This window comes from Anabrus simplex, chromosome 5, assembly GCF_040414725.1.
Source record: "Anabrus simplex isolate iqAnaSimp1 chromosome 5, ASM4041472v1, whole genome shotgun sequence".
NCBI classification, from domain to species: Eukaryota; Metazoa; Arthropoda; class Insecta; order Orthoptera; family Tettigoniidae; genus Anabrus; species Anabrus simplex.
The window spans coordinates 280,583,181-280,727,359 of NC_090269.1; the positions used below are offsets into that span (position 1 = coordinate 280,583,181).

The 144,179-nt window shown below is 39.2% G+C and overlaps 2 protein-coding genes across 2 annotated transcripts; both read right to left on the reverse strand.

The window, feature by feature from the left end:
- Positions 1 to 7,398: 7,398 nt before the first annotated feature.
- On the reverse strand, positions 7,399 to 114,999 carry LOC136873988 (paramyosin, long form). Its single transcript, XM_067147412.2, has 18 exons — positions 114,715 to 114,999; positions 108,391 to 108,447; positions 80,240 to 80,326; positions 73,602 to 73,768; positions 68,309 to 68,387; positions 60,307 to 60,426; positions 58,046 to 58,171; positions 51,992 to 52,188; positions 51,696 to 51,828; positions 51,093 to 51,309; positions 44,542 to 44,669; positions 39,127 to 39,239; positions 23,795 to 23,990; positions 17,682 to 17,810; positions 12,044 to 12,208; positions 10,684 to 10,890; positions 8,900 to 9,100; positions 7,399 to 8,646 (listed from the first exon to the last, which is right to left on the reverse strand). The coding sequence occupies exons 1-18, from the start codon at positions 114,829 to 114,831 to the stop codon at positions 8,440 to 8,442; spliced, it is 2,646 nt and encodes an 881-aa protein (XP_067003513.1). The 5' UTR covers positions 114,832 to 114,999; the 3' UTR covers positions 7,399 to 8,439.
- On the reverse strand, positions 35,396 to 36,370 carry LOC136874238 (paramyosin, short form). Its single transcript, XM_067147870.2, has one exon. The coding sequence runs from the start codon at positions 36,164 to 36,166 to the stop codon at positions 35,396 to 35,398; it is 771 nt and encodes a 256-aa protein (XP_067003971.1). The 5' UTR covers positions 36,167 to 36,370.
- Positions 115,000 to 144,179: the final 29,180 nt, after the last annotated feature.

Sequence of the window (144,179 nt, forward strand, 5' to 3'; positions counted from 1 at the left end):
ACCCAAATTTTATTCAGCTGCTTATATTCACGATTATTTTAATATGGCTCCGCTGTTTAAGAACCGTAGTTGAATTAAGGTGTAAAAGTGTTTTAAAACACAAGCTATTTTATTATTGTGAATTGCTCACCAAATTTATTCAGCTTACTACTGTATGTCCACAGGGACATGAATCAACTTGAGAACTGTTATTCAACATTCAGTATATTTTTGACTCGCAAGTCTTTAACTTGTTCATTAAGGTTTCATTATGTGTCAGATTTCATAGGGTTTTTATATCATGCACAATTTAATATTTATAATGAGTTTTATATAATTTGCCTATTTTCCGATTTTTTTTGTACAGCTGAGGATGACGCAAAAATGCGTCAAAACTAGTACTGAATATAATTAGAATGTTATAATTACATCTATTGAAACCATACAGTGTCCTGTACAGCACATTGAAGTCATAGGTGCCTTTCTACCCTATTAAAATCACTTCTAAAAGTCGTGTCATTGGTAGGATGATGGGCGATGGGGATCGAGCAGCGTCTGGCCAGAACGGAACCCGCGAAAGATCACCTGAAAAACAAAGCAAAAGTTGGGCCGGAGCCAAGCCCTCGTGAAAAAGCCCTCTCAACTCACAGACAGAGTTGGAGATATGACACGATGCTACGGTAATCAAACATGCCCCGAGGTGTGGCCTAGTTTCCCAGGGTTCCAAACTAACAGGAGGAACTTCCGGTTTTTATGCACGTTTCACGGGTGCCAGCATCGAATTTTGGCGCGTAAAAATTATAGGATATTTTGATCCAGACATGAGAAAATTATGGGAGGCACACCAATGAATAGAGCTGAATTTTCTGCATATCCCAGACTGAAAATATGGAATACTTTATTCAAGGGACGAAAGGAGGTCACCAGATGTCCAGCGCTAACAGATTGCAAACACGTGTGGATGTAAAGCGTCCCCCAAGCTAAGAATCGCGCTCAAAGATGACTCCACCCACCAGAAGACGCTAATGGAATAATTAAAAGGCAGGAACCAAATTACGTAAGAACTGCCGATCGTCAGTAGATCACACCTGGTTCAAATAAGAGAGGAAAGAGAGGGTTACAATACGCACCATTTAAATGTCTTGAATTCCTGGGATGAGAGGAGCTGTTGTCCTTAATGAACCGTAAGACGTTTACGCCCCCAGTCTTCCGATGTAAAGATAATAAAAGCCGGGCTGGCCCTGGCTGGAGACAGTTCATAGCGGGTTGCTGAGAGAGGACACTGTGTTACATTGTGTTCCAGTTTTTACAGTCCGAAACCTACTGACCGCATACTAAGACAGTGTTATTGTGTCCGTCGCAGCCGTGAAATACAAAAGCCTTGTGAAAGTGTAGATGGGAAGCCAAGCGAGCCTCGGCAAATGTCTTTGGGCCGCGTGTCAGTTAATTAAGCCGCGAGCATAATTCATAAATGAGTAGCGGGAGTCAGCTATGGATAATGCCAGCCTAGATGAGTACGTGATATCAATGAATTGGTATCATCCAAATCGTTACTCTGAATCAGGGTTCTCAAGTCTTGTGAGCCACCCAATTCATGCTGTGAATGCGCCCGCTGTGATTAGAATGACCTGCTTGTTCATGGTGTAAATTCTGTGTGTGTGTCACGGTAAACAGAGGACCGTGTGACGAGTTGTGGAGTGTTACCCCTTTGGATTACTCTAAGATTTCAGCAGTGAACGAGCTAGCCATGATGACGGACTTGTGTGAACGAGGATCGAAGGACAGCATGCTCGACTCCAGCGCCGAGGCCATGCAGCAGTAAGCTCCGCCATGGGTCTCCCGCGGAAGGAAAAACCACGGCCACCAAACAGATGAGTTGATGTCAAAATATAATTTTTCTTAGCACGTTATAGTATAACCGGGTCGGAGGATGAGCTTTTCCTTTGTAATACCTAAATGCTGTAAAATAATGCATGTCCTAATGTGGAAATTTTATTGTTCTTTATCATTTTAACGTAGATTCAAGGGAGCTAACTCCCCGGATGACCCATTTTTTCCTCTTAATGATTAGTTTATTGTGAGGGGTTATTCTTAGTAATATGTAGAATATCCTAGCAAGTATGGGAAACAAGGATAGGAGAATATTTGAGTTCCCCTAGGGGTGGTTGGAACAATAGTGTTGATGAGCAGGGAAAACCATGTCCGAAGGCTGTAAGTTAATGTCCAAGATGGCTATCGTATATGCTGGGGAAACTCATGGGTCAGTCAGACGATGCATGCATAACTTACACATATAATAATTGCATGTGAAGCAAGAGAGAAGAGATCCTGATCGAGAGAGGTACATAAATGTGTTATTTAGGTATAATTGTGAGGGACAGTTCACGAATTTCCCGTGATTCTTGATTATGTAACCAGAAATGTATGGAGTTTTTTGTCTGCAACCGGCTGAGACCCAGGGAAGCCAGAGTCTTATGTATGGTAAAAATATAAATATATGCATAACTTTGGGCGGTGAGCGAAGAGGATGAGAAGCGTGGAATTGAGGAATCATGAGAGTCCTATGCCCAAGGAAAGAAGATACGCGATATGAGATGTAATGAGAGAGCCGAATGCCCAGATCAGGTTACGATGAGATAACTCGGAAGTGATGTTGCGCAGATTTGGCGCTCAACGATAAGAATGAGAAGGTAGAGGATAAATGAGTATTTCTTGGGAATTCTGTGGTAAGATGAATAAACAAATGGGCCAGAGAATTTTGTCTCCGAGAAAGGAGTGCTGGCCATTGTAATTGAGAGGGGTCAAGAATCCGGCGTAGCTAATGAATGAGTGATGGTTGCAGTAAAACGAATGACCTCCCCTTCTTTTTTTTTTTTTTTGTGAGTGTTTGCTCCTCTCCCTTCGTGACAGAGGGTCCCTGCCATGCTATTATAGTCAAGGACTGGGGCCTCTTGGTCTTCACACCGTGCCTGTATGTTTGTTTTAAATGGTTCAGCTCAGAACACTTATGCAATGATAACATCACGGCGATTTCGAAGGTAATTAATAAATGATTATGGATCTCCCCCAATATCCGGTAGTATGAGACCGTATCTATTTTAGGGATTTCAGGAATGTACCTCTCAGTTGGGAGACATCCAGTTCGAGCCCCGGGTCAGAATGGGCCACCTTGGGCAAGCTTCCATTAAGCTTGTACTGGGGGCAGAAGACAGTGATAACCATGATTTTTTTCTTGCAGGAAGGGCTTCATTTATGCATGATATGTACATATGGGTGTGTTTAGTATTTAGTGTGCTTTTTTTTTTAAGTTCAAACAGAACCAATGTTCAACGTTGTTTTGTCCTGGTTGCAGATAAGGGAAGTCCGGGGTTTAGCTCAATGGTATATGTGTTTTTGTCTATGTATTATGTAAATATCTCTTTTAATATGGTAATCATGTAGTGCAGGAACCGGTTAATTACGTGCTAAGAACAGTATGTATCAAGTAGGAGGACATCAGCTCATATCACAGTGTGATCGACAGAATATTAAAATGTAATGACAACGGTATGAACTAATGAGGGAAAGATAGACGATAGTGGTCGCAAAACCTCAATTACACCTTTGTGCAGACGACGCCCTCAGGCGAGTCGAATTTAAAGCGTTAATTATTTCCTTTTCCTCCCGTATGCGGAGAGTTCATTGTATAGGGTTGTATTTTTTTTATTATGTCATATTTTGAATAAATTAGTATTCGTAACCCCCATTATATGATTTTTGTCATTTGTAGCAGTGCTAAGCAGTATCCAGTAAACAGTTGAACCCAGAGAATCCTACTTTCATATTACATAAGGCTCCATCTTAAGTATTTGTTTTTCTTCTTGCGAACATACCGCCCCCCAAGTGTTCGAGCTGCTGAGGCCAGCACAGAAAGTAGGAGGGGAGCGGTTCAAAGCCCGTTAGGCAGTTTGAGCCACTCTTCACTTTAGTCTCATCCGTGGGTGTTTACCGTGTTACGTGGAGGCATTATCATGCGTGGGTCATCTATTCGAGGTCCGGAAGGGTGTACTATAAACGATATTATTATTGTATTGAATAGGTGGGCATTAAAAAGTTTATTCATTGTAATCTCAGTTCAATACAGATAAAAAATGAAATTTCGTTAACTGTCCTTGCTGTTGATGCTGACTATGATGTCACTCAGTGCTTCATAAAACCTATCAATGTCTTCCTCATCTGCTCCTACACATGGTGAATAGACTGAGACAGTTTTCATCTAATTCCTCCAACTGCTAAATCTACCCACATTATTCCCTCATCTACATGCCTAACAGAAACTACAGGGTCTCTCTTATAAACCCAGACCGAGCACATGGTGTTTGTAATCTGCGCTACAGCTGCTGACACAGCTTAACTTAAATTGCACGTGGCTGTTCTGCTTTAAGCGTGTATACAATCTTATATGAAATCCTACCTTATAAAAGATGCTGGAAGTGTCATCCTTCATAATGAGGGACTTTATAAATACCATTAGGATTTTCTGCACACCTATAGCAAGAGTTATGACTGTTGGCACAACAATTAAGGTGAAATCAGGCTTCATCCAAAAAGACTGCAATCTGAGGGTTAAATAAACAAACTTTCAATGATGCAAGATACCACTTACACCTCACTCTTGTGGCTGGATCAGCAGGTTTTAAACAATGCACCTGTGTAAACCTGTACAGTTTGATGTGTAACAGCTTTGTAGCTCTGTGTGCAGAAGAAACCAAAAACCCCTACTTGTTGTGCTAATTTTGTGAGTGATTTATTTGGTTACCATTCAAGATTTGCACCAATGTCATCTAGCTTTTCTTCTGTTAAAACTGTTTGTGTGTGCACATGTTTCTTTTTTGAGCACTGAGCCAGTAGTTTCAAATTTATTTACAGTTACGTGAATCTGTGCTCATGAAAGTGGCCCTTCACCAGGAAATTGCTGAACAAATGCATTGCATACTCGTCGAGCCGACTTGTACTTAAAATAACTTTTACATATGCAAATACGGTGTTGCAATGATAACTGTCTCACCATGTTAACATCTGAGATTTAGACTGGCTATTGATGCTAGGTCAAACATGTGCATACTCCTTGCAAGGTCAAGAACTATGCGCGCCTGACATACAGCTGCTTAGGTCTAGGTAAGTAAAAACGCTGCTGGACAGTCTGGGTTTATAAGAGAGACCCTGTATTTTGGGTACAATAGTATTCCTGATGAACAATCCTACATCACATTCTGCATTTCTCTTTTTAACATCCGTCAAGAATATAATCTCCTATATCTTCCTCTTTTCTCCCTGTGCCCAAATATCATTAACTCCTAACACATCCAGATGTATCCTCTTTGATGAGTCAGCCAGGTCTTTCTTTCTTCCATAAGGGCTATTAATATTGATAGCCTCCCATCAAATTCCATTTCATTCGACAAGTTGTTTCCAAAATAAATATATTATTCCAAACAATTTGAAATGGTTAGCTCAAGCTGAAGTGACACATGGAAAGTTAATAATGACATAGAAAACAAAACTCCATAGAAACTGTGATACAAATAAATAGGATGATGATGATGTCTGTTGTTTAAAGGGCCTAATATCTAGATCATCGACCTTAAAAATAGGAAATTCCCCCATAACAGGTAGAGTTAGTGTAGCGGATTCATTTGCAGATTATTTTACTGAAGTTGATGTGAAGTTAAGCAGTTCCACAGAAACTACAGGTAACACACACCGTAACATTAATTCAGTGCCCTCTAACGACAAATCCTCATTTCTTCAACCAGTGTCAGAAAGTGAAATAATAAGCAAATTTAGTTCAGTTGATTATGAATTGAGTACAAACTTCAGTACCATTACAGACAAAAGTACAAGGATTTCTAAAGAATCTGCTTATAACTATATGTTCTTTGAAGGGGTTGCTTGCAATTATTTTTTCATTATTGTTGAATTAGAAAGTGTGACTGGGGAAGGTATTTTCAATACATTATTAGCTGCTCTTGAAAAGTATAAAATTATTATTTTGCTAAAAAACCATCTTGTAGGTATTACCAAGGATGGTGCATCAACAATACTTGTACCGTACAAAAGCATAGTTGCTTTGCTCCATAAACAATTACATAAGGATGCTTTCTATGAACCACAAATTAGAACTAGCTGTAAATGGTGTTATGCATGATGTGGCAGATATGTACCATGTATAGTTTTTTTCTTTTCAAATTCCTTATATTCTGTGTTTCTTTCAAAGTCCTAAAAATTAGACTGCTACAGTATATTTCACAAGAACTTAACTCTCTACTGTTAAATTTAGGCCACATTTTTTATATACATTGGGTTGCTTCATCATTTATTGCTGTTTATGCTCTTCTTAATAGCCATAGTTCTCTTGTCCATCTTTTTGGAAAGTTCAGTCATGATGGTTCCTGATCAAATCACAATTTGAAGACAGGTAATATTTCCCACAAAGTCGTTGCTTGTATGCGTAATGGAATTAGTTGTACTTTATAAGACCCTAGAAATTCTGAAAGTATTATTATTCTTTATGCAAAATGGGAATTATTCTGTTCTTAGAGCAAAAGAAGAAATTGATGGGGCTATAAAAACTCTTCAAACTTTGAAAACAAATGACTTTCCACATATTAAGATGATACTACAAGAATTGCAGAAGAAACACATATTAAAATGAGACACAATTAAAGAACCATCAAAACTCAAAAAGTCTGATTTTGTAAATTTGTCTTCTCTGAAATATGGTTATTGGTGCACAAAATATACATGTTAAGAAAGTAAATAGGTAAGTAATAGGCATTTATACAAGAAAATAGTGCACATTCAGTTGCTTTTTGCTGACCCACTAAGACCATCCCTCCCCTAGTGGTAAAAGCACAAATCACACACTGAGTATAATTGTTATATACATTTTTTAATACCAGTTAGTATTACATTGTCATGAATACCTTATGGAAATTGAGGAGGATAAGTAATCATTTATTATGAAATTCTCCTGTGTTAGTATGGTATATTAGGCTTTCTTTATACTTTCTGGGATTTATTTATTTATTTATCTTCCCCCCCGCTCCTCCAATGTGGGATACGGTATTTTGGTTTGTAGGTGGTTAATTTTCTCACAACTGTTTAGTCAGAAATGGGAATAGAGGTGATGAGCAATATGATCATCTGCCAACTGGTAATGGAAAGATCACGTATTGTATATTTTTATTTGTTTTCATATAGACTTCTTACAACAATATTTTGTTAAGTTGAATGAAAAGTATGTCAGATATTGCAAACATAGTTAGATACTAGGAACAGGCATTTATTTTTATGATTCAACAATGTGTCGTAAGTGCACTTAAGGAATGGGGTTGAAGCAGTATATAAAAAATAAAGAATTGTAAATACAAAGGTAGATTATCATTTTACACTTGAACTTTATTGTAATACATAGTGCGAATGATATATATAATAGCATAAGTAATTTTATTTCGATTTTACCGATGTGATGTTTATTCGATATACTTCCTAGTTCGTAATACGATGACTTAACAATCTCTGTATTTCTTAAGCTGTTATTTAAAACAAGCTCTCTTCATTTTCGTAGAGATCACTGTGCTGCATTAGACATCATCACTTTTTCCACCACTTGGCCAGAATTCAATATGCTCTCACTTTATGAAGCTGGAAATACTGTACATTATTATTCTTTGTGAAATATTTTATTGCATATCAGCACTAATATATTCTTACCATACTTACTCTCTGAAAAGTATATATTTATTTATTAGTTTGTTTACTTTTTCTTTTGTTCAGGGTAGAAATTGATTGCTATTGTGTTAACTAATCTGATTAGTTATATTTTGCTAGTTATTCACCACCCAGCCTTGGAGATAACTAACTTACTAAATGAGATCCCACTTTGTTTAATAGTTGTTGTGGAATAAGCATCAGTTCACTGGAGATGTGTTGTTTGTGTTAAATGCAGTTTTAAACATGTTATTTATCACAATATATTCAATTTCTACTCTGCTCATTTAAAAAAAATATAAATATTTGGGATAATGAAATGGTTCAATAAAATCTAAAGAAATCTTTCCTCTAGCCATGAAAACAACTTTATTGTTTGAATACCCCTATAAATATATGTTATATTGATTTCTTTAGCTGGTATTCTTTGATTCTTTCAGTAGGTGTTATGCTGTGTGAGAAGAGAATTTCATATACCAATGGAAATTCCAAATCGTGGTAACATTGAATTTTATTCCACTGAAAATCAGAGGATTACAAACATTAAGACCACTTCTTTTCGACTACAACTTGTCCAAAGGAGTTTAAAGTAAATTATTATAATTCTGTAATTTTCAGTGGAATATGGTTAAGAATTGTACATCTTTACACACAGTGGCATTGTTGTTTTAAACTCTTTTCCCCCTTCCTATCCTAAGCAGAGCATATTTAGATGCCCTCAGTGGTGGTGGTGTGCCTTGTTTCTTGGACAAGATAAACTTGGCTTCCGGGCACTGTGCTTGTAGTAACAAAGGTGCGGTGCTTAGCGCGGATTAAGGACAGATTGCTTTCAGCAACATCAGCACGGTCCTCTGCTGCCTCCAGTTCACGCTGGAAGCGGCGCACACGAGTGACGCTCTGTTGGGACATTCCCTCCTGAAAAGAATAGAGTAAATATCCAAATGAATGACTGAATTTTTGTAACACTTTTAAGCACTTACTAAAATTTTAGTTCATATATGAGAATCGTCTTAACAATGGATAGGCTATAACCAGGAATAATGGGAAATAGGATAAGAAACTGTATATGTATCTTTGAGACTGGTCCCTTTGGAGTTCATATTGAAAATAGATCCACTTTTCATGAAGTATCCACACTAAAACTGGCTTGAGTTTCTGGAGTACATACCGTCTCTTGCAGCTGCCTCTTGTACAGATTGATCTTCTGAACTGCCTTGTCCAGGGACTCTTGCAGCAGAGAAATATTCTTCTGGTCTTCTTCCTGTTGGATGAGCACTTCCTTGACTGTGCGTTCCTTCTTGCGCAAGATCTTGAGGGTTTCAGCATGGCGGCGCTTCTCCTCATCAAGCTCCAACTCAATATCACGCACCTATTATGAAAAACAACTGATTTAAGTTTGACATTATTTGGGAAGTTATATACATACACACTTGTATGAAATTAAGTGTGGCTAAGGTAAACGATAGAAGATTTATGATTTTCATGTTTGTAAGTGGGGGAGACTGAAGGAATGTACTGGAAATTAAATTTAGCAGACAGTCAGCTAAGGTTAATATGATGGCAAGTATAATTGGCAATCCTATGCATTTTAGAGAAAAGTGGAGTGGTGTATATGGGTACAGAAACAGATACCAGGAATCATTAATGAACGAGGCGAGTGCATTTGTGAGGATTTACAGAAGGCAGAAGTATTTAGTTAACAGTATACAAAGATAGTTGGATATAAAAATAATGTCCAGGTAGAGGAAGTGACTAACACTAGCAAAGTACTGAAATTTATCTGTGATAAGATTTATTTAGAAAAGGGTACAGACGTTGGAAATTAGAAAAGCAGCTGGAATAGATAAGCTCTCTGGAGATATACTAAAGGCAATGGGTTGGGATATAGTGGCATATCTGGAGTTCTAATGTGATTACTGTTTGCATGGAAGAGATGCCAAATGATTGGAGAATTGCTGTAATAGCCCTATGGTACAAAGGAAAGCATCATAAACATAAAGCAGATTTTGGCAGCTGTGTATGACATGTGCAAAACTAATGAGGAAATTGAAAATCCCTTTCCTAATTTTTCAGTTTGAATTTACTAGGTCTGTTACTGGTACTTAAATTCTATTTTAAAGAATGGACATTGATTTGAATTTATAGAGAGCCATTATACTTACTGAGCTCAATCATTAATAAGGAAATAAAGTAAGAAAGTGATACTATACTTGGAGGACTGACAGCCATAGTGGACAAGCGCCATTTAAAGAATAGAGAAAAGTAACCATGCCAAAATGAGCCCAGCCTATGAGAAGCCAGACTCTGCCTGTCACAAGACAGGTTAAAGGGTGAGTGAGAGAATGGGGTCACCTTTTAAAAAAACTGTGGTCCAGCTGGCCTGTTGGTAGTATTTTGTAAGGACCCCTTGCCAAGGTTACAGTGATGAAGTCTGTAACAGCAGCTTTGGTGGAGAAGATCTTTGGAGCAGCACAGTTGGTGGATAAGACATTCAAGTACTCAGTCTGCTGCCTTATAGATGAAGTAAGGGACTATTAAAGGAAGTTCACCCTGACAGAAAAACCTTCAGCTCTGATAGGCCTAGTAAGCCAACAGAAGAGGAAAAAGAGGGATTGCTTTCGACAATAACAGAACAAGACTTGGATTGTGAGGAGGCTTGTTCATTCTCACACCTCGCCTGCTGGAGTGGAGAATTGATGGCGATGATGAGAAAAAGGTATGATTAAATTTTATTAACTCTCCTAATATTCAGAAAGTTATATCAGATAATCAGTAAGTCATCAAGCATAGTAAACCTTTACTACATTTCTGCTCCCCCGTCTTTCTTTTGTTAAATAACTCTTGATATGATGTGGATTTTTTCCTTTTTCTAGAGTTTTCTGACTTTGCTTAATCAACTCTGAGTGAAAAACTGATTGTGATACCAGCATTCTTGAGCAAAATTTAACTTACCCTAGCTTCCAACTTGCTGATAATGCGCTTGCCTCCAACAATGGCATTAGCCTCAACCTCTTCTAGGCGGACAGACAGATTCTTCACTTCAATCTCCAAAGATTTCTTGATGGCCTCAATCTTGACAATACGCTCCTGTTCCTCATGCAGGATCTCCACGGTGTGCTTCAGCTCTGCCTGCACTCTATGGTAGCGCTCATCAGACACCTAAACCAATGTACAAGTAGTCAGTGTTCAAAATTTATAAATTATCCTGTTTTTTTTATAATGATTTCTTCTTCCAAATAATAAATCTTGGCTTTGTAATAATTATGTAAGATATACAAGTTAAGGAGATTTTTTTAGGGGTATGGAGTTCTATTAGTAAAAAATTAGTGTGGTATAGTATTTGCAAGAAGGAGCAAAAATTAACCTATGAGAATATTCCCCCATGACCATTTGATCAGTAATTTCTTATAGTTGTGAAACCTATTGTTTCTAGTCTATAGTGTATTAACATATTCAAATTATTTAGTTTCCTAAGAATGAAAAGACCAACCACCAACAGTCATTTTGGAGCAGGTGGTTCAAAAAGTTTCAATTCATTTTTGAGGTGAAAACTTTGCTCAGCACTAGAGTAACCACATTCCAGAAGGTCCAAAACAGGACATCTGTTCGCCAAAACATTTTTTCTTGTGGTACCATGAAAACAACTGAAGTTATTTTGATTTTTTAATATTGCAATTGCATAAAAACTACTAAAAGTGACATTTAGTTATGACTTAGATTGGTCAACATTTTATTAACTTTTCTGCATTCTTCATACAATTTTAAAATTTTACTCACCAACAATAAATTAATCACTTAATCCACCTTAGTACTATAAATTTAAAATCAGTATTATTTTTCTCAATAGCCAGGAACTCTGTTAAATTAAAATTGGTGTGATGAATTAATAATATGCTCTGTCTTTGTAAGTCATAACTGAAAAAGTAATCGTGATATCTGGTAAAGAAGTGAAAAAAGTGGAGTTTCACTCTTCCCAACTAGTTTACAGATATACTTAATATTGCCATCTGCTATCAAATTGCTGTAATATTATATGTATATTTTACATTTGAAAAAATGTTTGGAAAATGGAAAAAGATGGGACGAGCAGACGACTTAAAACATTGGGACTGTCCCTGCGAAAACAGGATGTATGGTCACCCTGCTCAACACATGTCTCCAAGATAATCCTGTTACTAGTGCATTATGTGCAATATAAATGAGATGGCCTAAGACATTAGATATTGAAAGTGCAGATTTCTTCCCTTTGTATAAAATGTTAAAACTCAAGGTTACTAGTTTTACTAATTACAGAAGTGCTTTGTCCACTTACCTTCAGTTCCCGTGTTACTTCATCATAATCGGCAGCAAGGGTGGAGAGTTCCTGCTCAATCTTAACCTTAGCAGAAGAAATGTTCACATTGATGGTAGTCAGTTCATTGATGCGTGTAACTGAATCCTCATACTGCTGTTCAACAGTACGCTTGGCACGCAAAGCCTGAAATACAAGGAAGACAGTTCAACTTCAGTCCAACAGTTTCCTTAGATATAACAATGTTGCTAAAGTAGAAATATGTGATATCCCACTGTCAGAGCCAAAGAAATTCAAATTTAGAAGTCTGTCATTAAAGAAAGATACTACATTGCTCAAAAAGTAAATTTGGTCACGTCTTTAGATATTCCTATGTTGTACAAATGCATAATGGGATGGGGACTGAACTATTATAGCAATACAATGTCCTGTTTACATAACAGAGGGCTCTACTCTTACTCAGATGCTGGGGAAAGTGTCAGTGTCAGTTGAAAGATACATGTGCCTAAATTCAAAGTGTGTGCAAAGGTTAGTATGTATGAGGAGTATAATTTTTACAAGTCACGGCCAATCTTGCAGACAGAGGTAGACAACAGGAAAATTTTTTCATCAATCAGTCACCATTGATCAGTATTTAGAGCCATTGCTCACATGGCACATTCTTTATCAGTTGTCTACCTAATCCTTTCTTAAATGATTTCAAAGAAGTTGGAAGTTTACTGAGGATTTCCCTTGGTAAATCAGTTCATTCCCTAATTCCTCTTTCTATAAGTGAATATTTGCCCCCAATTTGTCCTTTTGAAATCCAGCTTTGTCTTCATATTCTGATCTTTCCTAGGTTTAAAAACGTACTTCAAGCTTATTCACCTTCTAATGTCATTCAACGCCATCTCTCCGCTGACAGCTCAGAACATACTGCTTACTTTTTACAAAAAAACTTGAGTTTATTATCCACCTAATCAATACAGTTTACTTTCAGACAGTACTAGTTTTGACCGTATGTAGTGGTCATCCTCAGTCATTAATCATAAAATTAGAATTAGGACATAGTGATGTCATAAACGAAAGGAGGGGGCGAGGTTAAACCTCCTGAGTTAAGGCTACAAATACAAACACATAAAAGAACACTAGTGTACACATTAAAGTCAACACATTAGATATTTGATAATTGGTCAAGTGGATTTGAATAAAAAGTAGAAGGTTAAAAGATCAATGACACTTAAAATGATTTCAAAACTGCACTTGTGTCAAAGAAATGATGTCATAAAAAACTATGTCTATTAGAAGTCCTGTCACAGATTGTAATTTTTATGAATAAATAAAGAATATATTCTGATTCTCTATTATATTTACCTAAAATTTGTAGCTCATATCCCTTGGATGTTTTCTACATTGAGTTGCTTGCCTGAAGTGCTAGAACTGTGCATTTTTTCTATCCTATCAAAAACCTCAAATAGGTCAATAGCATTGCAGTCCATTTGGCCTCCCGATTCTAAAATATCGGCTACATCTTGTGGGAAATCCTCCAAGTTGATCCTCACTGGGAAACCTTTCCTAAACCTGAACTGCCTTCTATCAAGCTGATTACCTTTTTCACAAACTTGTCCAATATAACTTTTTTTTTGGGTTAATATCTGAAGCCATATCTTTTCAGTTTCAGTTATAAAATAATCAGAAAAAAAAAAAGTCATTCTCAAAGCTTAATATGCAACACATGTCGAGCTGACTGGCCTGTAATTATCCACTTTATATTTATCATCCTATCCTTTTGTGTACTGGGGCTACTATAGCAACTCTCCATTCATTTGGTATAGCTCCTTCATGAAAACAGTAATCAAATAAGTACTTAAGATATGGTACTATGTCTCAACCCAATGGCTTTAGTATATCGCCAGAAATCTTATCAATTCCAGCGCTTGCCCCCCACCCCCAGAATTCTAAAAAGGTTGATGTTCAATTGTTTGATATCATACCAGTTTATTTCATAAACTGAACTTACTGGCAGTTGGCAGTCATCTAACATCTGTTATAACCAGAAATTTCTGTAAACAATTTAATGTTGCTGACGTTATATTGGTTTTTATATTCAAGAAAAATATTAATAATGTCATACAATAGGCTACTAATGGAAACATTGCTTCAGTTTCCAATATAGTTACGCCTATCCTAGTTTTAGGTATGATTCCATTACACTAATCATCATCATCATCATCATCATCATCATCATCATCATCATGGATGGCAACTACCTACTTTTGCCACCCCTCGTACGGTGCCTTAGAAATTTGCCCTCGGGAATGACCATAAAGGAAAGCATGTTCTGGAGATATTTTTATACATTACCACACCTCTAGCGAAGCTCAACCCTAAACTAATGTCGTGTTTGCTGACTGGTAAGACATTAGTCCGTTAAGTTGTGCTTATTACAAATCGGATTATTTATTGCGCTCTCGCCTAATTTTACGCCGTTTCATCTTACCACAATCTTTGTTAGTGCTGCAAAATTCTGCATATTGTTGTTTTTAAGGCGTGCAATAATATGGTGGCTAATTTCTTGTGAACAAAGTGACGACTGCTATAATAGAACAGCAGCCTACCATTGTTGTTGTACAGTAAGTTCTTAACATGTAGTGTTAAATCATTTACAGTGGAATTATTGTATAATAGTTCATTGATTCTGGGATGTTTGTATTGCTATAAAAGCGGCTATTATAGTGAGAAGTGAGTTAGTCATTTTTATCTATTTTACTTAGCGGTTATAAATTATTGCTAATAAAATCAAACGATTTAGCAACTTTTATGCATTAGGAATGGATATAAGACACTTTTTCAAAAAGGCTAAATTTAGTAACTTAAGTGAAGGGGCTGGAATTTCTGAGGAAATAAGTGCATCAAGTGACTGTGTTGAACAGAACAAAGAGTGCAGTGTTCACAAACTGGAATCTTCACAAGATATAGAACAATGCTGTGATAAAGTGGAACTTTAAGAGGGGATTACTAACAAAGTGTTTCTGAAAGATGAAAGTGACAGAAAATTCATTGGCATGTTCTTAATGCAGGAAAATATATGTGACACTCTTAAGTATGAATTATTGTTAAAACCATGGATCCCACAAGTAATCTACAATTTTAAAGGTGATTTGCAAGCAGAAACCAGCCACGCTTTCAGACACCAGCATTATTCTACGTGGCTATGCTATTCTCATGAACTGGAGGGCACTTTATGACGAACGTTTGTTCTGTTTAAGCCGAACGTTAAAAGAGATCTTCAAGGTTCATTCATTACAAAACCTTTCACAAAATATAAGGACTTCAATGCCAGTGCCAAAGACCATATAAAATCAAATTGACATAGAGAATCATCAGAAAAGGCAAAAAACTTTGTGGACATCTATGAAGGAAGGCAACCCACGGTAGCTGATCATATCAATAGCAGTCTCCACCATCAGACTGAATAAAATAGAAAGAAGCTGGAACCATTTTTGTCAACTATAATTTTCTGTGGCACACATGATATCTCACTTCGAGGGAAAATGTCAGACAGCGGAATTTTCCATGATTTATTGGAATTCCACCTGGAGGCGGGAGATGCTCTACTACAAGAACACCTCTCAAATTCTGCAAAAAATGCCAAGTACACTTCTCATGGAATTCAAAATGAAATGATAAGATTTTGTGAACAGGAATTACGAAAGATACAGGTTACGGTAGCAAATTCGTGCAATGTTTTCTCTGTTATTGCTGATGAGACAGCTGACATATCTGGAACTGAGCAGCTGTCTATTGGAATTTGGTTCATCAAGAATACATCTAGTGATGATTTGAAAGTATGTGAAGAATTCCTTGGGTTTCAGCCTTTGGAAGAAATGAATGCCAAGTCAATCGCAAATTCAATTTTGAATTTTTTAACAAGCTCTGGTCTGGATTTAATCAAACTATTTGGTCAAGGATACGATGGTTGTGCTACTATGGCAGGACGTGAAGGTGGAGTAGCAAAATTAATACAAGATAGGTACCGGTATCAAAAGGCTATTTTCTATCACTGTGCTAGTCATAAAACTAACCTGGTAATAAACGACCTCAATGAACTCTCTGCTGTGAATAATGTAGCAGGTACCATCAAGGAAATAATTAATTTTTTTTCATGAAAGTCCACACCAAACAAAGCTTTAAACGTTCAAGTATTCATGATTACCTACATTATAATCTTCAAAAACTGTTAATTTAGCAGTATTTTTTAACATACCTTCTGTGCAATATTTTAGATGTTATAGTACAACATTTTATGAGATCATTGTCCAACATTTTACTCTATAGTTCATAAGATTAGAAAGATCACGTATCCATTAATTTTAAGATTGATATAGGCTGATGATGCCCATAAAAAAGGAGAGAAACATGTACCTATGACTTTTATGTATTATGTATAAATTTTAACCACATGAAATAGTGGATGTATTGTATTGTATTGAAAAGGTGGATCTATAAATATTATAATAATCCCATCGCTGCCATAAGACCTATCTGTGTCAGTGCGACGTAAAATGAAAAGCAAAAAAAAAAATCCAGGAGACTGGCATGGGCACAACCCCAGGACAGGATCATTCTGTGCATCTGAAAGCTCTCTGAAAGTTTTCTGAAACTACAGCATGAGCAGCAGGTAGATCTACAGCAGGCTTCTGGAGTACGAGGTAGAAGTCAAACAGTCAGAAACAGGCTTCATGATGCCAATATAAGATCCTGACAACCTGTTCAAGTACCTGCACTGGACAGATGGCATTGTGGCAGGAGAATGCAATTTGCTAGAGATCACCTTCACTGTTAACTAAGACACTGGTGTCCTGTGGTGTTCTTAGATGAATCCCATTTCACTTTATGTCGTTCAGATAGTTGTCTGTGATTCTGGAGAATTTCACTTGAGCTGTACAGTTTACTACTACTTATGGAGGTGGATCTATTATGGTGTAGGCAGGCATAAGTCTTGACACAAAAAGAGATCTATTCAGTTGCAGTGCATCCATAACTGCTTGATGGTATATTGATGAGATCTTAGTGCCACATGAGATTTCTTACATGAAGCAACTTGGAGAAAACACAGTATTCATGCATGATATTAGACTGCATGTTGCGAACATTGTTCAGAGATTTCTGCAAAAGTACCATATGCAACCAATAGAAGTCTTCACTTGAATCTGATCGAACAAGTCTGGGACCATCTGGAACAATGCATCCGAGGGAGAAATCCACCACTTCAATCACTACGAGCCCTTGAAGATGCTCCTTTGGAAGAGTGGGGATGTTGGCCTCAAATGAATGTGCAGCACCTTGTCAGAAGCATGAGAAGGCATTGTAAAGCTGTTATCTATGCGATAAGTGGCAATACTCATTATAAGAACACTTATTATAGTAATTGCAATGTAGCCATTTTGGTGTATGACCAGGGACCACTTTGTTTATGACGCATTGTGCAATGGCATTGCGTATTGAGTATCCAATTCTTAATTGTTGCAAAGAAGGTTTGTTTCCATTGCATGTCTTTTTTCATTTTGACATGTAGCTTATGTGTATGAACATATAAAGAAGTGACCAAATTTATTTTCTAAGCAGTGTATTAATACTTACATACTACATATAAATAGGAAAATGATTAAAATCTTACCGACTCATAATTGCCCCGGACTTCTTCTATCTCTGCACTCAGTGACTGGAGCTTGCGCTGAGCAATGCCGTACTGATCCAATGTGACAGCAAGTTGGCGTTGAGTTTCGTCATAGTGGGCCTGAAGCTCCTGTAAAGCAATATGGAACATTGTTAACCAAGCACTTATGAAAGTAGACTTGTTCTGTTATTAATTGTGATCATAATAAATCAGGTGACCAGTCAGGTCAGGATTATCCTGCTACCACATGTGACAGTAGACAGTATGACCTACGACTGCCTGGCCGAGGGTCAGGTGGCCATTACCAAACCTGACAACCAGAAGGGGGACCAACAGCTATGGGCAGAGGATTTCCCCTTTTGGAGGCCAGATGCAGCCTTTGTGCAGGAAATGGCACATAAATTCATCAGAAGTTGGCGCTCAATGGCTATGAAGGCAGAAGAAGGAACCTTGTAAACACCTCAATGGTGGAGTAGGCAGAGGAACTGTGAACCACAAACTGCTACCTTGCAGATAGGGAGAGGACCCCAAAGGCTAAGAGAAGATACCCTGACAGAAAACAGGCTGGTATAACAGCTAAGAGGGCAGGCCCCTCGTGATGCTAGCTTTCATAGGGCTGATAACCCATGTGGAGCAAAATTAACTATTCAGAGAAACACGAGAGTAGCCGGACGGATATCAAGGAAATAACCTGGCGCAAAACGGTATATGAGAATTGGTACTTGGAATGTGACCTCGCTGTCAGAGAAGGAGGTAGAAATAGTTGAAGAAATGGAGAAGCGCAAGCTTGCCATACTTGGAGTCAGCAAAACCAAGAGAAAAGGTAATGGCCATCATTATGTCCAAAGCAGTGGAAAACACAGTGACAGAATGGGAACCTATTAACTCCAGACTTATCACAGTGGATGTGGAACTAGAAGAAAGTATTATGCTAGTGCAGGTCTATGCCCCCACTGAAGATATGCAAGAAGTAGATAAGGAGCAATTCTATGCTCAAATGCAAAAAGCTATAGACAAAGCCAGGGAAAGAAGTAGACATGTTATTGTGATGGGGGATTGGAATACTAGGATTGGAAATAGGTTATGTCGAGGACATGGATGTATGGGCCAACATGGAACAGAACGTACCATCAACACCAATGGTGAAAGAATGTTGGAATTCTGTATTGATAACGAGCTAAGGATTGGCAACACCTTTTTCCCCCATAAAAGTATCCATAAAACTTTTGAGGCAGTAGGCTGAGGAGCAAAGAGTTACATTGGCTACTTTTATTATACCAAGAACATGACTTATGTAGCACTAGATGTAAGGGTCTTCTGCAGTGCAGAAATGAGTACAGAACATCAGCTTCTGGCTACACCCACACCCTCTCATCTTCAATTCGAGAAACTAAGAATTTCTGCATTCAGAGAGGAAGAAGTAAGGCAGAATTATGTTCAGAAGTTGGGGGGAAAACTTCAGCAAACAGAAAGAGAAGAACCCGAGAGAGGCTGGAACTTAGAAGAGAGATGGAGGGAATTTATGACGAATATTATCAAAGTAGCAGAAGAGATCTGTGGGAAATACAATAAACACGTGAAGGAAACAAACAAAATGGTGGACTGAGGAAGTCAAGGAAGGTGTAAGGAGGAAAAAGGAAGCATGAAGGAGTACATGAGAACAAGAAGGGTAGAGGACTGGGAGGAATTATGTTGAAGCACGTAATGAGGCTAAGCGACAAGTACAAGAGGTAAAAGAAAGGAACTGGCAGAAATTTGGTGAGGAAATGGAATCAGAATACAGAAATAATTAGAAGAAGTTTTGTAAGATCTCTCCAAGGTAAAATTGGAAAGAGAATCAGAAACATTAAAGACAGGAACCAGAAGATCCAAACAAGGCCACGGGACGTTCTTGATACGTGGAGCACTTATTATGAGGACGTGTTCCGTGCAGACCAGAATTCACAAGATGACTCTGGTAATGGACAGAAGGAGAACTAGGAGAAGGGAAGATTACTGAAATGAAGGTGGGCAAGGCAGCTGGTTGGGATGGAATTTCACTGGAATTGATGAAGTATGGAGGAGAGGCTGTGGTGAAATGGATGACAAGGATATGCCAACTAGCATGGAGCATTCAGAAGATTCCAAAGGATTGGGAGAAGAATGTTATTGTTCAGATCCATAAGAAGGGCAGCAAACTAACGAGCAATTTGTCTTTCCAGCGTGGCGGGAAAGATATACTCTTGCATATTGGAGAGGAGGCTGAGACAAGAAGTAGAGGAAAATTTGAAGAAGAACAGTATGCTCTCAGGCCAAATCGATCAACCCACAACCATATATACACACTAAGAACTGTTACAGAGAAACGACTTAGTCGTGGGAAAGATGTTCTAGCTGCATTTGTCGACCTAAAGGCCGCATTTGACTCGGTCGCCAGGGAACAGCGGTGGGCAGCATTTGAAGAGGAAAAGGTAACCAATACTCTCTTATGCCAGATTAGGAGCATGTACAATAGAGTCCAAGGATTGGTGAGAATAGCTGGTAAATGCTCTAGGGAATTTGAAATGGCAAAGGGAGTAAAGCAGGGTGACAGCTTGAGCCCTTTTCTCTTTGTGATCTTCATAAACCAAGTCATTAAGCAGTGTAAAAGAAGAACTAAAAGAATTGGCAACTGGAACACGAGACCAATATATGTCCAATCCTTGATCTATGCAGATGACATTCTGATTTTGGCTGGGAAAGAGGAGGATCTCCAACAAGCTCTTACTGAATGGGCTTATGCCTTCCAGGACCGTGGGATGGAAGTGAATGCGAGCAAAACCAAGGTCATGCAGTTCACCAAAGGAGAAAAAGTACAGCTTCAGATCAAGTGAAACAATGAGGATACTGAGCAAGTGGAACAAATTGAGTACCTGGGCACCATCTTCAGAGAGGATAGAAAATTAGAGGCAGAAATAAACAGCAGAATTAGAAAAGCTAATCAAGTTTACTATGGTATAAACAACACAATCATAGGGAAGAAAGAAATTATTAGAAACACAAAAATGTGGGTATATCATGCCATGTACCTGCCAACCCTGCTGTATGGTGCAGAGAGTTGAACAGTGCATAAAAAACTGGAGAGTCATTTGGTCGCCACTGAGATGAGATGTTTGTGGAAAGTTGCCGGGAAAACTCGAAGAGACCATATTAGAAACACCACAGTGAGAGATGAGCTTCAGCAGGAGCCAAAAATGGATGTCATTGAGAGGAGAGGATTGGGCTGGATTGGTCACCTAAGAAAGAATGGAAGATGAAAGGAAAGCGAAGCAGGTGTGGCGAGCCAGACCAACAGGAAGAAGAACACGAGGAAGGCTACAGATTGAATGGGAGGAGTACATCTTGGGACTGATCAGGAAGTGAGGGAAGACCCTGGGTGATGTTTAGAGAATGGCACACGGCAGAAGAAACTTTAATAACTGGCTGAAATGCTCCAACGCCTAATGGCACAAAGGGAAAGAAGAAGAAGAGAAGAATAAATGAGGTAGCTATGTGGTAGCCTATATGCTGTGTAGTGGTATACTTGTATTCAGAAAATAATAGGTTCAAATCCCACTGTGGGCAAGTATGAATATGTTATTACAGGTTTCTATTTATCTATTTATCACACCAAGTAAATGCTAAGGTTGTATCTTAATTAAGGCCATATCAACTACCTTTCCAGTACTGTTGCTCAAAACCCATTTGTGCTAGTGCAGTATTATAAAAAATCCTTTTATTAATTAACTAATTTACTTATTTATTTATTTATTTATTTATTCTTCCTTATTAAAAATCTAGTTCCTATGTGGTATCTCATCTCAGTGGCGACCAAATGATTCTCCAGTTTTTTATACACTGTCCAACTCTCTGCAGCATACAGCAGGGTTGGCAGGTACACAGCATGATATACCCGCATTTTTGTGTTTCTAATAATTTCTTCCCTATGATTGTGTTGTTTATACCATAGTAAACATGATCAGCTTTTCTAATTCTGTTGTTTATTTCTGCCTCAACATTGGTTGTTGTCTGCACTTGGGTTGGCAGACCATGTACTGTCCTGTTCACTGGGGGCTAAACAGGAAGGAAGTGGCTACCCTACTACAGATAAGTTCGGCTCAGGCTGCCTGACCAGTGGTCTTGTTAGCTGTGTGGTGCTGATGGTGCTACCAATGCCCAAATTCGGATAAGCGACTGAGTTTTACATTTTATTTATCCATTTACTCATTATTAACTGCATAAAATAGGGATATATAAGTACATCGAAACAGAAAGCTAGGAAGGGGGATTGAAACATGTACAGATGGTGATGATGATGATGACATTTACAGGTCATTATGGGTAGAGGAAGCAAAAGAAATGGAAGGACAAGGATAAATGCACTATCTTCATAGATGAGCTCTCTCCTTTCACCACAGGGGCTGATGACCTAGATGTTAGGCCCCTTTAGTCAACAAGAATCATCATCATCCTATCACCAGTTCCTTTAGATCTATTTCTTCTTGGTCCCCAATAAGCTTTCTTCTGCTTCCCAGATCCATCAGTACAATAATAACAGGAATAATAATATTATATAAGATACCGTGAGCCTCCGTGGCTCAGGTGGCAGCGCACTGGCCTCTCACTGCTGAGTTCTGTGGTTCAAATCCCAGTCACTCCATCTAAGATTTGTGCTGGACAAAGCAGAGGTGGAACAGGTTTTTCTCTGGGTACTCCAGTTTTCCCTGTCATCTTTCATTCCAGCAACACACTCCAATATCATCTCATTTCATCTGTCAGTCATTTATCATCGCCCCAGAGGAGTGCGACAGGCTTCGGCAGCTGGCACAATTCCTATCCTCGCCGCTAGATTGGGGCTTCATTGATTCCATTCCTGACCCGGTCAAATGACTGGAAACAGGCTGTGGATTTTCATCCAAGCTACCGTGTGCAGGCATTTTGATTTGACACCATTCAGGCTGCCTGTATGTCAATTTTGATGTTCCATTGTGTTCTACCAGATGACAAAGAAGTTGGAACTCTATTAGGCACTGAATGGCTAAGCTTTAACTAATTTTGTTGGGTAAACACCAGCGTGTCACCAGAGATCATTTATGTGCCTACATCATACAACTTGGAGTGCTGATTTGACTCCTTCATGCCCAACTTTGGTTTTAAGAGATTATTACCACCTTCCAATACTTTTTAATGGCTAATCTATGATTATATAAACTTATCTTTGGACTTTTGATTTAAAATCACCTAACGCTTAATTGTCCATGTCAGTTTTTGTATCGCACACTCTTTAGCTGAAAATGTCCCTCAAATTGGGATAAAACAGGGTACCGGTACCAATTAGATGATAAGCTAAGTTTATGTAATCATAGATTAGCCATTAAAAAGTATTGGAAGGTGGAAATCATCTCCCAAAACCAAAGTTGAGTTTTTTGCCAATACGGAGCCCCACAATGAAATTTATAAATTGTCCTTTGTGCCCTTCAAATATATGAATACTTCTGCTGAGTTTGAAGTCCAGTTTCCCACCAAGGTAGCTATAATTCAAATCCCAGCTAACATATGTGGAAGTTTCAAAATTAAAAGTCATGTCTCTGTGGTTCAGATTCCATATAAAATGGAAGGTTCCATGGAGGGATAATCAGGTAAAACTGCAAGCTTGTTTGCAAACTTTGTCATGGGTGCAAGTTTCCATAATTGCTGAAGGGCCATTCCTTTTCAGTATCAATGTCAGAGGTGTAGGATAAGGAGAAAACTGGGTAAATGCAAGGAAGAGAAAACAAACAAAGAAAAAACAATTTATATAGATGGTAAAAGACAAGGACAAAATACAAATGGGGAAAAAAGGAATCGAATGGATATGTAATGGAAAAAGGACAATGAAATGTATATTCATTGTGTATATTATCCCGTGTTCTAGCTCTGTGATGAGGATGATAGTTGTTCTTTTAAGAGGACAAACATCAGTATCATCAGCTCTGTTCTAGCTTCCTGTTTTTCATATATTGCAATTAGAACTAGCTAAAGTTCCTGAGAAAGCATGGCATGATTCTTTTTTATTAAAACTCCTAATTTTTTTACCATGTCATGACAGTAACTCATATATTTAGATATATACGTACAGTAAGAGACAGAGACTGCTTCTTGATGGTCTTTTGAAGCTCAATGTTGTTCTTGTTAGCCACATCCAGGGACATCTCAAGTTCAGTGATCTGGATCTGAAGCTTCTTCTTGATGCGGGTCACCTCAGTCTTCAGCTTGGTCTCGGCCTCAGCCACACGAGCATTAAGTTGCTCAATCTCAATGCTGGTTTGCTTGCTGCAAGTAAATTATCTTCGTTAAGTGCTTATAACTACCGATCTAGTCATAGACATTTGGAAACAAATTTTTTGAGAGAAAGAGCCTCAAATTGATTATATATCGGTACTCTAATATAATAAATAACTCTACGTAACTAACATTATATTTCAGTTGTGAAATTTTTTTTGTTGATAATCTCATCATGGATCATATCATATAGAGAGTGACTCATAAATTTTCCTGTTATATTGAACGAAAATGAGAATAATTTTTCATAGTTCAGCTCCTTGAAAATATTTCTTACAAATAATTATGAATAAAACACTTCTAAACTAGAATATGTATCCTGTGTCTGGAGAATAGTTGCTGTAGGAATCTTAGTGAGTTAGAGACGTGTCTGGCTTCAGTTCCATTGGGAAATTCTCCATTACACAATTTCCTCCACCTTATTACTAGTGTATGTTACTGCCATTACACATTTGCTCCACCTTAATTACTGGTGTAAGTTACTGCCGCAGACAGGTTTCACTATTTATGAGGAAGTTTTTGATATGTTAATGCAAGGAGAACTAGACAAATTAACATAATCACTTTCAAGAATCACATAGGTTCTAAATGCTGTTAGATATGAATCTCATGCTGAACAGTCAAAGTACTTTATCATAATAAAGACCGTCCATGAATCAACAATCTAGTGCTAAAACGACAAATAAGATGTCTGATACAGGAGATGTGCCATCTGATTTTAGGCAGAATGATATTATACCTATTCGCAAGAAAACAGGTGCTTACAAGTGTGAAAACTACACCACCATTTGTTTAGTACGGTATCTAATGCCTGCAAAATTTTAACACATATCATTTTCAGAAAAATGGAAAGACAAGTTGAAACTGAGTAGGGAGAAGATAAGTTTGGCTTCAGAAGAAACATATGGACATGTGAAGCAATCCTGACTTTATGTCTGATCTTAGAGGACCAAATTAAGAAGTAGAAGTCCACATAAGTGGCATTTGTAAATCTAGAAAAAAGTCTTAAAGGAAGTAGATAAATATTGTTACTTGGGTAGTTAATTAACTAACGATGGCAGAAGTAAGGAGGATATAAAATTCAGACTAGCACAAGCAAGGAAAACCTTCCTTAAGAGAAGAAATTTGCTCATTTCAAACACTGAAGTAGGAATTAGAAAAAAATGTTTTTGAAGACCTTCATGTGGAACGTGGCATTGTATGGAAGTGAAACATGGACGATAACTAGCTTAGAAAGGAAGTGTATAGAAGCTTTTGAGATGTGGCATTACAAAAGAATGCTGAAGGTGAGATGGGTAGATCGAATAATGAATGAAGAGATACTAAATCGAATTGAGGAGAGGAGATTGATTTGGCTAAATTTGACCAGAAAAAGAGATAGAATGATAGGGTGCATCTTAAGACACCCAGGACTTGTTCATTTGGTTTTTAAGGGAAGTGTAGGTGGTAATAACAATAGGAGTAGACCAAGGTATGAAAATGACAAGCAGATTAGAACAGATGTAAGATGTAGTACTTATGTAAAAATGAAAAGATTAACAGAAATTCATGGAAATGGAAGACTCCCTAGACCTCACAAATCTAGCACTGACAGTTTCAGGAGAGAACAAGAATTGATCTTGGGAGAACAGATGGAAAACCTAAAATGGAACTACATCTCTAGAAGGGTTGAGCTCCCAGAACATTTAGCCTCGTGTGTCATAACAGTGTTATTGTCAGGGATTCAGTTAGTATACTGCAGAACTGTTTATGTCAGAGTTGATGATGCAGAGAGCTCACTTCTACCAATATTCATTTAGTGGAACCAAGTATATATTGTCAATTTCCAGTTATAATCTTATTACAGTAACCTGAGAAATATTCTACTCAGTTACAATTACAAATTATGTTTTCACCAAGTAATCAGTAAAATTACAATTACTTCACAGAATGCCAGTTTTTAGGACATTCCTGTCATTTTTTTCACATGGGATGGAAGGATACCAAAGTTTGTAAGGAAAAAAACCAACTTAATTTTGTGAATTTTTCAACATAGAAACAATACATGGCTATCATCACTAATGAGGGGAGGTAGGAATTTGTTCGTAAAACTGTGTACACAGACCCATCTCACATTCTAAACAAGCTTGCAGAAGAATTTGTTTGTTTATCGCTTGGTTTGTCCGTTGTAATCTTGGAAGATGGGGAGTTGCAACACCCAGTCAGTTACCTCAGCTAGTAACTGATGTGTGCATTGCAGTATTTTCATATGAATACAGCAAACATAAACAAAACCGTTAACACTTAGAATGTCTTAAATATCATAACATCCATGTTAAGAAGGCAAGATGATTACACTTTTGCAATATTTTTGGCGGATCTAATTATTCAGAAACATGACAAATCATTTGATTGCTCAACTGCAATAACATTGGATAGGATAGTGGTCAAAGAAGAAGACTTTGTAGATGATACAGTGATTAGTAGTTTTAAAGAGTGTAGTGATAGTGTCAGATGTGGAAACAGTACAGTTCACAGAGAAGCTAGCAATGCTAGTGAATATGAACCGTCCCCAGAAAAGAAGTCCAATACTGTTAACATTTTAGTTAAATTTACGTAAGAATATTTGAACATGTTTATAATGATTATCTTACACCTCCACGTAAAGTGATGACCTACAGCACCTTATTGAAGAGACAGTCATCTCAGAAAAACAAATCAAACATCGAAGTAATATTTAATTACATAACACAAAAATGATGTAGTGAACATCATTTTCAAAGAAACAAGGCAGTTAAAGAACTGGCAATTAAAGAAAGCATTCTATTCTAATTTGGCATGATAAGACCCTAGGGAAAATATGCCCATTACTGGTCCCTAAAATTTTGGGAAATGTTAAAAGCAAGAGTAATTGGGCACACAAGTTGTAAATCTTATGCAAATATCATAACTTGCCTCAAGAAAGAATACAGAATGTGCCATAGACACATCACTACTTTCATGACCACCTGAGATGTACAAGAAGACAAAGATATTTGCTAGTGTAGGGCCAGTTTTGTTGAAGAAGTATACCAAAAAACCACAAGTTTTTAAATGCAGGTACACTGCATTATCGTACATTAATATGACTTTAATTACGAACTAACTTCCAGTTCAACATTATCTAGCAAAGGGGGAAAAATCAGTAGTTGCATTGATTCAGTCAGCACACAATACACCTCATAGTGTTGTACAATAGATGTTAAGACTTTTAATCAGTGGACACCTATTGTCTTCAGGAAAAATTTTTCAGTCCGGAAGTAAGAGAGAGTATTAAAGACGGTTGTCCACCAAATATATATTTGATGGCTAAATAAGAAATTGCAGTATAGTAGTATATTGTTCTGCCAGACCATCTACTCTCAAGATCCTTGATACCATCCAATCCTCAGCTCTCTTCGAATTGCCCTAGGAGCCCATCGTACCAGCCCAATGGCTAGTATAGAGATTGAAGCCAACGAACCACCACTTGAAATCAGACGTAAACAGCTGAGTTTGACATACACACTCAAGATAGCTGGTACAAGTAAGCAATACTTAAAATCTCACCTATTTTCAAAGAGACATAAAGGAAAAATGAAATGAAATGGCGTATAGCTTTTAGTACCGGGAGTGTCCGAGGACAAGTTTGGCTCGCCAGATGCAGGTCTGATTTGACTTCCGTAGGCGACCTGCGTGTCATGATGAGGATGAAATGATGATGAAGACGGCACATACACCCAGTCCCAGTGCCAGCGAAATTAACTAATGATGGTTAAAATTCCCAAGCCTACCAGGAATCGAACCCGGGACCCCTGTGACCAAAGGCCAGCACGCTAACCATTTAGCCATGGAGCCGGACGACATAAAGGAAAACTAACTGGATCTCAACCCCAACCCCTTAACATCAGAATATACAATCTTCTCAAAGAACTAAACCTCAGCCTTCCATCCATTTTACTTCCACACAACTCTCTAGATACCCCTCCATGGGAAGCTCATTTGCCTCCAATCAACTGAGAATTGAACAACAATCTTAAAGCTCAAACTGACACAGCAAAATCCCAACAGTTATTTCATGAAATTTGCAATAGATACTCATCATATAGTGCAATTTATACTGATGGATCAAAATTCAGTGAGAGAAATGGTTGTGCGGTGAAATACAAGTGAACTGTATGTTCTTAAACAGGCCATGATTCATATTTCAAAAGCAAGCTACAATAACCCAGTCATAATATTTTCTGATTCCAAAAGTGCATTAACTTCAATACAAAATCCATCAACAACACACCTCCTTGTTAAAGGAATTCAAATGCTGTACCACAAGATCAAGATTGCAGGAAAAAATGTTATTTTTATGTGGATACCAGCCGGCCCTGTGGTGTAGGGGTAGCGTGCCTGCCTCTTACCCGGAGGCCCCGGGTTCGATTCCCGGCTAGGTCAGGGATTTTTACCTAGACCTGAGGGCTGGTTCGAGGTCCACTCAGCCTACGTAATTAGAATTGAGGAGCTATCTGACGGCGAGATGGCGGCCCTGGTCTAGGAAGCCAAGAATAACGGCCGAGAGGATTCGTCGTGCTGACCACACGACACCTCGTAATCTGCAGGCCTTCGGGCTGAGCAGCGGTCGCTTGGTAGGCCAAGGCCCTTCAAGGGCTGTAGTGCCATGGGTTTTGGTTTGGTTTGGTTTTTATGTGGATACCATCTCACAGAGGAATACCAGGCAATGAATCAGGTGATCAAGCAGCAAAAGAGGCTACTAGTCTTCCAATCAACGACCGTCAAATTGCCTTGCCACATTCTTATATCAAAATCAAACTATACAAACAATAGAAAATGAACTGGCTTAAAACTTCCACTAGCAACCTCCAAAAAATTAAATTAAAATGATATCTACGAGAATATATCCTCTCAAAAACCTCACCGAACAAGTCTTAATCTCCCGACTAAAGATAGGACACACGAAGATCACCCACAACTATCTTCTAGAAACCACAACATACCTAAGGAAATGGAAGTGACATTGGCTTCTCCATCACTGGGTTATAAAGTCATCAATTTCCTCAAGGACACTGGCTTGCACTCCAAAATCTAATTATATTATACTTATTTATATTTTCCTTATATTTTTATAATACATACATACATACATACATTATCATTATAGACTGTTATGCCTTTCAGCGTTCAGTCTGCAAGCCTCTGAGAATTTACTAAACGTCGCCACAATCCTCGATTTGCAATTAGTGTTGTGGCCTCATTTAGTTCTATACCTCTTATCTTCAAATTGTTAGAAACCAAGTCTAACCATCGTCGTCTTGGTCTCCCTCTACTTCTCTTGCCCTCCATAACAGAGTCCATTATTCTCTTAGGTAACCTATCCTCCTCCATTCGCCTCACATGACCCCACCACCGAAGCCGGTTTATGCGTACAGCTTCATCCATCGAGTTCATTCCTAAATTAGCCTTTATCTCCTCATTCTGAGTACCCTCCTGCCATTGTTCCCACCTGTTTGTACCAGCAATCATTCTTGCTACTTTCATGTCTGTTACTTCTAACTTATGAATAAGATATCCTGAGTCCACCCAGCTTTCGCTCCCGTAAAGCAAAGTTGGTCTGAAAACAGACCGATGTAAAGATAGTTTCGTCTGGGAGCTGACTTCCTTCTTAGAGAATACTGATGATCGCAACTGCGAGCTTACTGCATTAGCTTTACTACACCTTGATTCGATCTCACTTACTATATTACCATCCTGGGAGAACACACGATCTAAATACTTGAAATTATCGACCTGTTCTAGCTTTGTATCACCAATCTGACATTCAATTCTGTTGAATTTCTTACCTACTGACATCAATTTAGTCTTCGAGAGGCTAATTTTCATACCATACTCATTGCACCTATTTTCAAGTTCCAAGATATTAGACTGTAGGCTTTCGGCACAGTCTGCCATTAAGACCAAGTCGTCAGCATAGGCCAAACTGCTTACTACATTTCCACCTAACTGAATCCCTCCCTGCCATTTTATACCTTTCAGCAGATGATCCATGTAAACTACGAACAGCAAAGGTGAAAGATTACAGCCTTGTCTAACTCCTGTAAGTACCCTGAACCAAGAACTCATTCTACCATCAATTCTCACTGAAGCCCAATTGTCAACATAAATGCCTTTGATTGATTTTAATAATCTACCTTTAATTCCATAGTCCCCCAGTATAGCAAACATCTTTTCCCTCGGTACCCTGTCATATGCTTTCTCTAGATCTACGAAACATAAACACAACTGCCTATTCCTCTCGTAGCATTTTTCAATTACCTGGCGCATACTGAAAATCTGATCCTGACAGCCTCTCTGTGGTCTGAAACCACACTGGTTTTCATCCAACTTCCTCTCAACGACTGATCGCACCCTCCCTTCCAAGATGCCAGTGAATACTTTGCCTGGTATACTAATCAATGAGACACCTCGATAGTTGTTGCAATCCTTCCTGTTTCCTTGCTTATAGATAGGTGCAATTACTGCTTTTGTCCAATCTGAAGGTACCTTACCAACACTCCACGCTAATTTTACTACTCTATGAAGCCATTTCATCCCAGCCTTCCCACTATACTTCACCATTTCAGGTCTAATTTCATCTATTCCTGCTGCCTTATGACAATGGAGTTTATTTACTATCCTTTCCACTTCCTCAAGCATAATTTCACCAACATCATTTTCCTCCTCCCCATGAGCTTGGCTGTTTGCAACACCACCATGATGATTTCCTTTTACATTGAGAAGATGTTCAAAATATTCCCTCCACCTCTCCAGTGATTCCCTGGGGTCTATTATGAGTTCACCTGAATTACTCAAAACACTGTTCATTTCCTTTTTCCCTCCCTTCCTAAGATTTTTTATTACTGTCCAGAAAGGTTTTTCCTGCTGCTTGACCTAGCCTTTCCAGGTTATTACCAAAATCTTCCCATGACTTCTTTTTGGATTCAACAACTATTTGTTTCGCTCTGTTTCTTTCATCTACGCACAAATCCCTGTCTGTCTTGGCCCTTGTTTGGAGCCATTTCTGATAAGCCTTCTTTTTACGTTTACAGGCTGCTCTCACTTCATCATTCCACCAAGATGTTCGCCTTTTCCCATCTTTACACACAGTTGTTCCTAGGCATTCCTTTGCTGTTTCTACTACAGCATCCCTGTATGCCACCCATTCACTTTCTATATCCTGAACCTGCTTACTGTCTACTGTTCGAAACTTCTCACTAATCATATCCATGTACTTCTGTCTAATTTCCTCATCCTGGAGATTTTATACCCTTATTCGTTTGCAGACAGATTTCACTTTCTCTACCCTAGGCCTAGAGATACTTAGTTCACTACAGATCAGACAGTGGTCTGTATCATCGAAAAATCCCCGAAAAACTCTTACATTCCTAACAGATTTCCTGAATTCAAAGTCTGTTAAGATATAGTCTATTATGGATCTGGTACCCCTAGCCTCCCATGTGTAGCGGTGAATAGCCTTATGCTTGAAGAATGTATTCGTAACAGCTAAACCCATACTAGCACAGATGTCCAGCAAACGCTTCCCATTCCCATTAGCTTCCATATCTTCCCCACATTTACCAATCACCCTTTCGTATCCTTCAGTTCTATTCCCAACTCTCGCATTGAAATTGCCCATTAGCACTATTCTATCCTTGCTGTTGACCCTGACCACGATGTCACTTAATGCTTCATAAAACTTGTCAACTTCATCCTCATCTGCACCCTCACATGGTGAATACACGGACACAATTCTTGTCCTAATTCCTCCCACTGACAAATCTACCCACATCATTCGCTCATTGACGTGCCTAACCGAAACTATGTTGCGTGCAATGGTATTCCTGATAAAGAGCCCTACCCCAGACTCTGCCCTTCCCTTTCTAGCACCCGTCAAGTACACCTTATAATCTCCTATCTCTTCCTCATTATCTCCCCTTACCCGAATATCACTTACTCCTAGCACATCCAGATGCATCCTCTTTGCTGACTCAGCCAGTTCTCCCTCCTTTCTTCCATTAGCTCCATTAATATTGATAGCTCCCCATCGAATTCCATTTCGTTCGCCAAGTTGTTTTCAAGGAGTCCCTCGCCTGTCAAATGGGAGTGGGACTCCATTACTCCCATAGGTCCGAGGCTTGCTTAAAATGTTCTGAGCTCGGTAAATTCATGAAGCAGGATGCTGCCCTACTTGCACATAGTCCAAGTGAGGATCTCTCCTCTAACGGGTTATGGACCACCAGTGAATTGTATAGTCCTGGCCGCCTGAGCACAAAGAGGGCCACGACTCAGAATATGTCCGAGATGCCCACTCCCATTCCATAGCAACTGGTATCCTGACTCTCAGGACCACTTACTAGGCCACTCAGCCGTTGCCCATGGTTCACGAACTAGGACGTGACTACAGTAACCCACAAACATGAACCATTATTTACAATATTATTATTATTACTGAAAATGAAAATGGAAATCCATAGCCTGTTTCCAGTCATTCGACCGGGTCAGGAATAGAATGAATGAAGCCCCCATCTAGCGGCGAGGATAGGAATTGTGCCGAAGCCTGTCGCACTCCTATTACTATTATTGTGTAATCATATGTAAGAGTAGCGATAAGACCTTGGAGTTAAAGCAACTATAATCTACCCTAATAATAATAATAATAAAAAAATATTCTATTTTCATAATGAAAATTTGTTCTAGTATTCATAACCAGTTGTCTGTTCCATTGTATCACCCTATGCTTCAGTATTCATGGCAGGCAGCTGCTACCATACTCCTACACATATTGCTGAATTCAAAAATGTGTCAAAGTGTTATTTGATTTTTCAGCTGAAGAATGTGGTTCTGGGGATTGTTCAGATATTGGTTATGCCAAATGTGTGTATTGTGTTGCTCCATATTGTTTCAAGCATTTTGTTGAGGAATCTCATGTACATTTTTGAAGTCTGATGTTGGGCAAACTATGGGTCACGCAGTGGAATGCCTTCACCACCATAAAGCTTCTAAATACATACTGAACAAAAAATTTCAGTTCAAGTTGAATGCCATCCCTCGTGTCTGCCTTGTGGCCATGATTGTTAAGGCGTGAACTCTGTGTGGTGTGACACCATGGTTAGCCAGTTTGAGTTCCGCTGGTGAAGAAAATTTTCACCAACAGAATGTTGACCAGCAGGGTCGGAGAGATGGTAGTATACAATTATTTCTAATTCCTAGATTACATGCCAAAAATCTGAGTTCAGTTCTAAATTGCTGCACATTATTCATATGGAGTGAGGGCATATGATACTGTTGGTGGTGATTGACCTGTCGGATGGAGATGTAAAACGTTGAGCAGACCTCTTGGTGCTATTCGACAGGAGTAGGCCATGTGCCAGCACCAGGTTTCACCCTCTTCCTTCCTATCATATACCATGTCATTAATTTCATCTCCTTAACTCCTCTGATGGGGTTGATGTCAGGAAGGGCATCCAGTTGTAAAAACTCGCTACGAAGATTCATCTCGCTTCATACCCGATCTTGCAGAGAAATGTGATAAGGGTTGGACATACATACATACATACATACATACATACATACATACATACATACATACATACATACATACATACATACATACATACATACATACATGCACGCACGCACGCATGCACCCACACATGCACACACGCACATACATACATACATACATGCATGCATACATACATACATACATACATACATACATAATTTCCTCCTTTCCTGTTTCATATATATATAAGCCCAGATTCATATCTAGAAATATAGAGTTCACAGAGCACTGTGTCTTTTGGTATGGGCTAGAACAATTTCCTTGCTTTAATTTATTTGTCTTGCTGTTGTCTTTCACTTATCCAATACCTTTACACCTTTAAGGAATAGGACCCTTTCCACTTTCTTATTTGATTAGTATTAAGAAAGGCTGATTATCTTGTTGTTGTATTCCTTAAAACAACAGTGATTACCATCACTACATCTACTACTAAACTCCCATTTGTATAACACTTTTTGAAAACAAATTTAATCAAAATGTATACAAGAATTTTGTATGATGATGTAAAATGAAGATTAAGAAAAATGATCAACAATTCCAGTGCACATATTCTCTGACAACCTACGACCTCAAGATCATCTAATTTGGGTTCAAACATGTATGGCAAAATTGGTTGGTTGTAAGATTTTAACTGATGCAGTATATGTCAGAACATTTTTCATTTATGATTGTGGAAATATTTACTGATGGAACACACTTCCTTAAGTTACTACATTGTACAAGGAATGGTTTCTGTCATTTCAACCCCATGTTCTTCCTAGCAAAGCACTCTAATGATGATAATTTTGTGTAGCTATTGCTAGCCTGGTGCAGCCCTTGGAAGGCAGACCTTCCAGTGAGGGTGGACAGCACATGCTGTGTGTGAGAAATTGTATTTTATTATGGTGTAGTATAGTGTTGTATGTGGTATGTGAAATGCGGGAAAGTTGGGGACATCGTAAACACTCTGTACCCGAGCCAAGATGCTGACCATTTGGCTATGGAGGCAGATCATAAAGAATTGTTACTTCATAAAGTATATAAAACATTAAAAATGAAGAACAGTTCACTAAAGGTATTCCTCACTTTCCTGAATAATAACTAATGATAGTTTATATAACTAATATTCTTTTTATAAACAATCAATTTTATTGTGATGTGCCCATTAATTTAATTTTTTCTGTATTCTTTTTTTATGTCTACTTATTGATGTTCTAATGAATGAATTTGAGTTTGTGTAATAAGAAATCCTTCTCTGCATACCTGATACCTTATTGCCAGGGAAAAGTGTTGCAGTGTATGGAGAAAAGCAGGACAGTCACCCTGACTACACATACTTAAATTGCTGGTCCTTGGAATGAAAATGAACTTCATGTAACTATATAAAAAGCAAATGTTAAAATATGAATGAAGAATACCAGTAATCTACTTTGAACCCACACATTTATTTATTACTATACCAAGTATATGGAAGCTAATTTTCCCTTGATGACTACCATTTACTGAAAGATACCACTATGTGACTACTGTAGAGTAACTCTGTAGAGCAAAATCAATTCAAAATAATAAAGGGTTATTTTGCTTATGATAAGCACTCTGAATAAAATGGACCTGCAAGGATCAATGAGAGGAGGAAATTTGTTTGGACCCTGGTTACATGCTAGCATATGTAAGTAGCATGGATTATTAATTGGTAAATGGTAGTCATCAAGGGAAAATTAGCTTCCATATACTTGGTATAGTAATAAATAAATGTGTGGGTTCAAAGTAGATTACTGGTATTCTTCATTTATTAATTAATTAATTAATATTATATATTTGATATTGATAAATACCTCTTATCTAGGAAGTAGTTTGATGTTTTCTTATCAAATCCTTGAAGTTCGAGTTTTAGCTCATCTATAGGTTTTGTTCTTTGTTCTTCTTCAAGCTGAACATTCCTCCTTTCTTCCATTAATCTCTCATGCTCTCTTGTATCATGAGATGAGACAACGGCTTTGCGTTGAAATGATTTTATATCTACTGAAGTGTTAGACGACAAGTTTTGTAGGCCTTGTGAGAGTAGTTGGGCTTCAATAGCTTTTGCAGATTTTCCTATTAAAATGTCTCTTGTCAAGTTATGTGGGTCAGTCATTGCTCTTGTATCATATAGGTCAAAATTACCACTGTCCTCCATTATTGTACTTAGCTCTCTGCTAGACCCCTTTGTTGTGCTGCTGACTGATGCCAGGTGTTTCTTTATTGTTGCTGCACTTGCCAATTTTGCCAATGAGAAAACTGATCTTTTTGCCACAGTAAATTTATTTACAGATTCCTTTGCTTGTGTTTCAACTTGTGTTGCCAGTTGATTCAAATCTGTTTCTGAGTATGATTTGACAAGTTTTGAATTATACTTCTGAAGTCCCCGCTCGTTAGACCACGGTAAGTGGGGTGGTTGTATTTTTACCTTCTTTGCCTTGGCATTCAAGTAATCTATCATAGGCTGATAGAAATTTATTCCATAAGCATAGTTATCTTCATAACAATGAGTTGGTGGCTTTTTCCAAAGCTGCTTTTCTGGGATATATTTACTTGGGGCCATCCAAGGGTAGGGGTGTTCAATAAAGCAATATGCAACAAAAATACGCGTTTCTTGAGTGCTATCACACGCAACTGCAAATCCACCAAACAAGAAGAGTTACTTGTGTCCCGTCTGTGGCAGACTGTGCTCTGCCTCTATTACTAAAGCTGATGCTTTTTACAGCTCCCTTGGCAGAGCTGCCAGTCTCATCAAAGGTCTGTGTAGGGCTCCACCCATAACAACCTTGTATAAATAAAGCACTCTCCATGCCTGCCTTTAGTAGTATTTATAGAAGCATTCTTGAGCTACAGGCCCTCTCTTAAGACATGGCCCAGCTGATTCTGTTGGCTACCACTGACACAAATAGTGGCTGCATGTTGCCAATTTACATCTTATGCAATGTGAATCATGAAACACTTGTAATCGATAGAGAAATAATAAAAAATGATGGGAGGTAAGAGGAGAATAAATACAATTCGATGGCTCATAGCTGTACAAATCTGTCTTATTTTAATCTCCTGAATTTAAATTATTTCTCCTGATACTGCAGCAGCTGATTTATTCTCTGACTTAAAGGTGTCACTACTGACCCTCATATTATTTAAATGTCACTGGCGTAGTATTGGGGGAGACTTTGAAACGAGTATAAATAAATAAATAAATATAGTGTCTGGCTAGCCCCACGGTGTAGGGGTAGCATGTGTGCCTCTTACCTGGAGGCCCTGGGTTTGATTTCCAGCCAGTTCAGGGATTTTTACCTGGATCTGAGGGCTGGTTCGAGGTCTACTCAGCCTACGTGATTACAATTGAGGAGCTATCTGATAGTGAAATAGTGGCCCCGGTCCAAACCAAGAATAACGGCTGAGAGGATTCGTCGTGCTGACCATAAGACATGTTGTAATATGTAGGCTTTCGGGCTGAGCAGCGGTCACTTGGTAGGCCATGGCCTTCGGAGCTATTGTGCCATGTTTTTTTTTTTTTTTTTTTTTTTGCATAATGTCCACCAACTCATGAAAGACTCGTTATAGTTCCCATTACTACCTCTTGCTGCTGCTACTGCTACTACATTACACCGAGCAAGTAGCTGTGCGGTTAGGTTCGCGCAGCTGTGAGCTTACATTTGGGAGATCGTGGGTTCAAACCCCACTGTTGGTAGCCCTGAAAATCGTTTTCAGTGGTTTCCCATTTTCACACCAGGCAAATGAACCTTAATTTAGGCCTGTCCCGCCTCCTTTCCACTCGTAGCCCTTTCCTATCCCAGCGTCGCCATAAGACCTATCTGTGTCGGTGTGGCGTAAAGCTAAGTAAAAATTAAAAAAATAAAAACTACACGGTGTCAGACAGAATTCAACACTGCGCTGATGGGAGTCTCATCTCTAAAACAATACAATTTATGTGGCACTAACAATCTGACCTGAAAAAAGAAGAAGAAGAACTCATGTCCACATCCTGAGGTGGTGCAACTTTTTTCAAGCACACCCCCAATGGAGGTGAGCTGCATGTACCAATTTAGTTACATATGGTACCAGTCCTGCCATTCTTAAATTTTTGGCAGTACCAGGAACCTGGGCCCCCACGGACAGCAGCTAATAGTGCTAACCTTTACGCTACAGAAGCGGGCAGAAGAAGAACTATCCACATTTAAGAGATGAACTGTAGATATAAGATCTATGTGATAAAATTCTTGAAAGCATCTTATTTATGAATGTAACAACAAAATTTTTTTTATATCAATAAAAAGATAAAAGAAAGTAGAACTTTACAATTGTCTAATTATCTTATTGTACTTCTAATGACTTAGAATTAATTACTTCTTATTGAGCTTACTTCCCCTCCTATGATTGCTAACTTGAACCTAAATGAGAGTAAATTCATCTGACTATATTTGCTTGTGCTGCAAGGATCCAAGATCAAATCCTGCTGTGAGTTTGTCAGCATTATTGGATGCTCTAATTGGGGAGATATATATCTGGAGATTTCATTTTAGTTTAATTTTTGACACTCTGGTGTCCCTATAGAGTATTCACAATGAAATGGCCATCATATACATATAGGAGGATATGTAATTTTCACCCTTTTACACAGTTTTCATAATGGACCAATATCCATGTAGTCCACTGTCACTATCATCTACTCGTTTATTTATTTGACTTTCATTGAACATATATGTACTAAAAATAGAATAAACAAGTGTGTAAATATACATCAAAGACAGCAAAGAGTATAGTTACATATTCGAATGATAAAATACAGTGTCAGGTCAACGCACGTAAAGAGAGCAACAGATAAGAGAGAGAAAGGCAAGCATGGAAACACACTATGATTGTCTGGGGAGCAGAAACAAGAGTAGCTGAGAAGAAATATATAAAGAAGAAATGGGATTGATGAGAAGAGAGCCCAAACAGTAGTAAATGAGAATGTGGAGATTGTCCTTGTTCTTTTTGTGTTTTGAATTTGTCCTTGTCTTCTCTTTCTGTTACTGGCTCTTCCCATATTGCATTGTCATTGCAGTTATCCTACTGTGTGTTTTTATTCATGGTGCTAGCTTGATTTGTCATTTGTTTTTCCTTGCTACTACTTATATAGACCCATAACATTCATTATAGGTTGAGGAGTGAGGCATTGGAATAATTTATCAAGGGAAATGTTTAAGGCTAGGTAACCAGTTGATAGTATATCTGCCACCTGGGCAGCAGACCTAAATGATGATAAATTTAAATTAATTTTTGTATAAATTCCTACCTTGCTCATTAATGTCCCCACTTTCATTTAAGTTAACCATGGACTCAGGTGTTAATTAATTTATACCCTGCTAAATAATTCATTTTTTTGCTTTTTCCTTCTCTTCTATTTCAGCACAGTTCATTAATCTATTCCTCTTGAAGATAGTAGGAAGTTTTTGGAAAGGTCATAATAGGAGAGTTTTCTAAAGGCTCTTTCAATATTGAACTTACAGAATTACTTGCAATTAATCTACTCACCGGATTGCCTCAATTTCCTCATCCTTCTCCTGCAGGCGGCGCTCAGCCTCATGACGGAACTGAGCCAACTCAGCAGATAATCTCTGAGAACGCTGTTCCTCAATCTTGCGGCCCTGTTAAACATAAACATTTTTCAGTCTTGTCCTTTGTTATGCAGTGTTGATGATGATAATGAGATACAGGAAACAGCAATCTGCCAGGAAGAAAATCAGAATGGAAGACGACATTGAGAGATGTACCTGAGGAACAACTTGCAAACCATGAAACATCATGGTTGAAGAGTGCAATAGAAAAATATGTGAGTCTGATGGACAGAAGGGCAGGTATATTGCATAAATGTGGCTCATATGTGGATGTAATGATGAATGAATGAACAAATGATGATGATTATATTGATGTTGATGATAATGATGAGCTGGGCTGAGTGGCTCAGACGGTTGAGGTGCTGGCCTTCTGACCTCAGCTTGGTAGGTTTGATCCTGGGTCAGTCTGGTGGTATTTGAAGATGCTCAAATACATCAGCTTCATGTTGGTAGATTTATTGGCACGTAAAAGAACTCCTCCGGGAGCCGGATTTATCCAATGATATCCTTTATTCATGGGTTTAACTTTAAATGATAAAAAATCAAGTTTACAACTAAATTCATAGGTGTAAACTTAACATTCTTTCTTCATCACTTCTTAGGATTAGCTGGTATACCACGATGACATTCTGATTAACCGAATAGTTATACTTTCTGAAACATTGTTTCAAGTTTAGGATCAACAATCTCATTTATCAAGTTTAGGATCAACAATCTCATTTATCAGAATTATTTTCCTCATTTTCATTATTTGAGAAGCATCATTTCAAATCGAACCGTATTATTTCCTATAAACATGGTAAGTTCATTGGAATGCTATTAATCCTATTCTCCAGCTGAACACACTTGCTCTGAATTACCTATATTAACTAACTTCTAATATGGCAGAATAGTGCAGTAGATTTAAGCTTTACATATAAAGTTCACCCTTTTAATAGAACATGGCAACTTGATCAAATTTAAATTTACAGAATAGTGCCTCTCTGTAAATAGAACAATTAATTTTCTTCCATGATCATACACTTTTTATCTTATTGATAAATACCATTTTGGTAGCTTATATTATAAAAGTTTAATAATAAATAAATTTACACATCATTATCTACTTGAAGAACAAACAATTGAAGTAATTTGAACTATTCTACCTGCCATTACTCTTATTTTTATTGCCCTACCATCTCTCCAACTTCTTTATCTCCTTGATGAACCTATAGACCCACTTATTACAGTAAAAACTGTTGGACACCAATGATATTGAAGCTACGAATATACAGATTTTATACCCCCTATGAATTTGACTCATACACACTCTCCTCTAATGAAATACCTACTGATGGTTTCCGGTTATTAGATGTAGATAATCGAACTATCCTCCCTATAAATACACCTATTCGGATATTAGTTTCTGCTGCCGAGTTCTCCATTCCTGAACAGTTCCAGCCTTATGTGTAAAGGTTGATGCTACTCCTGGTCGACTTAACCGAACAAGCATTTTTATAAATCGACCTGGATTATTTTATGGTCAATGTTCAGAAATCTGTGGTGCCAATTACAGATTGATACCTATTGTAATTGAAAGAATCAATATCAACTCATTTATTAAATGAATCAATAATGCCATAAACTCTTCATCAGATGACTGAAAGTAAGTACTGGACTCTTAAGCCATTTTATAATTAACACATACTTCTGATGAAGAATTTAGTTATTATATAACATTAGTATGTCATACTAAAATAACTAAAGGTTTAATATTTCTTTAGTCCTCAAATAATACCGATAAACTGATTGTTTTTATTCTTCATATTTTTGGCTGCTCTTATTTTATTTGCAATTGCAAACTATTCCAGCACTTTGGTATCTCCGAAAACCATAAACGTAGTTAGTGGGACATAAAAGCCAATAACATTATTATGAACATTGTGATGATGATGATGATGATGATGATGATGATGATGATGATGATGATGATGATGAAAATCATATCACTATTTATACTGGAAATCAGAACATTATTTCAGTTAATTTAAACTTAAATTTTATAAAAAATTATGTTATTACAAAATGTCATTATCCAGTATTTGCAGGGATCAATCAATCAATCAATCAATCAATCAATCAATCAATCAATCAATCAATCAATCAATCAATCAATCAATCAATCAATCAATCAATCAATCAATCAATCAATCAATCAATCAATCAATCAATCAATCAATCAATCAATCAATCAATCAATCAATCAATCAATCAATCAATCAATCAATCAATCAATCAATCAATCAATCAATCAATCAATCAATCAATCAATCAATCAATCAATCAATCAATCAATCAATCAATCAATCAATCAATCAATCAATCAATCAATCAATCAATCAATCAATCAATCAATCAATCAATCAATCAATCAATCAATCAATCAATCAATCAATCAATCAATCAATCAATCAATCAATCAATCAATCAATCAATCAATCAATCAATCAATCAATCAATCAATCAATCAATCAATCAATCAATCAATCAATCAATCAATCAATCAATCAATCAATCAATCAATCAATCAATCAATCAATCAATCAATCAATCAATCAATCAATCAATCAATCAATCAATCAATCAATCAATCAATCAATCAATCAATCAATCAATCAATCAATCAATCAATCAATCAATCAATCAATCAATCAATCAATCCATCACCACTGATCTGCATTTAGAGCTTTTGGCCAGGTCGCATAATTTTGTGTGATGGACATCAGGCAGTAGTATGATGGTAAATGGGATGAAAAGTCAGGTTTTAAGTTTCACCAAGAGTCCTCTTACCTAGTCTTAATTACTGCGTTGATTGGTAGAAAGTATCTGAAAGTACCTAGGTTTTAATATAAGGAAAGATTTTAATTGGGGTAATCACATTAATGAGATTGTAAATAAAGTTTGTGGATCTCTTCATATGGTTATGAGGGTATTTGTGGCTTGTAGTAAGTATAAAAATAACTATATATGGTAGGGTACTTTTTTGTAACATCTTTTGTTTGTTTCTAAAATTATCTTCCATTTGACATGTATAAATGTTAGCTTCTTAATGATAGAAGTGAGAAGAATCTTTATAATCCTTCAAAGATTGCGATTATTGGGTAAAGAAAGAGAAGGGTCATGGGTGGCAAAAAACAAAATCTACTCCAGGTATCACATGCCTAGTACCACTGAGACTGTAAGTCTCGAAAGTTCATAAAAGAATTCGGTAAGGGATGTTAGAAATCTCACAACTAGATATGTGATTTGAGTTGGAGCAGCCTGTTTCAAGATCCTGTGTACTCAAATGCTTGGAGACAATGCCAAAAAGAAGATATGTGCTAATGAAACTTTTTTTATTTTTTTACATATTTCTTGAAACCGTGTTTATCAACCAAACACTTGTACAAATATGTATAATGAATCATCATGCTGGGATATGTACAGATAACTTACCCTAGAGACATGATCTTCATAAATGATACAGGTGGCAAAGAATATTTCTGAAGTGATTTTGAGAAATATTAATGAATCTTAAGATGTTGGTTAAGAAAATAGTGATATTATTTTTGGAAAGTACAGTGATATGGTGAATTTAAAGTGAAATTTATATACCTTTTGACAAGCACCAAATTGAAGTGAAATTCATAGATCTCAGCTCAACAGAAATACCTGTTAGGTTTAATATTCTTGGAAATCTCCTTCTTACGTTATGACATAGAGTGAAAGAAATATGAAGTAGTGATTTCTTAATAATCTGGCACAAGCATCGTCCACTCTACATGGCTCTTGGGCTCTTGGTCTCTTGAAATGTTGTCCTTGGGATGTCTGGGTTATCTTCACTCCACTTTATATGCTAAGATTCTTGGAAAATTCCTGAAGATATCTATTGCTTGCTGCATCTATCTTTTCTCTATTGACATGAACTTTACAAATGCTGTATTAAAATATATTTGAGTTTCCTGTTCATCGACTTATGCAGAGAGAGATTTTTCTAAGTATAATTTGACTGTAAATGACTGGAGTGATTAATGAAAGAGAGAGCCTTTTTTAACATGTACTTTGTTATTTTTCTCAATGTAAGGAATGGAGACCATGGCATAATTATAATTATTATTTTATCATAATTAGTACTATAATAAATGAATAATGAGGCTTTTTATGAATAACTGTAAAAAAAGTCTTAAAGCAAAATTAAATTAATAGATGTAGATCTATGCAGTGAAATAACATAAATTTTGTTTCGTTCTGGTGAAACTGTACTTAAATTAAGTTGAGGAAGTAACCATTTAAATGATGATATTCTTTTTAATGGCCATAACAATGTCATCAGCCCTCATAAACAATTGTAAATGTAAATCTCTGTCTTCATACCGAGACAGTGCAGCTCTTTTCAGGCACACCCCCAAATGGAGGGTGAGCTGCATGTACCTTTTTTTAACTACATACCATAAATCTTACATTTAAAATTTCTGGCAGTACCGGAAATCAAACCCAGGCCTCCAAGGATGGCAGCTAATAGTGCTAATCATTACACTACAGAGGTGGACATAAACAATTAAAAACATCGGATTAAACTTTCTCTCTAATAAATTACAAGATTGACTAATTCATTGTTCATATTTTCTATTACAGTCCAGATTATTCATTCACCTGTTTTCTTTATGTTGGAAATTAAAAACTACTCCTTTTTCTCTTTCTTGTATTTATTCCCGGCAACATTCCTGGATTTTAAACTAATTTGATGTTTCTTGAATCCAGTCAGCTTCCTGTGGTTGAGGCAGTAAAATACACCCACGGTATATAGCGTGCCCATAGTAAGAGATTACTGAAAGGGGAACCTCAGATGCTCTCAACCTAGGAGCGTGGGTTGGTGACCATGAGACCCTTAGCCAAGTCTGGCGTTGCTTCCACTTACTATACTTGTGCCAGGCTGCTCACGTACAACTATCCCATCTGACCTCCTTTGGTCAACTCTTGTTCCTTTCTGACCCCAGTGGTATTACGTTTGTGAGGTCTAGAGAGTCTTTCATTTTCACACCCTTTGTGACCTTTCCTTTTCTTTCACTGATACCTTCATTCATTCTTTATTCCTTATTCCTTTTTGATTAGTGTTAATAAGAGAGAATCGCTGCCCAGTTGCACTTCTCCTTAAAACAATGATCACCACCACCACTGCCAGTCCATTTAAGTCATCCAAGTAATCAGTAGACTGTATTCAGTGGATATGTTTATCTTTCAATTACTTGGAAGCTTTTGAAAACAGTTGACAGCAACATTAGGTAGAAAATAAAAATGTCAGCATAATACTTACAGCCTCAGCCTCCTTGTATGCAGCAGACAGTTCTTCACGTTCATTCTCTAGACGACGCAGTTCAATCTCCAGCTCATGGAGGCGACGGGTCAGGTCAGACAGCTGGTTCTTAGCATCATGCAAGTCATCTAAACATAGGTATGGTTGAAATTACCATAGTGAAACCTTGAAGTACATTAATACCAGTAAATGTGCCCTTAATTTTTAATTCACTAAAGGAAGAAGGAAACAGGTATTGAATAGTTGGAAATGTGGAAATAAATAAAATACATACATACATACATACATACATACATACATACATACATACATACATACATACATACATACATACCAGGAAGGCATAGGCCCTGGCACATACGAGTTATAAATGTTATTTATGAGTGTACAGTTAATTTCCGATGCATGAACAGCTGTGTGAGAGAATGTTCTCGTCTCACTGCGCTGCATGAGGGAGAGCGCAAGTCGAGCAAGGTCAAGTGATGTCACCAATGCCTGTAGCTTCCCTCCCCTTCAGAATTGTCTCAAAAAATATTTTATGAACTTTTTAATGCCTGGACCAATTAACATTAGACCAATGCTGAATTGTAGCCAATATTCTGGAAGTGAAACCTTGCAAATTTGAGATCAATCCGCCCAGTGGTTTTTGAAATATAATAAGTTAAAGTTTGGAAGGAATTATCACCTCTTCATCACCTGATTCCGAGCGCTGCTCGCAGACAGGTATAAATAAGTCAGTGAACCAAGGTTATAACTAGTGTGCAGTAAGTGTGCCGTAAGTGTGTTCTGCAATTATGAAGGACAGTATGCTTCATTGCGATCCGCGAGGGCATAGTAGTGGTCACACTCAAACACTTTGAAAATAGTACGAAGACGTCGTAAGTAAAGTTTCTGCCGTGCCGCGACGAAGGAAATATTCTAAAAGTTTCTTCGACTAAATCGTCATTAGATAATACTCAGAAGTGTGTTAACTGAGTGAGGTAATAATAGAAATAGTGAACTGAAGTGTCAAATATTTCGTTTATCAGTATATGACTTTGTGAACTTTGCCAATTTCATGTAATTCTGAAGTGTATTTTTGAACTGTGACAATATTCTAAGTCATTGCGTGTGGTGAACTAAAATTCTAATTTGAGACCATTTCAATCATTCTGAGATGTATTACTCCTACAATAATACAAGTGTAAACTGTGTGAGACATTATTTCACTAGACATTCGTCCAATAGCAGGGCTAGAATTGACTATTTTGTGTGCATTTTTCTCGATCTTATAATCGCTACTACAAGAAACTCAGTGAACATAAATAACTTTTTATGACAATATTAAGTAGTACAGACTCGTGTGTTGTAAATCCAGCCATAAAATCATCTTAATCTGCGAACAGTGTTATTTCAGAGACTGTTGTACAGACTGTTGTTAATAACATTTTTTCAAGTGCTTATGGACTGTGATGCTTGTTCTACAGTTGAACCTCAGACATAATTAGCATGGCTAAAATGGAATAAATATTTTTTTTTCTCCACAAAGTTGGGGGGGGGGGGGGGGGGGTGTCACCCCCCCCACCCCTAATCGCTGCTACTGCAGAAGGCTATGACAATTATGCCTCTTGAGGTATGGAAACCATACTGAGACTTGGAAAGCATCTTCTCAGAGACAATCCAAAGTTTGCAACATTTTTGTGACACTACTCTTGTGTCTGCAATCACCCAGAACAAGTCATGCTGCTTTCCTTTGGATCTTTTCCAGTTCTCATATCAAGAATCCTAGAGTGGGTCCTATATGCTGGAACCATACTCTAATTGTGGTCTTACCTCCTTTCCATTGTTACTATAATCCCCAAATATCCTTATAACCATGTGAAGATATCTGTAAACTTTATTTATAACTTCATTAACATGATATTTCAACAGAAATCCTTCCTTTATTAACTCCATAAATGAAAATGAAAACCTACAACCTGTTTTCCAGTCAGTGACTGGGTCAGGGATGGAACGAATGAAGCCTCCATCTTGAGGCGAGGATAGCAATTGTGCCGGCTGCCGAGGCCTGTCACACTCCTCTGGGGCAATGATTAATGACTGACAGATGAAATGAAATGATAGTGGAGAGTGTTGCTGGAATGAAAGATAACAGGGAAAACCGGAGTACCTGGAGAAAAACCTGTCCTGCCTCCACTTTGTCCAGCACAAATCTCACATGAAGTGATCGGGATTTGAATCTCAGAACCCAGCGGTGAGAAGCAGACACGCTGCTGCCAGTGCCACGGAGGATTTATTAACTCCATAAATACAGTAATTAAATCTAAGAGGACTTTTCCTCTTGATGTACTTACAACCTGACATTTCATCCCATTTAGTATCATACCATTGTCTGTATTCTCATCATGTCCCTCTCTTTGACCCTCTTTCTCTATTTGTAAGTCTTTCTTTTTTTGACAACTTCTGGATGCTGTTATCATCACCATATTCAAGAAAGGTGATCACAGTGTATGTGGCAACTATTGTGGTATATCTCTGCTGTCCATAGCTGGTAAACTTCTTGCAATGGTTTATGATGGAAAGAGATTCTGAGTATGCAGATCAAAAGTTTGTAATCTGTTCAGCAGACATTAATCTTTATTGCAGTATTGGTGATCAGAACATATTTCTTATCACATTGCCAGGTGATGTAGTCAAAGATATTCCATTGCTTAGAGTGTGGGTGCATTCACAGGGTCTTAAAAGCTGTTAGGTAGCTGAAACTGAGTATTGGTGATCAACAGTTCATGCTCAGCACATAGGCAAAGAAGCACTAAACCACTGGTGTTGCATTTTCCAATACCATATTTGCCCATCAAATTTTTTTCACAGCCAATTATCATTCCCAGCTCTGGCATTAAAATCGCCAAGCAATAACAATTTGTCCTGAGAGGATACTTTGCTGACGAGTATGCTCAGGTGGTGATAGAACTTGTTCTTAACGTTTTCATCGGCATCTAAAGTTGGGGCATATAAAGAGATGAGAGTGTTGAAAAATATCTCCTGCGAGTGGTATACGGAGAGTCATAAGCCATTCACTGATTGCTGTAGGAGTGAGCTGGAGGGCATTTACCAGTTGTGTCTTTACAGGCAACTCAACACCATGCATACATGTCTCACTTTCCTCTTTTCCCTTCCAAAAGATGGTATAGCCTGATCCAGACTCCAAACTCTGAACTTTTCCATCATCAGACAATCTAGTTTCACTCAAGGAGTCAACACTAATGTCCATTCTAGCAAGACCTTAAGTGATAAGTGCTGTTCATCTTTCAGGACTGTCATTGTTACTTATATCCAGGAGCATTCTAATATTCCATGTCCCAACTGTAATTGATTGATGATTAGTTTTACGAACTGCTAGATGCTGCTAGATGTGTGACTACCAATGTTTAGCCCAAATTTTCCAGGGCCTTCCCCATGTGGGGACAGACACAAATGCAGGACTGAATTCCTGAGTAGTCACAGGTCTCAGAAAGACGACGATCACACATCTGTCACCAACGTGGAGGTCCAGACTAGAAGTTCCTAATTTGACCCGATACCTGCTCCTGTCATGCTTATCCCATCACTGTTGGCTTTCAAAGAGTGAGAGAAGATATGCAGGAGAAAGTGCCACTGGCATGAATTTGTTTAATGTGGATCTGAACTTGCAGTGGGGAGACTCACACACACTATGATCTCAGAGCCAAATCCTGTAGCACATATGAAGTGATATATGCAGGATTAAACAATGTGACTGCAACAGACTGCTGCAGGGGAGGAGGAAACAAAATGAAACTTCACATGTTGTGAGTGTATGTGTTGTTATTTCAGTGATTAAATGGAAAATCAAGTCAAATTTACAATAATTAATAAATAAATAATATTATTTGCTTTACGTCCCACTAACTACTTTTATGGTTTGCAGAGGGGCCAGAATTTAGTGCTGCAGACTGAGCCAGGATCAAACCTGCCAAATTGGAGTCAGAAAGCCAGCGCCTCAACCACCTGAGCCACTCAGCCTGGCCCAAATTTACAAAGAACTTATCAGTACAAGCCCACTTATCAGAATGACGTAGCACCCCCTCTGGCCTGGATGCATGCTCTGATTTGGTTGGGAAGAGCATCATAAAGCTGTTGCATACTTTCCTGAGGTAAACTAGCCCACAGTTGTTGTAACTGGTCCTTGATATCCTGGATGCTGGCACTGGGACGGAGTTAATGTCTGAGGTGGTCTTATACATGTTCTATTGGGGACAGATATGGGGATCTTGCTGGCCATGGAAGTATCTCAACATCATGCAGACAGTTCACAGTGAAGCGTGCCATGTGTGGACCAGCATTGCCCTGTTGAGAAATGGCACCACGATACTGTTGCATAAGAGTTAAAAAAACGAGGATGCAGGCTGTCTGTGATGTACCATTGTGCTATCAGATTTCCCTCAATCACTACCAGCCATGAACTGAAGTCATACCTCATAGCTCCCCATGCCACGATGCCAGGAGTAACACTACTGTGGCTCTCGAAAACATTGGAAGAATGAGATCTCTTCCCAGACCGCCGCTACACTCACAGATGAGGGTCATCCGGGATAGTGCAGTACTGCGATTTATCGCTGAAAACAATGTGATGCCATTCATCAACAGTCCATGCTTCCTGGTCATGGCACCACTCCAAACTCAACCATTTGTGTTGTGGTGTTAACTGCAGCCTATGCATGGGATGGTAATCCCTTAGTCCGGCTGCTGCTAGTCTCTGACCAATTGTGCAGGGAGTCTATTAATTGTTCTCTGATGGCAGGCACAGATAAAGGGGTTACGATGTGCTTGATGCACGATATGGCGATCCTCTTGTGGTGGTCAGACGTGGTCGACCAAAACCTTGATGATGAGTATGCCTGCCCTCACATTCCCATGCAGTCCAACCTCAGGCCACTGTCACATCCGAATGTCCCACAAATATGTATATTGCATGGTTTGACCAGTCGTCCAAATGGATACCCACAGTAAGGTCCCTTTCAAACTCTATCATGTGCTGAGAAAGCTGTCTCACATGAGTATGCAGCATCTCCAGGTCTTTCACAGAGATCACTCAACATTTGACGCTGTTCCTGCCCCTAATATACCTTACCAGGCCTGGTAGCAGTACTAAGCACAAACAACACTAATGCACTCTGGTGGCCATTCTACCTGTCACAGAGAATTACAATTCTAATCATTTACATACCCACTGATGTTGTGTACGTGTACAAAGTTACATTAGCATACGGCCATTTCCTCTGGGTGCTTCAATTTTTTTTTTGTCATGCAGCGTAGCTTAGATGCGCCTTTACAGCTGTTCATGACGCTTCCTCTTTTGCCTCCATGACTGGTGGTAACTGAATAGTGAATGTTCCTCCTCTATTCATTTTGCTGTTGGGCCAGAAAGCTCGATGGCTGCCAGTGTCATTTCCTCCACTGAAAGGGCCATCTGTATACGTAAAAGGCTCGTCCACGTGAAGCCATTGGCCCCCTTAGAGAGTCAGATTATTTACTATTGCCCAACATTAGGCATTGAGTCACTGGCAGTTTGGTCTACTCCATTACCATAGCATGAAGTACCTGGCCAGACTTTAACATTTAATGATAATAGCGTTAAAACACAAAATTCATTAACTTCATATTTCTGAGGTCCTCTTTCTCTTCATTGTCTCCACTGCATCAATGAAAGGTTCTTTATGGACAGTGTTCAAACTCCTGGCTTGAATTACCTAAGGCACAGAGGCTGCTAATCTTGGATATACTCCTAGGAGATCTGCTCCCATTCAAAAAGCAAAGCTTTGCAAAGATCTTGCAAAGTGTCAACACTACGCTCCCAAACTTCTAACCAAACTATCAAAACTACCAGGCATTCCTACTGAACACTCCCAGAAGGTACCGAGTGCATTTGTTATATAACTGATACTCCAAGCATCCAGACCACTGCTGTGGTTCAGACAACACTGTCATGGGTATTAGGCATCCTTCTGCTTCAGAATCACTTTAAAAACTAGGTCGTATTAAGATAAAAGCACTTTAAAAATATCAATAATAAACACAATTAAAAATAAGGAAACTGTGTCAATAACCTTTTATAGTTTTATAGGATGGAAAACTAACAAACTGTCCTGGAGATGAAGTATGCAAAGAACAACAATGACAACAACAGAAGCCAAATTTACTGTCTATTATATTGTCCCATCATTTACAAACAGTTTTTGAAACTCTAGAACCATTAAGAGGGATTGTGTGGAATGCTCTAAAATTAAATTTTCTAACAAAACTTAATGTTAGTCAAAGAATCCCTGTATATATTTTATAATAATTCATTATCCTCATTTCTGTTTAATCTAGTGCTGGAGAAAGCAGTCAGAGCAGTTGCTACCAACCCGGAAGGTAGTATATAGGCAAATTCAAGTTCTAGTCTATATAGATGGTGTAGTTATAGCAGGTAGAAATAAGTAAGCCTTCATAACAAAATTTTAGAAATTCAAAATAACGTTTTTGTTCTACACAGTGTTTCTCAGTTAACTTACCAGACAACTTCTTGTTTTCACGGGTGAGGGCCTCCTTTTGCTCACGGGTCTTGTCCAGCTCATGAGTGAGGCGCTGGATCTCAGTCTGTTTATTGCGCAGGTCACGCTGAGACTGCTCATACAGTGTTACAGTCTCCTCCAGGCGAGTCTTGATCTCAATATTGATCTTCTCCAGCTGTTCGACACGCTTCTGCAATTCCCGAGCTGTGTTGTTGGCCTGGAAATTAAAATTATTCATTATATCTCAAGCCATTGCTGACTGGATGATGTTTATGGCTTTTGTAAATCTGTCACTTCCATTGTATATAAATGTACTTTGATGCACACATTCATTAAAAATGTATCCCTGCGTGAACTACTATTTAACACATACTTAAGGAAATTTATCTTGAATCAGTTTAATATTTTTTGCATTGTTACCAAACTTTTAAATTAAAATTTTTCTAATGAAGCAGGCCTTCAGTGGTTGAGAACGGAACAGTGGCATGTATCTGAATGAAGATAGTTGAAGTGCTGCTATTTAATTAGAAAATGTGGTTTGAAGCGACTAAATAGTTAAATCATGCTTCAAGAAGTTTTATGTTACAATTATTTAATACATACCTTCTCAAGATCAATGATAAGGACTTCCACTTCACTCTGGAGGCGAGACTTCTGCTTTTCAAGGTTGTTCACCTTAACCATCAGAGTCTCAATATGCTCCTCCTGTTCCTGGAGACGAGCAGAGTACTTGCGGCTGCATGGAAAAAGTACGGTGGTTTAAAGTGTACATATAGGGAATAACAACACATTTTCTTATAGGATTGTTTGGAAATTAACTTAATCATACATAGTTGATTTCTTAGACTGTACGTTTGTAAAGGTTTCCTCAGATGACCAATTTAGAGTTTTAGCCTTACCGGAGATCTTCAACTTCCTCTACGCGGGCAGCAGCTTCTGTCTCATATTTAGAGCGGTAGGTCTGGACCTCACCATTGGCCTTAACAAGTTGACGTTCTAGGTCAAGGCGAGCTTCAGCCTCCTCCTCCAGCTGTACACGCACAGATTCCAGTTCAATCTCCACCTGGTGCAAGGTAGCCTCCAGAGTGGTGCGGCGCTGCAAGGGTACCAAAAGAATAATTAGCCAAAAGAGTGAGATGGATAGTGAATGAACAACACAGTCCATTTATTTGATGAAACTTAATTGTGATCACAGAGTCTTATCAAAAGTGTTAACATTTGATGTAGTAGTATAGTATTCATAACACTGGTGTTTGAGGTATGTGAATTTTCTGAGTTCTGGGGATATCCTGAGGAGTAGAATGGGTTTTACTTGATACTAACAAGCTTTTATCAAGCTCTTATTTACAGGAAAAAGGCACACAGTGAGAATATGATGCAAGTAAAATTGCAGAAAACCGTCCCGAAAGTTCACCTGGTAAGATAAGTAGTTACTTCTTGACATAAACTTTCAATGAATTAGTACAATGTGGTAATGAAAATTCAATATTCATAGTTATTTCTACTCCTATACAATATATATCAACAAAAAATGTAATACTAAAAAAAAGGTGGGATGAAAAAGGGGTTGATTTTTTAAACTGAGTATATCTACAGAAAAACTTAACATATGTCAGATGTGAAGATTGGTATTTGGAATCTCCTTTAAATATAAAGAAACAAGTATTTTTCTTGTTTTCAGAAAATCCATGTAAGGGATGGGAACGGTGGGGGGAAGGCTGTAAAAGGGCTTGAATTCTTTTATGTGGATATATAAATTTCCAAAACTGAACATGCTACAGATGTGAAAATTGGTATTTGGAATCTCCTTTAAAAATAAACACATACTTTTCTGCTTTGGGAAAATCCACTCAAGGCAGTAAAAAGAAGTGAAAAGCTTGAATTCTTTTTATGAGGATACATATCTCAGAAACTGAAGATATTACAGATGTAAAAATGTGCATGAAAAGAAGTGAAAAAGATTGAAATTTTTTTTCAGGGTACTAATATCTCAGAAATTGAAGATGTTACAAATGTGGAGATTGGTACTTGGAATCTCCTTTAAAAATACAGGAACACATATTTTTTGTTTTTGGAAAACCTACTTACAGGAGGGGTCGATGAAAAGAAGTGAAGAAGGAATTGAATTATTTTTATGAGGATACTTATATCCCAAAAACTGAAGATATTAGAGACATGAAAATTGATATTTGGAATCTCCTTTAAAAATAAAGAAATATGCATTTTTTGTTCTTGGAAAATACACTTAATGGTGGGTGTGAAAAGTAATGAAAAAGGGGGTAAATTTTTAAAATAATTTCTTTTACAGTATATCTCAAATACTCAATATGTTACAGACATGAACATTGGTACTTGAAATGTCCTTTAAAAATAAAGGAATATTTAAATTTTTGTTTTGGGAAAATCCACTCAAGGGGGTAAAAAGAAGTGAAAAAGCTTGAATTCTTTTTATGAGGGTACATATGTCTCAGAAACTGAAGATATTACAGATGTAAAAATTGGTATTTGCATCTCCTTTAAAAGTAAAGAAAAATGCATTTTTTGTTGGAAAATCCACTTAAGGATGGGTGAAAAGTAGTGGAAAAGGGGGAATTTTTAAAATGAGTATATCAGTTGCAAAAACTTAACACATTACAGATGTCAACACTGGTATCTGGAATCTCCTTTAAAATTAAAGAAACACATATTTTTTGTTTTCAGAAATTCACTGAAAGGGCTGAAAAGAAGTGGAAAAAGGAGTTGAATTCTTTTATGAGGAACTGAAGATGTTACAGACTGAAAATTAGTATTTGTAATCTCCTTTAAAAATAAAGAAACATGCATTTTTTCTGGAAAATCCTCTTTATATGAAAAACTGAAGATGTTACAGATATGGAAATTGGTATTTGGGATCATTTAAAAAATAAAGGAATGCATAATTTTTGTTTTTGGACAGTCCACTTAATGGGAGTGAAAAGGAGTGAAAAAGGGTTTGAATTCTTTTAATGGGGGATACTTTCTTCTCACAAACTGAAGATGTTAGAGACATGAAAATTGGTCTTTTGAATTTCTCTCAAAAATACTTCACGATTTTCCAAAAATCCATTGAAGAAGAGTAAAATATTTCTAGAATTTTTTATGATGATACTGAAGTACAGTCTCTAAAACCGAAGATGTTACTGTAATGGTGTGTGGTTCTTAATAGATCTCACTTCCTGAATTCATTCTTAAAGGAGGCTTTACCACAATGTTCTGTATGCCATAGTAAATTTCGTCTAAAGCTACACCTTAATAACCATGCGTAGATGTAGTGTGTCATTGCATCAACTAAGCGTAATTGAGTAGACCATTTGAAAACAGCTTTGCTATTGGAAGAAAATATCAATACCACCACCAATCCTCAATGTACCAAACCTACAAAGGAACCGCACAATGGTAGGACTGACCAGGCCATCACCAGATCAGGAAACAGGTTCATTTTCCTACGGGTTTCCTTGAAATCCACAAGAGCGGAACTGCGGGTAACAGCTAGTACTACATATAAAGAGGGTCAGTTTTGAACACAATAAAAGTTGCAACTCTCAATCTGTAGAAAACTGTCCCAGAAATTCTCCTTGCAAAGTAGGTAGTTACTTCTCAAAATAAACTTTAAATGTGTTAGTACAATGCCATAATGAAAATGAAATAAGTATTCATAGTTATTTCTACGCCTATGCAATAGATATCAACAAAATGTATAATATTGAGGTAAGGAAGTATAAAGTCTGTAGGCTATATTGTGCAATACAGCGACCTTCTTGAAGGAAGAGGGGAATGAATAGACAGATAAATTAGATCGATAGATGTTTTGTTTTAACTGGCTAAGCTAGGGATTCTTGTTTCTATCTTAGACTTAACCAGTGAATACACAAATATCATGCACTCATATATTTTCTCTGCACATAGAAAAGCATATAATCTTTTAGATATGTTTCTGGGCTAGAATGCGAGAGAGTGAGTACGGTACAGATTCTTTGGTTGTCCTTCTCTTAGTAGCCTCTTACAACCACAGAGGAGATAAAGAGTTCTGATAAATTGGAAGTAAAATGAGTCTATCCACAAAAGAATGGTAAGGCTCATGAATTGGAGAAAATGAAAGGCATTCTAGACCCTGAAAATTTATTATTATTATTATTATTATTATTATTATTATTATTATTATTATTATTATTATTATTAGCCAGCCCTATGGTGCAGAGATAATGTGTCTTTTTCTTATTCCAAAGCCCTGCATTTGTTTTACAGCCAGTTCAAGGATTTTAATTCTTCTCTGAAGAGTAAAATGGGGTTCACTTGATACAATATTTTCTCAAGCTCTTCATTACAGAAAGAATGCACAGAGTGAAAATTTCAAGACCCTGGATTCGTTTTTTGTCCAGTTCAAGGATTTTAATACATAGATGAACACAATGGTGTCGAGAAACTGATGATGCTAATTTCAGATAAGATTCTCAGCCCCAAAACATATCCATGTTAAACTGAAACAAACTCTTTACTACTGTGTTGCTGGAGAAGAGGATGGCCAAGAGATTCTTATTTTAGTAATCTACTGAAAAGGATAAATTGAAAGCTGAGTTGAAAAGACAAGCTCAAGACAAGAAATCTATGGCTAAAGCCACAAGATATATTGAAGAGGAATCATCTTGGTCTTGACTAATGCTGCTCAATCATCAATCTATCAACCAATCAACACTGATCTGCATTTAGGGCAGTCACCCAGGTGGAAGATTCCCTATTTGTTGTCTTTTCTTAAATAATTGTAAAGAATTTGGAAATTTATTGAACGTCCCCTTTGGTAAGTTATTCCAACCTCTAATTCCCCTTCTTATAAATGAATATTTGCTCCAATTTGTCCTCTTGAATTCCAAATTTATCTTCATACTATGATCTTTTCTACTTTTGAAAACAAAACTCAAACTTAATCGTCTACTAATGTCATTCCATACCATCTCTCTACTGACACCTCGGAACATACCACTTACTGCAAGAAATCAGCTTCATTTTCCGTATCAAGTCTTATTTACTTTAAATCAATAAAAGTAAACTTCCACCTGTTTGATACTATATATTTGCTTTAAGCAAATTAATTATTTGTAGAACATGTTTCATTCCTTAGAAACATCTTCAGCTACATTACATTGCTTAGGTGAAATTACAGCAAATTTTCTTCTTCTCAAAAAAAAAAAAAATCATCTTAAAATAGTACCTTTGTTATGCTTAAAACAAAAAAAAAAGATAAAATTGTTAAAATTATTATAGTACCGTACCTTTGTTATGCTTAAAAGAGATGGGTAGGGAAGATGGATCTACATATGTTCTAACTAAATTTTGAACAATTTTCTATTTACTTAAATAAATGTTAAAAATTTGTTAGTATACAGTACTTTTGTTCATATGTGATGTGTGTGTTTTTCCTAGTTGTTTATTTTTAAACAAGTTTTTGAAAAGGAATTTTTCATCTCGATGTTCCATCTTAAGTAAAAGACTGTTTTCTCTTCAGCTGCTCTTCTTTTCCAAGGTGAATATTGTCATTTGATTTAATTTAGTGAATATGGGTCTCTTGAATTTTTGTTTATTAAGGGATCCTCTGAAGCTGATTGCTGTCTTATTGATGTTATGAAACCTCAAAGTCTTGTTATGTCAGTAATCTACTGTGTCCTTAAGGACATCAATATGACAGCAATCAGCTTCAGAAGATCCTTTAATAAACAAAAATTCAAGAGACCTATCTTCACCAAATTAAATCAGACGACAATACTCACTTCAGAAAAGATCAGTTGAAGAGAACAGTTTTTTAATTTAGATGGAACATCGAGATAAAAAATTCCTTTTCAAAAACTTTTTAAAAAAATGAATAACTAGGAGAAACATACACATCACATATGAACAAAAGTGCTGTATACTAACAAATTTTTAACATCTATTAAGTGAATAGGAAATTGTTTGAAATAAGGTTAGAAAGTAAGTACACCCATCTTCCCTTTCCATTTCACCACCCCACTCAACCTTCCCCACATATTTTAATTATTTTTCTCTTTTATTAAATTAGTTTTGCTTTAAGCATAACAAAGGTACTATTTTAAGATGGTTTTTTGAAAAGAAGAAAATTCTCTGTAATTTCACCTAAGCAATGTTATGTAGCTCAAGATGTTCCTAAGGAATGAAACATGTTCTACAAATAATTAATTTGCTTAAAGCAAATATATAGTATCAAACAGGACGAAGTTTACTTTTACTGATTTAATGTACATACCACTTAGTCAAGCAGCTTGTCTCCTATCTCCTAAGTCTTCCTAGCCCAAACTTTGCAACATTTTGGTAATGCTACTCTTTTGTCAGAAACACGGTATTTGGTAAGATTTGTTGGATAAAGAAGATATGGCAAGAAAGAAATGGTTGTAAATGTCTATGCTAGAGTGCCAAAAATATGAAAAATTGTAGCTTGGAAACCTATAGTGGACATCAATCCTAAAAATGACATTTGAATATGGCGTTAAAACTAATTCCTTATTGGAATGTGATAACTTGTAGTTTTGGGCACCAGGATTAAGAATCTCTGGGATGAAGTCTCCCTAGTGATGCCCATATTTTAGGGATCATTAAGGAGAATAATGTGACTAGTAAAACATACTTGTTTTCCTTTCATGTCTTTACAAATATTTTAATAACATAATACAATTCTCAATTGTTTTGAAGGAACATTGTATTATTTAAGACATCTAGCATTTACATGATAGTTATTGCATGAGGCCTATTCTCCAAAGTCATGAATTTTATCTTTGAATTTTCTTCTTACTTAAACAGGTGACCACATGGCACTGAAGTTATATGATGCAGTGACCCATTGGTTGGCATATGCTCCCGTGGTAATGAATTGGTGTTCCTACTGGTAAATCATGTGGAGGCAGACATGTTAAGAATTCTGGAGTGCTTACCCTTTCATCATCTTCAAGTCGGCGACGGGCATCTTCCAGTTGTCCAGCCAGTTGGCTCTTAAGGTAGGTGGCATTCTCAAGAGTAACCTTCAGGTCCTGCACCTCCTTTACAAGCTCAACATTTTCCTGCAATCACAGATATTACAGCCATTTTAGTTTGTAAAACTGACATAAGAATATTCCTGTCTTTTAAATGGTAGTACTAAATATTACAAGTTTCCTACTATTCCTTGGATTTGTTATCTAGAATTTACCAAGATTATAGAGTTGATTTAAAGTTTCCACCTAAGGTATGCATTAAAAATTAATAAAGTATCAAGTAAGAAGGCGTCTAAGAGCAAAATATACATGTGTATGAAACAGATAACCAGTATCTTATAGGCAAGCTTGAGAAGATAGAACATGCAAAACTAGAAACACATAAAACCAGAATACAACAAGCTTTTGGGTGGTTAGGCCGTGTGTATTTTGCAGAGTTTCGCCCAGACGTGCCATTTGGGCTCATCAGCTGGATTGGCATGCCCTTCCAGGACCACCCAAAAGCTGGTTCTATTCATGTGATTGTAAGATCTGCAGCCGTAAAAGCCTTTTCTGACATAAAACCAGAATTTTCAGCTGCAGCCTTCACTGGTAAAAGTAAGCTGCAGCTGCAGGTAGTAGGAAGCATGAAAGATAAGAGAATGGAAAGAAGGAGCAATTGATTATATGATGTTAAGACCACAAACACAAGCTGATGTCCAACTTCTGAATCACTAAGGGCAAGAGGGTGTATACTTTATCTACACATGCTTACACAGTAAGTTGCCGTGCTCTGATCTGTTTCTTATGCACATAGAATGAAAGTTAATATCTACTTGCAAGTTTTGAAGAGGAAGTGTTTAGTTGATGATTCGTCTGTTAATACTGCATTCAGTTTTTTGATTTTAATACATATGGTATCACACAGAAATTGATGGTTTGAAAAGTAGTTAATAATGTTATTTATAAACTCTTTATCTCTAAGGTTATCAAAAGATTTCAGATTTCACAGTATGAGTTTAAATTAATGACTAGTTATTAGATAAAAAACCCTGTTTAGCCTCAATCCAGTGTAATTTTGTTTGTGCTGATGATGGATACAGGACTAAAGGAACATGTTGATTAGTGCCTCATACACATAAAACATTGAAAATTATGTGACTGTATAGAAATATGGGAGTAAAAAAAGAGGCAGAGGAAACAGAGATCTTGAAGAAAATCTCTGGAAAAGCCCACATCTTACAAGGGAAGGGGTGCGCTCCTGGGAATCACCAATCTTACGTAAATTTTGCACACATGTTAAATGAGCCAAGAATAACACAATACTTCTTTTGGAAATTAACTGGTGTGACCTACAGAAAGCGTTAAAGTTTGTATGTTTGAATTAGCGTGCTCAGCTACGCAGGCCGTTACTCCATAACCTACCCACAACTCGCACTGTCCAACAGCTGATTTGAGACCATGCTGACATAAGCTAATAGTCGTTGTATGGGACAAGTGGTTGTTTGTATAATGGAAATCAACAAAGGCAAAGTTATTTTTATTTTGGACGAAAAATATGGAATATGTGATATTAAGCCCTTATCTTTGCTTCGTTGGGTGTGGTTGGTGTAAACCGCTTTGTGCTTTCAAAATTTCTACCACGAGGATCATTGTTGCAGAAGCTATAAGGAGTAACTTGCTTTCGTGTGTAACGTCCCTTGTTGTACTGATTAACCTTTATTTTTGCTATAATAATCTTATTTTATTGCTTTTATTGACCCACAGTCAATGCAAGAATTAAATTATTTCTCTTAATGCCGCTGTATCATTTTCATGACGTGCTACACAATTACTAGCAGAATAGAAAAGACCAGCAGGGTGTTCCCTCGATGAGTGAACCCAGCACATGCCACAGTCCTGTGTAGTCAAGCGCGCCAATTCAAACGTGCGAATTTTAACGCTTTCTGTAGGTCACATAAATTAATTTCCGAAAGAAATGTTTTGACTGTTGTGTTATTCTTGTCTCATTTAATGTGCATGCACATTTTACATAAGATCCATGATTCCCCGGTACGCGCCGTTCCTTCGTCAAATGAAGTCCGACGTCTAGGCCATAGAAGTACTATGACTGAAAGTTAATAACATTCATTTAAGGTTATGAAGACACACCTCTTGTTACTGGCACAGAAAGTTGGTTAATAAATTCATCCTTCTTTTGAAATACTGTCTCATAATTTCTTGTTCGCTGAGGATGATGATACCTGTGATAGCCGAGTCTTGTGAGAAGTGATATCTACGATGGTACGGTTCAGTTCTTCAATCTTGATGGTCAGTTCATGGATATGTACTTCCAGCTTCTCTACCTGCTTGATGCTGATCAACTAAAAAAGAAGAGAAGAAACAGATTTTTATTATGACTCTTACTTCACATTAGAGACTGCAATAAGGCAACCAATAGTACTGCAAGTTTTATTATGTGTGAGTGATGTCTAACACATGACAAGTAAAGGGAGGAAATGGGAGACACACACAGTGTAGAGGAGAACAAGACAAAAAGAAAATAAGGTGATGTTTTATTGTATTTTGTCGACAGTTGCCCCATCTACCAAGGGTGTCAACTTGAAGAACATACTGGGGGGCGCAGGCAAGCCCAGACCCTAACCAATTTCTTAGACTTGTTTTCTAATCTCTTTGCCATCATTGCCATAATCTTGTTAATAAGAAACACCTGAAGAAATAAACAGACAATGAATGCAGTTTCTTTTTCTACGTTTACTTTGTTTGCTTTGTAATTATTACACATTGCATCACTGCAGGATTATAGTGGTATAATAAAGCCAGTTTTCAGACTGACATGCTCATATTTACCACTGAACAGACCGGGGCAGTTGCCCTAGGGCAGTGTTTGTGCCCAAAAGGCCTTTGAGACATTAGTGAATTTTGCTACAAGAGAGGGAAATACCCTTTTAAAATTTGATATTGCTGCTTAAAATTCGTTATAACATAAATCCTTCCAGAAAACTATCATGAAATGCTATTCTGAAGCATAGGTAAATTATGTCAGTAGTAGTACAGGGTAGTGTTATTGAGCCACTTCTGTTTATGGCATCTATCAATGATCTACTGATCAAAATTTGAAGTGGTTGCAAATTGTTTTTGGACAGTTTTATAATATATATAGAGAAATATGAAATAGATTATTACAAGCCAATCTAAATGTACTGTATGTGAGCAGTCGATAACAAAATGCAAATAAATTTTAAAAAATGCAGTCTCGTAAGAAACTTAGGCATGATAACTTTCAGTACTGTGCTCTTGTGCTCTTGTGGAGAGTGATTACTCTACATACCTAGAAATCCATGTAAAAAGAGATCTAAAATGGAAGACTCTTGTGGGAAGTGTAATTACCAAAGTGTACAAGTCCTTACACTTCATGATCAGGGTGTTAAAGGGCAGCATTTCCCAGGCAAAGGTGCTGGTCTATTTATCACTCATGAGGCAGTCCTGGAATATGGAGCAGCTGTATGGGACCCATACCAAACAGGGCTCGTCAATGAACTAGAGATGGTCTCATTTGAAATGTCGTATGGCTTTTAGTGCCGGGATATCCCAGGACGGATTCGGCTTGCCAGGTGCAGGTCTTTCTATTTGACGCCTGTAGGCGACCTGCGCGTTGTGATGAGGATGAAATGATGATGAATACAACACATACACCCAGCCCCCGTGCCGTTGGAATTAACCAATTATGGTTAAAATTCCCGATCCGGCCAGGAATCGAACCCGGGACCCTCTGTGCCGAAGGCCAGTACGCTGACCGTTCAGCCAACGAGTCGGACATGGTCTCATTGAAAGGCTGCAAGTATTTGACAAGTATGATAAAAACTTGGGTGGGAGACAGTGGGGGCTAGAAAACGAAGAGCACGGTTCTGTGCCATATACAATGTGTATATGAATAACCCGGCTTGAGGAGAGTTGAACATTTGACTAGAAAAGCTCTGTTACATAAGCAGGATCAATCACCCACATAAAGTAAAAGGCAGATCACAGAAAACTATGGTAAATATTCATTTGTAAATAAGGGAAATGATAACTGGAATGCATTACCTGCAGCATTCTTAGTACCTTTTCCCAAAAATGTAAGATGCTTCAAGAATAGACTTCATTATCCTTTAAATTTTGTGTAACATTCTAGTTGATGGTGTCCTATTTAAATGTTAAACTCAATCTACAGTAAACTGTAGTGTAAAGCATTGGAAATATTTAAATAGTGAATGAATTTGTATGTGATGGTGTACAGGTATTTAGAACATTAAGCTAATAGTAAGTCATTGTACCACTTGATCTCCTGTAAGTCATTGGAAATATTTAAGTTGTATGTGAGTTTATATGTGATTGCCTTGTAACTACAGTATTATAGTGATAGACTACTTGTTATGAAATATTTTGTAAATTTTGGGTAAATAATCTGAATGTCTGCATTTTAATTATGTTACACTACATGTAAGAGATTATTTTAAGTTATTTTATGCAAATTTTATATTCGTTTGCGATTGCCTTTAATTACAAGGTGCAGTCAAGTGAAATCCGAACACCCACCATAACACACATTCCGCATGAAAGGTGGCAACACTGTTGTTACATATCAATACTGCTATTGTTGTGGTAGGCGAACTGCAAAGTGACAATTCACAGGTGCAGTTGTTGGGTTATGTCTTTATTGGTGCGTGGACAGGCCGAGTGTGTTCGTCCAGCTGTAGAAATGGAGGCAAGCAAAGAAGAGCAGAGAAGTATGGTTCGTTCTCTGGTGGCTGAGGGTGCTAGAGTACGCGAAACTCATTGTCGCACGCAAACACTGCGTGTCTATGACGAGTATGCACGAGTGGCATAGGAGATGCCGAGAAGGGCGCCCATCACTGCAAAATGATGCGCGTGCAGAACAGGTCTAATGAGCCATTACTCCTGATGTGATAGGGCGGATTAATGGCCTTACGACATAGATATTGATTCCCATAGGGAATCTGAAATATTTGTCCTGAATGAGTAAATTTATAATACCAATATAAATGGTCCGTTATTGGACATTATAAATTTTCCAGCTAACTCATTCTTGGTTGCCAGCGTTTCGCCCTCGTGTCGCCCTCGTGCACACGAGGGCGAAACGCTGGCAACCAAGAATGAGTTAGCTGGAAAATTTATAATGTCCAATAACGGACCATTTATATTGGTATTTGATGGCCTTATCTGGGAAAACCAACGAATGACGGAGGAAGACAGTCGTGTTCAGTTCGGCATTAGCCATGGCTCCGTGCATGCCATTATCAAAGATCATTTGCATTTCCGCAAAATTTGCGCGCAGTGGGACAGAGGGACAGTGGGATAATTGTATTAATGCTTTGGTGTTGACAGCATGGTGTCATTGCTAAGTCATCTGCAGCAGTACCATGAGAAAGATTATGTTTTCTGTCCTGTATCATCACAGGGGACAAAATGTGATGCCACCATTTCGAGCCTGAGAACAAATGGCAAAGCCAGCAATGGAAACATTGCAATTCTCCACCACCGAAGAATTTTTATTTTTATTTTTACAATTGGCTTTATGTCACATCAACACAGATAGGTTACATGGGGACAATGGGATAGGAAAGGGCTAGGAGTGGGAAGGAAGTGGTCATGACCTTAATTGAGGTACAGCCCTGGCATTTCCCTGGTGTGAAACTGGGAAACCATGCAAAACCATCTTTAGGGCTATTGACAGTGCGGATTGGATCCACTATCTCCTGAATACAAGCTCACAGCTGCACGCCTCTAACCGCACAGCTCACTCGGTCCACCAAAGAAATCCAAAGATGTTCACACAAATTCCAGTAAAGTCATGATGACCTTCTTCTTTGACTGCAGGGCCCCTCTGCTTGTCGACTTTCTTGAGCGTGGAATCGCATGATAATGCTCGCCCCCATACTTTCAATCTGGCGAAGGCTATGCTTCAGCGATTTGATTGAGAAACGCTTCAACATCCTCTGTGATTTCACCCTGTGATTTTCACATTTTTGGCGACAGGAAGAAAGACATTCGTGGACGTCGGTTTCATTCAGATGAGGAAGTGTAAGAGTGGGTGTGGTCGTGGATTCATCAGCGCCCTACCTCTTTCTACAAAACTTGAATTGATCGTCTTCTCTCACAGTGGGATAATTGCATTAATGCTTTGGTGTTCACTTTTCATTTGACTGCCCCGTATACAATAGACAAATGGAGGCAATGCTGGTATGAGGTTCTGACAGCAGATAGTGGATATACTGAGCCAAGTAACACTAGTGTGATCAGTCCATTTGGAAACTATTATGAAAATTAAGACATTTTTAACTTTGTTCAACTTTTTCACTACAGTTAGATGATTAAAACATCTGACGTGGGTGGAATTGTGAGTAAAGTAAGCAAAATAAAAGTAAACTTGTGTCAATCAATCAATCAATACTGATCTGCATTTAGGGCAGTCGCCCAGGTGGCAGATTCCCTATCTGTTGTTTTCCTAGCCTTTTCTTAAATTGGAAATTTATTGAACATATCCCTTGGTAAGTTATTCCAATCCCTAACTCCCCTTCCTATAAATGAATATTTGCCCCAATTTGTCCTCTTGAATTCCAACTTTATCTTCATATTGTGATCTTTCCTACTTTTAAAGACGCCACTCAAACTTATTCATCTACTAATGTCATTCCACGTCATCTCTCCGCTGACAACTCGGAACATACCACTTAGTCGAGCAGCTCATCTTCTTTCTCCCAATTCATCCTAGCCCAAACTTTGCAACATTTTTGTAACGCTACTCTTTTGTCGGAAATCACCCAGAACAAATCGAGCTGCTTTTCTTTGGATTTTTTCCAGTTCTTGAATCTTGAATCTTGTCCCCATCCCAAGGTGGTGCACCTAGCTCTTTCCAGGCACACCCCCCAATGGAAGTGAACTGCATGCACCATTTTAACCACAAAACAGGCTTCCTGCCATTCTTAAATCTCTTGCAGTACCAGGAATTGAATCCAGGCTCACCTTAAAGCATGTGTTGGTGTTCTAGCCATAAAGTCCTGCTGATATAGGACTCGACTGCAGCCCTTCAAACTGTGGTTTGGTTATCATGCATTTCCATAGAAAACTTAGGTGATGATGTTGGGATATTAACAACAGATAATGTAAAAGTTGTTAAGATATATTTGCTTGTGCTAAGCATCTTGAGATGCTTCTGGTCGAGATAAGATGCCCTAGTGAAGTTGTCACACATGTCTACATTGTGGGGCATGCTAGCCTAGTGGCCACAATTTGAATCTCAGCCAGTTCATGTGCGACTTTTTGTATGAAAAGTTATGCCCTTACGGTTCAGATTCTACATAAACTTGGAGATCCTGTGACTACGATAACAGCATCAACAATCATGTAAAACCAGGATGCGAAATCAAGGGGGGGGGGGTCCCCACCCTTCGATTTTATCTCAGAGGTTCCCCCCCACTAAAATTGTCTGGGGGATTCTTTTATTATAAAATAATGAGGAAAATGTGGAACAAATATAATTTATTACTGGAATTAATGATTTTTACTGAACATATTTTCATAAAAACATCAGCAATAACTCAAATGACTGCCAGACCTCGAGCAGCAGTGACAATCCGCACCTGCAGCCTATTGTTCATCTTTCACTTTGGCAAGTCCATCTGAAACCCAGGCAAAGATGTAAATTACTTGATGCTCTCCTCCCTTGTCATTGCTCTAAGCAGCTCGAGTTTACACCACTCCTGTACTTCTTGGAGAAGGTGTGTTTCCGATAGATATCAATAGGATAGTATTCACTTAAGGAGTGTACAAACCAACAAATTTGTTCAGTCGGCATATTGCCCTGGTAGAGGAAGGTTCCCCTTATAAAGCAATATAAATCACTACAAATTGTGCCTCGTCTGGCCTTTCTTAAGAAAAGAACAGTCTTTCACAAACTTCTCAGCAGATTGGAATCACTTTCTAATGTATATCATTCTTGTTATAACAACAAAATTAAAAAATTAAAAAAAAATTAAATTTACATTTTTCTGGAGGAGGGGGTAATTTATTTACAGGGGAGTTTTATACCCCCTTTCCCACCGGATACTGCCTGAAATAAACACTAGTAGTTAAGCCCTAGATTCCTTCTCCCCCCCACCACCACCATTTCTTTCTGATTTTGCACCTTGCGTAAAACTACAAGCTTGTTTGTCTCTGTGTGCTAGAAAAGGAAGTCATAAATCTTGCTTTCAATTTTGCTGTTTTTAACATTATTCTAACATGTATATAGCTATTTCATAACTATAAAATAGGAAAGGGGAATTGGGAAAGAAATGGCTGTCACTTATAATAAGGTGTGGAGAAATGAGAAACCACAGAAAACTTTCTTTAGAATTTCCAATGCTGGGATTCAAACCCACAATCTCCCAACTGCTAGTTTACTGCTACCTAAGCCAGCCATTTTTGAAAGGCTCAAAGTGGGACAATTGCTGTAACTTGGCAACTTTTGGAGGGACAAAATGGGATGACAATGTTATTGTTATCTATTGTTTTATTGTTTTATTCAGACTTTCAAAGATTCACACTTTCTACTGTTTAACAGCTGGGAAAATAATTTTAAAATTAATTGCAAATAATGTTATGTGAAAAATAAAATATCAAGATCTAGTTTCTAAAACTGAAGAGTTACATTTTAGCACAAATCCTTATAAAGAAATCTAATTATAAATTTTAAATTAATACTGAAATACAATTTATTCTTATTCTTATTATCCACTTTGAATAATGCCATGTTTATTCACAGTTGTTGAGAGAATTTGAAGAAGTCATGGTATTCTAAACCATTCTCTGAAAAATTAAAGTTAATCGTAACAAACCTTTGGGATTATCTACTTTATGAAGCGGTTTCTCTGATTATATGGAAGAAAATCCTTCAATCGACAAACAAATTAATACCTGGGATTGCTTAGATTGCATTTCGTTGCACAGCACAGCACTTAGGTACAGCAGAACAGAATATGATTGTGATCATGTGACTGAACCAGAAACAACTGATTTATTTGTCAGCTGTTGTCAGAGCTGTGGTATTTTAAAACTATGTTAAACACAGCAAGATTGGAAACAAAATTCATACAGAGACAAACAAGCTTGTATTCTTACGCAATTGTTGACACCATTATCATGGTCATGGGATCTCCAATTTTATGTGAATCTGAAGAAATGTATCCCTTGAAATTTTGATGGAGCAGAGGGACAAAATGCCCAAAAATGGGACTGTATTGCATAATCTGGGGCATCTGGTCAGTTTATGCTGTACCGGTATGCCCGTACCACTTAGACAACTTGCTCAGAGCCCTATGATCTGTTCTTGCCTGTCTGACAATGAAACGGTCCTCCCTCCTGGTTGTTTGTCAGAGCATCCACAATCAGTCCCCTGTATATGGGTGCATTACACACTCTGCCTCTTGCCTTACACTGATATCTCATGCATCTTCCAGATATTTCAATCACTCATGAAACAGAACTAGGAAGTATATTGCATGTCTATACATTACAGGCTCCTATAAGCTGCATGAAGAGTGGCTGAAGCATCCTCATGGGATATATGTGCATATGCTTTCACATAAATCCTCTATAATTTGCATATCTTCTGTCAATGTAGCTAGGTAGATATTTGCCACCTTTCCCAGTTAACACATTAATTTTTACCAGATGCATACATTTTTATGTCAATTAGGTACCTGATTAAACTTCTTGGGCTCAATTTGTCTATCATCTCAGTGTGTTCTGTATTTCCTGTCTTCTATCTCCTCTATAATTCTTGTTTTACCTGTCCCTCCCTTTTGTATTTATCCTGCACTCTTCTCATCCCGCATTGAGAACAAATATCTCGCTAGAAAGGATCCCTCAGTGAATGTGAACACTGAGTCCCTGTTGAAGCTTGGAAGCAGAAATGAATTTTGGTGGGGGCAGAGAAGGAAGAGATCTGGAAGAAGTGGAGTTAATTAACAGAGATCTATGAAGATGGCAGGATATGAAAATGTGAAGTTTGACTTTATACTTTTATGTTTTCATGTTTATATTTGTCTCCTATTTCCATTGTTCCCCCCTGTCCACATCAGTCTGTCATTTTTTACACTGTTTTCCTATTTCTTTCCTAGTTTGCTGTCAGTTATGATTATGTTGACAATGTTGACAATGGGTGAGACTATAATATATTTTCCTTTTCAGTTAAAAACTCACCTTTTCTTTTGTGACTGACTCAACCTGGGCAATCAGCTCGTATACTTCTTGCTGGAACTTGGCCTTCTCTTTCTCTGCCCTGCAAAGAAATTGTTGAATGAAGATGTGAGGCATCATGACACATTTAATGTGTTTACTATGAATATATCCACGAATACAGCATATTAATTCATTTTAATAGTAATGGCAAGAATGAAAGATGTTAGAAATAGCTGAAACAAGGATAAATGATCACAGTAGATTCACTGTAATAATTCACATCCAAATTTTCAAAGTAATGCTATGCAGCAAATATGTCAATCTACCCAAAATATGCCAGTTAGAATTCACCTGTAATACTCTACCATCTTCCTGCATTATGATAATGGTTGATGCCATAGGTTTATTGACTGATAGTTGATTCAGTTTAACAGACATTTATATTAAGGTCATCAGCCACCTCCTTGATGAAGGAAGATGAAGAGTTATGAGCTCTTAAAGAATGAGATGTTCAGATAAAAATAGGAAATTTCACTAAAAGTGAGAAAATATAGTTCCTTTGCTCTTGAAAACCCAAATCTGCCAGTTTTTAATAGAAGCAGCTTGTTCAAGAAAATGGAGGCAGTTTCAGGCTCATCTGGCAGGAAAAAAGAAACAAATGGTGCGGGGCAGACTGTCTTGCTGGGTTTTGTGATGTCACATGATGGAAGTCTGATTTTAGGTGAAATAAAGGACGTGTTGCATCTGTTATATTATAGATGTTATTTATTATAAACTAACTTAATCTGGCTGATTGTCTGGTGACACGAAAGGCTAATTACAGTATTTATAGCATGAGCAAGGGCTTAAGAAACGGGTCCACAGGGCCTGCCATGCAGTAGGGCAGGGGGGAAAGCCATGGACTTAAGGAGCCCACAAAGCCAGTCTGTAGTACAGTATACCTGAATATGTAAATTTGTTTATATTTGAAATGAAATTAATGAGTGTATTCTGTGCCAAATTAAATATTGCAATGTAAAATAATTACCCCTTTTTTGTATCAATATAACATCTAAACATCACTTACTTACAGATGTGATTCATGTTGCACATAATGATGCAAACTTTCTATTAGAACATTGCATATAAAGTACTGATATATATAGCCTTTTGATAGACCTAATTTAATTAACATCTATTGGGAATAATCTATCTATAAATGCTAACTCCAAGTGATAACTTGATGCCATACACACCTGATAACACAATCCTGAAAGAGTAGATTGTATATTGCACCCGCATTTGGGCTAAGTGCACAAAACTGCCCATTTATGATATTTCCCTTAATCCTCCTATCAAAGAGGTACTCATGATAAGAAAGTTTTTGATTTCCATTAAGGCTGGTATATTTCCATTAAGGCTGGTAGATTTCCATTAAGGTTGGTCATGTAGTATATGCTGTGGGAGTGTAATATCACTGATTTGATCTTCTTATAAACTGCCAGTCTGTTCAGGGATTTCAAAATAATATTGACACTAAAATGTACCCAAGGGCAGGTGGAGTCTAAAATATGAAGTTTGATAAAAATGTATTGAAGACTTCTCCAGTTATAAGAACTCAGACAAACAGAGAAACCAACAAACAGACAGATGCCAAAGCTAAAAAGATATGCAGATGGTCATTATTACACCTGAAACGGATAACTATACGAAAATTACGCCAAAATATTCAATGTAAAAACACACGGTCATAGCGATTTTATTAATATAGAATTTTAATGGTGCCTGGCCTCTGGAGGGGCCTTGTGCAGGCCTTTGGAGTTGACATCCATGGGTGATCTGCACATCTGAGGATGAATTCTAATGTTGAAGCCCCCAAGCCAGAAGAATTAACCAATGAAGGTTAACACCTCGGACCCTGTCGGGGATCGACCACGGGACCCCTTGGACCAAAAGCCAGCATGATAACCAAATAGCACGGAACTGGTCAAGTTTTATGAAGCTTATAAATAATAACAAGTTTTATGATGCACAGTTCTTTTAACATTAAATTTGTTTAATTTTAAGTGGTGGGCATAGCGGCTTCTCTCTATTCATAGTTTTTGATGCTTGAACTGATATTATTTTTAAATGGGTAACTAATTCTAGTCTTTTATTCTAAATAGGGTATTTTGAGTGAACATCGGGTAATTTTTGCTACAGTGGATGTACTGGCAACCGTGCTTGAAAGGGAAACGTGTTCATTCCGACAATCGTCCAATGTTGACGTGGGAAGCAACGGAAAGCCATTTTCAAAATGATCGAAGGTGGAATATTAACCCACTTTTTTACCCAACTGTATTACCTTAAACTGAGTGGATCCCATTTCAGTCCCTTAAGCCAGTCTTAAATTCTGTACATGCCAAGAATCAAAACCCGTAACCAAACGGGTAGTGAGGGTATAAAACTCCGACATTTCTATTACTATTTGGTGGTGTCATTTAGGGTTTGCAGCATGTCTAATTCAATATTATATAACAGTGAATTATTTTCTGTTGCATAATAGAGGGTGTGCTAGTTACACGGACAAGGGCCAGTGTTAATCACCATACGTTCCGGTTTTGATTTAAGCCAGCCGCCTTGCCAAATGATTCTGGAATGCGTCCTCTCTGAACGTACGCCAAGTAGACCTTGGAGTAACAAGTGTAAAGAAGAATGGAGCCTGTAACTTTTAACGAACAGTTAATTATGATTTAAAGATTCTTGGGGACCATCTCCATTATGATTCAAAATTTAGAAGTCATTTCTTTTTGGTCGAATTTGCTACGATAAGGCTGCAGTTATCACTATTTTGACAGAAGCTCTCACAAGAATTTGACATTTATTCTCCCACTCAAAAACAACATTGGAAAAATTACCCTTGTTAACAGTGACGTGTGGCAGATGATTCCGGGCCTCTGACCAATCAAGATGGCGGGCTCGATTCCCCGTCAGGAATTCGAACAATTTACGAAACGAAATTCCCACTTCTGGAGTGGCACATGGCCTAGAGGTTCACCCAGCATACACAAAAAAATGAGTACCAGTTTAATTCATGGGAGCAAAGGTAGCCGGGCATATGGCTGACCATTCTATCCTACTTATTGCTGAGGTTACGAATGATGGAAGACTTCTACGGAGATAGCTCCACTTTGCTTTATTATTATTATTATTATTATTATTATTATTATTATTATTATTATTATTATTATTATTATTATTATTATTAAATATATAAATTATAACAAGGCCTGTAATACCATTAAGTGATTAAATTAAAAAAATATAAAATCCTGTTCATCAAATATTCGCGACATCGTTGTGCAGTAAAATATTTCAAATAGAATCTTCATTCTGTCATCGTTGGCCTCATCTGTTGCGAGTGTTGAAGTTATTAGTTTGAGCAAACTCGTGATTTGCCCGGTTAGGTCTATCTGTGCGAATTACGTCAATTTAATGTATCCAAAACACAAAACAAAGGAAAAATAATCTTGTCAGTACAATAAATTGCCAAAAACTGCTAAAAGAGTAAAAAACAACCCTTCCGAATCTTAAATAAAGGCGACAATGACTGTTTTAGAAAAAAGAAAGTACATTTTCGGAGGACTTCTGGTGTAAGCATGTGCAATTATTAAGTCAGTTAACCCACTAAAGCCACCCTGTCTCCAGTAAAATTACGAATTGCACACTGGCGGAGACCGAGGATAAGTATGGTATAAAGGGAAGAAGGATCTTGGCGCAAATTTCTCATGTTGCTCTTTTTAAACGGAAACATTTCCAGGAATTTTCAACGTGCTTATTTCTTTTAACGTCCCTCCGATTGCCTTGTCTGTTTTAAGAGATGCTATGGTATCAGAATTTTATGTGTATTCCGAACCACAGGGATGCGAATTTTCATTTCATAAATCCGACTTACATTGGTCGGGATTTAAACAACGACCAATAGCACTGTCAGTGGGGTATCAACACCCTATTCCACCGCTCCGTAAATATATGACTGCTATTTTTGCTTCTACAGAGCGGGTATGATACTATAAACGAGTGATGTGCAGCGAAAGCAAATGATTGCAATTGATATCTGCTCATATACATAAACATGCTTTTTATTGGCCTCAATGGATAAAAGAAGTTAAATTGGAAGAAGGATTTTTTTTTCTATCAGTACGTGATCGATATTTTCAGCTCTTAACTTTAAAAATATTTCTGTATGAAATGATTTTAGTACGGTACGTGTCTACTGTGTGAGAAAGCCATTGTGAGAGTTATCTTGTTCTGTATTAGCAAGAAACTTTGGGCAAGGGTAAGTGTACCAGGGTAGTCTGCTCTTACCGCAGGGACCTTGTGAACAAATATGGTTCGGACGGGCGGGCGATACTGTTGGCAACCCTCTTGTACTCGTCTCAGCTCGAGTAAGCTAGGCGCTAGGAAACGACTTCGCAGTTTATAAATAGTATCGCTATTTTAGCGGCTGTGTCCAACTCGAGGGTGCCCGGTACATCAGCCGACAGACCTACCGCCTGCTCGGATGTCAGCCTCTGATTCTTTAACGCTTTAGCTGATACGCTGGATGAATGGAATGGCAACTGCGGTTTGGTTTCAAAATTAATTAACTATCTGACAAGACATTGCGCAGTTTATGCCAACGAAATGATTGTCAAGTTAAGAAAGATTGTGGTTTTCTCTTCCTTTTCCAACTATTCACGAATGGGAAGGTGTATATGGTGAACACGGGACCTCGAGCTGAATCTTGTTCCTCTCTTTTGTTATTCCTGTCCAATGCTAAAGCATACATTATTTATGTGTTTATTCCGAGTGTCCTTCTTAGAAGAGTTTGCACATTTTGTATTCAAGATAATATGATACAAAGCTAGGGTCTCCCCCGGCATTGCTTCCACTTATATCCGCCTTCTCAATTTCCATCTCTTACCTCCCTTGGTTAACTTTTGTTATCTTCCCACCGAGGACGTATCGTTCAATGATTTGGTTTCTCACGAAGGTGGTCGTGGTACAAATCCCGGCCAATAAAGGTGGGATTTTTGGAATGAAACGTGACGTCCTTGTGGTTCGGAATCGACGTAACACTGGAGGTTCGGTGGCGTTGATCACGATATCAGTCACTTAAATCTGCAAGCTTGCTCTTTTTTTCGCTTTCGACCCTGAAGGTATTAGGTTTGTGGACCCTTCCCTTTATTTTTCCGACATCTTCATTCTTCTGCCAAGATTATGAGCCTGACAACTCTAATGTTTTGCCTCTTGAAACATCATTGACCATTACCTTCACAAAGAAGCAGGCGATCTGTATAGACTGGATACGTACCTGGACTTAGATTTGGAGAGCTGGTCGATCTGGTCCTGGAAGTCGACCACGATCTCCTGGTGCTTCTTGCGCAGGAGGTTGGCAGTCTCTTCAGACTCAAAGTGCACATCTTCCAACAGCTTGCGGAGTTTGTTCAGTTCTGTGTCTCGCTTACGGTTGATCTCGTACTGAAAAAACAAAAACAAAAGAAGATCCATTTAGTTCACAACTGTTGAAACTTTCTAAGTATCAATCACGAATCTTTCAGACCATTGATAATTGGTGTCGATGAGGAGATGAGATGATTTTTTTTTTTTTTTTTTGCTAGGGGCTTTATGTCGCACCGACACAGATAGGTCTTATGGCGACGATGGGATAGGAAAGGCCTAGGAGTTGGAAGGAAGCGGCCGTGGCCTTAATTAAGGTACAGCCCCAGCATTTGCCTGGTGTGAAAATGGGAAACCACGGAAAACCATCTTCAGGGCTGCCGATAGTGGGATTCGAACCTACTATCTCCCGGATGCAAGCTCACAGCCGCGCGCCTCTACGCGTACGGCCAACTCGCCCGGTATGAGATGAAATGAAATGGCGTATGGCTTTTAGTGCCGGGAGTGTCCGAGGACAAGTTCGGCTCGCCAGATGCAGGTCTTTTGATTTCACTCCCGTAGGCGACCTGCGCGTCATGATGAGGATGAAATGATGATGAAGACCACACATACACCCAGCCCCCGTGCCCGCGAAATTAACCGATGATGGTTAAAATTCCCGAACCTGCCGAGAATCGAACCCGGAACCCCTGTGACCAAAAGCCAGTACCCTAACCATTTAGCCATGGAGCCGGACGATGAGGAGGTAATAAGCCTATACCAGCGTTTCCCAACAAGTGGTACGCGTACCCCTAAGTTAACTCGCTGGGCCATTCAGGGGTATGCTGAAAATAATCAGTCATGGCGTTAAAGTCGAAGTCTGGAAATCAAATCCTTTCATTAAAGAATTATTGGAAGAATTTAATGTACTAATCGAAGTAATAATCGATTCTTCTTTAAATTGTGATTTACAGAAGTCTTATCACCTTCTGGATAGATGTCAGTGAGGAAAATGAACAACACATTGAGAAGACACTCAAGTACCTCTTGCTGTTTACTAGTACTGAGCTAATGGGGAGATCATTTTCTTCTTACACCTTCATAAAAATTAAGTACCGCAACAAGCTTAATGTACCGGACGAGTTGCCCGTGCGGTTAGGGGTGAGCAATTGTGAGCTCGCATCGGGAGATAGTGGGTTCGAATCCCACTGTCGGGAGCCCTGAATATTGTTTTCCGTGGTTTCCCATTTTTACACCAGGCAAATGCTGGGGCTGTACCTGAATTAAGGCCACGGCCGCTTCCTTCCTATTCCTAGGCCTTTCCTCTCCCATCGTCGCCATAAGACCTATCTCTGTCGGGGCGACGTAAAGCAAATGGCAAGCTTAATGCAAGTTCGATTTTAAGAGTGTATCTCGCATATTTTGGACCTTGATTTGAAGAAACTAAGAGCACCAAAGCAAGCTGAATGATCTCATTAAAAATGCTTCTTTAGATAGTGATCTGTGTAACAATTATTACAGAGTTTTCAGGTAACAAAAATAAATATTGAATTAAAAGTTTGTTTAACACTTGATCATCAGTCTTTTTCTTCTTCTTCTCCCTCCTCTTTTCCCGCATCTGTGGGGTCGCGGGTGCGAACTGTGTCGCACATGTGGATTTGGCCATGTTTTACGACCGGATGCCCTTACTGACGCCAACCCTATATGGAGGGATGTAATTACTATTGCGTGTTTCTGTGGTGATTAGTAGTATAGTGTGTTGTCTGAATATGAAGAAGAAAGTGTTGGGACAAACACAAACACCCAGTCCCCGGGCCAGAAGAATTGATCAGAGGCGATTAAAATCTCCGACCCTGTCGTGAATCGAACCCTGGACTTTCTGAACCGAAGGCCTCATTCAGCCAATGAGTCGACAACACTTGATCATCAATATTGAATATGAAATTATAAATATTTCTGTGTTACGAGTATTGTAAATTTAAATGCATCCTTTGAGTTTTGTAACTTTCCTTCCCCAGGAACTATTTTACGTTAAGATATGCTCTGAAAAGAGTAGTATCTGCATTAAAAATAACAGCTACTACTTTTTATGGACACATTTATGTACCGGTATCTCGGAGACTAGAGAGAACTCAACTTGTCAGAGAATGCAGCCCCTCTCCGTGAGAGTAAAAAAACTAGGACTCGTCTATCGATTTACTCAAAACACATACGACAATGGATGTCTGTCACGAAATCTGAAGCTGAAGCACTAAATAACAGCCATCCACACGGAAGCCCTGTATACCATGGAGTGCTTGATGCTATATAGAAACGTCTTGATTGAAAACATAGAAATCAGAAAAAGAAAAACTCTCAGAAAGATTCTAGACCTGGTAAAAATCAAAGCTCTACTCGCAGAGAGTGTGCCAGAAAATTGAGAGCAACTTTCTATGATCATATAGCAAGATTGTCTTCCAACAGACTGATCAATCGCCTGTCCACTTTCTGGAGAAACAAGACCTGGCTGACAGAAGGACATAAAAGAACTGGGGCTGAAAGACAAAACAGACAAGCCGTGCACGCATACTCTGAAAAAATGTTCCTGATTTTCACAAAATATCACTGAAGAAGGAGGTGGCCCCTGGTCGGAGAAAGAAGGGAGCTACGCCCGGAGAAGATACAACAATACTCGACAAAGAACAAAGCCCAACGGTTGAACAAGCGTGTTCCCAAGTAGGCCTATTTTCGAAATTATGGAATCTGTTTTCATTCTTTCAGGATGTACAGTAGATCGATATTTTGCATAGCACTTTGAGCTTGCTCCCACCTACACCAGACCTCTAGGTTCCTCTGTGCTTCAATGGTAGAGTGTCTCCTATGAATTCCAAGCTCGTGGGTTTTGAAGAGTGAAACAAATCCATTCGGCACTCATTGTCGTACTATGGGATGATTAACTGTGTACTGATTAATTCATCAATGAGTTACATAAACTTTTGTTTTTTTGGCACACAATGCGTTATTATTATTATTATTATTATTATTATTATTATTATTATTATTATTATTATTATTATTATTGCCCTTATGGACAGTGTTTGAACTCGAATATCTCATGATGGCACAATTTTCACTTCTTTCCCTTCTTCCTCTTCTCTTCCCAAAATCTCTTCATCCTTTGGCTGTGCTCCTGTTTCCTTTGTATGTCCACAATGTTCCTGTCTTCTTCTCATTTACTATAAGTTTTGTATTCATAATATTGTTTCTGAATTCTTTTCTGTCTTCTATCATTTGCCTATTGATCCTCACCTGCCTTAAGTCTTCCTCTATTTCATGATACCGATTTCTTTTCTTGCTCGAACTGGTTACTACATCAAAGATTTTTTTTTGTCTGTTGTCCATTCTCTGTATGTGTCCATAGAAAGTTAGTCTGCGTTTCCTGATCATGTCTGTGAGTGTCAGTGTGTTGGTAGAGCTCTTCGGTAGGTCGTTTCATCCATATGCCATCTCTGTGTATTGGTCCAAATATTTTTCTGATAATTTTACTTTATAATTTTTCTGTCTCTATGATGCCTGATGCTCCAATTGTAGTCGTTTCTGACGCATACAACGCTTCTGGTAATACGACTGTTCTGTAGTGTCTAAGTTTGGCCTGTCTTGATATGCTTTTCTTATTATAATGTGACCATGAGAGTGTGTATGCTGTCTGGAGTTTTCCGTTCGTTCTATGTTAGACGCCTTGTTTGATCCTCCTGTTTGTATGTATTCCCCTAAATATTAAAATTTTTCGACTCTCTTTACGGATCCATATAAAGTATGCATAGCGTGCACATAGTTGTTCTGTCGTTCCATGTATTGGGTCTTCTCGTAAGATATCTGTAGACCTGTTTTGGGAGCTATTTTATGCTAGCGTTCCAGTGCTTCCTTTGCCTCCTGTGTATTATTGCTGAGTATGGCTATGCCATCTATTATTATTATTATTATTATTATTATTATTATTATTATTATTATTATTATTATTATTATTATTATGCCACTTTTATCCACGCCGTGATGAGGTCGCGGGTAGCACATGTGGATTTTACCCTGTTTTACGGACGGATGCCCTTCCTGATGTCAACCTATTTGAGGGATATATTTTATTATTGTGCGTTCCGTGGTAGTTGGTAGTGTGCTGTATTATGTGAATGAAGAGATGTGTATTCTGACAAATACAAACACTCAGTCCCCGAACCAAATGAATTAATCACACGCGGATTAAACCCTTCTTCCGATCGGAAATTGAACCCGAAACCCTCTGAACTGAATACCGCTACGGTGGCCATTCGCCAAGGAGTCAGATTATTATTATTATTATTGTTATTATTATTATTATTATTATTATTATTATTATTATTATTATTATTATTATTATTATACTTGATGAGAAACGCTCATACACACATCTGCCAATTCACACTGCACATTTCATTTGTGTCCCTGTATTTCTAAGTTCAATAGTTTCAGTTATAATGTCGTCAAGAAGTTAATTTTAGTAACACATTTCTTAGCTTAAATAATCATAGAATGCTCGTGATAGCTCAGTAAGCCAATGTCATTTACAAAGTCTTTGCTGTTCGATTCACGTCCAACGCATGTGAACGTTTTGTAATGGAGAATCATATCCTTGTGCTGTGGCTATCCCATAAAACTGTACATTCCGTGGACTGTAATAATAAGATTGACAGTCACGTAATATTCCAAGCTTTTTTGCTGTACCCTAACATGTTTTGAATATTCTTCTGTAATGAAGTGTTCATAGCTAGAAACTTGATTATTGCATCAAATTCTATTTATATGCAACAATTGCTTCATAAAAATAAAATTGACATAGTCATGTGGAGTCTTGTTATATAGAAGACTTGAACAACTAAGAGGACAATATGTCTATAGATACAAGTTTTATAAGGACATTTTATTTTAGCTGCACCTAAGTTGGCCACACTGCTGATCGAGCAGAAGGAACAAACATGCGCGAGAATGTGACGAGAAATGAAATGCTCTATTCATATAAAACTGTATATTAAAATAAAATTGGCATAATGTCTTTTTATATAGGAGACGCTGTTATACGGTGGACAAATGTTATTAAGGGTAATGTATAAGTGCTTGTAAACGTATAAAACAGTGTGTTATGTCAGTGTATTATTCCCTTGCGTTACATTGAAAGATATGATATGTGGTCATACTTTAATATGGAATACATATTGTAGAATTATTTGTTAAATTAGAAACTATGCAATTATTCTTCTCAGAATTACGGCCTAAAGTTGTAGGTCATCCCTTAGTAAGACAATTTTAACTATGAACCTTATATTTAAGTCATTCTTCAGATTTTAGATTTTAGCTTAAAATGCCGCACGTAAGGTTCCTTGGCTGAATGATCAGGGTATTGGCCTTCGGTTCATAGTGCCCTGGGTTCGATTCCGGGATGAGGTGGAAATTTTAACGACGTTTAAATTTCTCTAGCTGTGGAGCTAGGTAATTTTGTTCGTCTTCACCTACACACAACATATCACACTACCAACCACCACAGAAACACACACAGTAAATACATCCCTCTACATAGGGTTGACGTCAGGAAGGGCTTCCGTCGTTAAGATAGGGCTTAATCCACATTAGTGTCAAATCCAGATAACTGAGAAAAAAAAAAGGCCAGGAAAGTAAGAAAAAGAAGAAAAAGAAGTAGTTTAAAATACCATAGAAATGGACTGTTGTATGCAAATCAGATTTCTACCACAATCAGTTTGGAAGAAATTATTACAAAAAATTAAAACCACAATAAAAAGTCTGTATTAGTATGAAAATATCGTAAGTTGAGAAAATGTTTGAATTCTTGCTTTGGAAATTGACATGTTAATGGGGTTACTGGAAGGCTTATCATACTGACTTGTGGAGGTCGTTTGTCTCATGTTTATTCACATCTCCGTGTCAGGTTTTTTTTCCGCAATCTGATGCAACTTTCTTGTTCATGAGTGGTATCACTTCTGTAGAATAATGAGTGCCGATGCTTTTTAGATCGTCTTGGTTATTTGAGCGGTAAGTTTGACAACCGGCTCATTAGTTTCCCGGATTTTGAACAATTTTGAAATTTAAACAACGAACCATTTTCTTACCACCTTCACTGCCTCTAAAGTTTCCTAATTAATTTTGTTGTGAAAAATATAAGTCCCCCATTAGGTCAAGTACTTTTGTTATTTTATGAATAAAAAGTAAACTAGTTTTTAAGTTATGATTTTCACTCCTGTTAAGATAGCTTTTTGGTGAGTTTTATATTTTTAATGCTTAATTATTTCAAACAGACTGATGCAGAAAAATGATTTATACACATAAAATGTCGTTTTCTGTGTATTTATAAGCTATAACCTGGAAGAACTGAATCTTTTCTGTAAATATGAGGCATTAAACGTTCTACATTTTACCTTCTTTGACTTCGAGGGTCTTATAAATTCTTGTAAATAGCCACATTGTTTAATTTCCTTGCTACAGATGTCGTATATCAATGTTTGTTGGATTTGTAATTGAAATTCTTAAAGACAGAGTTTTAATGGTTACCTGAGTCTCCTGTCCACCTTCGGCTTCCTCCAGCCTCTCGGTGAGCTGGATCACCTGCACGCTGAGGTCGGCCTTCTCGCGCTCGATCTGTCAAATTGAACAAATAGAAGAAATTAACATGTCTGCTTCTTACTTCACTATTTAATTGTTGTTGGGTCACTTCAGAGCAAGGGGGTCTTTCTTTATCAGTAAGTGTGCGTGTGTTTGTGTGTGCGTATGTGCGTGCAAATTGAAAATGAGGGCAACTCTCATATAAATAATGTTATAGCGATAATGTTTACATAGAACAGGCAGTAAGGGAAATCAAAGAGAAATTTGGAAAGGGAATCACAGTCCAAGGAGAGCAAATCAAAACCTTGAGATTTGCCGATGATATTGTTATTTTATCTGAGACTGCAGAAGATCTCGAGAAGTTGCTGAATGGTATGGATGAAGTCTTGGGTAAGGAGTACAAGATGAAAATAAATAAGTCCAAAACAAAAGTAATGGAGTGCAGTCGAACGAAGGCAGGTGATGTAGGAAATATTAGATTAGGAAACAAAGTCTTAAAGGAAGTAGATGAATATTGTTACTTGGGTAGTAAAGTAACTAACGATGGCAGAAGTAAGGAGGACATAAAATGCAGACTAGCACAAGCAAGGAAGAGCTTTCTTAAGAAAAGAAATTTGCTCACTTCAAACATTGATATCGGAATTAGAAAGATGTTTTTGAAGACTTTCGTGTGGAGCGTGGCATTGTATGGAAGTGAAACATGGACAATAACTAGCTCAGAAAGAAAGAGAATAGAAGCTTTTGAAATGTGGTGTTACAGAAGAATGCTGAAGGTGAGATGGATAGATCGAATCATGAATGAAGAGTTACTGAATCGAATTGGTGAGAGGAGATCGATTTGGCTAAATTTGAAGAGAAGAAGAGATAGAATGATAGGACACATCTTAAGACACCCAGGACTTGTTCAGTTGGTTTTTGAAGGAAGTGTAGGTGGTAAGAACGGTAGGGGTAGACCAAGGTATGAATATGACAAACAGATTAGAGCAGATGTAGGATGCAATAGTTACGCAGAAATGAAAAGGTTAGCACAGGATAGGGTGGCATGGAGGGCTGCATCAAACCAGTCTATGGACTGATGACTCAAACACAACACATAGCGATCATTAAGGTTCGGATGTTTATGAAAAGTCATATTTTCTTCCCTGACATTGTTTACATGCTTAACTGGTTTTTAATGCAAATTTGTCGATTATCGTCACAAATAAGATATTTTTATTTGTCATACAAATACATACATATTTGTCTTATTTTGACATCAGCATTTTTGGTACAAGCATTTTTTTGTCATATTTGGACCCTTTGACAGCAGCTTTAGCTGTGCATTTACAGCAGCAAGTAGGAGTCGCTTATATTCACATAAATAGACGCCATTCAACATTATTTTTTACGTCCTGGCGCGAAACAGTAATTTCTTTATTTATGACACGATGATCAACAAAATATATTTCTAATAGGGGATTTGCGAATAGAAGAGAAGAGGGGGGGGGGGGCAGACTCAGACATCGGTTAGAGATGTTTTTGATGTCTACAGAGAAATTCCAAGCTTACAACACTTTATATTTCGATTTTTAAATGCTACGTAGTTTTCTAATATAACTTACGTTAAAAGTTGGTCTACTTACTGTTCACAATCTCAGATAATAATCTGTTTGATAGCTCCCCCCGAGGATCAGTGGTAGAGTGTCGGTCTCCGGATTCCAAGATAGCGGGTTCGAACCCGGAAGAGGTAGTCGGAGTTTTGAAGGGAGAAAAAAACGTCCATTCTACACTCCATGTCGTACGATGCCTGCATGTAAAAGATCTCTGGAGATACATTTGGTGTTTACCCGACAAAATTAATTAAAACTCAGCCATAGACGCCCAACAGAGAATCGGTTTACTCTGCCGTCTAGTAGGCCTAGAGGAAAACGGGACGTCGACATTGACGACCAACCAGCCAGGTGGCGCCGAATTAAAATGTTTGCAACACGTTAGCTGAGGCCATACGATTATTATTATTATTATTATTATTATTATTATTATTATTATTATTATTATTATTATTATTATTATTATTATTATTATTATCTATTAATAATTGAGCCAGAGAAAATTGACTGTATTTAAATGTGTAATTTCAGACACCTGAAATAATAATAATAACAATAATAATAATAATAATAATAATAATAATAATAATGCTAGAATTTAGCGCAGTCGATTTCTTAGTGTAACAAGAACTTTTCAGTCTGTCTAACACATAGCAATTACAATATAAATTAAAACACTATGCACATCTTCTTCTTCTTAATCTGTTTACCCTCCAGGTTCGGTTTTTCCCTCGGACTCAGCGAGGGATCCTACCTCTACCGCCTCAAGGGCAGTGTCCTGGAGCTTCAGACTCTGGGTCGGGGGATACAACTGGGGAGAATGACCAGTAACTTGCCCAGGCGGCCTCACTTGTTATGCTGAACAGGGGCCTTGGTGGGGGATGGGGAGATTGGAAGGGATAGACAAGGAAGAGGGAAGGGAGCGGCCGTGGCCTTAGGGTAGGTACCATCCCGGCATTTGCCTGGAGGAGAAGTGGGAAACCACGGAAAACCACTTCCAGGATGGCTGTGGTGGGAATCGAACCCACCACTACTCAGTTGACCTCCTGATGTTGAGTGGACCCCGTTCCAGTCCTCGTACCACTTTTCAAATTTCGTGAAAGAGCCGGGAATCGAACCTGGACCTACGGGGGTGGCAGCTAATCACACTAACCACTACACCACAGAGGCGGACACAACACTATACACATACTTGTAAAAATACACAAAATTATACAAAAAATGACATGTTTCGTTCTACAAGAACATCCTCAGTTTCTATCAAATCACTTAAAACATGATTATATATGTACAGCATTGCTTACGTTGCGTAAGCTTGTCAATGATAGAGAGTTTAGTGATAACATGAACCAGTAATGACAAAAAATAAATGCATTCAGGACAGTCCTGAAATAGTGTTTGGTGACAACGGACTTAGCATCGGCAGACTAGTAGGTAAGTTTTCATTATATTAATACTTGTACATTTATTTTTTGTCATTACTGATTCATGTTATCACTAAACTCTCCATCATTTACAAGTTTACGCAACGTAAACAATACTATACATATATAATCATGTTTTAAGTGATTTGTTAGAATCTGAGGATGTCCTTGTAGAACGAAACATGTCATTCTTTGTATAATAGTGTGTATTTTTACAGTTATGTTTATAGTGTTATAATTTATATTGTAATTGCTGTGTATTTGACAGACTGAAAAGTTTTTGTTACATTTAACTAAGTCGATGCTGGAAAATATGGGTTCATTCTTAACAAATCATTGTTTAGTGTAATTTTTATATATAATCATTTTTGAGTCATATTTTGTCTTTTTAGGGGTATTATTTGCTTACATATTTGGACTAGAAATTGTGCTAGAGTCAAGAGGTAAGCGAACATGTGGAGAGACTTTTATTATAGATGATTTTACAGAACACCACCTGCAAAGTGAACGGGCTGCCTGGCTGAAAGGCATGCTCGGTTCATCATAAAAGACGTGGGTTCGATTTTCGTTAGGGAGTCGAAAAGTTTAAGAAACGAGATTTCCTCTTGCGGAAGTTCACTCGGCCTACGCCGAAATTTAGTACCAGGTTAATTTCTAGGTGGGCGGGCGGAGAAGTAATCATTCTACCCCACCAATTGCTGAGGTTACGGATAGTGGAAGCCTTTACTCTCCAACCTTCAAGGGCCTTGATAGTCTGTACGGAGATGACTCTGACTTGTTATATACCTTCAAAGTAAAGCCCCATGGGCAATGATATATTTTTTCGAGTGTTCGCACCACTTTTCTAAACTGTTCTACAGTCCAAGTTTGCTCATTTATCGCAGTACGCGTTTCGCGTTCGTCTTCGCCTCTTCGGACTATGAGAATCACCACCTCCTGAGTAGGGTTTTGACTTTTGGAAAAAGGTAGTAATCCGCTGGTGAATAGGAAGGAAGAAGAACAGGTACGTCGTGTTCTGCGAGGAATTTTCTGACCTAGACCGACTGCTGCCGTGGGTCTTGCCACATATGAGGCCTCCGTTGTCGCAGTGCATCACAAAGGCGCCCAGAATGGCAATATATATCTCCTTAGTGACACAACAAGACGAAGTCAACCAAACTAGGTTGTTTTTTGACTCTTACTTGATCGAGCGTTTTGAGGCCGAGCGGTTAGGAACGCGCAGCTGAGAGTTTGCATTCGGGAGATAGTGGGTTCGAACCCCACCGTCGGCAGCCCTGAAGATGGTTTTCCATTTTCACATCAAGCAAATGCTGGGCTGTAACTTTATTAAGCCTATGACCACGTTTTCCCTACTCCAAGCCTTTTCCTATCCCATCGCCGCCATAAGACCTATATGTGTCGGTGCAACGTAAAGCAAAGTGAAAAAAAGAAGCTAATGTTATGTGTGGCCCAGTGACCATATTTTGGAGATGTTCCGTGAAGATTAATCTTTCTTCATTATCTTGAAATAATGTACATGTCATAAATATAGTATATAGGCATGCTATTCTTTTGGATTTATGGCCGAGCGGAGTGTCTATGGTCCAAACTCTGCATTCGTGAGAGGAGTGGGTTCGAATCTCACCATCGGCTGTCCGGAGAATGGTTTTCTGTGGTTTCTAATTTTCACTTCTAGGCAATTGCCGGGGCATGGGTCACAACCTTACTCAATGTCATTCACCATCATTCATTTCATCTTCATTAACTCCTCAACTGAGGTTGGTGTATGGCAGAGCATCTGGCCCTAAACATATAGGTTCATCTCTCCTCATCTCCGACCCCGTATCGGGAAACGGGACTAAAGGCTAGACATCCATGCATTCTTTTGGGTTTATGTCGGGTGAAAGCGTCAAACTGCAGGAAAGCTCAAGGGTTTTACTAAGTCTTCGGTTCCATTTCCTCAGAAGTAATCCACGATTGTTTTAATAATCACTTCTGAAGAAGCGCACCAAAATCTTCAAAGAATATAACACATATTACTCTGTGGTATAATAATAATAATAATAATAATAATAATAATAATAATAATAATAATAATAGTAATACCGAATAACATGGAACCACTACAATAAAAGAGTGACGTCACGAAATGCAAAACTTCGGCATTACAAGACTGTTGTTCTTCCGGAAGCCTTGTATGCCTCAGAAACCACAATCTAGGAGGCCACTCTAAAATTGATGAAATTGAAAAACAAGAACGAAAAATTCTGAGGAAAATATATGGCCCCGTTCATGTAAATGGTATATGGATCAAAAGGAAAACTGTAGATTTGTACAAAGCAATCGACAAGTTCACCGATACCGTACGCAGGAGACGATTGAAATTCTATGGCCACATCTGTAGAATGGACGACACTAGATATGCAAAAAGATTGCTTGGTATAATTAATTCAAAGAAGGTCAAAATAAGCTGGTTTGAGGAAATAAAGCAGGACTTAAAAGAAATGAACTTCACAGAAGATGTCATCAGGGATCGCAAGGCTTTTGGGAATCTGGTTGCAAAGCACACGTTCACGGAAAAGGCTAAAAGAACCACAGGGAAACAATGGACGGAAGAACGCAAGAAACAACATAGCGAGTTCATGAAGAGATTTTGGGAGGAGAAGAAGAAAGGAAAACCATCATCAAGCTAACAAGTTCCAACGCGCTCTGTAAACGGGCATAACTAAGAAAATAATAATAATAATAATAATAATAATAATAATAATAATAATAATAATAATAATTAGAGGACTCGTGCTGCTCCGTAGCATACGTTATAAACAGCTCAGATAATTCGTCTTGATTAGTGTCATATTGTTTTGCCTGCTATTTTCATTGGTTTTATGAACATTTAAGAAGAAGTGCGTTATGGTATGTTTCAGTTCGTAGGCAAAATTAATCCATTCTGACGTCATCATGCCGTCTGCTTGGTAAATTCCCCTGCAGCTCTTGATGCAAAGCTTGGTATTGTGTTGCAGAAGCAATAGTATTTTTAATCGCAGTTCTATATAGAACGGTTGTCTTGTGAGCTCATAGGTCAGTCTCGAAGGAGCGTTTAATGCCAGCCAGAGAACTTTTTTAAGATACACGGCCTTCACTCTTTCTAGTGTAGCTAGATAGGTGTGCTTAGATAACGTCTAAGGCGTATGTCATGATGGGGTTGGTTTGCACGTAGATTTTCTTCTCTTAGCAGCATGCAAGTTATTAGGAACGCGCTGCCATCTGTTGAATATCTTTGGAAACTGGGGAAGGTTAGAGCATCAAAGAGTATTTAATAGGGAATAGTATTCTTCCATGACCAAAGGAAGTGCATACTCTCTTGCTTGACAGGTAGTAATCAAACAACCGGGCGAGTTAGCCGTGCGGTTAGAGGCGCGCGCTGTCAGCTTGCATCAAGGAGATAGTGGGTTCGAATCCCACTGTCGGCAGCCCTGAAGATGGTTTTCCGTGGTTAAGACTGAACCTTAATTAAGGCCACGGTCGCTTCCTTCCATCTCCTAGGCTTTTCCTATCCCATCGTCGCCATAATACCTATCTGTGTCGGTGCGACGTAAAGCCACTAGCAAAAGAAAATAAAGTAATCAAACATTTCTGCATGCAATCACATTACTTAGGATGAAAAATTACATGTATCAGAACATTAATGAAAGTGTTAGTCGCTTTGCAACCTGCCAAGTACAGAATTGCGGGTTAGGGTAAGCCTTCGATTGCAATTTTTGGAGTGATAATTTAATGAATTGATTTTATGATTACTCAAATTTAGCTGAACTTAGAGACCTATCAATGTCTCATGATTCATCGGCAAGTAATTCCGGAGAGAACAAAACAAAAGTGAAGCAAATCGGTCCAGTAGAATGTACGGACGGATTTGCCAAAGCTGTTTTTTGTGAACTCTTTTAATATATAGAAAATAGTGGCGTGTGGCCTCCGAAGAGGCCTGGTGCAGATCTTTCGAGTTGACGCCGTACAGGCGATCTACGCGTCTGTGAGGATGGGACCCTACCCACGATGGATTTTAATGACACGCCCAGCCTCCGAGCCATTGGAATTAACCAGTGAGAGTTAAACTCCCCGACCTGATCTGGAATCGAATGTGGGACCTCATGGACAAAAGGACAGCACACTAAAAATTTAGTCATGGAGCCGAACACTGTTATGTGGGTAGGGAATATTTCACTTTCCCACGTTCCACGCCCATTCTCTGTTTAGCCGATACTCCTTTTCCTATGGATTGGAACTCATACTATTCCTTCTTGGAATAATAGTAATAAGAACCTGATTGTTTTGTCTCTTATAACTTCACCAGCTGAGAAACACGGAAAACCATATTCAGGGTTGCCGATAGTGGGGTTCGAACCTACTATATTCCGGATGCAAGCTCACAGCTGCGCGCCCTTAACCTCACAGCCTACTCGCCCGGTTAATTGAAAACTACTCCACTCCCCATTTTGCCTAGTATTCCGCATTATAACACCGCCATCAATTTTCGCGGCTTCCTAGTACCACATAAACTTCGATGGTACTATTTGAGGATCTAATCTGCCTTGGAACTGAAGAGTCTACAGAACGAGGCTGTAAAAAATAATTAAATGAAATGGCGTATGCCTTTTAGTGCCGGGAGTGTCCGGGGACAAGTTCGGCTCGCCAGATGCAGGTCTTTTGATTTGACTCTCGTAGGCGACCCGCGCGTCTTGATGAGGATGAATGATGATGAAGACGACACATACACCCAGCCCCAGTGTCAGCTAAATTAGCCATTTAAGGTTAAAATTCCCGACCCTGGCAGGAATCGACCCCGGGACCCCTGTGACCAAAGGCCAGCACGCTAACCATTTAGCCATGGAGCCGGACAAGGAGGCTGTCATAATCCGATATAGCACATTATCTGACCCACCTATGGGCGGCGGTGTAGTATCTTCCTACTGTCCTATAAACCGATTAAAACCGAGCTCGATAGCTGCAATCGCTTAAGTGCGGCCAGTATCCAGTATTCGGGAGATAGTGAGTTCGAACCCCACTGTAGGCAGCCCTGAAGATGGTTTTCCGTGGTTTCCCATTTTCACACCAGGCAAATGCTGGGGCTGTACCTTAACTAAGGCCACGGACGCTTCCTTCCTATTCCTAGGTCTTTCCAGTCCCATCGTCGCCATAAGACATATCTGTGTCGGTGCGACGTAAAACAAATAGTAAAAATAACCAAACCGATTAAAACTTGTGACTCCCCTGGGGATGGTAAATGGGGAATGTGGATTGGTAACCACGAGTGCACGAGCTGAGTCTGGTATTGCTTCTACTTCGTTATGCCAGGTTCCCCATATTCATATCTCCTGTCCGATCTCACTTGGTCAACATCTTTTCTCTTCCGGTCCCGACGGTATTAGATTTTTTTTTTTTTTTTGCTAGTTGCTTTACGTCGCACCGACACAGATAGGTCTTATGGCGACGATGGGACAGGGAAGGGCTAGGAGTGGGAAGGAAGCGGCCGTGGCCTTACTTAAGGTACAGCCCCAGCATTTGCCTGGTGTGAAAATGGGAAACCACGGAAAACCATCTTCAGGGCTGCCGACAGTGGGGTTCGAACCTACTATCTCCCGAATACTGGATACTGGCCGCACTTAAGCGACTGCAGCTATCGAGCTCGGTACGGTATTAGATGTGTGTGACCTTGGAAATCTTTCATTTTCACGCATACTGTGGTTCTTCCGTCTCTTTCGCCAATATCTTCGTTCTTCGAAAATCGGCTGTACCTCAATTAAGGCCACGGCCTCTTCCTTCCCATTCCTATCTCTTTCCTATCGCCTCGTAGTCATAAAACCTACTTTTGTCGGTTCGGCGTAAAGCAGAATGTTAGAAAAATATATGAAAGATCAGGTCTTTTTCACTTCTGGTTAGTATCAAGATGAGAATTTTATTTGGTTATACTTTCTGTTAAAACGTAGATCAACACCACGAATCTCCAGGTTATTTGTTCAGAAATTATTTTATATATACCGTAGGCAAATCTACCGATATGAGGCAACTGTGAATACCATCGAACTAAGTTGGGATCGAACCCGGCAACGTGGGTTCAGAAATCCAGTGCTCTACCGTTGAAGTCACATAGCCTTGTTCGAGGATAGAGTCAGAAATACTACTATCGACTGGATCTCATTATCAAAATGCTTGAATGAAAGGCGCTGCTTTGGTTTGACCATTTTACAAACATCCGAAACGAACGTACAGCAAAGCATATCCTAAAAGCCTGATCTGAGAGGATGAGGTCGACTAGGAATTCAATGGTAGCAGTGGAAAGGGAAGACTATAGCAGAAATTCGTTAGCTTGCGCTGGACCTGTAGAACGCTTAACGGAAGAAGAAGAATGAACAGAATAATAATAATGTTTACGTATCAAAAGCGCACTACATTTCAGATTAATGGGAAAAGCACGAGAAGTTACATTTGCCGTAGTTCCAAGAACGCTCGTTAAAGTGTGCGCAGGCGCTAGGACTAATTTCGACGAGTGAGTCACACATTCCTGAAGAACACACATCGGACTGGCTTGCATTTGTCATCGGCCCTCAGATCGCCAAAAGCACTTGTAAGTGCATGAGCTGGCTTCAATAACGTGAGGATGTGGGATGGCTATTAACATCGTTCTATTTTAACTACTTCGCAATATATTTTTTACAGTTGCTTTACAGATAGATCTTACGGCGACGATAGGATAGGAAAGGGCTAGGAGTCAGAAGGAAACGGCCGTGACCTCAATTAGGTACAGCCCCAGGATTTGCCTGGTGTGAAAGTGGGACACCACGGAAAACCATCTTCAGAGTTGCCGAAAGTGGGATGGAACCCACTATCTTCGTAGTGCAAGCTCACAGCTCTGCGCCTCTAACCGCACGGCCAACTCGGTCGGTTCTTCACATTTACGTGCAGTAAAATGTTACAAAGAATTCCAAAAATGATCGTGACATTGATCAGATTAAAATGTGAACTAATGGACTTCCCACGAAGAAATGCCAAATTTTAAGATTCGTGACATAATTTTGTTCCATTTTCAAGCTTTCTCGTTGGATGAACGGTAGAGTGTTGCATCCAGTTCCACGATCACGGTTTCAACCTGGCAGAAGTAATACCGGCTTTTGAAGGACGGAGAAGTTATATTCGTCGCTCAGTGACGTATGATGGTGTCATGTATACGATAGCTGGTAACATATTCGGTCGCATCAAAACCCAGCAATAGCATTCTCTACACAGTTATGGTTTCTCGGTCATTTTACAGATGTGACAGTGCCTGGAAATAACCTCGGATCATACTGGTGGGAAGGTATTATCCAAACTCCCTGACCATAGGGGTAGAATATTTTCAATTGGGTAATATAAAACTAAGAAAGAGAGATCTATCTAATATTATTGTGTTATATTTCTAAAGCGAAATGTAAGAAAAGCGCTGTCTGTGCAATGTCACCGTTGTTGAATACTATACTGCATTTCCATTAGTCATTAGTAGGTACTTTACTCGAAGGGAGAATGAAGGAGGCGCAGTCGCATAATAGTGAATATTTTATTTGGGAATTTTGTAGATGTTCCAAGTTTTGAAACAGGTCGTTGACAGTATGCTTTTTAAATTTAAAAATGCTATTTATTCGGGGCGTCGGCCTAAGAAGATCTTTTGCCCCTACTTTGCAGCATATGTTATGAACCTGCGTGTATTTGGAAATTGCGGAAATGTAAAGTGTTGAATGTGAGGAAAGGAACATTAAGGACGACACAAACACCCAGTCCCCTGACCAGGGATATTAATCATGTACAATTTAAAACCCCTACACCGCGGGGCCGGACTGACAGTATGTTACATTGACTGTATTTTCACAATATTTCTGAGGAACGCCTGTCTATTCCTCCAGGTGACCACGACTTCGAGACTTTGGAAATAGGAGTGGTGACCACGGTTCCCCTACCTGAGTCTCTCATTGCTTTTACTTTCTCTAGCCAGGCTCCTGACTTTCATATTTCCTATCCTACATACAATGTTCAACCCTTGATGAATACGATGCCTGAGGTCCATTAACAACAGCTCCTGTCTTGTGCCTTACGGTGGCCCCCAGGAGGGGGACTTGCGTAGCGGGCTAGTATCAACAGTCTCAGACAGGAGCATGGCCAGTTTCCGGATTAGTAATAAGGATCTCCCAACTATTCCAGTTATTTCTGCAGAAGATTGAGCCATCCTGGCTCAATTAAGGTACTGGCTGCCACAATTTTTTTTACTGATGTGGTCGCAGTGATACGAAGTTTGTGAAGCTCGAACGACACGCCTACAGGAGAGAGAATTGAGAGAATTGTTAATTGTTAATTGTTAATTATAATGCTATTATTACGTACCTCAAGTTATTGTAAATCCTAAGAGACGACAGGAGAAGGGCTCTTTAACGTTGGAGTAAATCTGCCGATACGGTTCTCTCTCATTTAAACTCCTGTATACGCCTACCGATTGCGTTGGTATTCGACCTCACAACCGTCATAAGAGGAGGTGAGCATCAAACCTATTGCGGTACTTTCGGTCAGCTTGGGAGACAGGGTTATTATTATTATTATTATTATTATTATTATTATTATTATTATTATTATTATTATTATTATTATTTTAAATTATTCCTGGGGCTCGCAAATTGGAAATGTGGGTGGGTGACCATGGAATCCACTCACTTGTGCCAGGCTCTTCCTACTGACTTTCCTTGGTCAACACTTGTTGTTTTCTTACCGCGATGGAATTAGAATTGCCGGGCCGAGCAAATATTTCCTCTTCGCGCGTTTCACGTTCTCTTCATTCTTTGAAAGTTCAGACGTTTTCCTTTTTCTTCTCTGGTTAGTTTTAATGAGAAATCATTTATCTCATTGTATTTACTTCTTGGATCTCCTTTACAGTATTTTTCATACTTTACAGATCATCAGCACATTTAGAATTTTTATTTTTTAAACTGTACTAGTTACTTTGTATTTCAAATGCTTGCATCTACGTCATTACTGACCATTTTTTCACCATCTTACCTTCATCGAACATCAATCTATGTAAGGGGATGAGAATTCCACACTAGGCTTAATAGTTATGGATAGAGATTTCCTTGTACACTAGGGGCCTCCTAAGAACATTTTCCAGAATTTTAAGTCCCGCAACCAGCGTCGCGAAACGCTCCGATACGCAGCACTGCACTGATGTTTATTTCAGCACCTAGGCAATGCAGTGCCAAAGTTTCACGAATCTATGAGAGACAGTTCCCTTATGAGAAGTAGGCCTACTGCAGTTTTCAAGCGTATGGAAGACATGGTTGAATATTTGATTTCATTTAAATCCAGCCTGATCAACACGTCATAGTTGAAGACTTGTTTAAATACTTCCAGTTTTGTGTAAAGCCTTGCGGTAGTATATACACAGTGTATTATTCACCACCCCATATATCTTGAACTGTAAATTTACGGTTTCTGTACCGTGTATACAGCTAAGAAATGTTATGACTTTCTCAGGTTGATTGATAATGTTTTCGTGGTGGGAGGTAGTTTCGAGATGGAACGTAAAATCTAACGCAGTTCTGTCAAACATAGGATTGTTTATGATTTTGGAAAACAGCTTTAAAAGATTATGTAAGATCTCTTGGAGATTTGTATCTTTACGTGCATTCTGCCTCAAAACTTCCTGGAATTGCTATGGTTCTTCCTCCTCTTCTTAATCTGTTTACCCTCCAGTGGACTCAGCGAGGGATCCCACCTCTACCACCTCAAGGACAGTGTTCTGGAGCGTGAGACATCGGGTCGGGGATACAACTGGGGAGGATGACCAGTATCTCGCCCAGGCGGCCTCACCTGCTATGCTGAACAGGGGACTTGTAGGGGGATGGGAAGATTGGAAGGAATAGACAAGGAAGAGGGAAGGAAGCGGCCGTGGCCTTAAGTTAGGTAGCATCCCGGCATTTGCCTGGAGGAGAAGTGGAAAACCACGGAAAACCACTTCCAGGATGGCTGAGGTCGGAATCGAACCCACGTCTACTCAGTTGACCTCCCGAGGTTTTTAAAATTTCGTGGCAGAGCCGGGAATCGAACCCGGGCCTCCGGGGGTGGCAGCCAGTCACACTAACCACTACACCACAGAGGCGGACGGTTGTAAATTCAATGCGAGTGTATCACGTGCAATTTGCATACTGTTTGTTCGTTTTGGTGATTAATGTTGAATGTATAGAAATATTGACTTGAGAAAATACATAGATTAGATAACTGATGTAATAATAATAATAATAATATTAATAATAATAATAATAATAATAATAATAATAATAATAATAATAATAATAATAATAATAATAATTTCGATATATCTTCAATTGTTATAATATATTAATTCTGCCACACGGAGATTCTTTACTTTGCTGGAACGATACGGTATTTCCACATTAAGGTACCCTAAAATGCTACCTACCTCAGTTGAAGAATTTAAAATTCTTCTATAAGGAATAAAGAAATTACGATTTACCCCGGATTTGGGAGTTTATTTACCACCATGTATTATTTTGAATGCCCATTATGTACGTGTACATTTTAGTCAATGTTTACCTTAGCCATTTAAACTACGACCACCCAAAAAAATGCAAAGAAAACTAAAAAACCATTGCTGTATGTCGTATCAACAAGATAAGTTATATGGAGACGATGCGATAGGAAAGTGATAGAAGTGAGAAGGCTGCGATCGTGGCCTTGATTAAGGAACAGACATATCATTTGTCTGGTGTGAAAGTGGGAAACTACGGAAAACCATCTTCAGAGTCTAGGGATGGAAAATGAACTGTAATTTGGCATTGATGATTTTCGTAAGTCAAGGTATCCACGGAGGTGATAATAATCGTACAGCCTCAGCTACCGTGTGCAGGCACTTTTAATTTTACGCCATTTTGGCTCGCTGCGCGTCATTCCAATTTACTCTACCAGATGGCAGAGTGGACCGGATATCTCGTAGGCAACCTATAGCTGAGTTTTAATTAATTTTATAAGGTAAACACCGGCGATATTTTACATGCGGGCATCGTACAACATGGAGTGCTGAGTGGACTTCCTTACGCCTTTCAAAAACCCAAGGATTTCTCAAGTTTACGGCATTTGATTTATACGATTTGGTCCTGCGGTATTTGGCTCCATCCCACGATTACGTTTGACATTTTTATCCTTGGATATTCAAAGAACTACAGTTCTCTATTTCGAGCTGGAGTTTGTTATGGCCTTCATAAACATCTTGATTAGAAGCAATTCTACGCGCATGAAATAAGGGAACAAAGCTCACTGCAAGTAACAAAACGAGTTCAAAGAGGTTAAGTACAGTGTTATAAACCGTCGTCAATGGGAAGCTATTGTTTTATGATTGTAATACTTTGGCGGCGATTGGCGTTGAAAGTCACACATGGAGTGTGTTTGAGAAATATGGTTCAACCTGTCCCTAGTAACCGAAGTGGATACTTTAACATATAAAGCACACCCACTTTGTTTATACATTTACTATATGACCTCAGATGACAGAAAGTGTTTTGAGCTGACGCCAAGTGGGCATCTTACGCTTAAATTTTGTCTTTCCTTTCTTATAAACAGGTCGCGCCTCTGGCGTTAAGTACAACCAGCGTTACTAGTGGTGAAGCTATAAACTCTGTGTATATAAATTAAAATTCCGAGATACTTTTCCCACTGGGAAGCTATTGTATTCATTAGAGCTCTTCTACATGCCGGCATGAACGACATAACGTGCAATGGACTTTCCTGTCTTCTGAAATCCATGGACTTATCTTGGGATCGAAGCCACGATCTTGGGCACGAGAAGCTGGCATGCTAATCATACGTTATCGTTGTTGGCATGTTGTTTGGCGAGTTCCATAAGCAGAAAAGGGTAATTTGTCCTTGTAAACTTATAATTAAATGTGTTTCATCCTCAAGGATTATAGAAAACTCATAATTTTATTCAACACAGATTATATTAAACAAACATCCTGGAAGTGTTCAGAACTTGCGAGTGTGGGATGGTGACATTGACTGCCAGACTCACTTGTGCCAGACTACGAAACAAATGATCAAACTAACAAACCAACCGTATAATAATAATAATAATAATAATAATAATAATAATAATAATAATAATAATAATAATAATAATAATAATAATTTTCGCCATTTAGGCTATCTGCACGTCAGTTTCGACAGTCTGTTTTACTCTTACCAGAATGCAGAGTAAATTGGATCTCTGTTGGGGGATCTGTGTTTGAGTTTGAATTAATTTTGTCCAGTAAATACCAAATTTGGCATTAGAGATCCCTAACATACCGACATCGTACAACATGGCGTGTCCAATAATCTTTTTTTTTTTTTTTTTTTTTTGGATACGTAGGCTGACACTACACAACTGACCTACAAATCATTATTACATACAAACAAATTATCCGCATACTATCACAAATTACCTACTTGAAACGACGGTATCCATCGCGGATTGTTAGAAAATTATCCACTGCACACTGTCTGATTCAAGAATAATGACTCACCATATTCTCATATTAGTAAAACATTTTTAAAATTATGACTTTCGATGTGGATAATTCCGAAATTATATCATAATCTGTAGAGGAAAGCGAAAATGCCAAATAATCTTCAGATGTAGGTAATAATTTAAATTCAAAGAAGAGGGTGATCGGGAGGCGAAGCAGAGTATTAGTGCGTGAAACTGTAATTTTCATTGCCGTTGCTGAATGAGGTTCTTTGTACCTTCAGAAACACATAGAAACTGAGAAACGTAGACAGTGTGTCTGAAATGTAGATGTACTTTAGTAGTTAACGGAACATTTTGCTGGGAACACCGTACTGTTGGGCATCATTGAAGTTACAAAACAAGTTATTTCCGTTCCACTTCTTTGGAATCTTTTGTCCCGTTTATAAGCGCTACTTTCGTGAGCTTGAGCCCTAATTTCCGGTTTTATGATTTGGTAACACTACACTCGTACCGATTATCGTAACATAGAAGTGTGACAATGGACACGCTAAAATAGTTGTAAATACGTCCTTGCGGCATTTCACATCTCACTAAAGTATTCATATCAGATGATATTAGTGTCATGAAAAACATACGCGGTTCATATTTGTCGAGTATCACCATGACCGAAGTTTGCTTCTAAAAGGCGAGGCGAGCTATGTTCGTTCTACCTTGTTCCTTGATACTCACTTCTTCATGCATTATCTCAGTCACATGTACAAATGCACACCTCCCTCCGTCCTTGCTTTTACCAATGGTGGAGGAATATGGTGACGCATCAACAAAATCTACTTTGCCAACATTAGAAAATTCCGGCACCTCGGTGTCTCCAAAAACGTAAACGTAGTTAGTGGGACGTAAAAACATTATTATTATTAGTATTAGTTCGCAGACGTATTATTATTATTAGTTCACAGAGGCTTGTAGACTGAACGCTGAATGCAAGTAACAGAGCTTATACTCAGGAATCTGGGGTAAAATAAATAAGACACTACGAGATATGACCAAGAATTTCGAGTTTATTAATGTGATCGCCTCCAATTTTCCTAGTTTTTACTTAGCTGTTCTGTTGACTCAGTTCTGCCATGCTCAATGTCCGAAAGACGGCTGGTCATAATAATTTAGGAATTTTTCAGCCATTGTCTGTCGTATGCCATTACACGAGTATGTGGCGGACTGTACGGAAGTAGCTGTCAGAGCCATAGCTCTTTCTGATGGATCTTTGATCTCCATATTTACAGGAAGGCTGGCTGAGAGAGAGGTTGAGATGGCGGATGTCAGGTGTGTGTCCTGGAGATGGGCGCCAGACGCGGAGGAGTCAGCTTATGAGCTACATTTAGACCGTGCAAACTGTCATAGCAACTTTATCCACGTAAATATCACCAGTTATTGTACAAGTGGTCTTAATGTTTAACGGCAGACATTTTCGCCACAGTAGTGGAACGGTTAGCACCGGGGGCCCGGTTTCGATTCCCGGTACTGCCAAAAATGTAAACAATGGCAGGAGGGCTGATATATGGTTAAAATGGTACATGCAGCTTACCTCCATTGGAGATGTGTCTCGGGACGAGACATGAATTTACCTTTACGGCAGACATTTGCATAAGTTAGGACCAATGCAAGTTTAAATTTCCTTTCAAACGAGGACGGAGTGATAGCAGGGCAGCATCGTCGCTGGCTTCTCACCAAGGCGGCAGTGATTGGAATTCTAACCAATGCAAATTAGATTTTTGAAATGAAAACGCACGTCACTGTGTTTTGGAGTGCCTACATCTAAAGTGGCTATGACTAAGATAGAAGGTAAGGGTTATTCTGCCCGAAGGCAGGTCCGAACCTCCGCAGAGGTGTTCCTGAGCCGGAGTTTACGTGCGGTAGGGTGGCCAGTTCCTTTCCGCTCCTCCATTCCCTTACCCCCCCCCCAACAGCGCGTGGCAACCCATCCAACTCCTGACCACGCCCAATGTTGCTTAACTTCGGAGATCTCACGGGATCCGGTGTTTCAACACGGCTACGGCCGTTACTAAGATGTAAAGTCACGTAAATATACAGGCTTGCTTTTATCTTTTATATGAACCTTTTCACGCTGGTGTCGTATTTACCCAGTCTACCAACACAAACTAAGTTTTCACTTTAACCAAGCGAGTTAACTGTGCGCTACTGGCGCCATAGCTGTAAGTTTGCTTTTGGGAGATGGTAGGTTCGAATCCCGCCATCGGCAGCCCTGAAGATTTGTTTCCAGTTTATTTTCTTTACAGTCTGATTTACGTCGCGCTGACGCAGTTAGGTCTTAGATGGTTAGATCGATAATTATAGTCTCGACTTGTATCCTAAGGGAATTGTGTTCAGGAACTCTATGAACTTCTTCGTGTACTTTCCAGCTGGGATTATGAAACGTCCGTATTTGGGTGGGTATGTCTGCATTTCCATGTATTGTTCGGCTGCCCGTATTTAATTTTGAAAGAGGTTTAGAACGCATGTGCTTTTAGTGAATAAAATACATACATACATACATTATCATTATAGACTGTTATGCCTTTCAGCTTTAAAATTTTTATTATAATTGTTTTGGATTCCAAGATCTCCCATTTGTATACGTGGCCTTCTCAGGTCTCATGAAATGATCGATAAAGTTCTGCTTTTACCATATTGTTAATACTGAGTTCTGTAAGATAGGATTGATACAGCAAACAATGAGATATATGTTGCTTCAAGCTGCAATATTCGCGCAGTATCATTACGGTTGTAGCCGGGCTTAGTAGCTCAGACGGTTGAGGCGCTGGCCTCCTGATTCCAATTTGGCAGGTTCGATCCTGGCTTAGTCTGGTGGTATTTGAAGGTGCTTAAATACGCGAGCCTCGTTTCGGTAGATTTACTGGTACGTAAAAGAATTCCTGCGGGACTAAATTCCGGCATCTCGATGTCTCCGAAAACCGTAAAAAAGTAATTAGTGGGACGTAAAAACAAGGAACCTTATTATTATTATTATTATTATTATTATTATTATTATTATTATTATTATTCCAGTTGTAAGTCTTTAATGTACCTGCAATGCTGATTGTGGGAAAAGAATAGGGAATGTATTCAAACATTATAGAAAAGGATGATCGGATGTAGTGTGTAAGCTTCGAACTTTAATTTCTGTTGCTAGTTGTATTCTTTAGACCTCTAGAAACAATTCGAAGCTTAATTGCTGCAAGTGATTCGAAGTTAATGGAATATTTTGCCAAGAAATTTACCAAGTTCTAAGATATAGCTCAAGCTACTGAAGCTATATTAACTTGGCATATTGTAGTGCATCATTCAAGGTAGAAAGCAAAATACGTGTGTCATGTTTTTTCTTTATGTTTTTCAATAGAGGCTTGTTTTTAATTTCTTTCATGTATTAACCCTATTCTCAGACATGCTGACGGAGAAGATTGGCGTTCACTCCACGAACTATATGCTATCCGTTGTTTCGCAGTGACGTGAAGTAACAAGTATTATTAGCTTGTGATATTCTTAAGATACAGATACTGCTCATTACCTGTCAGTTTTTGTTTTAGTTTAGTCCAGATATATGAGTTATACGATCGCTAGCTTTCCTAAAATATGAAAATAAAACACTGGTTAATTCATGTGCTATGAACTATTTATAATACACCTTTTAGAATATAATGTTCTGAATTTCTTCTCAGTAATGAAGAGACGAGACGAGGCCATTTAACCTCCTTAAGGTCGATGCTACGACATAGTCAAAATAATTTTGTGTTATGATTGTGCTGGTACTTTTCAATGTGACTTGTAGGGTTATGGGTCTATAAGAGTTTCGCTGTCATGCATTCTGTATGGTTTTATTTCAGGACCTTAAAATTGACGAGTTGGTGATTATCAGTTCAACATGTGATCGGAGGTGAAGAGGTGTTACTCTGCCTGAGTGTTAATTAATATGTGTGGGATCACTACTGTGCGGAAGTATGGGCATGAACGTCATGTCAATGGACTGTATACGATTCTAAGGACTTCCTGCATTAGACCATACAGCGGTAAGTACTTCGAATTTGTTTGTTTTGAACGTCTGACCTCTGATATATTTGGAATATGCACTAGTAAAATATATTGTGGATATTTTCTTCTACTGCTTCAATAGGAGGAGGTTACGTGTCGGAACCAGGCTTCACCCTATCAATTTCTACTATCATAAGTCATTCATTTATCCTCATTAACTCCTCTGACGAGGCTGATGTCAAGAAAGACACCCAGTCGTTAACACTCGTTACAAAGATTAAACTCACTTCATACCCAACTCCGTAGAGAAACGGCACAAGGTTTGGACAGACACACTTCCGAACGATTTCTAGTAATTCATTTCATTTAATTCTTGATATAGTAATCAATTATAAAGTACACCGATGTATAGTTTAATTAAAATCTGATGTCAAATACATTTAGATGATAGCATTTCAACGTCCTCAGAATGTCAGAATATTAGTTTATATAAAAGAGATAAAAAGGGAATTCGAGAAAAAATACCTATCAGTCTGTTTTTGTTTGTTTTTATGTCCTAAGACATGCAAACGAGAGCGAGTTCTTGTAAATCTGCAAATCTGAATTGCAGCCAAGCCCCTCCTTCGTGCTATTCTAAGCCCACTAATTACTGTGCTGGCAAATGTGTCCCAGGTGTGGACCACACGCCTCTTCGCTTTTACCTGGCAATTCAAATAGTATTATGTTTAAAGTAGGATAAGATATTCCGGCTGGCCTTCCATTTTCATGTACGGTATTTCCAAAGCTTCTTCGAAATCTATGTCAATGATTTCTTTCATACTCGACAAATCTATGAAGGATTATCGCGAGATACACATTAGTTTTTTATATTCGTTGTAAATATATGTAAATGTAAGTTTACAACATTGTTTAAATACCAATCTGTTTACCTATCAGCTATTTTATGACTGCATATAAAATTTGCTACAGACTCATCCATTTTATAAACGCATTACAACTACAGCGTATTTCGATATATTAATAGAAAATATCGTCCACTCCAAATTTCAATTGTTAACTCATTTATGGTTTAACTATTAAATTGATAGTAATGTAAATTTAGTAATAATAATGTTATTTGACTTACGTACCACTAACTACTTTGACGGTTTTCGGAAATGGCGAGGTTCTGGAATTTAGTCCCGCAGGAGTTCTTTCACGTGCAAGTAAATCTGCCGACACGAGGCTGACGTACTTGAGCACCTTCAAATACCACCGGACTGAGCCAGGATCGAATCTGCCAAGTTGGGGTCAGAAGGCCAGCGCCTCAACCCTCTAAGCCACTCCGTCCGGCTTAAATTTAATACATCGCCTTGTGAGGTACCAACGCTACTTTATCACGAAGCGCATGTATTCCGGGTAATTTCTTAGCAGCTCATTTGAATCTTTGAGTGGAATTGGTACCTTCCTAATATACGTTTGAATAATTTTCGTAGTACAAGCTTTGAAGGCCTATGGAAGAATGGAAGATAAAGACATCCACTATCCATAACTTAGGATTGCCTAGCCGAGGCGGTAAAGGCGTGCTCGGTTCACCCGGAAGGATGTGAGTTGAATTCCCCGTCTGGAAGTCGAAAAATTTAAGAAACGAGATTTCCATTTTCAGAGGTGCTCATAGCCCTGCGGTTCACTAAGCCTACACCAACAATGAGTACCAGGTTAATTCCTCGGTCTAAAGGCGTCCGGGCGTATATTTATCTTTATGGCCTGTACGGAGATGACTTTGCTTTACTTTTCACTATTCGTAACCTCTACATTAAGTGAGGTAGGGTGGCTGGCCGCCTTTGTCACCAGGAATTAACCTGGTACTCATTTATGATGAGACTGAGTGAAGCTCAGTGGCTATGTACACTCAACCACACAAAAAGTGGCCGGCAAAGTAATATTTAATCTTTTACATTCTCCAAACGCGAAGATATTCGTAAACTGTGGATAGCCGGTGGCAGTACTTGGAATCCTACCACCTGCATTATGTGTTCATCCTATTTCTAACAAGAGGATTTTGTAAGAGAGTCAAATTCTGCGATAGCCAGTTTGTGTGCGGTTCAGTGTACATTTCCACAGTTGCTAGTTTTTTTTTTTGCTAGTTGCTTTACGTCGCACCGACACAGATATATCTTATGGCGACGATAGGACAGGAAAGGGCTAGGAGTGGGAAGGAAGCGGCCGTGACCTTAATTAAGGTACAGCCCCAGCATTTGCCTGGTGTGAAAATGGGAAACCACAGGAAACCATCTTCAGGGCTGCCGACAGTGGGGTTCGAACCTACTATCTCCCGAATACTGGATACTGGCCGCACTTAAGCGACTGCGGCTATCGAGCTCGGTTCTCCACAGTTGGAAGTCTTGTTTCTATATTTTCCGAATTCATGTTCTACCAATTCATTGGAAACTCTTTTATCATCTTAGCTAGGTAGCGCACTTCAAAGTCATAAATTCTTTCATATAATCATCTAACATAAAGATATTGTAATGAATACATCAATGATGTTGAAACTAATTCTACTCCTGATTCCAGACAACTTTTTAAGCATGTGAGGAACATATGATTGAACAGGAATATTTTAAAATGGAAGTGATTAGGGAAACAAGAGGTCCTGGAGAAAAACTTGCCACACTTCCTCTTGTTCTATCACAAATTTAATATGGTGTAATGAGGATCTTAACGTGATATGTAGTGATGAAAGCCTTGTATTCAAGTGTCTGAGTGGCCAAGTTACTAAAAGAGTCACTGGTTGATAGTAACTAGAGAATGGATTTCATATACACAGTCGGGGAGTTTACTATCTTATTTAGCTGGTAGCAAGTGACCGCACTTCGGTTGTGTCAAATGACTTTTATAAATGTTAGAGCTACGATCTTTTGGATCCCCTATTATTTAGGCAACTCTCCCTACACAACACTAGTATCAGTAAATTCTGCAATAATATTACTGGACTTTAATGTGCACTTCCTAACACAAAAAGTGAGTGGACGTTTGTACGGAAGAATCAAGGCCAAACTTGGTAAACTTCGTCTATGTTCTAGAATACTATATTTTATTGTGTTATGCATTTTTCCTATACACAATTTGCTAATAAACGTGCGTTAGTTCTATCGTGTTAAGGAAGTGACAAGGAAATTCAGGGCAATATAAGCTCGCCGGACAAAAAATTAGTAACCCTAGTGCGCACGCACTAGCATAAGGGAGTAGCGATCAGTGAGACATTACTGTTTGAAGCGGACTGTGTGCGTCAATATGGGTAGATGTAAGGATGTGACAGTGTGGCAAAAAGAGGCAATCACCGTGCCCATGGCCATACGGTACGTGAACTTGCTGGATTTGTTGGTGTTTCGCAGTGGACTGTTCAACGTGTCTACACCTGGCCACGAAACACGACGTCTGAACTCTCGGTCGGTCACCTCTCAAGAGGTCATTGCTGACACAGGTACATAGAGCTGCGCGTCTTTAGTGGGCTAGAAATCATTGAATGTGGACATTAGCTGACTGGCGGAACATAATGTGGTTTGACGAATCACGTTTTTACCTGTATTCTAATGACACACGTCTTCGAATCCACCGAAGGCCAAATGAAACATTTCATCCTGGACGTGTGCAAGCTGAGGTTCAAGCTGAGGGTCTGTGATATTTCTGGGGTCTTTTTCGTACCATGGATTGGGCCCGCTCACCGAGGTGACCACTATCATGAACCAGCATGTTTATTTAAACAGGTGTTGCCTTTCAGTCAACATCTGCGTAATGAGTATGCTATTGATATCCCGATTAATTAAAGATGGCAACAGCAAAGTTCATCGGGCTGGACGCATATGTGACTGGCTTTATTAACACTACCCCGCTCTATTACATCTCGATTGGCCTACACATTCACCTGACATGAATCCCATTGAAAATCTGTGGGACATGTTGGAACAGCGGGTAAAATGCCGACGCCAGCATCGCCGTGATTTGGTGGAATTGTGCGATCAAATCCTCAGCGAGTGGCTTAACTTGGATGTGACGTACCTGCACAACCTTGTGGACTCACTTCCTAACCGAATCTAGGTGGTTATTAAGTCCACGGTTTTAAATTATGCCTGCAATGCGTTCTCCAGGAGTGACTAATTTTGTGTCCAGTAAGCTTATATTGGCTGTTTTTATTTAAAATCATTCTTAAAGATCAAAAGTGCATTAATTTATTGTCAAAGTATAGATAAATCTGTGTGTAAGAACTATTTTCTTCCTTACGATCATGCTTGTACTCGGAAACTTAGAAATGTTCAGCCAGTCACTTTCTATGTCAAGTAGTGTCTCTTAAATCTGCATTGTATTATAAGAAGACGCTGCATAAAGGGGCTTTTCAGTCTCAGTGGCATGTAAATCATGATCAATAAATTCAATTCAATTCAATTCAATTCAATTCAATTCAATTCAATTCAATTCAATTCAATTCAATTCAATTCAATTCAATTCAATTCAATTCGTTCATTGAACTTTGATTACCACATTACAGCTCTTCTTCCTTACACGTTTAAAATAATAGCAGTATACGAGCTTGAATATCGGCAATTCCAGGATCTGATTGAAGGACTTGCAACTTCATTACGGTAACACTGATTGGTGTGATGGCTCGTCTTTGAACCGTATATTCTCTGGTATCAACTAATCACTCATTAGGCATATGATTTTATTCGTTGATTTAATAGGACTCTCATAAACGTATCTCCTTTGCATAAAGTGTTAATTCGTTATTTATTTTGAATCAAAAGAACGAAGCTATTCAAGGACTTTATTGTGTATGAGATGCCATGTTTGTACGTTCAGGAAAGTTGTGGGGCCATCAGAACAGGTAATAATACTGGTAGAACAGAAGTACATATAGATGAAAATATTGTGAGGTTTTAAAATTATTTAGCGTACGGCTTTTAGTGTCGATGTTTGGGTCGTCTGGTGCATGTCTTTCAGTTTGACGCCCATGGGCGGCCTAGATGTGTAGATGTACGATGATGCTAATGAGGTAGGGGGTGGGTGAATGCCAGTGTCGGTATATAGCCCACTTTTGTCGAATAACACCAAGGCGTCTGCTCAAGGCTTAACGTAACCATCCGACGGACGAATCATCGTCAATAGGGTCATGTACCCTCACTCCGTATAAACAATGTGGAGAGGTTTGGAATTGAATCCAGGATTTTGGCACACAATCTAGTCATTAACATTTTTTATTTTTTGCAAGTTGCTTTACGTCGCACCGACACAGACAAGTCTTATGGCGATGATGGGACAGGAAAGGCCAAGGAATGGGAAGGAAGCGGCCGTGGCACGAGCAGTTACGAGAAAATCTGCATTAGATTTAGAAAGTTAGAAATGGTCTTAGAAATCATCTTCTCTTAAGCGGTCGTGAGTTTAAGATGAATGAACCATCCCAAAGTGTCAGGTAAATCATGTCGGTATAAAGGAGTGTTCTAGTAACAAAGTATATTTTCAGGAGTGTTATTTACTGCAATTTTAACAAAACCATATTCCGTTCTAATTTTTAAATGATTATGTTATATTATCATCAAATACTATCTCACTTTCTGATGACCATAGTCTTTCAGCCGTCAAGTCTCTATGATCTGAAACCGTAGGTGTAAAAAGAATCAACAGAACGTTGGCCGGCAGGGTAGGAGAGGTGGTGATATATCATTTTTAATTACTTAGTGGATTCGAACCCCACTGCCGGCAGCCCTGAATATGGTTTTACGTGGTTTCCCATTCTCACACCAGGCAAATGCTGGAGCTGTACCTTAGTTGAGGCCACGACCGCTTCCTTCCCACTCTTAGCCCTTTCCTATACCAACATCGTCTGTGTGACGTAAAGCAACTTGTTAGATTGAAGAACCATTCTTACAGGTGCCTATTTGGAGTTAGATAAGCCTCAGGACTATTTTATTCCTGATTTTCATAAACCTTTTCGTACAGAACCTTACTTTTAGCGAAAGTGACCTGGGAATTGTAAGCTGGTATACCTACTGTACATGTAAAACTATCCTATCCTTAACTATCGAATAGTGAAAGGAATATAGGCTACATTGCAGCTACCTTGAGTACGAATTTATTTTGATTCGATTTTGACTGTAACAATAAGGCTTTTAAATTTGTTGAATGATTTTGCATCAAAAGCTCTATTTGTTTTTCTTCTAAGTACTTGTTCTATTAAGACCAAGTGAAGTGAATAAGAACATTTGATTTGTTTAATTTTCAAACTGTACCTGTACCGACTGTACCGTGATTTGGTACAATAGAGAAACTGGCTCCTGGACAAAGCAAGACTTCGCCAATAGTTTGGCAGCCCACCGCACATATGTGCCATGCGGGTGATCTATTATAGACGAACGCACAGTGCAGTATACTGCTCTGTGTCACGGGATCTTGCCAGTTATTCTTAACAGTGAGTCACGTATTCTACAAACTGGAGAATCATCACCTTGTGCTCCTCATAACTTAGGATTATGGTAGCTTAAATTTACGATCTTCTTTACAGAGCTGACGTTTCTCAAAACGGTAACGAAAGAAAGAAAGAAAGAAAGAAAGAAAGAAAGAAAGAAAGAAAGAAAGAAAGAAAATAAAATAGAATAAAAGAAAACAACGCCATTCTTCCTTATAGTAGGCCCTAATTATCTTGGTGAAACCGTGACGCATGATGAAAAGAGCTCTAAACACCCTCTGTGGATAACTGGTAGAGTGTCAGCCTCCGGATCCCAAGATCGCAGGATCAATCCCGCCAGAGGTACTGTAGTCGGATTTTTTGAAGGGCGGAGGAAAGTCCATTCACCAGGCGAGTTGGCCGTGCGATTAGGGGCGCACAGCTGTAAGCTTGCATCCGGGAGATAGTGGGTTCGAATCTCACTGTCGGCAGCCCTGAAAATGGTTTTTCGTGGTATCCCATGTTCACACCTGGCAAATGCTGGGGCTGTACCTCAATTAAGGCCACTACCGCTTCCTCCCCACTCCTAGCCCTTTCCTATCCTATCGTCGCCATAAGACCTATCTGTGTCGGTGCGGCGTAAAGCAGCTTGAAAAAATAAGTCCATTCGAGTTTGCATATCTTAAGATGTCAGCATGAATAAGATCTCTGGTAACAACTTTGGTGTTTACCGGGAAAGTAATCGAAACTCAACCATAGGCCGTCCATCAGGTAGAGTAAAGCGGGACGTCGAAATTGACGGGCAGACAGCGTTAATGGCGTCAAATTAAAATGCCTGCACATGGTAGCTGAGGCAATACGATTATTATTATTATTATTATTATTATTATTATTATTATCATTATTTCATTTAACATGAGAACCCAGTTTACGGAGGTGTTTCCGGTTGGATAAAGAGGACCCAATATTAGGGATCATGTTTCTTAGTTTGTACAAGGAAAATTAAATCAAAATAAAGACGTAATACCCGAGTGTCAAAGCTACCGATTTCTCACCATGGTAGCCGTGACCTCGGTTGATAATTAAAGAAATTAACACACGATTGTAAAACGTAGGGTCATTCTCACCATTATCAGTATTATGTTTGAAGCAACACTGTTACCATATTCCACTGAAATTAGTGGTCTGACATAGATGTAGGCTATGAACTATTTGTCAGGTTTTAAAGCTCCACGGTCTGTTAAACATGAAGGAATTAGATAAAATTCTGAGACTTGACTATGAGATTCATAACATTTCATTCAATCGTTATTTTTACGGTGGCAGATTATTCAAATCTAATGGAGAATAAATGTCTCATTGTCAGTGACAGTTCGATTATTTTCTTATTGGTTTTTCACAGATGAAATGACCGACCTGTGGATGTTTTACAAGCCTCATGCTACTCTCACGTATTTTATATTATGTGGGTTTCTATCCTCACAAAATAAAGATATTTAAGAAAAACCTTCAACACAAAGCAAGAACGCTTGAATGTCTGTTAACTCGACTACCTAAAGTATAAATGTGATAAATCGATTACACACCTTTCTTATTTCTGTACAACTTTTAGAACTTCTTCGTCTTATTTAGCAATGAATTTGGTCTAGAGATTAGCATCGCAATGTGTTTGACGTTAGGGTAATAATAATAATAATAATAATAATAATAATAATAATAATAATAATAATAATAATAATAATAATAATAATAATAATAATAATAATTCATTTTGAACGACTTTGACAGGAAATTTACCTACATGTACTGGAAGTAGTTTTATTTTCACCGATGCATTTCTTTTGTATGTTACACTCTCAGTTTAGGCGAGAACGAGGCATTGTAGGCATTTAAGCGTTTCCTCAGCTCCATCTTTGCCTGCACTTAAAGTAAAATGAAGAATACTTTTAACTTTAAGCTGTGATATAACTAACTACCTTTATCAGGGAGATGAGCATTATCATGCACGTGTTTGACACTAACACTTTTTGGAAAGCGTTTTAAAAATCTTAGATTATATAGAGTGGAATTTGGCTATTGAAAATCAATGGATAGTATACTGTCTTATTAAGAATATTACATTTACAGCTTACCCTTTGACGAAGCTCCCGCTCGGACTCCAGGTCATCCTGAAGCAGACGGATCTTGTCCTGTAAACAAAATAATGGAATGCTAGTTTAAATGTTTTAATATTTCTTCTTCAGGCAATATCCTGAAATATAACGATTAATGTCAATCAATTGAATTCTCCTACATTTAGTTATTATTATTCATAAATAGAAGGCAAAACGTAGATTTTTTACTGTTTCTCTTGGGAAATTGGGAATGTATATTTTGTGTGTTCTATCCAATGATATTTGTTACTACTACGCTGTTGCAGCTTAGGTTAGAAGGGATTTGTCGTATTCTTGACGAAGGCACAATCTCAGTATCATTCCTACTTTTTAGTGGAGATAAGAAGGGATTAACGAGAACTACTTACATGTTTATTCAGTATTGAATTTGAATCCTTCTCACCCGAATTCGATTTCTCCCACACTGTGTACTTTATAGATGTGACTGCATGTAGTAATGTCAGATTTGGCGAAGTTAGTCAAGTAATTGTTGACTGATCATAAGAACTGAAGACAGTTTGGTCATCGACCCGGAGTGCTTGTGCATGTGCAGGATTTGGTGGACCGAGCAAGTGGCTGCGCGGATTGGATCACGTAGCTATCAGGTTGCGTTCGGGAGTTAGTAAGTTCTAACCCTACTGTCGGCAGCTCTGAAAATGTTTTTCCATTGTTTCACATTTTAGCACCAGGAAAATGCCGCGGCTCTGCCTTAATTATGGCTTCCTTCTTTCCTATCGAGTCGTCGCCATAAGACCTATCTGTGCGACGTAAAGAAGAAAGAATTTTTTGATGGAAAAAATTTTTTTTTACAAGCTGCTTTACCGACACAGGTAGGTCTTATGGCGACATAATCGGAAACATCTAGTATCTGATAACGTCTTAGTGATGTCTAGTATGATACGAATATTAGTATGAAAATGCGAAAAGAATTAACACTACTTGTTTATAAGTAGAACTCGGTTAAGCCATGATAATTTATTGTCAAAAGCCTTATTTCATCCTGGGCGGAGAAACCATAATCACCAGGATTTCTCTTTTACATTGTTCTATATTTAAGGACGCTTCATCGATTTAGCCTCCTGATATCTCGAGGGAATAAAAGGTTATCAGTCCATATTGATACTAATCGAAAAGGAAATTGATGCTTCACGACCCATCGAAGAATGAAGGTATCGGCTAAAAGTAGGAAAGGGCCAAAGGAAGCAAGAAAGTAGAAATCTCCCTAGGCCGCACAAATCTAATAGTCTGTGTCGAAAGAGAGCAAGAGTTGTGTAAGGAAATTTAGTTATACAAGATTAACGAGAAGTACAAGCAAGGCTAAACTCAATTGGGCCCTTAGGTCGCTATACCAGGACATACAAGCTGTAAGATGGTAAGATGCTCTGTCGGAGCAAATGTAAAGAAAATTAGTGAAATCTTGAACCCTATTTCCCTGAAATGAAATGGCGTATGGCTTTTAGTGCCGGGAGTGTCCGAGGACATGTTCGGCTCGCCAGGTGCAGGTCTTTCGATTTGACTCCCGTAGGCAACCTGCGAGTTGTAATGAGAATGAAATGATGATGAAGACGACACATACACCCAACCCCTGTGCCAGCGAAATTAACCAATGATGGTTAAAATTCCTGACCCTGCTCGGAATCGAACTCAGTGCCCCTGTGACCAAAGGCCAGCACGCTAACCATTTAGCCATGGAGCCGGACACCCTATTTTCCTTAGTCTAGATGAATAGTAGCAACGAGAGTGAATTAAAAGCATTTAATAGAATTTTGCTAGAAAGTAATAAATAAATAAATAAATAAATAAATAAATAAATAAATAAATAAATAAATAAATAAATAAATAAATAAATAAATAAATAAATAAATAAATAAATAAATAAATAAAATGTATATGATTTCTGCCAATTGCTGGGTCATGGGAATGATGAAGTAATTCCTAGACTACACAAGTCTTTTATTATCGGGATCAGGAGGCAACATAAGTTGGCGAAGGAAAGTCAGACAGTATAGACGAAACAAAGGAATCTGTCTAATTTGAGCCCCATGGCCTCCACAACACGTATCACAAGTTGTGACCTCCTGAGGGTTGTGCTAACTTGCTGACCAATGTTTAAAATGCATTGAAACTCTAGTTTCAGCCACCTTATAGCGGGGCAAATGAGTGTGAGTAACAACCGGTGTTAACTACCAAGATATAAATTCTAGATTTTGAGGGCAAATTATTATAGATAAATAGACAGATGACGAATCCTCAGTCCGAAGGATGATCGGGTCCCCAGTACTTCTACATCAACTCTTTCAGAAAGCCCTGGCATCACTAAAGAGGGATTATAGGGAAATGAGATAGTTTTCTGCTGCTTTCCTCTCTGAGCTAGACTGTAGTATCACATATTTTCCACTGCGATAAAGAGCTCTTGTCCGCCTCTGTGGTGCAGTGGTTAGCGTGATTAGCTGTCACCCCCGGAGGCCCGGGTTCGATTTCCGGCTCTGCCACGAAATTTGAAAAGTGGTACGAGGGCTGGAACGGGGTCCACTCAGCCTCGGGAGGTCAACTGAGTAGAGGTGGGTTCGATTCCCACCTCAGCCATCCTGGAAGTGGTTTTCCGTGGTTTCCCACTTCTCCTCCAGGCGAATGCCGGGATGGTACCTAACTTAAGGCTACGGCCGCTTCCTTCCCTATCCCTTCCAATCTTCCCATCCCTCCACAAGGCCCCTGTTCAGCATAGCAGGTGAGGCCGCCTGGGCGACGTACTGGTCATACTCCCCAGTTGTATCCCCCGACCAAGAGTCTGAAACTCCAGGACACTGCCCTTGAGGCTGTAGAGGTGGGATCTCTCGCTAAGTCCGAGGGAAAAACCAAACCTGGAGGGTAAACGGATGATGGTGATGATGATGATGATGATGATAAAGAGCTCTGACTTTCTGAGCCCAAGTTAACTGGTTTGATTCCGGTTCAGTTCACTGGTATCTCAAGGTGCTCAAATACTCCAGCCTAGTGTCAGTCAGTAGATTTACTGGCACGTAAACTAATTTCAACGGGAAAAATATTTCGGTCTCCATAAACCGTGAAAGTAGTTGGTTGGATTTAACACCAATAACATTATTATAAGGTGCCTGCTGATTTGGCAGGCGAAACTTCGACGCCATTCGTCACAGAATTGCTTTCCTAGTGTCGGTTATTCACTTTCATTGATTTCAACACCAAAGGTGTGGCTGAGGCAGGTTGATGACCGTAAAATGTTCTATCCCATATCAGAATGTATACAATGTAAACTCAATCAGTAGGGATGGATATGACTATAGATAGACAGCCAGATATATAGATGGGTGAATTCATGTAAACTCTTTCCTCCCAATTGGAAGATTATGAATATGATACTCAAGGAGATCTGAGATATATGAATTTTTCGGCTGCTGAGGCCTGACACACACACATCCGAGGAGATGATACGTAAAGTAATACGGGAATGAAAATGTCAGAGATAAACTGAAGATACCAGGTAAGGTTGTTCAACTTTGTCCAGCATAAATTTCACATTTAATAAAATGCCATTATATTTTGATTTCCACTAAATACTTTAACGTCGCCATAAGACCTATCTGTGTCGGTGCGACGTAAAGCCCCTAGCAAAAAAAAAAATTCTTTAACAGCTTTCGGAGACGCCGAGGTGTGGGAATTTTGTTGAGCAGAAGTATTTGAACACTGTCAAACACCATCGGACTGAACCTGCCAACTTCGACTCAAAAGGCGAGCAGTATACTGTCTGCGCTTCTAAACCTGGCGTTTCACATACATCTCATCGATATTTGAACATGGGATCCGGAGGGGAAAGACCGAGTTAGAATTGTCCTAAACACGGACATATACAGCGTCAATAAAGTTAACTAGAAGGAAGGATGGATAACATTTGATACAAAGTATTTCTTTATAGCCTACAATGTGAGGTTAAATGGACATCAAAGAAATTAACAATTATTAACAAAGGGGAGGAATGCTGGTAGAACGTGAAGGAAAAATAATGCCAGAAATACGAGAATCAGTGAAATTGTCAGGGTCGAAGAGAACATTTTAAATATAATACCAAACCAAACCCCATGGCACTACAGCCCTTGAAGGGCCTTGGCCTACCAAGCGACCGCTGCTCAGCCCGAAGGCCTGCAGATTACGAGGTGTCGTCTGTTCAGCACGACGAATCCTCTCGGCCGTTATTCTTGGCTTTCTAGACCGGGACCGCTATCTCACCGTCAGATAGCTCCTCAATTCTAATCACGTAGGCTGAGTGGACCTCGAACCAGCCCTCAAGTCCAGATAAAAATTCCTGACCTGGCCGGGAATCGAACCCGGGGCCTCCGGGTAAGAGGCAGGCACTCTACCCCTACACCACGGGGTCGGCAGTTTAAATATAATAGGGAAGAAAATTCGTTCGAGCACGTTCGTGGACTGGGGAAGTTCTACCAGGTTTTGAACCGCAGATCTTTATCAAATTTTCAATCACATTCTATTAGATACTGAGTGAATGTTCGTCTCCGTAGGCCTATTTCTTACGCCGACGTAGGTACCCATGTGTGGCTTATATTGTAGTACAAACGCATAGTAACTAGCTCGTGGTGCACATTATATGGTCGTAAAAATAATAAAAATATGCAAACTTTATGCAATGTAAACTCAATCAGTTGACCTCCCGAGGCTGAGTGGACCCCGTTCCAGCCCTCGTACCACTTTTAAATTTTTGTGGCAGAGCCGGGAAATACATCATCATCATCATCATCATCATCTGTTTACCCTCCAGGTTCGGTTTTTCCCTCGGACTTAGCGAGGGATCCCACCTCTACCGCCTCAAGGGCAGTGTCCTGGAGCTTCAGACTATTGGTCGGGGGATACAACTGGGGAGTATGACCAGTACCTCGCCCAGGCGGCCTCACCTGCTATGCTGAACAGGGGCTTTGTGGAGGGATGGGAAGATTGGAAGGGATAGGCAAGGAAGAGGGAAGGAAGCGGCCGTAGCCTTAAGTTAGGTACCATCCCGGCATTCGCCTGGAGGAGAAGTGGGAAACCACGGAAAACCACTTCGAGGATGGCTTAGGTGGAAATCGAACCCACCTCTACTCAGTTGACCTCCCGAGGCTGAGTGGACCCCGTTCCAGCCCTCGTACCACTTTTAAATTTTTGTGGCAGAGCCGGGAATCGATCCCGGGCCTCCGGGGGTGGCAGCTAATCACGCTAACCACTACACCACAGAGGCGGACCACCAGAAATACAAAAAATATAAATATTGAAATTATAACTTGGTATCACTGTGGAAATTTCACTCAGGATCTAAGCACTGAACTTTAACTTTCTAGATACTTGTACTTAATGGATAAGCATTCGAGTTTGTAGAAGTAGGCTTAGAGGAAGTAGCGAGTAGAATTTACACAAACTGAACTAACTAGTTGTTAAAAATTTAGACCATTCTGTTAATTTCACTTGAGGATACATTTTTATGCATTCTTATTGAACATTTGTTAATTTTAAGAAAATAAAACAGAATAATCCCAAATAAGAATGTCACAACTGGGCACACTTGTTTTGTTAATGATTTCTGTCTTATTTCCAATGTTATGGTCAACTACGTTTTTGATATGTATTAGTAAATAAGACAATCTCCTTTGTAATCAAACGTGTGCGACAAGTTACAGCAATAATATTAATGTATGAAGTGTTCCAGAAACTGCAAAAATATATTCACTTAGTTACACACAAACACATTAGGTTAGCTCAACACAGTTACGTGCATATTGTTATATTTTATTATAAGAAAATGTTAAACTATTTTCAATTACAACATTAGTTCAAGTTCATAGTTAGTAACTTCACAAACTACAACGTATTAAATCAGCCATTCATGTTTCACACTTAATATATCCGTGATTTTTCAGTGATGAACGTGTCAAAAACACTTGAAGCTTTCAAATTTGGTTTAAAATAATATGCTATTATACTTTTGCAGAGCTTCTTAATGAGGTTTAAGAAAATATAGAGGCAAGGTTAGTGGTTTTCACATACACATACATGTAATGAACACAGAGAGAATGCATTTTGCTGATGTAAATGTACACAGAGCAATCCAACTGGAAGCTTGCATTATGCCATATTTACTACAGCTTCACTGGATCCATGTTAGTGCTTCATCCCTTACATGACTATAACAACACTCGAAATTTGTTAATATCACTTTTATATTCTTTTCTGAAATCCACATTTTATCTCTCACTTGAACACTTTTAATTAATTTTATTTTCCACCGAGCACTTGGTAATTTACCTCGAGGCGCGAGAGAGCGCTCAAATCAGCACTGTACTCAATGCTGACGTTGGCATCGCCGCCACCCGTTGAACGGTATGTGTAAGATTTGGTGGTCTTGGAGACTGATGAAGACATTCTTATCTTCTTGTGCTGCTCCTCTTAAAGAAACTATACCGTCGTTGGCACTTGTCGTTGGTTCCACTTGCTGTCGGTCTGTGTGTGCGACTCTCCCGCTGAGGCAAGAAGGACAACCTGGCTTCACCCTCACCACGTTCGTTGTTCGTATGTTAGCACCTCACAAAGAGGGAGTTAAGATCGTGCTGCGCCTGCCCCCGTACAAATACCTAGGGCGCTTGCGCTCAATAACGTGTCAGTCTCAAAAACATTTCCTCCCACGCCACAATGCCAGCGCCCTGCCACCACCACGGTGTCGTTCGCGTGTGAATTTATGCCAGATGATTTTACTGTTAATTGTATTGTGACCTGCTAGAATGCCTACAGCGTGTTGAGTGTCTCAGCGGGTTGATGTTTGGCTGAATGGGTAGTAGCGGAGGTTATTCTGGGCGGAACGTGTAATGCCAGGAATTTTCCAACAGAGGACGGTGCCGCAGTCAATCTCAAATTACTGTATGGGTCGGCCTCCAAAGCGAGCCCTGGTCGGCCGTCCTTTTATAGACACAGCGAGGGGCAATGGAGGGGCCACCGAGGAGATGCAGTCACTCTTCGGCCAGGTGGGAGAGACGGGAATGATTTTAATATTTAATACCTTCTCCCAAATACCATCGTATCCTAGAACCCATGGGTGTCTCTCTGACTGAATATTGTGCAGTTGCACTCTGTCATGGCGCAATGCTTTCAACTATATTTTAAATATTTAGTCATTCTGTTTCCTGTATTTTGAATATTTTTTTTGAACGAAATAATCGATCTTTAATAGACTCAACATTAAAAGCCTTTTAAGGGTAAACTATAGAATGGAGATAACATGTCTCATCCGAAGCGTTATGGGTGAAAATTAAATCGCGCGTTCTAGTCTTATTCTCAGAGGGTTGAGGTGAGCATGAAGGCCTGTGAGAAGGATGCCTGCGAATTGAAACATATGGAGCCGTCGCGTCGGAGATGCTGGTCTCGCCAGCATGATGGCGTCCCCTCTTCAAGTGGGATGCGTGCGCAGCCATAGAGCTTCTCCTGTCTTCATTTTGAAGGTGCAGCATCGTGAAGTTTGACACAGTTATTCAGAGCCCGACAAGTGTTCATACAACATGGGGTAAATCTGGTATGTCAGCTATTACATGCCTCTGCACGGCTGGAGCATTTGACCCGTTACATTTTTTCAGAAGGGAACATGAAGGATATAAATTAGTTCCTATTGGAAGGACTGCTGTGCCGATGTCATTAACATAAATTTTAGTTATTTATTTACTTGTTTATTAACAATCAGAAGCAGCATAAAGCAAAGCAAAGCAAAGAAAAGCAAAGTCATCTCCGTACAGGCCATGAAGGCCCTTGGAGGGGTGGAAGGTAAAGGCTTCCACTATCCGTAACCTCGGCACTTGATGGGGTAGAGTGGTTAGCTCTACGCCCGGCCGCCTTTGCCCCCAGGAATTAACCTGGTACTCATTTTTGGTGTAGGCTGAGTGAACCTCAGGGCCATGTGCACCTCCGAAAGTGGAAATCTCGTTTCTTAAATTTCACGACTTCCTGACGGGGATTCGAACCCACGTCCTTCCGGGCGGACCGAGCACGCCTTTACCGCCTCGGCCAGGCAGCCCCTAGAAGCAGCATAGCACCGAATTACAACGAAAATTAAATTCTATTAAGATTGAAGTACATGGACTATTGTGAGTCTTCCATACAGGAAGACGTCTCTATGAATCGGATTTCACATAAAACTGCACGTTTCTTCGGCGCAATCACGACATAAACAGTAATTTAAAATTGCAAACATGCTTTAGAAATGGTGGGACGAACGAGATACCTTCAAAGAAGGGAGCATGTAGCTGTAAGATCCTACTCGTGAGACGGTGGCATCGAGCCCCATCGTCACCACTCCTGAAGATCGCTTCCGTGGTTTCGAATTTTTACCAGGCACACGTAGGAGCCGTACCTTAATGAAGACAATGGAGGCTACCTTCCTAGTTGTAGCTCTTTCATATTCTAATGTCGTTGAAAAGTTACCTATGTTAGTTCGATTGTAACCACCACCACCACCACCACCACCACCACCACCACCACCACCACCACCACCATTCGTCAAGTATTAATATATTTTCAACGAAACAACCTTGTAATTTAGCATTATAAGCCACACATTCTAGCAGTACGTACAATCCAAAACACAGAGATGTGATTTTCCATTTCAAATGTTATCTGGGATTCGAACTCTGATCACCTCAGACTTTGTTCGAATCAAAAGTATCAAAGTGCCGAAAGTTTATTACTGCAGTTATTACAACATATTCCAGCAATAAGAAATACTAAATATCAGACACCCCACTGTCGGCAGCCCTGAAGATGGTTTTCCGTGGTTTCCCATTTTCACACCAGGCAAATGCCGGGGCTGTACCTTAATTAAGGCCACGGCCGCTTCCTTCCACTTCCTAGGCCTTTCCTATCCCATCGTCGCCATAAGACATATCTGTGTCGGTGCGACGTAAAGCAAATAGCAAAAAAAAATATATCAGACATAAACTAGTAGAGAATTTATCAATATCCCAAATATGAAAGAAAATAGCAATTTAATTTAAGAGGATGAAACTTGAAATAAAAATCCTTCCTGAATAACTAGTCCGATACCACTTGAGCTGTCCAGTCCCTTTAAATTTTAACAATGATTAATAACTCAACATGAGCAGAGGCAAAGACTGACAAAAATAATACACACATCGTTATATCGTCGATGCGCCTGAAAAATTCACTATAAAATATTTTAGACTAGAATTTCGGCCGGTAGGGTTCTGTCATCTAATGTTCAGTATTTTGTGAATATTGTCAAGGAACTCTCGCTCTTCATAATATTTGTGCTGCTGGTCAGTATTTCTCAAAAATATTATCACATAGCGGTTTTCGCAGGCGTAACGACCATATGCCATGGAACCTTCAATATCAATATTAAGGTCGGTGGGATTACGTGTAAAAGTCACTCAAAGTCTAAAAACTGTCAATGATGAAGCGTTGCTAATTTGTTTAATTTATCGATAATAATAATAATAATAATAATAATAATAATAATAATAATAATAATAATAATAATAATAATAATAATAATAATAATAATAATCCGAAAGACACATGGCGCAACAGCTCTGAGGGGCCATGTAGTACCAACGGACCGCTGCTCAGCCCGAAGGCCTGCAGATTATGATATGTCATGTGGTCAGCACGGCGAATCCTCTCGGCCTTTTAGCCCCTGTGGATGGTGGCGTTATAATAACACGCACGGTATCCCCTGCCTGTCGTAAGAGGCGACTAAAGTGGGCCCCAGGGTCCCTCAACATGGGAGCGCGGTTTGGCGACCACGATATCCTTAGCTGAGTTCCACTTACTTGTGCTAGGCTCCTCACTTTCGTCTATCCTATCCGACCTCCCTTGGTCAGCACTTGTTAATTTCCAACCCCGACGGTATTAGAGCATTCAAGGCCTAAAGAGTTTTTCAATTTCATGCCCTTTGTAGTACTTGTCTTTCTTTTCATTTTTCGAAGTGTCGGACTCCTTTCATTGTTTCTCTCTGATTAGTGTTATATAGAGGATGGTTGCCTAGTTGTACTTCCTCTTAAAATAATAATCACCACCACCTCTCGGCATTTTTCTTGATTTTCTAGACCGGGGAATCTATCTCACCGTCAGATAGCTCCTCAATTGTAATCACGTACGCTGAGTGAACTTCGAACCACCCTCAGATCCAGGTACAATCCCTGACCTGGCCTGTGATCGAACCCGGGGCCTCCGGGCAAAAGGCAAGCACTCTACTCCAACACCGTGGAGCCAGCAATAATAATAATAATAATAATAATAATAATAATAATAATAATAATAATAATAATAATAATAATAATAATAATAATAATAATAATTTCTTTTTCTATCGCTTTTCCCACACTTGTGGGGTCGTGGGTGCGAACTGTATCGCACATATGGATTTGGCCCTTTTTACGGCCGGATGTCCTTCCTTACGCCAACCCTATATTGGAGGGATGTAATCACTATCGCGTGTTTCTGTGGTGGCTGGTAGTGTAGTACAGTATGTTCTATGAACATGTAGAGGCAAGTGTTGGGACAAACACAAACACCCAGTCCTCGAACCAGAATAATTAATCAGACGCGATTAAAATCCCCGACCTGACCAGGAATCGAACCCGGGACACTCTAAACCGAAGGCCTCAGCGCTGACCATTCAGCCAAGGAGTCGGACAATAATAATAATAATAATAATAATAATAATAATAATAATAATAATAATATACTGAGCGAATTGGCTGCTTGGTACTGCGCATGTTGTCATAATCGCTAGTCCTGGAAATGATCTTCAGTGGTTTTCCATTTTTACATCAGGTAAATGCCGCGTCTGTACCTTAATTAATACTACTTTGTCATCTTTCTGGTCTGAACACAGTGCAGAACAACAAAACATTCTCTCATTTAAAACGCCATCACTTCCCTAAAAATGCTGGAACGTTTGGTGTGTAAATAAGAAAGTACGAAAGTCTACTTTCAGGGATTGCTAACAGCAAGGTTCAAACCCGTATTTTCAGAATGTACTGTACGCGTAGTCTGTTAGCTCGGCGACGCCTGTAGATGGTGGCCATACTGAATAATTCATGTGAACCTTCCTTGTAAAAACTATTTTATTCATCCTTCTCACTGTGCTCCTTCTACCTTCGCAAACACGATTAAACCGAGAGAATTGGCTACGCGGTTCGCGCCACGTAGCTGCTAGCTTGTATTCGGGGGTGGAGAATTCGATCCCCCTTATCGGCAGCCCTGAAGGTGGTTTTCCGTGGTTTCCCATTTTCACACCAGGACTGTACCCTAATTAGGACCACGACCGCTTCTTTCGCAGTCCTAGTCCTATTCTGCCCTTCGTTGCCATAAGACCTTTCGAAGTCGGTGTGACGTAAAACCAATAGAAAAAATATTTTGTCGTTCCTTCGACAACAGGGATTTTGCTTGTCTTCATTCAGCGGAACCGAAGTTTAAAAAGAAACACAAATTCGTTGTTTGTAGAAAAAGTTTAGAAATTAGACATGATATTCTTACGACTTTATGCCCTGTGAAAGCGGCATATTGCAGTAAAACTTCACGTTTCATCAATAGAACAACGGTCGTTTGAATTCAAGCCCTTGTGCATTATTGGAAAAGTCGAGGCTTACTTCTAAGGAAGCGGACCAGTCTTCGCAAAACGAAAAGTTTACCTGCAGTTTATCTCCTTTAGATTACATAAACCACCGGGCGAGTTGGCCATGCGGTTAGGGGCGCGCAGCTGTGAGCTCGCATCCGGGAGATAGTGGGTTCGAACCCCACTATTGGCAGCCCTGAAGATGGTTTTCCGTGGTTTCCGATTTTCACACGAGGCAAATGCTGGGGCTGTACCTTAATTAAGGCCACGGCCGCTTCCTTCCCATTCCTAGGCCTTTTCTCTCCCATCGTCGCCATAAGACCTATCTGTGTCAGTGCGACGTAAAGCAAATAGCAAAAGATTACATAAACCCAAGTGAATATCATGTCTCTTATTATGGGTCCTGGAAGCATCAAACTAAATAAATCTTGAGAGTTTGATTTACCTAACAGTAAAGAAAAGATTACGAATATCGATGATGATTGATGACTAATGAAAATATTCACATTTAAATCATTTACGTTATTTTGTCCCGCTGTGTATATTTAAAATTAACGTTTCCATTTATAATTATACTCGAGTACATAAGTGGCATGAAGGGAGCAGGACTCATCTTGTGCAATTACTCACTGTCCTGGCTGTCAGTGACCAACAGATTTTAGATGCAGTAATACACTTAGATGACTTTCACGTTGAGTGAACTGTGCCGGAGAGGAATTCTAATTTTAGTGGAGGGCTCATCGGAGAGGAGAGACATTGACCGTGCAAGAAAGTAATGTGGGCGAATGTATTGTCTTATTTTAGTTCATTAAATATATTTTATTCAAGTATAACCTGCCTTATTTAATATTTCTTATCCATCCTAGATACTCACACCTTACGAGCGAGTTGGACGCACGGTTCAAGCCATGTAACTGTTAGCTTGCATTCAGGAGATGGGGGCTGGAACTACTACTGGCAGACATGAATATGGTTTTCCATGGTTTCCCATTTTCACACCAGGTAAATGCTGCGTCTATATATTAATCAAGCTTACGGTCGCTTCTTTCCCAGACCTTGTTCTAGCCGTTTCCTGTCCCATCGTCTCGAAGAACCTGTCAGAGTAAAACGCGTTAGAAAGGAGATAAAAATGAAAAGTTTTCACATCTTCTCACTGGGGAGTGTCGACTAAAGGACCGCAGTGAGTCGTGGCATGGCATTTCCTGTGCAAAATTTTCCTTATGTGAGCTATCTTCATCAATTATCTTCTCTTCTTACCCATATTGTATTACATTTTCAAGGCGTAGGAATCTCTTCATTTTCATGCCTTTCATGCTGTTTCCATTCTTTAGCTTATACCTTCATTCATAAATACGGATTGAGTTCGCTACGCGGTAAATTTCTGAGTTCGAACACCGCCGTTGGAAGCCCTTGATATGGTTATTACACCAGGTAAATGACAGGGTTTAGTTTAACTAAAGCCATGGCAGTCCATGCCTATCCCACTGTCGTCAAAAATGCGTATGAGTCGAAGTGACGTTAAGAAAACGGATTCTCGAAGAGTCAGGACTCTATTTTTAATCAATCACCACTGGTTTGTATTTAGGGCTGTCGCCCAGGTGGAAGATTCCCTAACAGTTCTTAAATGATTTCAAGAAAGTTGGAAAATTATCAAAAATCTCCCTTGATAATTTATTCCAATGTCTAACTCCTCTTCTTTTAAACAAATATTTTCCCCAATTTGTCCTTTTGAATTTCAACTTTATCTTCATTTTATGATCTTTCCTACTCTTGAAAACCCCACTGAAGCTTATTTGTCTACTAATGTCATTCCAAGCCATCTCACGACTGGCAGCTCGAAACATTCGGCTTAGTCGATCAGCTCGTCTTCTTACTTCCAAGTCTTCCCAGCCCAAAGACTGCAACATTTTCGTAACACTACTATTTTGTCGGAAATCACCCAGAACAAGTTATGCTGGTTTCCTTTGGAATTCTGACAGGTCTCAAGTAATTCTGGAGAGGGTCTCATACTCTAGAACCATGCTCTAATTGGTGTCTACATGTGCATTTATCTTATGCTGACTGGGATATTTTGCATACACGCATATCCATAAAAACCAGAACACCTTGAAAGACTTGAGGTAGGAAGTTTATATTCACAAGGACATGTGCATTAGTAAGTTCTGAAGAAATGATTAGCATTTGAGCCATGTCGGTTCTCAGGTTCAAGGTCCACATCGATATCTCGGCGATCACCACCGACTGATACAATGTGCCTGCGGCACTCGTTGTCGCTATAAACCGAAGGTAATGGATCAGTGTGACATGAGCAGACGTGCAGAATATCTTGCAGACGTATGCGAGAACCGTACCATCAAATGAATGAGTTTGAAAGAGGGTCCGGGAAATTGCTGCTCGTGTGGGACGAAGTGTGTTGGCAATGAAACGGATGTGTACATAATGGTTCACCGAAGGCCGTAGCACACGATGAGATGGGTCTGGTCGCATCACCCAGACCAGGCCACAAGAAGATCGACATCTCATCCGAATGGCATTGCAGGACAGATCTACGTCCTCCTCGGCTCTGGTGCAACAGTGGAACGGTGTAACACATCATACACTATCATGAGTGACCGTCCGTCGCCGTTTATTACGATCTGGATTACCGGCGCGTCGTTCACTTCTCCGCCTACCTTTGACTAATGAGCATATACATGCTAGACTACAATGGTGTATGGAACGACGTCACTGGAACAGGAATGGCAGCAGATAGTATTTTCGGACGAATTCAGTAACCAACGTTGCAGTAACCAACATTAGTTTGTTGTCATGTTTATGTTCTTCTTGCATTCATATTGCAGGGTCTTTATATCTTGGCGGAAGCGTTTACTTTGCTCCTCACTTGCAGCACCAAAAGTTGAGGAAAAGATGTTTATGTGATTGTGACTGCATTCGCACAAGACATACAGCGTCAACTCAAGGCCTTATGGTGTGGGGTGCTATTGGGTACAAGCACAAATCACAGTTGGTGCGTGTCCAGGGCACTGTGACCGGTTTGACCTGCGCGAATGACATCCAGTGACCCGTAACCATACCCTTTCCGCACGATACCTCAGACGCCATATTTCAGCAGGACAATGCGCGACCACATTTTGCGGCTTCTCGTTGTCACAGGATGTCAGACTGTTGCCCTGGCCCGCCCGATCACCGGACTTGTTCCCAATCGAAAATGTGTGGGATATGGTGAAACGACTGGTGCGGCGCTCTGACCAAATGCGAACCAACAAAGATGAACTGTAGAACCAGGTGAATGCAGCATGGATGGTTATACCCCAGGACGCCATTCGCGTCTTATATGCGTCGATGCCATCAGGCATGAAACAAGTTATCAGTGCCCTTGGAGGACCCATTTCCTACTAGGCAACAGGATACATGCTGAACCTAGGTGACTGAAATGCTAATCGTTTCTTCAGAACATACTAATGAACGTGTCCTGTGAATATTAACTTCCTATCTCTAGTCCTTCAAGGCGTTCTGTTTTTTACGAACATGAATGTATTAAGAGGTCGCTGATCACACATGCAGTCTCAGATTGTCCATCACTTCACAATTATTTGTCACAACGCACAATTACAGTCATTTATTGTTTTCACGAATTGTAGCACGGTTCTAATAAGCAGCACTAAACTTTCTTTAGGCAAGAACGTTAAATATTACCTGTTAATAGTGTTTGTAGGGTATCCGAAAAGTTCAGAAAGATTAAATATTATAATTAATAATAATGTTATTTGATTTACGTCCCACTAACTACTTTTACGCTCTTCGGAGACGCCGAGGTGCCGGAATTTAGTCCCGTAGGAGTTCTTTAACGTGCCTGTAAATCTACCGACACGAGGCTGTCGTATTTGAGCACCTTCAAATACCACCGGACTGAGCCAGGATCGAACCTGCCAAGTTGGGGTTAGAAGGCCAGCGCCTTAACCGTCTGAGCCACTCAGCCCGGAAAATATTATAATTATGAAGAAACTTTCGCTTCTTTGATTTTTCTCGAGTAGCTGCACGCTGCAGTAACCAACATTAGTTTGTCGTCATGTTTATGTTCTTCTTGCATTCATATTGCAGGGTCTTTATATCTTGGCGGAAGCGTTTACTTTGCTCCTCACTTGCAACACCAAAAGTTGAAGAAAAGATGTTTATGTGATTGTGTAGAAAATTCCCCCTTGACACGTTAACCACTAATCTCTGATATGCTATCAGCAAAATTTCAACTAGAACTTCTTAGTTGGTCTGCCCTGAAGTTAAGAGGAAAGTTTCTTACAACATTAGGAAAAGCACACCACGCATCCTTTTACTCGGTGTTCGTGTGCTGCAAATGTTATTTTTCTTTCAAAAAAACCTTATTTGAGGGCCATGAAGAATATCGGATTTCAACTCCTCATATATCAGCATTGCAAATTTAGAGGAGGTATAGTTGAAACAAGCACGGATGTCTGTCTGTCTGTCTGTCTGTCTGTCTGTCTGTCTGTCTGTCTGTCTGTCTGTCTGTCTGTCTGTCTTTCTTTCTTTCCTGATACCTTCCTGTATATGTCGGTGATCAATGAACCTGATGTTATGCCAAAATTTATAATAAAACACTTGGCATAAACTGAATATATTGATCACTAAAAGTGTTTAAAATTTAATTTAAAATTAAATTAAAATGTAATGTAATTTAATTTAATTTATATTTAAACATTTAAAATTAATAAATTAATATGCAGTAGCTACTATGATTAAAAACTAAGTCTTGAAACTTTTTTTTTTTGCTTTACGTCGCACCGACACAGATAGGTCTTGTGGCGACGATGGGACAGGGAAGGGCTAGGAGTGGGAAGGAAGCGGCCGTGGCCTTAATTAAGGTACAGCCCCAGCATTTGCCTGGTGTGAAAATGGGAAACCACTTGAAACATTTAGACTGTAATGTTACTAACCTTGCATTTACATAATATTTATATAATAATCTAACTTTTGGGGATCTGACTCCTTGGCTGAATGGTTATAATTAAGGCCTTCGGTTCTGAGGTTCCCGGGTTTGACTCCCGGCCTGGTCGGGGATTTTAATTGAGTGTGATTAATTCTTCTGGCTCGGGAACTGGCTGTTTGTGCTTGTCTCAAGACTCTCATTTTCGTATTCAGACAACACAACACACTACACTACCAACCACTACAGAAACACGCAATAGTTATTACATCCCTCTACATAGGTTTGGCGTCAGGAAGGGCATCTGGCCATAAAACAGAGATGAATCCACACGAGCGACAAATTTCACACCCGCGACCCCACAACTTCTGGAAGAGTGGTAGTAGTAGTAGTAGTAGTAGTAATAGAAGAAGAAGAAGAAGAAGAAGAAGAAGAAGAATCGGTCGTAATCTTTTTCAATTGTAAGTAAAAACATTCTTATCTGGGAAGCAGCGGCTTCTCAATGCAGAGGAGCTTACAACTAGTTTTAAGAAAATTTTGTGTTAATTTATTTAGAGAACGTGGATACGAAATACGGCCTCCTCCTGTCATAAACTGCAGTGCGAGCACATTCAGTTACTCTAAATTTGCCCTCCCGAGAAGACGTGTGCTTCTCGTCATTGTGGATATTCTGTTTCGCCGGTTCGTTGTTTGCAAAGTGACACAGTGGGAAAACATCCTCCAGGAGGCACTCTCGAGCTTATTTAAAACTTGCTGGAAAATTCCTGAAATAGCTCGCGTGTATTTATAATGCTCCAACCACGTGCACGGAGCTACACAATGAGGCCTCAGACACCTGAGATCAATTCTTCTTAGGACGCTTTGATTTCTTTTTCATTCAAAAGATTGCTTACAAACTAATACACGTTGGGGAGAATTGGCAAAGGCACTTACGGGCATGCCTTCACCGCCATTGAGTTATTCTGCCACCGGTTCTCACAGCTGTTCTCCATAATGGAAAGCCTTTTAATTGCTTTATCAGAGTTCTTGTTTTACAGCAGTCGTCCAAACATTTCTGTAAAGCCCTGCTCTTCTGGAAAGTGGAATTACTTCGTCCTCCTTTATTTTTTTCTTTTGCATCAAATCTACCTATAACTGGATTACCAAAATCTTTCTGAAATAATGTCGGCTCTGGAGCCTAGGGTTAGCGCGTCTACCTCTTCCCCGGGTTCGCTTTGCGGCCACATTATTGATTTTTGCCTAGATTTGAGGGCTGGTTCGAGATCCACTCGGCGTACGAGAGAACAATAATTTCATTGAAGGGCTATCTGGCGGTGAGGTAGCGGACCCGGTTTAGAAAGCCGACCGAGAGGATTCGACGCGCTGACCATATGTCATATGTCATTTGGGCTGAGCAGTGATCGCGTCATAGGCCAAGGCCCGATAAGGCTGTAGCGCCATGGAGTTTGGTTTGGTTTCTAAGATACTAATTACAGTGGATCGTACCGACTTCATTACTGTTTTTAACAGTAAATACTGTACATTCCCTCACTGGGGAGCACTTTCAGCTTGCATTTGGGAGATGGTGGATTTGAACCTCACCGGTAGCAGTCCTAAAGACAGTTTCTGTGGTTTCCCATTTTCCTCCAGGAAATTCTGTGACTGTTCCTCAGTTGAGGCAACGCTCGCTCCCTCCCCCGTCTTGTACCTGCCCTAGCCCATCTGTGCCATAAGGCTTTTCTGAGTCCGTGCGACGTAATAATAATAATAATAATAATAATAATAATAATAATAATAATAATAATAATAATAATAATAATAATAATAATAATAATAATGTGTCCCTTTATTACCTTTATTGCATTTCAAAGACACCCGTTAAAGGGTGCTTTACCTTGCCAGTAAGTAATCCTTCATGGTTACTTAAGTAGGCCTACTCTCAAATATCAATTGAAAGCACCGGGCTTAAACTTCGCAACTTGTGATACCGAGGTCGATAGCTGCAGTCGCTTAAGTGAGGCCAGTATGCAGCATTTTGAAGATAGTAGGTTCGAGACCCACTGTCGGCAGCCCTGAAGATGGATTTCCGTGGTTTACCATTTTCACATCAGGCAAATGCTGGGGCTGTACCTGAAATAGGGCCACGGCCGCTTCTTTCTCACTTCTAGCCCTTTCCTGCCCCATCGTCGGCGAGACGTAAAGCAACTTAAAAAAAAAAGGCAACTTAAGATGGTTTTACTAACTTTTAAAACACTCCCCACCCATCCCTTCCTACTCAATCTCTCTCTCTCTCTCTCTCTCTCTCTCTCTCTCTCACACACACACTCTCTCGCCGGCCTGAGTGACTCAGGCGGTAAAGCTCTGGCTTTCTTAGCCGAAGTTGGCGGATTCGATTCTGGGTTAGTTCAGTGGTATTTAAAGATCCTGAAATACATCAGCCTGCTCTCGTAGATTTATAGCACGTAAAATAACTGCTACAGAACAATAGTTAGTGGGAGAATAATAATAATAATAATAATAATAATAATAATAATAATAATAATAATAATAATAGTAATAATAATAATATTGCTTCCCTCTAATGTCAATTACGCAGTTGGTTAGTCGTTGCTCTTCTGTTCCAAAGATAATGAGTTCACTTCCAGTTGATTTAGTTGACATCCAAGGGTGTTTAAGTTAGACAACTTTGTATCGTTAGCTTGTAAAAACTGTGTGGCAAAATTACAATCCACTGACGTTAATTACTGCCATCAATAATGAGAATGGAAGTTAAACTAACAACATATGCGTTAATAAGAGTGTGCTGTATTCAACTATAATTTGGGATAGAATTTGAGTCAGGTACCTCCGTTAATGGCCAATAATGTTTTATACTGGGCTGGTAACGTTATTTGGATAAAACGATACAGTAAGTGCATGTGACCGAAATATTCCAAGTGCCTTATTGGAAGTAAGCAGAACGGGTCAGTCTCATCCTAGATACAGAGCTGGAAATAAGTTATAGGGATTACTAGTGGGAAATTCCTATGAAGATTAAGTTGGTTGCACTTGATACCTACCCTGACTTATATGAGAGTGTTCAAAGCAAGGACGGTAAACCCGCAACAGACCACCTCACATTCTCTTTGAAAGTGTCACTCCACCTTGAACAAACTCCTTCCTACTTCATCCATTTACAGACAGAATACATATATTCCCCGTGTTTTTCAAATAAAGGGAAATAAAGTTAGCAGATGGGAAAAACAACGCCGGTTAAGTATTCAAGCTGTTCAAGCTCCTTCAGTCCTGACATTAGCAGCGTTTCGCTCCTGTGTGCCGCAGACTTATTAGTTGGATCGCTACAAAGACACTGATGGCTTGTGTACCGTTATGAGTCCCTTAATTTTTAACATGAATATTATTGCTGTTTGGGTTATCAGTCGATAGACAAGTTTAATGCAGCTCTCCATGCCACTTTATATCCTGTGCTAACGTCTTCACTTCTAGTTAACTGCTGCATCCTACAATTACACTAATCTGTGTCGGCGCGACGTAAAAAAATAGAACGAAAGAGAGATAAAGTTCCTTCTACAACCAACTAAACAAGTCCTATGTGTGTAAAGAAGTGGTTTATCGATCTGTTCTTCCGGTTAATTTTTTTCAAATAGCCCCCCTCCCTCACACCCTTGACTAGTATTTCTTCATTTGTGATCTGACCTGTCAATCCTTCTATAATACCGCATTTTAAAGGATTTTACTCTTTTTCGGACCGTGCGATTAGGAGCGTGCAGCTGTGAGCTCGCATCCGGGAGATAGTGGGTTCGAACCCCACTGTCGGCAGCCCTGAAGATGGTTTTCCGTGGTTTCCCATTTTCACACCAGGCAAATGCTGGCTGTACCTTAATTAAGGCCACGGCCCCTTCCTTCCCATTCCTAGGCCTTTCCTGTTCCATCGTCGCCATAAGACCTATCTGTGTCGGTGCGACGTAAAGCAACTAGAAAAAAAAGCAACTCTTTTTCCGCGCTGGGTATTGCCTATGTTCCACTTCTGTATGACATTATCACATAAATGTCTTCAGAAATGTATTTTTCTGATATCCATATATCTGTTAGTTTTGCTCCTTGGCTGAATGGTCAGCGTCGAGGCGCTGGATTCAGAGAGTCGCTGGTTCGATTCCCGGTCGGGTCGAGATGTTGAATCGCATATGGTTAATTTTCCTGACTTGGGGACTGAGTGTTTGTGTTCGTCCCAGCACACTCCTCTTCATATTCATACAACACATCACACTACCAACCACCACAGAAACGCGCAACAGTGAATTACATAGGTTTGGCGGCAGGAAGAGCATCGGGCCGTAAATCAGGAGAAAGTCCACATGCGTGGCACAATTCGCACCCACGAATCCATCAGCATATCGGAAAAGCTGCAGAAGAAGAAGATGGATATTCATGTTTCTTCTTCTTCTTGTCCTTTTCCCAAGGAGTCGGCACTACATGTCGATTAAGGCCAGTTTTAGAGACGGTTGTCTTTCCTGACGCCAACCCTATGTGAACAGATGTGTTCACCATTGTGCATTTCTGTGCTGGTTGGAAGTGTGATATGCCGTGTGTAAAGGAGTGTTTGAAGGGGATCTTCCCTTAGGACAGGCCTTCCTTGCTTGCGGTAGTCCATACTTTGTGTCGTTCAAGTAAGAATATTCATCTACTCCCGTTAAGAAATTTTCTAATATATATTTCATACAGCACCTGACTTCATTCTAATATTAATTTAATGAAAACAAGCCAGTTCCATTAAGACCAAACTCTGTTTGTTTACAAATCGTTAATCAACTAATATACAGTTTGAATACTCAAATTTTCTACGAAGATAAAAATATTCCATCAGTCTGATAGGAGTGATAAGATTATCATAAGACGAATATCAGCATAGTTCTTAGCGAGGTTCTTAGGCTTATTTCCTAGTTATCGGTTCTTCAGTGTAGTGATTCATTGATTTTTATTTTGTTGTCAGTGATTCTAAACCGGTATTTATTTTACTCCATTTTCATAATGGAAAACCTTTTTCAAAGTTTATGACTACCTGAAAATTCAGAAGTATCGTAGATCAGGATTCTGTTTAGACGAAGGAAATTTAATGAAGATTTCAGCAATCTCAACTGAGTTAAGTGTTATGAATTCCGGCCCCACGGTGTAGAGGGCAACGCGTCCGCCTGTCACTCGGCGGCGCCGGGTTCGTTTCCCGGCCGGGTCAGGGGTTTTTAATTGTAATGATTAATGTCCCTGGCCTGGGGACGGGTGTTTGTGACGTCCTTAATCTTCCTTTCCTCACACACAACATTCCACACTACCGCCTTTCCAATGACAAGCAGGTTCATACAATATGGTGCCAGTAGGGGCAAAAGATCCACAATGGGTCGACGCCCCGAACAAACAGCATTTAAAAAATATAAGTGTTATAAAAAAACAAATCTGTATAGACAATTCCTGGTTTGCTGGATTGCCAAGCATCTCTTTGAACTTGCTGTTAATTGCTGTGTAGTTTTGAAGCTCCTAAATTTCAATAGGACTTTGAATGTGACACCCTTCACAGATATACAGAGTGCCCCATTAGTCAGCATACCTCTAAACACCTATTGACCCAGTGAATCTGTGTGGCTGCATAGTTGGACGTGTCTTTCGTCTTTGCAGCCTTTGTGACGTATTGAGCGAATGTCCGGCTCCATGGCTAAATGGTTAGCGTGCTGGCCTTTGGTCACAGGGGTCCTGGGTTCGATTCCCGGCAGGGTCGGGAATTTTAACCATAATTGGTTAATTTCGCTGGCACTGGGGCTGGTTGTATGTGTCGTCTTCATCATTATTTCATCCTCATCTCGACGCGCAGGTCACCTATGGGTGTCAAATCGAAAGACCTGCACCTGGCGAGGCGAATATGTCCTCGGACACTCCCGGCACTAAAAGCCATACGTCATTTCATTTCACTGAGCGAATAACACAACGTTGCTCCATATGAGCTTCCAGAAGCCGCCCTAAGAAATGCATACTGTCAGCTTGTGAGAAACGAACATTCAATCCTGGTACTATGAAACAAAATTCTTGGTTCGCAACTAAGCGATATTCAATAGAAAATCTATTCATATCTGCTACTCTGCGTTCACTGAAGTCTAAGATTCCAGGTAACTGAAGAACAACGATATTTACATAACCAGTAACTACTACCTGCCGTTAGCCTTATTATTATTATTCTCGTGTCAGATACATAAAAAAAATAAAACAGTTACAACAATTTCAAGTAACATTTAAATAATCTTGGACCAATACAACGCTACTTCGAGTCCTCTCTTCGTAGCTCGATGCAGGTCATCTTGCGTGCACGAAGATGGACACAGCGGACACTGAAGCATATGCTGGATGGTTTGATCTTCTCCGCAGTCACACTTGGTGTTGTCGCCATTGATGAAGCCCCATCTTGCCAAATTAACTTTGGACCTTCCCACTCCTGATCTCAACCTATTGAGAGATTTCCAGATTGTCCAGCTCTCATTGCAACCGGGTGGCAAACGTTCCTCAACCGCCATCTGCTCAGAGCCTTGGGGGATCTTCGTCTTCCATAGCTGTATCCTTGCCTTCTCAGCTGGTACTATAAGTTCCTGAGATGTGCGTAGGAAGCTCTTCCTAGATTTCAGTCTCTGTACTGGAAGCTCATGTCCATGCAGTAGATGAGTACTTTCGTGCTTAACCTTTGTCCTTTCCTTATTTGCAGCTACTTCTCTTCGCACACCAGGTGGTGCTATTCCTGCAAGACGATAGAGTTTTTCAGTTGGAGTAGACTTTAGACAACCTGTGACAAGTCTACAGGTCTCATTAAGTGATATGTCTACCTGTCTGGCATGAGATGAATTGTACCAAACAGGGCAGGCATATTCCGCTGCAGAATAACATAGTGCCATGGCGGAAGCACGAATAGTTTTTGGTTGACTGCCCCATTCTGATTCAGATAATTTACGTAGAAGATGATTCCTGGTGGAAACTTCAAGTTTAGTGTTCATGCAGTGTTTCTTGAATGTAAGAGCTCTATCAAGCGTCACTCCTAGGTATTTTGGGGTTTCACAGTATTGTAACTCAACACCTGACCACACTATATGCAGCTTACGATGAGCTTCCCTATTTTTCAGATGAAAGGCACAAACTTGTGTTTTCATAGGGTTAGGCCTTAACTGGTTTACCTTGTAATAGGATGACAAACTTTCGAGGGCGATGGTTAGATTCCTTTCCACTGTCTCAAAGTCTGTACATTGTGTTGCCAGAGCAAGATCATTAGCATACAAGAAACTTCTGCTATTTGGAGCTACCGGCTGGTCATTCGTGTATATATTAAAGAGGATTGATGCCAGCACACTTCCTTGAGGTAAACCGTTTCTTTGAGTCCTCCACCGACTGCGCTGTCCTTGGAAGTCCACAAAAAACCTACGGTTCTGAAGAAGGGTTGCGATAAATCTGGTTATCTTAATATCCTTGGTCAGATTGTAGACTTTAACTAACAGAAGTTGATGGTTGACGGTGTCATACGCTGCAGTCAAATCTACAAAGACTACACCTGTCACCTTGTGTCTTTCAAAGCCGTCCTCAACGAATTGTGTAAGATTCAGTAGTTGTTCAGTGCAGCTCTTACCCGGACGAAATCCAGCTTGTTGTGGTATGAGGAGAGGGTCAATCATGGGTTGAATGCGATTTAGGATCATCCTTTCCAGTAATTTATATAGATGACACAAAAGGGAAACAGGTCTGAAGTCTTTAGGATGATTTCCTTCCTTGCTAGGTTTGAGCAAAGCAATTACTCTACTTTTCCGCCATGTCTTTGGTATCTGACCTCTGCTCACACATCTATTGAAGAGTTGCAGAACCCATTCTTTGATTTTAGGCCCAAATTTCTTTATCTGTTCTACTCGAATGTCATCTAGACCCGCTGATTTTCCATTTTTCCATTCTTTGATGACTTCTTCCAACTTCAACATGGTGAAGGGGACAGTGAGGTGTTGCAGAGTGTTGGCTGGATGATGGACACTTCAGCATCTAACATCTCTGCAAACTTTGACCAGTTTGCCTTTTTGAAGTTATACCTCCTTCGGAATGGAACACTCTGTGGTCTGACTGCTGCATAAATCTGGCACATTATTGGTCTATGCTGCGTGTTAGGTATTGGGTTGCAGACATACTTTACACATTGTTGGCTAATATTATTACTGCTGAAAATCAGATCAGGGTTATATCCTCGTCTCCATCTGCCACTGTTAAATGAAGCTGGTAGTTTAGCATCATGAATGAGAGTTAGGTAGTTTGCTTCTGCCCATTCTTGCACTGCTATACCACTCTCATCTTCGTATTCATAACCCCACACATTACTATGGCAATTGAAATCTCCAATTACTATTTTCGTGTGTTGATTCTGAAAATTGGAAGGATTACTAACAGTAAATTCAACTCCAGGTGGCTTATACAGGGAGGAGATGGTGCAGCCACCTACTTCTATAGTGAGGACTTCAATATCATTTTCCTCCGTGAAGGCTGTGGACTGAAGCTGAATATCAGGTCGGACAAATATGGCACTTCTGTACTTTTGGTGTGGCCGTTCAACAGCTAGACGCATTCCATTAATTTTTGGTCTACGCATTTCACTACTTCTGTGTGTCTCCTGTATGCACAGTATGTGGCAATTGTGTTGACTGCATAGATTTTGTAACAGTTCCTCTTTTGTTGAAGATATACCTTCAATGTTAATAGAAATAATTGTTAACTGTGGTCCTGAAAAGGACCGTGAAGATGATGGTTCTGGTGTGAAAGGATCAGCCGTGAGCACATTTCGTAATGATGTCTGACGTTGCCCAGGGTACACCCGATTGCTATTTAAATCTCTTTTTGTCATAATTGCAATCTTCGTGGAGGTTCCTTTCGTGTACCCCATTATTATTATTATTATTATTATTATTATTATTATTATTAATAATAAGATATGCTTAATATCATCAGATGGTACAAAAATATCCGTACGTTATATTATCGAAAGTGCCTAAATTCTTCGGGAGTATGGTGCAATATAGCCGAATAAGTTTGTGAAAAGCAAATATATTATTTTTCGTTTTGTAAATCTAGCCTCGAAGAAGATTTGTTTAAATTTAAAAATAGGTTTCTTATTCTTCTTCATCGTTACGGCCACTAAGGACTGCGATATCTCAGAGTTGGGACTTCCTGATGAATCTGTCTAAGTTTGTTTTTGTGTGGTGCTCGGAGTTGAATATCTGTTTCTGTGATTACATACGTTATAAAATTCTTGTCGATCTCCACCAACCAAGGGGAAATCGTTTTCAGACTTCTGAAATAGGATAAGAAACGTTTACAGATTCTTTGAGCTGGCAATCTGAAGAGGTGAGCGTATAAATTTATCCTTCTTTTCCGGATTACACTTGTTATCTTTTCGGTGTGGGTAAGTCTGTAAACACCATCTTTGAGGTTGGGACTAAGAATTTTTCGGATAATCCTCCTTTCGTTAATTGCCAGTTTTTCAAGCAGACTCTGTGTTCGAAAAATATTATTATTATTATTATTATTATTATTAGTATTATTATTAAATATACCACAGTGATCTATGAAAATGGAACCTAAAAAATCTGCGAGCTGGCCTGCACTAGCTTTAAAGAAAGATTAAGTTTGGGAACGTGTACTGAGACACTAAACCTTATTCAACTTTATCGTGTTGGACTTCGATTATTTCCAAAGACGTACTCGTAGGATCAAAATGAACAATACTGAAGTTCTTTCTGAGATTTTTTCTTTACAAGGCGGAGTAATCAGTCTATAAGTATAAAATCCATAAAGTACGAGCCATAAAGGCTTCACTGAGATTGGAAGTTAAAGTCTTCGTAACTTCGGCTGTAAGTAGGATAGGTCTATGCTCTGCAGTCCTATTTCATGTATTATGTTGGTACTTATTTATGTTATATCTGAATGAACTCTTAAGGCCATGTGCCTCTACAGAAACTGCAGTTTTATTTCTTTCTTGACTTCTTGATAGAGATTCGAACCCACGTCCTTCTATGAACCGAGCATACCTTTACTGCCTTGTCTAAGCCTCCATACATAAGTCTGAAGTCAAGCGTGCCGTTGCGAACATTGCAGTACTTCGCGATCGTGTGGAACAAGGTTGCTGTCGATGCCTGGGGGGTTCCAGTGTGTCCGACACTGAATGAGGTGTCGTGTTCAGGCGTGTATTCAGGCGCACGGTGGACATTTGGAGCACTTCGTGTGTTATAATGCAGCATTCCTGGTGGTACACCAATATTGTGACAGACATTCGACAGGGGATGTGCCAGATAAGGCTGTTACCAGTAGCATACTTCCCGTACAAAGTTGGAGAGCCTGTAACTCGTAAACGATCGATCATTCATAGGGATTATTCAATCCTAAATTACTTCCTTCAAGTATGGGAACACACTGTGTAATTTACAAACCTTTGAGTTAAATTATTATTTAAATCTCAAAATTTTAACAGAGCTGTACAGTGCATTCGAATACAATTCAACTAAGAAATGGATGTTACATTATATGAAACACGAGCTGTTTTGTACTTGTATTTGTTCTTTATTGAAGCAGTCAGTGAGAGAGTAGGCCTTTGTATGATTAATACATTCACCTCTATGTGAACGTAATAGTATAGATTTTCGTACACTTTCTGTTTGCCAGTTATAGTAATACTGTAAACAGGCGTTTTGAAGTGGATTATCAAAAGGTAATAAATCAAACCAAGTTTAAGAAATACATGGAAACATCGTTACTCTGTTTGAAATGATCAGGGCTTATAATCACAGCGTTTTCCCCCCTTGAAGGACAATGACGCTACCACCACTGCCGCCGTCATCATCATCATCATCATCATCATCATCATCATCATCATCATCATCATCATCATCATCATCAACAACAACAACTACTACTACTTTTCGACTGACAACACAGAGGGTAAAAGAGACAACACCATTTTCATTACATAGTTACTTAACGTGGTCTGTTTCTCTTAATCCTATGACTGTAACAACTTATGCAATTATAGAGATGAAAGAAAAGCCTCCATGGCTCAGACGGCAGCGCGTCGGCCTCTCACCGCTGAATACCGTGGTTCAAATCCCGGTCGCTCCATGTGAGATTTGTGCTGGACAAAGTGGAGGCGGGACAGGTTTTTCTCCGGGTACTCTGGTTTTCCCTGTCATCTTTCATTCCAGCAACACTCTCCATTCTCATTTCATAGCATCTATCAGTCATTAATAAATCACTTTGGGAGTGGCGACCCCATCGTTCTAATAGCCTATATCTGATTCATTCATTCCATCCCTGACCCGGTCAATGACTGGAAAACAGGTTGTAGGTTTTCATTTTTCAAAGATAAAAGAAACCTTGTATATTAGACCGGTGCAGTTAATACGGAAATAATTCAAGTTAACACCGCTAAGTTCTGCTAGACGCATATCTTCTCGTTCAAGAACAATATTTCCCTCGAGTTTTATATAAAAAAGTACGTTTCCAGAAGGGAACTAATTTTATTTCATTGATTACGAATATTAACGTATTCAAGTCTTTCCAATTGTGAAATTACCAACGTTTAACTCCGTGTGGTACTGTGATGACTGAATGGCTAAGGAGCGTGAATACTCTTGTTTGACCCTTAAGAACAATCATCTCCAGCAGCTTATCGTTGCACCAACTCAGAAATTTTTTTTTTTTTGAAACTGTGGGATAGGAAGGGGCCAGGACCGGGAAGAAATCAACCGTGACCTTAATTAATGTATATCCGCAGAATTTACCTGATATAAACATGGAAAACCACGGAAATATATTCAGGGCTGTTGACAGTGGGATTCCCCCGAGTGCAATCTGACACCTACACGACCTGAGTCGCGCAGTCTACTCACACGGTACCAAATGACATTATGTTCTTGAAATAGTTGTATTTTCAAATGAGGACCTTCAGAAGGTAAATACTAAAATATATGTTAGTTTTATTTTGAACACAAGACCTTTACACTCTCACTCATTGGTTATGGGAATACTTTTGTGACTGTTCGGTACCGAGCTCGATGGCTGCAGTCGCTTAAGTGCGGCCAGTATCCAGTATTCGGGAGATAGTAGGTTTGAACCCTACTATCGGCAGCCCTGAAGATGGTTTTCCGTGGTTTCCCATTTTCACACTAGGCAAATGCTGGGGCTGTACCTTAATTAAGGCCACGGCCACATCCTTCCCACTCCTAGCCTTTTCCTGTCCCATCGTCGCTATAAGACCGATCTGTGTCGGTGCGACGTAAAGCAACTAGCAGGAAAAAAAAAGTGACTCTTCGGACCTCAGATGTCTAAGGACCTCTTCATAGGGAGACCGGTATCCCTTTGACGGTAAGTTTTGAAATTATGACGTCCTTCATCCTGAATATGTGGTTAGTCCAGTTTTCCTTACCATACAAGATTTTCTTTTTAGGTAAAAATATATGGAGTTGCTGTCTAATGTCCTAATTTCTAATTTTTCTTGTAGATTGTAACCTTTTATTGGTCAAGGAGATCGCATTTAGAATAAATGTGTTTTATTCTTATAATTCCTTTTATTCACCTAACCCTCGCTGTCATAAAGATGTATGGGTACAACAATTGTATTTGTAAAATTTACATTGTCTTTCTTTCTTTCTTTCTTTCTTTCTTTCTTTCTTTCTTAATCTGTTGACCATCCAGGGTTAGTTTTCCCTCGGACTCAGCGAGGGATCCCACCTCTACCGCCTCAAAGGCAGTGTTCTGGAGCGTGAGACATCGGGCCGGGGATACAACTGATAGGAGGACCAGTACCTCGCCCAGGCGGCCTCACCTGCTGTGCTGAACAGCGGCTTTGTGGGGGGATGGGAAGATTGGAAGGGATAGACAAGGAAGAGGGAAGGAAGCGACCGTGGCCTTAAGATAGGTACCATCCCAGCATTTGCCTGGAGGGGAAGCGGGGAAACCACGGAAAACCACTTCCAGGTTGGCTGAGGTGGGAATCGAACACATCTCTATTCAGTTGACCGCCCGAGACTAAGTGGACCCCGTTCCAGCCCTCGTACCACTTTTCCAATTTCGTGGCAGAGCCGGGAATCGAACACGGGCCTCCGGGGGTGGCAGCGAATCACGCTAACCACTACACCACAGATTGTTTTTCTCCTTGTACAGTACTTTATTTTTGAGTGTTCTTGTGATAGGCTGTGCTAGGTTTTATACTGAAAGCTTCTTAATATCGTTATCATCATTAAAAGTAGACCACATCCAATACGTGAAAAAGTGGAGATTTATTTTATTAGGAACTAGCATGTGCCCGCGGCTTTGCCCGCGTTTAGTAATTCAACCATTAGATGTTTCTAAACTCTTTATTTAAAAGCACATTAAAGCATAATATTTATTAACTCACATCTTTTTGACGCAAACTGCATGAAATACATTATTTTATTTTTATTATATTGTTACATTCAATGCTTAAGATACCGGGTTGATGGATGGTACAAATAATATTAAAACCATGTTAAAGACCATGTTATATAATACAAAATATATTACTTCCTTAGTGCTTCGGAATAAACTATAATAATGTCCTTCCATTTGGAGGTAAGATGAATACTGTATTGTGTATTGTGTTTGCCTTTCGAACTCTTGAACAATCCACGTACAGTTGACAATGGCAAAAGCACCGTTTTCGAAGATAGAGTCCTACAACTTTAAGCGATTGTCCTATGTCAACATTTCAGATCTCTGTGTGTCGTAGATTTGACTGGGCTTCGCATACATACACACAAACACTTCCGAATATTACGGGCTGATGGCTCCTCGTGTCGCGGGCCGAAAATGGCTTCCTAATCAATGGATAGAAAAATTACAGTCCGAGGAATACTACTTTGCCTGCGGCATGCTCAGTCATAATGGTGGCCTCAATAATATTCGTCATCAGTTTCAGAGCCTTGTTCATTGCAGAGGGAAGGATTCATATTCCTGAGAAGGATAATCGGTGCCACAATCGTACACCCCAAGATGTTCGTGGGTACTCCAGGTGACTCCAAATTGTTCAAAATCTCTGTCGTGTAGTTGACAGCCTCATCTGTATGACATGTCGTGTCGATAGACTTTTCAATTTATAGGAAACCGGATAATTCTTGTGAGTGTTGCTTGTTGATGACGTTGACAGCTTCATGTCTTGGTGAAAACCTATGCCCAACTATGACAAACATTTTAGATCTTTGTTTGCCGTGGATTTGGCTGGGTATCGCACACATGAACACAGACAGACAGACAGACAGACAGACAGACAGACAGACAGACAGACAGACAGACAGACAGACAGACAGACAGACAGACAGACAGACAGACAGACAGACAGACAGACAGACAGACAGACAGACAGACAGACAGACAGACAGACAGACAGACAGACAGACAGACAGACAGACAGACAGACAGACAGACAGACAGACAGACAGACAGACAGACAGACAGACAGACAGACAGACAGACAGACAGACAGACAGACAGACAGACAGACAGACAGACAGACAGACAGACAGACAGACAGACGTCATGGATTGAAGGAAAATGGCTTCCTATTCCACGGACTTACAATGGCATCCTGACTGATTTATGTATTATTCCTTGTTTATTATTATCGTCTATCTTGTGTCAAATATGTTTCCTCAAAATGTATAAGTGTCCAACCCTTGTCCCCTTTCTCTACGGGGTTTGGATATGAAGTGAGATGAATCTTCGTAGCGAATTTTTACGACCGGATGACTTTCATGACGTCAACCTAATCAGATGAATTAATGAGATGGAATGAATGACATTATATATTATAGTAAGAATGAAGAGGATGAAGAGGCACATAGTCCACTCCTCTCGAATAGCTCGAGACTTTACGTCCCGATCCGACGGACGAATCACCATCAACAGCGCCATATACCCTCACACCAAAAACGGTTTCCTACGCCCTGGACGTAAAATGGCTCCTTGAATATTGTGTTCTCTACCTATCTTATGTACGTTGCCTAGCGACAGCGACTCTATGCATTTAATCTTGGTGACAGCACGTTGGATTGTCATAGTGGTGGTGGTGGTGATTATTGTTTTAAGAGGAAGTACAACTAGGCAACCATCCTCTTGAATTGTCATATCCCAATGCACGTTTTCCGATGGTTTTTCGTTCATAAATCACCAACGAAAGCGAAAATGAAAATTCCGGCTTCGAGGCGCATTCGGAACCCTTTCCATCTAACTATGTTCAAAATTTCAGATCTCTGCGTGCTGTAGATTTTTCTGGGCATCGCGCACAGACAGACAGACAGACAGACAGACAGACAGACAGACAGACAGACAGACAGACAGACAGACAGACAGACAGACAGACAGACAGACAGACACTTCCTTTTATAATTATAGATTGTCAGTTACTATCCTTACTCGAATCGGATACTTCCGTTTCATACTATAATTTTACTTCTTCCTTCGTTAATATTAGACTGCCGCCGTTACAGATGTTATTAAAATATATTGATTGATCCCTGAAGTTTGTCCTCATAATTATGCAGTCATCAGCAGACAGCTTTTTGTCTACATGTGTAATCTTATTAAGATTTTACTCCAGCACGCTCTCGTCTTTTCCATATAATTTTTGTCCCTTTATCTTCTTATTCTTCTTCTTTATCTGTTTACCCTCGAGGGTTGGTTATTCCGTCGGACTCAGGGAGGGATCCCACCTCTACCGCTTCAAGGGCAGTGTCCTGGAGCTTCAGACTCTGGGTCGGGGATACAACTGGAGAGGATGACCAGTACCTTGCCCAGGCGGCCTCACTTGCTATGCTAAACAGGTGCCTTGGGGAGGATGGGAAGATTGGAAGGGATAGACAAGGAAGAGGGAACGAAGCGGCCGTGGCCTTAAGTTAGGTACCATCCCGGCATTTGCTTGGAGGAGAAGTGGCAAACCACGGAAAACCACTTCCAGGACGGCTGAGGTGGGAATCGAGTCCACCTCTACTCAGTTGACCTTCCGAGGCTGAGTGGACCCCGTTCCAGCCATCGTACGACTTTTCGAATTTCTGGCAGTACCGGGAATCGAACCCGGACGCCCGAGGGAGGCAGCTAATAACACTAACAATTACGCTGCGGAGGCGGACAATGATTAATAACGCTGCTGTATATTTTATATCGAAAGTTATGAGTCTACTGTTATAACATTCTGAAGCTACCTATGTGGGTGGCTCATTGAGGGTTGACTTCCGGTTCGCAAAATCACGTGTACAGAGCCAGCAGAGGTATTCGGATTTTTGATGGGCATAAGGAAGTCCCCATGGCATACGATGTCGGTATGTGAAAGATCTCAGATTCGACATTGGTTAAACAACGACAAAATTAATTAACGACCTCAGTAATAGATTACTCAGTCGATTTCTGGCTTCTCTCCTGTCTAAAGAGTGAAATGGATTGTGGAGATGGTCTCACAGGTAGTCTAAGTGACGAAAATACATCGCCCGCACTTGGTAATGGAGGCTATACGATTACTATTATACTGACATTTCTCAGACATTTTGATACAATAATGATCGAAACTTAGAATATCCGAAAAATTAGTACCAAAATTAGAGCTGGCTCATATTTTCTCAGGATTTTGGGGGAAACTGTTTTAGAGGGCACAGCCCTTCAACATTTCCCTTTTGGCTATGCACATGACACAAGAGACGATCACGGTGTGTCGAGTACTCCACTAAGATACCCCTGACCTATCGGCAACACTGAATACGATTGCTGTGCGATGCGAGCGAGGTAGACTCTACAGACTAGCGGGTGGTTCGGTTATTTCGAGAACAGGCGCCAGCTAAAAGCATCTGTCACAGAAGAATGTGTGTCAAGGATGGCGCTGCTCTGGGGTCTCACCGTGCACGACACCACCCTTTCTACCGCCCAGTCATTCTGGGAGGTCCTTCCTCTGGTCTGACTTCCCCAAGATTAGAAACAATCCTAAGAGAATTCTTACTCTTGGGGGCTAGTCTTCAGGTTTTTACTCCATACACTCCTGTCATCACTAGTTATCGTGCACTTCAGTTTCTAACCTGATATTTCCTGAATCACCCGACGTCAGTCGACTGATGATGAGAAATAACAGTGAATGATACCCACTGTCCTACTGTTGTATTTAGTTGAAAGTGCTCCATAAAGACTGAAGTGAAGCTGTAATATTGTTAGTAGAAATTTATTCTTCCGTAACATAAGTATATATATTAGAAATATACTTTTGAATACATTTGTGTACAGTGTACCACTGTCTGGAAATGAAATATGGATAATCAATGTTGAGCTAAGAAGAAAAATAGAAGAATTTGTAATATGCTGTTGGAGATGAATGTTGAAGCGGCAATGAATAGATCCAATAACGCTTGAAGGTACACTGAATTAAGTCAGTGAGAGGAGATCAGTGATGATGAAGAAGAAATCATTTTCTACATTTGAAATAGGACACTATTCGCATTCAACTGAAAAGTGACATTATACATCGCTCCAATACGTTGACACTAGGCCTAGTGGAAGTGGAACACACTGAAATATTCGAAATATGGTACTACCTTAAAATGTTGAAAATGGCTTGGACATCGAATTCCAAGATCCTTGAAGGAGTAACGAAAGAGTGATCGTTGCTACGAAGAATAAGGAAGCTACGTCATTCCTGACGGGGATACACGATTCGCTACCAGAATCTATAATGCAGAGTCGCACAAGGATAATCGAAAGGCAGGTACACGAGGAGGATTTAAACACTGCACCTAAAAGGACTACTCCGTATTGGATTACTGTCTAGAATATTATTTACTTATTTCATGAACTCATGATGTACAATTAAAGTATAGTGTTCTTGTCGTACTAAAGCTTTATCACATAATCACTTGTATATTTTACGAGGAATGCTTTCGCAACTACCGATTACAATCGTTACGAAACCTTCTGGGCTGAACAAGCAAGATACCAAAGTAACTGGTGTGAAGAACGGCACTGCTCTATCACCCGCAACTCCTAAAACTAGGATTTTGAATGCAGGGTGAAGAACTGTAATGTCGGCAGTCATAACGTGCCAAACACACTGTATTTTAGGGTCGTGATGTCATTATGTGATACTACTCATGCCTGGGAGGTGTATATCAGTAAATGTTGCCTTAGTAGTCTGTTCGGATTCAGGAAGTGGACCTGTTCCTTTGCTCACGAACGGGTACTGTACGAGGCATTCCATGTGAAATCGGACAGCAAGAAAATGAGTATGTTTTGAATTTTGAAATAATATCTCAGAAAAATAAAGTTATTGGAGATACGTATTTTTGCTCAATGTCAGCTTCCTCTGTTCAACAATATTAGGTATATTAAATGTTGAGTATTGTATATTTTTCCGACAGTCAAGCTTGTACAGAAATATTATACAGGGCATTAATTTCTTTAAATTGTGAATAAATAATAATAAGGGCGTATGGCCTCCGTAGAGGACTGGTGTAGGTCTTGACACCTTTAGGCGACCTACGTGTCTGTGAGGATGCGACCCGAGCTGGATGAATTCTAGTGTTGAAGACGGTACATAGACCCAGCCCCGAGCCGTCGGTTTTAACCAATTAAACATAAAATCTCCGACTAGATCGGGAATTGAACCCGGGTCTCTTAGACCAAATGTCAGCGCACTAACCATTTAGCTACCGTGTCGGACTAGATAAGTCGAGAAAATAATGCTCTATATATGTATATACAGCGTGATTCAACCGCCCTTTCCAATGCAGACCCACAATATTCATACTGTCCTGAAAACATCTGCCCTGCCGGTATGCTCAGACAACACAACCGGATATCTTGGTATTTACCGCCTCACCATGATAGGACGTCTTAACTTTTTACTCCTATTAAACACTGGAAGACATGCGTGCGCCTTCTAGATCGTATGAACCTGACACGCCGGCGAAAAACTAAATTGATATTGTGACTGTAGTAAACCTAACACTTGCTATAAGCTACCCAGTGTGCCTTACGGAACCATAATGTAGTTGGTAAAGGCTTGGTGGAGCGGGCTTGCATGCCAGGTGGGAGGTTCGAGTCCGGGGCGAAGATTACGAATTTTTGATATATTTTTTTAATACGTACCGCACGCAACGTATTGATTCTGATAGTGGAATTAAAGGGCCGCTTTCA

Excerpts from the sequence above, each read along its gene's own strand:
- LOC136874238 (XM_067147870.2), bottom strand. The coding sequence starts at position 36,166 with ATGGCCCCAAGTAAATATATCCCAGAAAAGCAGCTTTGGAAAAAGCCA.
- LOC136873988 (XM_067147412.2), bottom strand. The coding sequence starts at position 114,831 with ATGTCTTCATCAGTCTCCAAGACCACCAAATCTTACACATACCGTTCA. Across the intron at positions 17,811-23,794 it reads AGCAGTCTCTGTCTCTTACT|GAGCTTCAGGCCCACTATGA; the intron begins GTACGTATATAT and ends ATTGCTTTACAG. Across the intron at positions 9,101-10,683 it reads TCAGCAAGTTGGAAGCTAGG|GTGCGTGATATTGAGTTGGA; the intron begins GTAAGTTAAATT and ends TTTTCATAATAG.